Source organism: Pleurodeles waltl, chromosome 3_1, assembly GCF_031143425.1.
Source record: "Pleurodeles waltl isolate 20211129_DDA chromosome 3_1, aPleWal1.hap1.20221129, whole genome shotgun sequence".
Taxonomy (NCBI): domain Eukaryota; kingdom Metazoa; phylum Chordata; class Amphibia; order Caudata; family Salamandridae; genus Pleurodeles; species Pleurodeles waltl.
In genome coordinates, this window is record NC_090440.1 from 1,988,727,894 (window position 1) to 1,988,872,072 (window position 144,179).

The 144,179-nt window shown below is 46.5% G+C and overlaps 9 non-coding genes and 5 pseudogenes across 9 annotated transcripts; all 14 read right to left on the minus strand.

Annotated features, from left to right (window-relative positions):
- Positions 1–514: 514 nt before the first annotated feature.
- On the minus strand, positions 515–732 carry LOC138286177 (small nucleolar RNA U3). Its single transcript, XR_011201867.1, has one exon. It is a non-coding gene; the product is annotated as a small nucleolar RNA U3 (small nucleolar RNA).
- Positions 733–4,855: 4,123 nt separating this feature from the next.
- Positions 4,856–5,073, minus strand: LOC138286142 (small nucleolar RNA U3). The gene has a single exon (XR_011201835.1). It is a non-coding gene; the product is annotated as a small nucleolar RNA U3 (small nucleolar RNA).
- Positions 5,074–9,163: 4,090 nt separating this feature from the next.
- On the minus strand, positions 9,164–9,370 carry LOC138286187 (small nucleolar RNA U3; annotated as a pseudogene).
- A 4,123-nt stretch (positions 9,371–13,493) lies between these two features.
- Positions 13,494–13,683, minus strand: LOC138286201 (small nucleolar RNA U3; annotated as a pseudogene).
- Positions 13,684–14,494: 811 nt separating this feature from the next.
- LOC138286208 (small nucleolar RNA U3) lies at positions 14,495–14,628 on the minus strand (annotated as a pseudogene).
- A 4,127-nt stretch (positions 14,629–18,755) lies between these two features.
- Positions 18,756–18,945, minus strand: LOC138286202 (small nucleolar RNA U3; annotated as a pseudogene).
- Positions 18,946–19,756: 811 nt separating this feature from the next.
- LOC138286209 (small nucleolar RNA U3) lies at positions 19,757–19,890 on the minus strand (annotated as a pseudogene).
- Positions 19,891–24,017: 4,127 nt separating this feature from the next.
- Positions 24,018–24,235, minus strand: LOC138286151 (small nucleolar RNA U3). The gene has a single exon (XR_011201843.1). It is a non-coding gene; the product is annotated as a small nucleolar RNA U3 (small nucleolar RNA).
- A 4,121-nt stretch (positions 24,236–28,356) lies between these two features.
- Positions 28,357–28,574, minus strand: LOC138286180 (small nucleolar RNA U3). The gene has a single exon (XR_011201870.1). It is a non-coding gene; the product is annotated as a small nucleolar RNA U3 (small nucleolar RNA).
- Positions 28,575–32,695: 4,121 nt separating this feature from the next.
- Positions 32,696–32,913, minus strand: LOC138286105 (small nucleolar RNA U3). The gene has a single exon (XR_011201799.1). It is a non-coding gene; the product is annotated as a small nucleolar RNA U3 (small nucleolar RNA).
- Positions 32,914–37,036: 4,123 nt separating this feature from the next.
- On the minus strand, positions 37,037–37,254 carry LOC138286162 (small nucleolar RNA U3). Its single transcript, XR_011201854.1, has one exon. It is a non-coding gene; the product is annotated as a small nucleolar RNA U3 (small nucleolar RNA).
- A 4,121-nt stretch (positions 37,255–41,375) lies between these two features.
- LOC138285999 (small nucleolar RNA U3) lies at positions 41,376–41,592 on the minus strand. The gene has a single exon (XR_011201698.1). It is a non-coding gene; the product is annotated as a small nucleolar RNA U3 (small nucleolar RNA).
- A 4,058-nt stretch (positions 41,593–45,650) lies between these two features.
- LOC138286106 (small nucleolar RNA U3) lies at positions 45,651–45,868 on the minus strand. The gene has a single exon (XR_011201800.1). It is a non-coding gene; the product is annotated as a small nucleolar RNA U3 (small nucleolar RNA).
- Positions 45,869–50,973: 5,105 nt separating this feature from the next.
- On the minus strand, positions 50,974–51,186 carry LOC138286185 (small nucleolar RNA U3). The gene has a single exon (XR_011201873.1). It is a non-coding gene; the product is annotated as a small nucleolar RNA U3 (small nucleolar RNA).
- Between the last annotated feature and the right edge of the window lie 92,993 nt (positions 51,187–144,179).

Consider the following 144,179-nt stretch of genomic DNA (forward strand, 5'->3'; position numbering starts at 1 on the left):
GTTTACTAAACCACGCAAGGCCACCTTGCGTGGCATTGCATGTCTTAATAAATCTAGAGTAACCCATGGCAGCGCAAGTCGCTGCCTTGCGTTACTGTTTGCCGGGAAGGCGTTCCATGGGTAGGGAGTGGGTGATCTTAGGCATCCACCCATGCTCTTTCATGCATTCCCAGATTTACTAAGAGTAGTAAACCTGGGAACGCGTACGCCTTCCCAACTGAGGAGCAACAAGGAGAAATATCTTTGTTTCTCTACGTTTTATCCTCAAGTTGTCCTGCTGAGTTGCGTAAAAGGTGAGTAAATCTTCCCCTTCCTCGGGTCCATTTGAAAAGACCCTCTTTACTTAAATGTACCAAATTACGATTAGAAAGACCGTTTGAAAAGCTCAGTTTATAAAAGAAAGCCCCAAAAGAGGTGATTGCAAATACAAGTCAAGTGAGAATCTGGCAACCATCAAATATCCAAGAAAAGAAGTTTAAAATGCTGTACTCTCTTAAACTGAAACAAGAAGCTAACCACTCAGTTTGAGTTTCCTTCGTCCAGTTCTTCGTAAAAGAAGAGAGGAACGTTCATCAATAGCAGACAGCAGCTGCACAAATGCAACACTGTCCACTGGCTTCGCGCTCAGAAGAAAACACTACAACTCTTCCTCGTGGTTAGCGAAGACCAGACACTTTCGAACACATTCCCTCAGTTAAAAACTATAGAAATGATCCCTGAAAGTATAGTCTTGCCTGAACCACTTCCAGCTCACACAGACAGAAAAAGTGGAAACCCTTCTTACCTACAGTAAGCACCTGTTGGGCATCAAGTCAAAAAACATATAAATATATAGATAAGACCACAAAATAGCATTCAGCAGATGCGCGTGCATTTCTGTGCAAGAAAGAGTTCTCCCTAGAACTCGGGTGACACAATGCTTTAAAAATTTGCATATCAGAAATCAGCCACCAATCAAATTCAGCCTGCCTTTTCCCGGCCCTGTCTCACACACAGACACACACACACACACACAGGTTACCTGTTGGCTGCCCCTGAAACAGACAGAGGACTACAGTATGAAAGTTAAAGTTCAAACAGGTAAAGAAACGGCAGCCATACTTTCCTTTCCTGCTCTCGTTTACCGCAACAAACACATTTTAACTTGTTTAAAAAGTAAGAGAAACAGTTGGTAAACTCACAAAAAAGACAGTCTACCGTTACTTCCAGAGCTTTCGGCACTGCACTAAATGACAATTATTACCATTTCAAGATGGCTACGCATTATCAGACTGCACGAAGTGGGTGCATTTTACTGGAGATCGGACAGAATCACCAGAGCGCTTACTCTGTTCAAGTAAAGCAGCACACACTTGCCCTCTGAGTTCACATCATACTGTGCTGAAAGTGTAGGTGGTGAAAACACTGGGAATTATTCTTGTTCACAGCCTTCATTTTGAAGCTCAAGCCAAGACATGGATTTCTCTGGTAGTTTCATCCTCAGATATCTTGGTGAGATGTTCAACTTCCTGACGCAAATCGATTTACATGTTAAGAGGCAGAGCATTAATTAGCACTCATTTGGACTACTGCAATGCCTTACACAAGGGAAAATGGGGAAAACTTGAAACAAAACGGCAGGTTCCACAGGATTTTGCAGGAAGACAGTTTTCAATCAGAATATTTGGTTCAGATTATGACCTTTCAATGTGCCGAAAGCGTGATACTGATTGCTAGTGAATGAGAAACGACCTGGTAGGTTTGCAAGTATGGAAACAAAAGGTGTAGCAAGCAACCTACCTTTACATTTTGAAAAGTTGCACCACAGATCAAATGTATGGCAATGTCTTCAATCAGTCTCCCCAAACAAAGTAACTCTCCCCCAGTTCACGTGTAAGACCCTTACAAGGCGATGGCATTCCGCAGGAACCACGGGTTACAACGGAACCTACCACTTTCAGATGAGCTCTGAATACCTGGACATCAAAGAAAGCCTTCACATCAGCAACACCTTGTCCTACCAGCCGCTTTGAACATATGCAGCTTTTCCAGGCCCCATGACTTTTAGGCATCTCTGTATTATAGAAGTATCCAAAACACGGTTTATTTTTCTTGTACAGAAGATTCCGTTCACCGGGGAGTGAATCCTTGTCGGGACAATTTTGATCCTAGTATTCTTCAGAATAGGAACCGAACATTTCAGTGAATGTATCCGTCATCCAGCCCTTCCTCAAATGAAGAAAGGAACAGCCATCAACAAAAGACAGTTGTTTCATAAATACAACTCTGCCCTTCCTTTCCAGATCAGGGCTTTTCTGCAACAACTCTCTGACACTTACAAACACTGGGGCAGATTTACGACATTTTGGCGCAGGGCAGCACAGCAAGTCACATTGCTGTGCCCTGTGTCAAAGAAAACGGGCAATAATGTGTTATATGTATGCAATACTGTCCTTTTCCACTGCGCTGGAGCCATTTTGACTGCCTAGAGCCAGCGCCGGCAACCTTGCACCATGGTGCAAAGTTGTCTGCGTTGTAGGCAAAATTGTTTTTGTGAAGGAAGAGGCACCTTCCTACACAAAAACAATCTTGGGAGGCTTTTCCCTTTTCCTATGCGTGCTGCAAAACGCAGCACACATAGAAAGGGGAAACAACAAAGAGAAATAAAGATATTTCTCCTCACTGACCCTCCCCTGGGGAGGGGTAAGGTGTTGGTGCATTCCCAGATTTACATGGCTCTGTAAATTTGGGGATGCGTCTAACAACATGGGTGTTGCGTTGGAACACACACTGCAAAGCCCTTGGATCGCCTCCCTAATGCAGAGTAAGCCAGCGCACCGCTTTACAATGCCTTGCCTTAATCACTATCTACGGGACTATTCAAAGCCACGCCAAGTGGCTTTGCGTGATCTCCTAGATATGGTTAAAAGGTCTGACCGCTGTTGCGTCACTAGAAGTCACGCAACTGCAGTGCAAGCCTCTCTTAAATATGCCCCACTAGTTCCAGTTTCTTTCTTCAGAAACTTTTTATAACGCTATGCCACTCTGTTCCAGTGGCACAGGAAGATGTCACAACAGCATTTTTGCTGCCATCTGGCTTAGCTCTCAGATGGTAAGTGATACAGACTTTAAAAACTGCTGCTGTGGTCTATGCCGCTAACTAAAGTATTGCTTCAGCACGACAGGCTCAAGTTGAAGGCGAAAAACAGTCCACATCCCCTCTTCCAGCAGGCTAGAGGGTACCACAATTTAGTCTTACTTTGTTTTTTGTTTTTATATTTACTTATCTATTTATTTCATTATTTTAAAAAAGGACATTGCTGGGAAGGCAGTCGGGCTACGCTCCTGGCTCCTATAAAGCCAAGATTAGGCAAAGTTTTGAAGCACTCAACTGGCCTGCCGCCAGAGCGGAACCTTCTCCAATTCACGCTCTGCCGCCAACCCACCCACCTCGTTTCCCCGGCATTGGGGCATGTTTGAACTCCAAAATGGCGGCCTCCGGGGTTCCACACATTGCAGCTTTACCATTTTCAAGGTACAGGGATTATTCTACTGTTTAAAAGCTGCTGGCATTCCGATTTTCTTCATGAGGCTATCAATCTTGCAGTGTTCTAATATAGCATACGAGAACATTATTAGGGGCCCAAAGGGATCATTAAACGTCTTCTGTTGAGAGTTATTGACAAAAGCGAGGGGACAGGGCATTTAACTAATGTGACAGCAGAGGAACGACGCCTATGCTGACAGCTCAACATTTCGTTCAATGAGGTAAGAATGCTTTAAATTAAACAGGAAAGCCAAAAAAACGACATTTGCTAGAATATTAGACCAGATGGCTTATTCCAACCATTATTTGATTGTTGCAACTTCACTGTCCCCAATGAATCTTAAAAAATTCCAATGTCCTAAGACATCTAGCCCTTGATGTACTAGAGGTTGTGCGAGCGTTCCTGGGAAGCTGAATGATTTTCTGCTGCGCCTACAGGCTTTTATGGTAAGTAATCAGATGCAATCCTTTACGCTTACGTTACTTTGTGCTATGCGACTCCCCGTGCAACACCTTAGCAAATACCCAAGACGGCGTTCTTTGTCCTCATCGGTCTAAGATCCTCAACAGCCTTATACATTTTAGGACCTGTGACCAGGGTGTTACTCTTGGTTTTAGTCTAAAAAGACTAACTAGCATTAGAAAGCCCCTTTTCCCCACGTCAATTCGACAGGGCGATAAGCCACTGAGCGGCACTAATTGTGTGGAAGATGTCTAAACTCTAAAAATAGATCAAACATAGAGGCCCAGATTTATGAAACGCTTGCGTTATCACAGCGTAAGGCAACACCAGGGCATCAGTGAGGTTTACTAAACCACGCAAGGCCACCTTGTGTGGCATTGCATGTCTTAATAAATCTAGAGCAACCCATGGCAGCGCAAGTCGCTGCCTTGCGTTACTGTTTGCCGGGAAGGCGTTCCATGGGTAGGGAGTGGGTGATCTTAGGCATCCACCCATGCTCTTTCATGCATTCCCAGATTTACTAAGAGTAGTAAACCTGGGAACGCGTACGCCTTCCCAACTGAGGAGCAACAAGGAGAAATATCTTTGTTTCTCTACGTTTTATCCTCAAGTTGTCCTGCTGAGTTGCGTAAAAGGTGAGTAAATCTTCCCCTTCCCCGGGTCCATTTGAAAAGACCCTCTTTACTTAAATGTACCAAATTACGATTAGAAAGACCGTTTGAAAAGCTCAGTTTATAAAAGAAAGCCCCCAAAAAGCTCAAAAGAGGTGATTGCAAATACAAGTCAAGTGAGAATCTGGCAACCATCAAATATCCAAGAAAAGAAGTTTAAAATGCTGTACTCTCTTAAACTGAAACAAGAAGCTAACCACTCAGTTTGTGTTTCCTTCCTCCAGTTCTTCGTAAAAGAAGAGAGGAACGTTCATCAATAGCAGACAGCAGCTGCACAAATGCAACACTGTCCACTGGCTTCGCGCTCAGAAGAAAACACTACAACTCTTCCTCGTGGTTAGCGAAGACCAGACACTTTCGAACACATTTCCTCAGTTCAAAACTATAGAAATGATCCCTGAAAGTATAGTCTTGCCTGAACCACTTCCAGCTCACACAGACAGAAAAAGTGGAAACCCTTCTTACCTACAGTAAGCACCTGTTGGGCATCAAGTCAAAAAACATATAAATATATAGATAAGACCACAAAATAGCATTCAGCAGATGCGCGTGCATTTCTGTGCAAGAAAGAGTTCTCCCTAGAACTCGGGTGACACAATGCTTTAAAAATTTGCATATCAGAAATCAGCCACCAATCAAATTCAGCCTGCCTTTTCCCGGCCCTGTCTCACACACAGACACACACACACACACAGGTTACCTGTTGGCTGCCCCTGAAACAGACAGAGGACTACAGTATGAAAGTTAAAGTTCAAACAGGTAAAGAAACGGCAGCCATACTTTCCTTTCCTGCTCTCGTTTACCGCAACAAACACATTTTAACTTGTTTAAAAAGTAAGAGAAACAGTTGGTAAACTCACAAAAAAGACAGTCTACCGTTACTTCCAGAGCTTTCGGCACTGCACTAAATGACAATTATTACCATTTCAAGATGGCTACGCATTATCAGACTGCACGAAGTGGGTGCATTTTACTGGAGATCGGACAGAATCACCAGAGCGCTTACTCTGTTCAAGTAAAGCAGCACACACTTGCCCTCTGAGTTCACATCATACTGTGCTGAAAGTGTAGGTGGTGAAAACACTGGGAATTATTCTTGTTCACAGCCTTCATTTTGAAGCTCAAGCCAAGACATGGATTTCTCTGGTAGTTTCATCCTCAGATATCTTGGTGAGATGTTCAACTTCCTGACGCAAATCGATTTACATGTTAAGAGGCAGAGCATTAATTAGCACTCATTTGGACTACTGCAATGCCTTACACAAGGGAAAATGGGGAAAACTTGAAACAAAACGGCAGGTTCCACAGGATTTTGCAGGAAGACAGTTTTCAATCAGAATATTTGGTTCAGATTATGACCTTTCAATGTGCCGAAAGCGTGATACTGATTGCTAGTGAATGAGAAACGACCTGGTAGGTTTGCAAGTATGGAAACAAAAGGTGTAGCAAGCAACCTACCTTTACATTTTGAAAAGTTGCACCACAGATCAAATGTATGGCAATGTCTTCAATCAGTCTCCCCAAACAAAGTAACTCTCCCCCAGTTCACGTGTAAGACCCTTACAAGGCGATGGCATTCCGCAGGAACCACGGGTTACAACGGAACCTACCACTTTCAGATGAGCTCTGAATACCTGGACATCAAAGAAAGCCTTCACATCAGCAACACCTTGTCCTACCAGCCGCTTTGAACATATGCAGCTTTTCCAGGCCCCATGACTTTTAGGCATCTCTGTATTATAGAAGTATCCAAAACACGGTTTATTTTTCTTGTACAGAAGATTCCGTTCACCGGGGAGTGAATCCTTGTCGGGACAATTTTGATCCTAGTATTCTTCAGAATAGGAACCGAACATTTCAGTGAATGTATCCGTCATCCAGCCCTTCCTCAAATGAAGAAAGGAACAGCCATCAACAAAAGACAGTTGTTTCATAAATACAACTCTGCCCTTCCTTTCCAGATCAGGGCTTTTCTGCAACAACTCTCTGACACTTACAAACACTGGGGCAGATTTACGACATTTTGGCGCAGGGCAGCACAGCAAGTCACATTGCTGTGCCCTGTGTCAAAGAAAACGGGCAATAATGTGTTATATGTATGCAATACTGTCCTTTTCCACTGCGCTGGAGCCATTTTGACTGCCTAGAGCCAGCGCCGGCAACCTTGCACCATGGTGCAAAGTTGTCTGCGTTGTAGGCAAAATTGTTTTTGTGAAGGAAGAGGCACCTTCCTACACAAAAACAATCTTGGGAGGCTTTTCCCTTTTCCTATGCGTGCTGCAAAACGCAGCACACATAGAAAGGGGAAACAACAAAGAGAAATAAAGATATTTCTCCTCACTGACCCTCCCCTGGGGAGGGGTAAGGTGTTGGTGCATTCCCAGATTTACATGGCTCTGTAAATTTGGGGATGCGTCTAACAACATGGGTGTTGCGTTGGAACACACACTGCAAAGCCCTTGGATCGCCTCCCTAATGCAGAGTAAGCCAGCGCACCGCTTTACAATGCCTTGCCTTAATCACTATCTACGGGACTATTCAAAGCCACGCCAAGTGGCTTTGCGTGATCTCCTAGATATGGTTAAAAGGTCTGACCGCTGTTGCGTCACTAGAAGTCACGCAACTGCAGTGCAAGCCTCTCTTAAATATGCCCCACTAGTTCCAGTTTCTTTCTTCAGAAACTTTTTATAACGCTATGCCACTCTGTTCCAGTGGCACAGGAAGATGTCACAACAGCATTTTTGCTGCCATCTGGCTTAGCTCTCAGATGGTAAGTGATACAGACTTTAAAAACTGCTGCTGTGGTCTATGCCGCTAACTAAAGTATTGCTTCAGCACGACAGGCTCAAGTTGAAGGCGAAAAACAGTCCACATCCCCTCTTCCAGCAGGCTAGAGGGTACCACAATTTAGTCTTACTTTGTTTTTTGTTTTTATATTTACTTATCTATTTATTTCATTATTTTAAAAAAGGACATTGCTGGGAAGGCAGTCGGGCTACGCTCCTGGCTCCTATAAAGCCAAGATTAGGCAAAGTTTTGAAGCACTCAACTGGCCTGCCGCCAGAGCGGAACCTTCTCCAATTCACGCTCTGCCGCCAACCCACCCACCTCGTTTCCCCGGCATTGGGGCATGTTTGAACTCCAAAATGGCGGCCTCCGGGGTTCCACACATTGCAGCTTTACCATTTTCAAGGTACAGGGATTATTCTACTGTTTAAAAGCTGCTGGCATTCCGATTTTCTTCATGAGGCTATCAATCTTGCAGTGTTCTAATATAGCATACGAGAACATTATTAGGGGCCCAAAGGGATCATTAAACGTCTTCTGTTGAGAGTTATTGACAAAAGCGAGGGGACAGGGCATTTAACTAATGTGACAGCAGAGGAACGACGCCTATGCTGACAGCTCAACATTTCGTTCAATGAGGTAAGAATGCTTTAAATTAAACAGGAAAGCCAAAAAAACGACATTTGCTAGAATATTAGACCAGATGGCTTATTCCAACCATTATTTGATTGTTGCAACTTCACTGTCCCCAATGAATCTTAAAAAATTCCAATGTCCTAAGACATCTAGCCCTTGATGTACTAGAGGTTGTGCGAGCGTTCCTGGGAAGCTGAATGATTTTCTGCTGCGCCTACAGGCTTTTATGGTAAGTAATCAGATGCAATCCTTTACGCTTACGTTACTTTGTGCTATGCGACTCCCCGTGCAACACCTTAGCAAATACCCAAGACGGCGTTCTTTGTCCTCATCGGTCTAAGATCCTCAACAGCCTTATACATTTTAGGACCTGTGACCAGGGTGTTACTCTTGGTTTTAGTCTAAAAAGACTAACTAGCATTAGAAAGCCCCTTTTCCCCACGTCAATTCGACAGGGCGATAAGCCACTGAGCGGCACTAATTGTGTGGAAGATGTCTAAACTCTAAAAATAGATCAAACATAGAGGCCCAGATTTATGAAACGCTTGCGTTATCACAGCGTAAGGCAACACCAGGGCATCAGTGAGGTTTACTAAACCACGCAAGGCCACCTTGCGTGGCATTGCATGTCTTAATAAATCTAGAGTAACCCATGGCAGCGCAAGTCGCTGCCTTGCGTTACTGTTTGCCGGGAAGGCGTTCCATGGGTAGGGAGTGGGTGATCTTAGGCATCCACCCATGCTCTTTCATGCATTCCCAGATTTACTAAGAGTAGTAAACCTGGGAACGCGTACGCCTTCCCAACTGAGGAGCAACAAGGAGAAATATCTTTGTTTCTCTACGTTTTATCCTCAAGTTGTCCTGCTGAGTTGCGTAAAAGGTGAGTAAATCTTCCCCTTCCTCGGATCCATTTGAAAAGACCCTCTTTACTTAAATGTACCAAATTACGATTAGAAAGACCGTTTGAAAAACTCAGTTTATAAAAGAAAGCCCCAAAAAAGCCCAAAAGAGGTGATTGCAAATACAAGTCAAGTGAGAATCTGGCAACCATCAAATATCCAAGAAAAGAAGTTTAAAATGCTGTACTCTCTTGTCCAGTTCTTCGTAAAAGAAGAGAGAAACGTTGATCAATAGCAGACAGCAGCTGCACAAATGCAACACTGTCCACTGGCTTCGCGCTCAGAAGAAAACACTACAACTCTTCCTCGTGGTTAGCGAAGACCAGACACTTTCGAACACATTTCCTCAGTTAAAAACTATAGAAATGATCCCTGAAAGTATAGTCTTGCCTGAACCACTTCCAGCTCACACAGACAGAAAAAGTGGAAACCCTTCTTACCTACAGTAAGCACCTGTTGGGCATCAAGTCAAAAAACATATAAATATATAGATAAGACCACAAAATAGCATTCAGCAGATGCGCGTGCATTTCTGTGCAAGAAAGAGTTCTCCCTAGAACTCGGGTGACACAATGCTTTAAAAATTTGCATATCAGAAATCAGCCATCAATCAAATTCAGCCTGCCTTTTCCCGGCCCTGTCTCACACACAGACACACACACACACACACAGGTTACCTGTTGGCTGCCCCTGAAACAGACAGAGGACTACAGTATGAAAGTTAAAGTTCAAACAGGTAAAGAAACGGCAGCCATACTTTCCTTTCCTGCTCTCGTTTACCGCAACAAACACATTTTAACTTGTTTAAAAAGTAAGAGAAACAGTTGGTAAACTCACAAAAAAGACAGTCTACCGTTACTTCCAGAGCTTTCGGCACTGCACTAAATGACAATTATTACCATTTCAAGATGGCTACGCATTATCAGACTGCACGAAGTGGGTGCATTTTACTGGAGATCGGACAGAATCACCAGAGCGCTTACTCTGTTCAAGTAAAGCAGCACACACTTGCCCTCTGAGTTCACATCATACTGTGCTGAAAGTGTAGGTGGTGAAAACACTGGGAATTATTCTTGTTCACAGCCTTCATTTTGAAGCTCAAGCCAAGACATGGATTTCTCTGGTAGTTTCATCCTCAGATATCTTGGTGAGATGTTCAACTTCCTGACGCAAATCGATTTACATGTTAAGAGGCAGAGCATTAATTAGCACTCATTTGGACTACTGCAATGCCTTACACAAGGGAAAATGGGGAAAACTTGAAACAAAACGGCAGGTTCCACAGGATTTTGCAGGAAGACAGTTTTCAATCAGAATATTTGGTTCAGATTATGACCTTTCAATGTGCCGAAAGCGTGATACTGATTGCTAGTGAATGAGAAACGACCTGGTAGGTTTGCAAGTATGGAAACAAAAGGTGTAGCAAGCAACCTACCTTTACATTTTGAAAAGTTGCACCACAGATCAAATGTATGGCAATGTCTTCAATCAGTCTCCCCAAACAAAGTAACTCTCCCCCAGTTCACGTGTAAGACCCTTACAAGGCGATGGCATTCCGCAGGAACCACGGGTTACAACGGAACCTACCACTTTCAGATGAGCTCTGAATACCTGGACATCAAAGAAAGCCTTCACATCAGCAACACCTTGTCCTACCAGCCGCTTTGAACATATGCAGCTTTTCCAGGCCCCATGACTTTTAGGCATCTCTGTATTATAGAAGTATCCAAAACACGGTTTATTTTTCTTGTACAGAAGATTCCGTTCACCGGGGAGTGAATCCTTGTCGGGACAATTTTGATCCTAGTATTCTTCAGAATAGGAACCGAACATTTCAGTGAATGTATCCGTCATCCAGCCCTTCCTCAAATGAAGAAAGGAACAGCCATCAACAAAAGACAGTTGTTTCATAAATACAACTCTGCCCTTCCTTTCCAGATCAGGGCTTTTCTGCAACAACTCTCTGACACTTACAAACACTGGGGCAGATTTACGACATTTTGGCGCAGGGCAGCACAGCAAGTCACATTGCTGTGCCCTGTGTCAAAGAAAACGGGCAATAATGTGTTATATGTATGCAATACTGTCCTTTTCCACTGCGCTGGAGCCATTTTGACTGCCTAGAGCCAGCGCCGGCAACCTTGCACCATGGTGCAAAGTTGTCTGCGTTGTAGGCAAAATTGTTTTTGTGAAGGAAGAGGCACCTTCCTACACAAAAACAATCTTGGGAGGCTTTTCCCTTTTCCTATGCGTGCTGCAAAACGCAACACACATAGAAAGGGGAAACAACAAAGAGAAATAAAGATATTTCTCCTCACTGACCCTCCCCTGGGGAGGGGTAAGGTGTTGGTGCATTCCCAGATTTACATGGCTCTGTAAATTTGGGGATGCGTCTAACAACATGGGTGTTGCGTTGGAACACACACTGCAAAGCCCTTGGATCACCTCCCTAATGCAGAGTAAGCCAGCGCACCGCTTTACAATGCCTTGCCTTAATCACTATCTACGGGACTATTCAAAGCCACGCCAAGTGGCTTTGCGTGATCTCCTAGATATGGTTAAAAGGTCTGACCGCTGTTGCGTCACTAGAAGTCACGCAACTGCAGTGCAAGCCTCTCTTAAATATGCCCCACTAGTTCCAGTTTCTTTCTTCAGAAACTTTTTATAACGCTATGCCACTCTGTTCCAGTGGCACAGGAAGATGTCACAACAGCATTTTTGCTGCCATCTGGCTTAGCTCTCAGATGGTAAGTGATACAGACTTTAAAAACTGCTGCTGTGGTCTATGCCGCTAACTAAAGTATTGCTTCAGCACGACAGGCTCAAGTTGAAGGCGAAAAACAGTCCACATCCCCTCTTCCAGCAGGCTAGAGGGTACCACAATTTAGTCTTACTTTGTTTTTTGTTTTTATATTTACTTATCTATTTATTTCATTATTTTAAAAAAGGACATTGCTGGGAAGGCAGTCGGGCTACGCTCCTGGCTCCTATAAAGCCAAGATTAGGCAAAGTTTTGAAGCACTCAACTGGCCTGCCGCCAGAGCGGAACCTTCTCCAATTCACGCTCTGCCGCCAACCCACCCACCTCGTTTCCCCGGCATTGGGGCATGTTTGAACTCCAAAATGGCGGCCTCCGGGGTTCCACACATTGCAGCTTTACCATTTTCAAGGTACAGGGATTATTCTACTGTTTAAAAGCTGCTGGCATTCCGATTTTCTTCATGAGGCTATCAATCTTACAGTGTTCTAATATAGCATACGAGAACATTATTAGGGGCCCAAAGGGATCATTAAACGTCTTCTGTTGAGAGTTATTGACAAAAGCGAGGGGACAGGGCATTTAACTAATGTGACAGCAGAGGAACGACGCCTATGCTGACAGCTCAACATTTCGTTCAATGAGGTAAGAATGCTTTAAATTAAACAGGAAAGCCAAAAAAACGACATTTGCTAGAATATTAGACCAGATGGCTTATTCCAACCATTATTTGATTGTTGCAACTTCACTGTCCCCAGTGAATCTTAAAAAATTCCAATGTCCTAAGACATCTAGCCCTTGATGTACTAGAGGTTGTGCGAGCGTTCCTGGGAAGCTGAATGATTTTCTGCTGCGCCTACAGGCTTTTATGGTAAGTAATCAGATGCAATCCTTTACGCTTACGTTACTTTGTGCTATGCGAGTCCCCGTGCAACACCTTAGCAAATGCCCAAGACGGCGTTCTTTGTCCTCATCGGTCTAAGATCCTCAACAGCCTTATACATTTTAGGACCTGTGACCAGGGTGTTACTCTTGGTTTTAGTCTAAAAAGACTAACTAGCATTAGAAAGCCCCTTTTCCCCACGTCAATTCGACAGGGCGATAAGCCACTGAGCGGCACTAATTGTGTGGAAGATGTCTAAACTCTAAAAATAGATCAAACATAGAGGCCCAGATTTATGAAACGCTTGCGTTATCACAGTGTAAGGCAACACCAGGGCATCAGTGAGGTTTACTAAACCACGCAAGGCCACCTTGCGTGGCATTGCATGTCTTAATAAATCTAGAGTAACCCATGGCAGCGCAAGTCGCTGCCTTGCGTTACTGTTTGCCGGGAAGGCGTTCCATGGGTAGGGAGTGGGTGATCTTAGGCATCCACCCATGCTCTTTCATGCATTCCCAGATTTACTAAGAGTAGTAAACCTGGGAACGCGTACGCCTTCCCAACTGAGGAGCAACAAGGAGAAATATCTTTGTTTCTCTACGTTTTATCCTCAAGTTGTCCTGCTGAGTTGCGTAAAAGGTGAGTAAATCTTCCCCTTCCTCGGGTCCATTTGAAAAGACCCTCTTTACTTAAATGTACCAAATTACGATTAGAAAGACCGTTTGAAAAGCTCAGTTTATAAAAGAAAGCCCCAAAAAAGCCCAAAAGAGGTGATTGCAAATACAAGTCAAGTGAGAATCTGGCAACCATCAAATATCCAAGAAAAGAAGTTTAAAATGCTGTACTCTCTTAAACTGAAACAAGAAGCTAACCACTCAGTTTGTGTTTCCTTCCTCCAGTTCTTCGTAAAAGAAGAGAGGAACGTTCATCAATAGCAGACAGCAGCTGCACAAATGCAACACTGTCCACTGGCTTCGCGCTCAGAAGAAAACACTACGGCCCATATTTATACTTTTTGACGCTAAACTGCGCTAACGCAGTTTAGCGTCAAAAAGTTTTGCGCCGGCTAACGCCATTCTGAAGCGCCATGCGGGCGCCGTATTTATTGAATGGCGTTAGCCGGCGCAAGCAGACCGGCGCTGCCTGGTGTGCGCGAGAAAAACCACGTACACCAGGCAGCGCCGGCGTAGGGGGAAAATGGCGCATGGGCGTCTTAAAATGGGGCAAGTCAGGTTACGTCGAAAAAATCATCGTAACCCGACTTGCGCCATTTATTTTCGACGCCCATCCCCCATCAACATGACTCCTATCATTGTAAAGATAGGAGTCATGCCCCCTTGCCCAATGGCCATGCCCAGGGGACTTCTGTCCCCTGGGCATGGTCATTGGGCATAGTGGCATGTAGGGGGGCACAAATCAGGCCCCCCTATGCCACAAAAAAACAAAAAAAAATACTTACCTGAACTTACCTTAATGTCCATGGGATGGGTCCCTCCGTCCTTGGGTGTCCTCCTGGGGTGGGCAAGGGTGGCAGGGGGGGGTCCCTGGGGGCAGGGGAGGGCACTCTGGGCTCATTTTGAGCCCACTTGTCCCTTAACGCCATCCCTGACCCAGGCGTTAAAAAGCGGCGCAAAAGCGCCGTTTTTGGCCACGCCCACTCCCGGGCGTCATTTTTGCCCAGGAGTATAAATACCACGTAAAGGCCTGGGAGTCATTTTTTAAGACGGGAACGCCTCCCTTGCATATCATTAACACAAGGAAGGGGTTCACGCTAAAAAATGACGCACACTCCGGGCACTTTGGCGCCCGAAGCGTCTAACGCCAGAGTATAAATATGGCGTTAATTTAGCGTCGAATTTGCGTCGAAAAAAACGACGCAAATTCGGCGCAACCAGAGTATAAATACGGCCCTACAACTCTTCCTCGTGGTTAGCGAAGACCAGACACTTTCGAACACATTTCCTCAGTTAAAAACTATAGAAATGATCCCTGAAAGTATAGTCTTGCCTGAACCACTTCCAGCTCACACAGACAGAAAAAGTGGAAACCCTTCTTACCTACAGTAAGCACCTGTTGGGCATCAAGTAAAAAAACATATAAATATATAGATAAGACCACAAAATAGCATTCAGCAGATGCGCGTGCATTTCTGTGCAAGAAAGAGTTCTCCATGGAACTCGGGTGACACAATGCTTTAAAAATTTGCATATCAGAAATCAGCCACCAATCAAATTCAGCCTGCCTTTTCCCGGCCCTGTCTCACACACAGACACACACACACACACACACACAGGTTACCTGTTGGCTGCCCCTGAAACAGACAGAGGACTACAGTATGAAAGTTAAAGTTCAAACAGGTAAAGAAACGGCAGCCATACTTTCCTTTCCTGCTCTCGTTTACCGCAACAAACACATTTTAACTTGTTTAAAAAGTAAGAGAAACAGTTGGTAAACTCACAAAAAAGACAGTCTACCGTTACTTCCAGAGCTTTCGGCACTGCACTAAATGACAATTATTACCATTTCAAGATGGCTACGCATTATCAGACTGCACGAAGTGGGTGCATTTTACTGGAGATCGGACAGAGTCACCAGAGCGCTTACTCTGTTCAAGTAAAGCAGCACACACTTGCCCTCTGAGTTCACATCATGCTGTGCTGAAAGTGTAGGTGGTGAAAACACTGGGAATTATTCTTGTTCACAGCCTTCATTTTGAAGCTCAAGCCAAGACATGGATTTCTCTGGTAGTTTCATCCTCAGATATCTTGGTGAGATGTTCAACTTCCTGACGCAAATCGATTTACATGTTAAGAGGCAGAGCATTAATTAGCACTCATTTGGACTACTGCAATGCCTTACACAAGGGAAAATGGGAAAAACTTGAAACAAAACGGCAGGTTCCACAGGATTTTGCAGGAAGACAGTTTTCAATCAGAATATTTGGTTCAGATTATGACCTTTCAATGTGCCGAAAGCGTGATACTGATTGCTAGTGAATGAGAAACGACCTGGTAGGTTTGCAAGTATGGAAACAAAAGGTGTAGCAAGCAACATACCTTTACATTTTGAAAAGTTGCACCACAGATCAAATGTATGGCAATGTCTTCAATCAGTCTCCCCAAACAAAGTAACTCTCCCCCAGTTCACGTGTAAGACCCTTACAAGGCGATGGCATTCCGCAGGAACCACGGGTTACAACGGAACCTACCACTTTCAGATGAGCTCTGAATACCTGGACATCAAAGAAAGCCTTCACATCAGCAACACCTTGTCCTACCAGCCGCTTTGAACATATGCAGCTTTTCCAGGCCCCATGACTTTTAGGCATCTCTGTATTATAGAAGTATCCAAAACACGGTTTATTTTTCTTGTACAGAAGATTCCGTTCACCGGGGAGTGAATCCTTGTCGGGACAATTTTGATCCTAGTATTCTTCAGAATAGGAACCGAACATTTCAGTGAATGTATCCGTCATCCAGCCCTTCCTCAAATGAAGAAAGGAACAGCCATCAACAAAAGACAGTTGTTTCATAAATACAACTCTGCCCTTCCTTTCCAGATCAGGGCTTTTCTGCAACAACTCTCTGACACTTACAAACACTGGGGCAGATTTACGACATTTTGGCGCAGGGCAGCACAGCAAGTCACATTGCTGTGCCCTGTGTCAAAGAAAACGGGCAATAATGTGTTATATGTATGCAATACTGTCCTTTTCCACTGCGCTGGAGCCATTTTGACTGCCTAGAGCCAGCGCCGGCAACCTTGCACCATGGTGCAAGGTTGTCTGCGTTGTAGGCAAAATTGTTTTTGTGAAGGAAGAGGCACCTTCCTACACAAAAACAATCTTGGGAGGCTTTTCCCTTTTCCTATGCGTGCTGCAAAACGCAGCACACATAGAAAGGGGAAACAACAAAGAGAAATAAAGATATTTCTCCTCACTGACCCTCCCCTGGGGAGGGGTAAGGTGTTGGTGCATTCCCAGATTTACATGGCTCTGTAAATTTGGGGATGCGTCTAACAACATGGGTGTTGCGTTGGAACACACACTGCAAAGCCCTTGGATCGCCTCCCTAATGCAGAGTAAGCCAGCGCACCGCTTTACAATGCCTTGCCTTAATCACTATCTACGGGACTATTCAAAGCCACGCCAAGTGGCTTTGCGTGATCTCCTAGATATGGTTAAAAGGTCTGACCGCTGTTGCGTCACTAGAAGTCACGCAACTGCAGTGCAAGCCTCTCTTAAATATGCCCCACTAGTTCCAGTTTCTTTCTTCAGAAACTTTTTATAACGCTATGCCACTCTGTTCCAGTGGCACAGGAAGATGTCACAACAGCATTTTTGCTGCCATCTGGCTTAGCTCTCAGATGGTAAGTGATACAGACTTTAAAAACTGCTGCTGTGGTCTATGCCGCTAACTAAAGTATTGCTTCAGCACGACAGGCTCAAGTTGAAGGCGAAAAACAGTCCACATCCCCTCTTCCAGCAGGCTAGAGGGTACCACAATTTAGTCTTACTTTGTTTTTTGTTTTTATATTTACTTATCTATTTATTTCATTATTTTAAAAAAGGACATTGCTGGGAAGGCAGTCGGGCTACGCTCCTGGCTCCTATAAAGCCAAGATTAGGCAAAGTTTTGAAGCACTCAACTGGCCTGCCGCCAGAGCGGAACCTTCTCCAATTCACGCTCTGCCGCCAACCCACCCACCTCGTTTCCCCGGCATTGGGGCATGTTTGAACTCCAAAATGGCGGCCTCCGGGGTTCCACACATTGCAGCTTTACCATTTTCAAGGTACAGGGATTATTCTACTGTTTAAAAGCTGCTGGCATTCCGATTTTCTTCATGAGGCTATCAATCTTACAGTGTTCTAATATAGCATACGAGAACATTATTAGGGGCCCAAAGGGATCATTAAACGTCTTCTGTTGAGAGTTATTGACAAAAGCGAGGGGACAGGGCATTTAACTAATGTGACAGCAGAGGAACGACGCCTATGCTGACAGCTCAACATTTCGTTCAATGAGGTAAGAATGCTTTAAATTAAACAGGAAAGCCAAAAAAACGACATTTGCTAGAATATTAGACCAGATGGCTTATTCCAACCATTATTTGATTGTTGCAACTTCACTGTCCCCAATGAATCTTAAAAAATTCCAATGTCCTAAGACATCTAGCCCTTGATGTACTAGAGGTTGTGCGAGCGTTCCTGGGAAGCTGAATGATTTTCTGCTGCGCCTACAGGCTTTTATGGTAAGTAATCAGATGCAATCCTTTACGCTTACGTTACTTTGTGCTATGCGAGTCCCCGTGCAACACCTTAGCAAATGCCCAAGACGGCGTTCTTTGTCCTCATCGGTCTAAGATCCTCAACAGCCTTATACATTTTAGGACCTGTGACCAGGGTGTTACTCTTGGTTTTAGTCTAAAAAGACTAACTAGCATTAGAAAGCCCCTTTTCCCCACGTCAATTCGACAGGGCGATAAGCCACTGAGCGGCACTAATTGTGTGGAAGATGTCTAAACTCTAAAAATAGATCAAACATAGAGGCCCAGATTTATGAAACGCTTGCGTTATCACAGTGTAAGGCAACACCAGGGCATCAGTGAGGTTTACTAAACCACGCAAGGCCACCTTGCGTGGCATTGCATGTCTTAATAAATCTAGAGTAACCCATGGCAGCGCAAGTCGCTGCCTTGCGTTACTGTTTGCCGGGAAGGCGTTCCATGGGTAGGGAGTGGGTGATCTTAGGCATCCACCCATGCTCTTTCATGCATTCCCAGATTTACTAAGAGTAGTAAACCTGGGAACGCGTACGCCTTCCCAACTGAGGAGCAACAAGGAGAAATATCTTTGTTTCTCTACGTTTTATCCTCAAGTTGTCCTGCTGAGTTGCGTAAAAGGTGAGTAAATCTTCCCCTTCCTCGGGTCCATTTGAAAAGACCCTCTTTACTTAAATGTACCAAATTACGATTAGAAAGACCGTTTGAAAAGCTCAGTTTATAAAAGAAAGCCCCAAAAAAGCCCAAAAGAGGTGATTGCAAATACAAGTCAAGTGAGAATCTGGCAACCATCAAATATCCAAGAAAAGAAGTTTAAAATGCTGTACTCTCTTAAACTGAAACAAGAAGCTAACCACTCAGTTTGTGTTTCCTTCCTCCAGTTCTTCGTAAAAGAAGAGAGGAACGTTCATCAATAGCAGACAGCAGCTGCACAAATGCAACACTGTCCACTGGCTTCGCGCTCAGAAGAAAACACTACGGCCCATATTTATACTTTTTGACGCTAAACTGCGCTAACGCAGTTTAGCGTCAAAAAGTTTTGCGCCGGCTAACGCCATTCTGAAGCGCCATGCGGGCGCCGTATTTATTGAATGGCGTTAGCCGGCGCAAGCAGACCGGCGCTGCCTGGTGTGCGCGAGAAAAACCACGTACACCAGGCAGCGCCGGCGTAGGGGGAAAATGGCGCATGGGCGTCTTAAAATGGGGCAAGTCAGGTTACGTCGAAAAAATCATCGTAACCCGACTTGCGCCATTTATTTTCGACGCCCATCCCCCATCAACATGACTCCTATCATTGTAAAGATAGGAGTCATGCCCCCTTGCCCAATGGCCATGCCCAGGGGACTTCTGTCCCCTGGGCATGGTCATTGGGCATAGTGGCATGTAGGGGGGCACAAATCAGGCCCCCCTATGCCACAAAAAAACAAAAAAAAATACTTACCTGAACTTACCTTAATGTCCATGGGATGGGTCCCTCCGTCCTTGGGTGTCCTCCTGGGGTGGGCAAGGGTGGCAGGGGGGGGTCCCTGGGGGCAGGGGAGGGCACTCTGGGCTCATTTTGAGCCCACTTGTCCCTTAACGCCATCCCTGACCCAGGCGTTAAAAAGCGGCGCAAAAGCGCCGTTTTTGGCCACGCCCACTCCCGGGCGTCATTTTTGCCCAGGAGTATAAATACCACGTAAAGGCCTGGGAGTCATTTTTTAAGACGGGAACGCCTCCCTTGCATATCATTAACACAAGGAAGGGGTTCACGCTAAAAAATGACGCACACTCCGGGCACTTTGGCGCCCGAAGCGTCTAACGCCAGAGTATAAATATGGCGTTAATTTAGCGTCGAATTTGCGTCGAAAAAAACGACGCAAATTCGGCGCAACCAGAGTATAAATACGGCCCTACAACTCTTCCTCGTGGTTAGCGAAGACCAGACACTTTCGAACACATTTCCTCAGTTAAAAACTATAGAAATGATCCCTGAAAGTATAGTCTTGCCTGAACCACTTCCAGCTCACACAGACAGAAAAAGTGGAAACCCTTCTTACCTACAGTAAGCACCTGTTGGGCATCAAGTAAAAAAACATATAAATATATAGATAAGACCACAAAATAGCATTCAGCAGATGCGCGTGCATTTCTGTGCAAGAAAGAGTTCTCCATGGAACTCGGGTGACACAATGCTTTAAAAATTTGCATATCAGAAATCAGCCACCAATCAAATTCAGCCTGCCTTTTCCCGGCCCTGTCTCACACACAGACACACACACACACACACACACAGGTTACCTGTTGGCTGCCCCTGAAACAGACAGAGGACTACAGTATGAAAGTTAAAGTTCAAACAGGTAAAGAAACGGCAGCCATACTTTCCTTTCCTGCTCTCGTTTACCGCAACAAACACATTTTAACTTGTTTAAAAAGTAAGAGAAACAGTTGGTAAACTCACAAAAAAGACAGTCTACCGTTACTTCCAGAGCTTTCGGCACTGCACTAAATGACAATTATTACCATTTCAAGATGGCTACGCATTATCAGACTGCACGAAGTGGGTGCATTTTACTGGAGATCGGACAGAGTCACCAGAGCGCTTACTCTGTTCAAGTAAAGCAGCACACACTTGCCCTCTGAGTTCACATCATGCTGTGCTGAAAGTGTAGGTGGTGAAAACACTGGGAATTATTCTTGTTCACAGCCTTCATTTTGAAGCTCAAGCCAAGACATGGATTTCTCTGGTAGTTTCATCCTCAGATATCTTGGTGAGATGTTCAACTTCCTGACGCAAATCGATTTACATGTTAAGAGGCAGAGCATTAATTAGCACTCATTTGGACTACTGCAATGCCTTACACAAGGGAAAATGGGAAAAACTTGAAACAAAACGGCAGGTTCCACAGGATTTTGCAGGAAGACAGTTTTCAATCAGAATATTTGGTTCAGATTATGACCTTTCAATGTGCCGAAAGCGTGATACTGATTGCTAGTGAATGAGAAACGACCTGGTAGGTTTGCAAGTATGGAAACAAAAGGTGTAGCAAGCAACATACCTTTACATTTTGAAAAGTTGCACCACAGATCAAATGTATGGCAATGTCTTCAATCAGTCTCCCCAAACAAAGTAACTCTCCCCCAGTTCACGTGTAAGACCCTTACAAGGCGATGGCATTCCGCAGGAACCACGGGTTACAACGGAACCTACCACTTTCAGATGAGCTCTGAATACCTGGACATCAAAGAAAGCCTTCACATCAGCAACACCTTGTCCTACCAGCCGCTTTGAACATATGCAGCTTTTCCAGGCCCCATGACTTTTAGGCATCTCTGTATTATAGAAGTATCCAAAACACGGTTTATTTTTCTTGTACAGAAGATTCCGTTCACCGGGGAGTGAATCCTTGTCGGGACAATTTTGATCCTAGTATTCTTCAGAATAGGAACCGAACATTTCAGTGAATGTATCCGTCATCCAGCCCTTCCTCAAATGAAGAAAGGAACAGCCATCAACAAAAGACAGTTGTTTCATAAATACAACTCTGCCCTTCCTTTCCAGATCAGGGCTTTTCTGCAACAACTCTCTGACACTTACAAACACTGGGGCAGATTTACGACATTTTGGCGCAGGGCAGCACAGCAAGTCACATTGCTGTGCCCTGTGTCAAAGAAAACGGGCAATAATGTGTTATATGTATGCAATACTGTCCTTTTCCACTGCGCTGGAGCCATTTTGACTGCCTAGAGCCAGCGCCGGCAACCTTGCACCATGGTGCAAGGTTGTCTGCGTTGTAGGCAAAATTGTTTTTGTGAAGGAAGAGGCACCTTCCTACACAAAAACAATCTTGGGAGGCTTTTCCCTTTTCCTATGCGTGCTGCAAAACGCAGCACACATAGAAAGGGGAAACAACAAAGAGAAATAAAGATATTTCTCCTCACTGACCCTCCCCTGGGGAGGGGTAAGGTGTTGGTGCATTCCCAGATTTACATGGCTCTGTAAATTTGGGGATGCGTCTAACAACATGGGTGTTGCGTTGGAACACACACTGCAAAGCCCTTGGATCGCCTCCCTAATGCAGAGTAAGCCAGCGCACCGCTTTACAATGCCTTGCCTTAATCACTATCTACGGGACTATTCAAAGCCACGCCAAGTGGCTTTGCGTGATCTCCTAGATATGGTTAAAAGGTCTGACCGCTGTTGCGTCACTAGAAGTCACGCAACTGCAGTGCAAGCCTCTCTTAAATATGCCCCACTAGTTCCAGTTTCTTTCTTCAGAAACTTTTTATAACGCAATGCCACTCTGTTCCAGTGGCACAGGAAGATGTCACAACAGCATTTTTGCTGCCATCTGGCTTAGCTCTCAGATGGTAAGTGATACAGACTTTAAAAACTGCTGCTGTGGTCTATGCCGCTAACTAAAGTATTGCTTCAGCACGACAGGCTCAAGTTGAAGGCGAAAAACAGTCCACATCCCCTCTTCCAGCAGGCTAGAGGGTACCACAATTTAGTCTTACTTTGTTTTTTGTTTTTATATTTACTTATCTATTTATTTCATTATTTTAAAAAAGGACATTGCTGGGAAGGCAGTCGGGCTACGCTCCTGGCTCCTATAAAGCCAAGATTAGGCAAAGTTTTGAAGCACTCAACTGGCCTGCCGCCAGAGCGGAACCTTCTCCAATTCACGCTCTGCCGCCAACCCACCCACCTCGTTTCCCCGGCATTGGGGCATGTTTGAACTCCAAAATGGCGGCCTCCGGGGTTCCACACATTGCAGCTTTACCATTTTCAAGGTACAGGGATTATTCTACTGTTTAAAAGCTGCTGGCATTCCGATTTTCTTCATGAGGCTATCAATCTTACAGTGTTCTAATATAGCATACGAGAACATTATTAGGGGCCCAAAGGGATCATTAAACGTCTTCTGTTGAGAGTTATTGACAAAAGCGAGGGGACAGGGCATTTAACTAATGTGACAGCAGAGGAACGACGCCTATGCTGACAGCTCAACATTTCGTTCAATGAGGTAAGAATGCTTTAAATTAAACAGGAAAGCCAAAAAAACGACATTTGCTAGAATATTAGACCAGCTGGCTTATTCCAACCATTATTTGATTGTTGCAACTTCACTGTCCCCAATGAATCTAAAAAAATTCCAATGTCCTAAGACATCTAGCCCTTGATGTACTAGAGGTTGTGCGAGCGTTCCTGGGAAGCTGAATGATTTTCTGCTGCGCCTACAGGCTTTTATGGTAAGTAATCAGATGCAATCCTTTACGCTTACGTTACTTTGTGCTATGCGACTCCCCGTGCAACACCTTAGCAAATACCCAAGACGGCGTTCTTTGTCCTCATCGGTCTAAGATCCTCAACAGCCTTATACATTTTAGGACCTGTGACCAGGGTGTTACTCTTGGTTTTAGTCTAAAAAGACTAACTAGCATTAGAAAGCCCCTTTTCCCCACGTCAATTCGACAGGGCGATAAGCCACTGAGCGGCACTAATTGTGTGGAAGATGTCTAAACTCTAAAAATAGATCAAACATAGAGGCCCAGATTTATGAAACGCTTGCGTTATCACAGCGTAAGGCAACACCAGGGCATCAGTGAGGTTTACTAAACCACGCAAGGCCACCTTGCGTGGCATTGCATGTCTTAATAAATCTAGAGTAACCCATGGCAGCGCAAGTCGCTGCCTTGCGTTACTGTTTGCCGGGAAGGCGTTCCATGGGTAGGGAGTGGGTGATCTTAGGCATCCACCCATGCTCTTTCATGCATTCCCAGATTTACTAAGAGTAGTAAACCTGGGAACGCGTACGCCTTCCCAACTGAGGAGCAACAAGGAGAAATATCTTTGTTTCTCTACGTTTTATCCTCAAGTTGTCCTGCTGAGTTGCGTAAAAGGTGAGTAAATCTTCCCCTTCCTCGGGTCCATTTGAAAAGACCCTCTTTACTTAAATGTACCAAATTACGATTAGAAAGACCGTTTGAAAAGCTCAGTTTATAAAAGAAAGGCCCAAAAAAGCCCAAAAGAGGTGATTGCAAATACAAGTCAAGTGAGAATCTGGCAACCATCAAATATCCAAGAAAAGAAGTTTAAAATGCTGTACTCTCTTAAACTGAAACAAGAAGCTAACCACTCAGTTTGTGTTTCCTTCGTCCAGTTCTTCGTAAAAGAAGAGAGGAACGTTCATCAATAGCAGACAGCAGCTGCACAAATGCAACACTGTCCACTGGCTTCGCGCTCAGAAGAAAACACTACAACTCTTCCTCGTGGTTAGCGAAGACCAGACACTTTCGAACACATTCCCTCAGTTAAAAACTATAGAAATGATCCCTGAAAGTATAGTCTTGCCTGAACCACTTCCAGCTCACACAGACAGAAAAAGTGGAAACCCTTCTTACCTACAGTAAGCACCTGTTGGGCATCAAGTCAAAAAACATATAAATATATAGATAAGACCACAAAATAGCATTCAGCAGATGCGCGTGCATTTCTGTGCAAGAAAGAGTTCTCCCTAGAACTCGGGTGACACAATGCTTTAAAAATTTGCATATCAGAAATCAGCCACCAATCAAATTCAGCCTGCCTTTTCCCGGCCCTGTCTCACACACAGACACACACACACACACACAGGTTACCTGTTGGCTGCCCCTGAAACAGACAGAGGACTACAGTATGAAAGTTAAAGTTCAAACAGGTAAAGAAACGGCAGCCATACTTTCCTTTCCTGCTCTCGTTTACCGCAACAAACACATTTTAACTTGTTTAAAAAGTAAGAGAAACAGTTGGTAAACTCACAAAAAAGACAGTCTACCGTTACTTCCAGAGCTTTCGGCACTGCACTAAATGACAATTATTACCATTTCAAGATGGCTACGCATTATCAGACTGCACGAAGTGGGTGCATTTTACTGGAGATCGGACAGAATCACCAGAGCGCTTACTCTGTTCAAGTAAAGCAGCACACACTTGCCCTCTGAGTTCACATCATACTGTGCTGAAAGTGTAGGTGGTGAAAACACTGGGAATTATTCTTGTTCACAGCCTTCATTTTGAAGCTCAAGCCAAGACATGGATTTCTCTGGTAGTTTCATCCTCAGATATCTTGGTGAGATGTTCAACTTCCTGACGCAAATCGATTTACATGTTAAGAGGCAGAGCATTAATTAGCACTCATTTGGACTACTGCAATGCCTTACACAAGGGAAAATGGGGAAAACTTGAAACAAAACGGCAGGTTCCACAGGATTTTGCAGGAAGACAGTTTTCAATCAGAATATTTGGTTCAGATTATGACCTTTCAATGTGCCGAAAGCGTGATACTGATTGCTAGTGAATGAGAAACGACCTGGTAGGTTTGCAAGTATGGAAACAAAAGGTGTAGCAAGCAACCTACCTTTACATTTTGAAAAGTTGCACCACAGATCAAATGTATGGCAATGTCTTCAATCAGTCTCCCCAAACAAAGTAACTCTCCCCCAGTTCACGTGTAAGACCCTTACAAGGCGATGGCATTCCGCAGGAACCACGGGTTACAACGGAACCTACCACTTTCAGATGAGCTCTGAATACCTGGACATCAAAGAAAGCCTTCACATCAGCAACACCTTGTCCTACCAGCCGCTTTGAACATATGCAGCTTTTCCAGGCCCCATGACTTTTAGGCATCTCTGTATTATAGAAGTATCCAAAACACGGTTTATTTTTCTTGTACAGAAGATTCCGTTCACCGGGGAGTGAATCCTTGTCGGGACAATTTTGATCCTAGTATTCTTCAGAATAGGAACCGAACATTTCAGTGAATGTATCCGTCATCCAGCCCTTCCTCAAATGAAGAAAGGAACAGCCATCAACAAAAGACAGTTGTTTCATAAATACAACTCTGCCCTTCCTTTCCAGATCAGGGCTTTTCTGCAACAACTCTGACACTTACAAACACTGGGGCAGATTTACGACATTTTGGCGCAGGGCAGCACAGCAAGTCACATTGCTGTGCCCTGTGTCAAAGAAAACGGGCAATAATGTGTTATATGTATGCAATACTGTCCTTTTCCACTGCGCTGGAGCCATTTTGACTGCCTAGAGCCAGCGCCGGCAACCTTGCACCATGGTGCAAAGTTGTCTGCGTTGTAGGCAAAATTGTTTTTGTGAAGGAAGAGGCACCTTCCTACACAAAAACAATCTTGGGAGGCTTTTCCCTTTTCCTATGCGTGCTGCAAAACGCAGCACACATAGAAAGGGGAAACAACAAAGAGAAATAAAGATATTTCTCCTCACTGACCCTCCCCTGGGGAGGGGTAAGGTGTTGGTGCATTCCCAGATTTACATGGCTCTGTAAATTTGGGGATGCGTCTAACAACATGGGTGTTGCGTTGGAACACACACTGCAAAGCCCTTGGATCGCCTCCCTAATGCAGAGTAAGCCAGCGCACCGCTTTACAATGCCTTGCCTTAATCACTATCTACGGGACTATTCAAAGCCACGCCAAGTGGCTTTGCGTGATCTCCTAGATATGGTTAAAAGGTCTGACCGCTGTTGCGTCACTAGAAGTCACGCAACTGCAGTGCAAGCCTCTCTTAAATATGCCCCACTAGTTCCAGTTTCTTTCTTCAGAAACTTTTTATAACGCTATGCCACTCTGTTCCAGTGGCACAGGAAGATGTCACAACAGCATTTTTGCTGCCATCTGGCTTAGCTCTCAGATGGTAAGTGATACAGACTTTAAAAACTGCTGCTGTGGTCTATGCCGCTAACTAAAGTATTGCTTCAGCACGACAGGCTCAAGTTGAAGGCGAAAAACAGTCCACATCCCCTCTTCCAGCAGGCTAGAGGGTACCACAATTTAGTCTTACTTTGTTTTTTGTTTTTATATTTACTTATCTATTTATTTCATTATTTTAAAAAAGGACATTGCTGGGAAGGCAGTCGGGCTACGCTCCTGGCTCCTATAAAGCCAAGATTAGGCAAAGTTTTGAAGCACTCAACTGGCCTGCCGCCAGAGCGGAACCTTCTCCAATTCACGCTCTGCCGCCAACCCACCCACCTCGTTTCCCCGGCATTGGGGCATGTTTGAACTCCAAAATGGCGGCCTCCGGGGTTCCACACATTGCAGCTTTACCATTTTCAAGGTACAGGGATTATTCTACTGTTTAAAAGCTGCTGGCATTCCGATTTTCTTCATGAGGCTATCAATCTTGCAGTGTTCTAATATAGCATACGAGAACATTATTAGGGGCCCAAAGGGATCATTAAACGTCTTCTGTTGAGAGTTATTGACAAAAGCGAGGGGACAGGGCATTTAACTAATGTGACAGCAGAGGAACGACGCCTATGCTGACAGCTCAACATTTCGTTCAATGAGGTAAGAATGCTTTAAATTAAACAGGAAAGCCAAAAAAACGACATTTGCTAGAATATTAGACCAGATGGCTTATTCCAACCATTATTTGATTGTTGCAACTTCACTGTCCCCAATGAATCTTAAAAAATTCCAATGTCCTAAGACATCTAGCCCTTGATGTACTAGAGGTTGTGCGAGCGTTCCTGGGAAGCTGAATGATTTTCTGCTGCGCCTACAGGCTTTTATGGTAAGTAATCAGATGCAATCCTTTACGCTTACGTTACTTTGTGCTATGCGACTCCCCGTGCAACACCTTAGCAAATACCCAAGACGGCGTTCTTTGTCCTCATCGGTCTAAGATCCTCAACAGCCTTATACATTTTAGGACCTGTGACCAGGGTGTTACTCTTGGTTTTAGTCTAAAAAGACTAACTAGCATTAGAAAGCCCCTTTTCCCCACGTCAATTTGACAGGGCGATAAGCCACTGAGCGGCACTAATTGTGTGGAAGATGTCTAAACTCTAAAAATAGATCAAACATAGAGGCCCAGATTTATGAAACGCTTGCGTTATCACAGCGTAAGGCAACACCAGGGCATCAGTGAGGTTTACTAAACCACGCAAGGCCACCTTGTGTGGCATTGCATGTCTTAATAAATCTAGAGCAACCCATGGCAGCGCAAGTCGCTGCCTTGCGTTACTGTTTGCCGGGAAGGCGTTCCATGGGTAGGGAGTGGGTGATCTTAGGCATCCACCCATGCTCTTTCATGCATTCCCAGATTTACTAAGAGTAGTAAACCTGGGAACGCGTACGCCTTCCCAACTGAGGAGCAACAAGGAGAAATATCTTTGTTTCTCTACGTTTTATCCTCAAGTTGTCCTGCTGAGTTGCGTAAAAGGTGAGTAAATCTTCCCCTTCCCCGGGTCCATTTGAAAAGACCCTCTTTACTTAAATGTACCAAATTACGATTAGAAAGACCGTTTGAAAAGCTCAGTTTATAAAAGAAAGCCCCAAAAAAGCCCAAAAGAGGTGATTGCAAATACAAGTCAAGTGAGAATCTGGCAACCATCAAATATCCAAGAAAAGAAGTTTAAAATGCTGTACTCTCTTAAACTGAAACAAGAAGCTAACCACTCAGTTTGTGTTTCCTTCCTCCAGTTCTTCGTAAAAGAAGAGAGGAACGTTCATCAATAGCAGACAGCAGCTGCACAAATGCAACACTGTCCACTGGCTTCGCGCTCAGAAGAAAACACTACAACTCTTCCTCGGGGTTAGCGAAGACAAGACACTTTCGAACACATTTCCTCAGTTAAAAACTATAAAAATGATCCCTGAAAGTATAGTCTTGCCTGAACCACTTCCAGCTCACACAGACAGAAAAAGTGGAAACACTTCTTACCTACAGTAAGCACCTGTTGGGCATCAAGTCAAAAAACATATAAATATATAGATAAGACCACAAAATAGCATTCAGCAGATGCGCGTGCATTTCTGTGCAAGAAAGAGTTCTCCCTAGAACTCGGGTGACACAATGCTTTAAAAATTTGCATATCAGAAATCAGCCACCAATCAAATTCAGCCTGCCTTTTCCCGGCCCTGTCTCACACACAGACACACACACACACACAGGTTACCTGTTGGCTGCTCCTGAAACAGACAGAGGACTACAGTATGAAAGTTAAAGTTCAAACAGGTAAAGAAACGGCAGCCATACTTTCCTTTCCTGCTCTCGTTTACCGCAACAAACACATTTTAACTTGTTTAAAAAGTAAGAGAAACAGTTGGTAAACTCACAAAAAAGACAGTCTACCGTTACTTCCAGAGCTTTCGGCACTGCACTAAATGACAATTATTACCATTTCAAGATGGCTACGCATTATCAGACTGCACGAAGTGGGTGAATTTTACTGGAGATCGGACAGAATCACCAGAGCGCTTACTCTGTTCAAGTAAAGCAGCACACACTTGCCCTCTGAGTTCACATCATACTGTGCTGAAAGTGTAGGTGGTGAAAACACTGGGAATTATTCTTGTTCACAGCCTTCATTTTGAAGCTCAAGCCAAGACATGGATTTCTCTGGTAGTTTCATCCTCAGATATCTTGGTGAGATGTTCAACTTCCTGACGCAAATCGATTTACATGTTAAGAGGCAGAGCATTAATTAGCACTCATTTGGACTACTGCAATGCCTTACACAAGGGAAAATGGGAAAAACTTGAAACAAAACGGCAGGTTCCACAGGATTTTGCAGGAAGACAGTTTTCAATCAGAATATTTGGTTCAGATTATGACCTTTCAATGTGCCGAAAGCGTGATACTGATTGCTAGTGAATGAGAAACGACCTGGTAGGTTTGCAAGTATGGAAACAAAAGGTGTAGCAAGCAACATACCTTTACATTTTGAAAAGTTGCACCACAGATCAAATGTATGGCAATGTCTTCAATCAGTCTCCCCAAACAAAGTAACTCTCCCCCAGTTCACGTGTAAGACCCTTACAAGGCGATGGCATTCCGCAGGAACCACGGGTTACAACGGAACCTACCACTTTCAGATGAGCTCTGAATACCTGGACATCAAAGAAAGCCTTCACATCAGCAACACCTTGTCCTACCAGCCGCTTTGAACATATGCAGCTTTTCCAGGCCCCATGACTTTTAGGCATCTCTGTATTATAGAAGTATCCAAAACACGGTTTATTTTTCTTGTACAGAAGATTCCGTTCACCGGGGAGTGAATCCTTGTCGGGACAATTTTGATCCTAGTATTCTTCAGAATAGGAACCGAACATTTCAGTGAATGTATCCGTCATCCAGCCCTTCCTCAAATGAAGAAAGGAACAGCCATCAACAAAAGACAGTTGTTTCATAAATACAACTCTGCCCTTCCTTTCCAGATCAGGGCTTTTCTGCAACAACTCTCTGACACTTACAAACACTGGGGCAGATTTACGACATTTTGGCGCAGGGCAGCACAGCAAGTCACATTGCTGTGCCCTGTGTCAAAGAAAACGGGCAATAATGTGTTATATGTATGCAATACTGTCCTTTTCCACTGCGCTGGAGCCATTTTGACTGCCTAGAGCCAGCGCCGGCAACCTTGCACCATGGTGCAAGGTTGTCTGCGTTGTAGGCAAAATTGTTTTTGTGAAGGAAGAGGCACCTTCCTACACAAAAACAATCTTGGGAGGCTTTTCCCTTTTCCTATGCGTGCTGCAAAACGCAGCACACATAGAAAGGGGAAACAACAAAGAGAAATAAAGATATTTCTCCTCACTGACCCTCCCCTGGGGAGGGGTAAGGTGTTGGTGCATTCCCAGATTTATATGGCTCTGTAAATTTGGGGATGCGTCTAACAACATGGGTGTTGCGTTGGAACACACACTGCAAAGCCCTTGGATCGCCTCCCTAATGCAGAGTAAGCCAGCGCACCGCTTTACAATGCCTTGCCTTAATCACTATCTACGGGACTATTCAAAGCCACGCCAAGTGGCTTTGCGTGATCTCCTAGATATGGTTAAAAGGTCTGACCGCTGTTGCGTCACTAGAAGTCACGCAACTGCAGTGCAAGCCTCTCTTAAATATGCCCCACTAGTTCCAGTTTCTTTCTTCAGAAACTTTTTATAACGCAATGCCACTCTGTTCCAGTGGCACAGGAAGATGTCACAACAGCATTTTTGCTGCCATCTGGCTTAGCTCTCAGATGGTAAGTGATACAGACTTTAAAAACTGCTGCTGTGGTCTATGCCGCTAACTAAAGTATTGCTTCAGCACAACAGGCTCAAGTTGAAGGCGAAAAACAGTCCACATCCCCTCTTCCAGCAGGCTAGAGGGTACCACAATTTAGTCTTACTTTGTTTTTTGTTTTTATATTTACTTATCTATTTATTTCATTATTTTAAAAAAGGACATTGCTGGGAAGGCAGTCGGGCTACGCTCCTGGCTCCTATAAAGCCAAGATTAGGCAAAGTTTTGAAGCACTCAACTGGCCTGCCGCCAGAGCGGAACCTTCTCCAATTCACGCTCTGCCGCCAACCCACCCACCTCGTTTCCCCGGCATTGGGGCATGTTTGAACTCCAAAATGGCGGCCTCCGGGGTTCCACACATTGCAGCTTTACCATTTTCAAGGTACAGGGATTATTCTACTGTTTAAAAGCTGCTGGCATTCCGATTTTCTTCATGAGGCTATCAATCTTGCAGTGTTCTAATATAGCATACGAGAACATTATTAGGGGCCCAAAGGGATCATTAAACGTCTTCTGTTGAGAGTTATTGACAAAAGCGAGGGGACAGGGCATTTAACTAATGTGACAGCAGAGGAACGACGCCTATGCTGACAGCTCAACATTTCGTTCAATGAGGTAAGAATGCTTTAAATTAAACAGGAAAGCCAAAAAAACGACATTTGCTAGAATATTAGACCAGATGGCTTATTCCAACCATTATTTGATTGTTGCAACTTCACTGTCCCCAATGAATCTTAAAAAATTCCAATGTCCTAAGACATCTAGCCCTTGATGTACTAGAGGTTGTGCGAGCGTTCCTGGGAAGCTGAATGATTTTCTGCTGCGCCTACAGGCTTTTATGGTAAGTAATCAGATGCAATCCTTTACGCTTACGTTACTTTGTGCTATGCGAGTCCCCGTGCAACACCTTAGCAAATACCCAAGACGGCGTTCTTTGTCCTCATCGGTCTAAGATCCTCAACAGCCTTATACATTTTAGGACCTGTGACCAGGGTGTTACTCTTGGTTTTAGTCTAAAAAGACTAACTAGCATTAGAAAGCCCCTTTTCCCCACGTCAATTCGACAGGGCGATAAGCCACTGAGGGGCACTAATTGTGTGGAAGATGTCTAAACTCTAAAAATAGATCAAACATAGAGGCCCAGATTTATGAAACGCTTGCGTTATCACAGCGTAAGGCAACACCAGGGCATCAGTGAGGTTTACTAAACCACGCAAGGCCACCTTGCGTGGCATTGCATGTCTTAATAAATCTAGAGTAACCCATGGCAGCGCAAGTCGCTGCCTTGCGTTACTGTTTGCCGGGAAGGCGTTCCATGGGTAGGGAGTGGGTGATCTTAGGCATCCACCCATGCTCTTTCATGCATTCCCAGATTTACTAAGAGTAGTAAACCTGGGAACGCGTACGCCTTCCCAACTGAGGAGCAACAAGGAGAAATATCTTTGTTTCTCTACGTTTTATCCTCAAGTTGTCCTGCTGAGTTGCGTAAAAGGTGAGTAAATCTTCCCCTTCCCCAGGTCCATTTGAAAAGACCCTCTTTACTTAAATGTACCAAATTACGATTAGAAAGACCGTTTGAAAAGCTCAGTTTATAAAAGAAAGCCCCCAAAAAGCTCAAAAGAGGTGATTGCAAATACAAGTCAAGTGAGAATCTGGCAACCATCAAATATCCAAGAAAAGAAGTTTAAAATGCTGTACTCTCTTAAACTGAAACAAGAAGCTAACCACTCAGTTTGTGTTTCCTTCCTCCAGTTCTTCGTAAAAGAAGAGAGGAACGTTCATCAATAGCAGACAGCAGCTGCACAAATGCAACACTGTCCACTGGCTTCGCGCTCAGAAGAAAACACTACAACTCTTCCTCGTGGTTAGCGAAGACCAGACACTTTCGAACACATTTCCTCAGTTAAAAACTATAGAAATGATCCCTGAAAGTATAGTCTTGCCTGAACCACTTCCAGCTCACACAGACAGAAAAAGTGGAAACCCTTCTTACCTACAGTAAGCACCTGTTGGGCATCAAGTCAAAAAACATATAAATATATAGATAAGACCACAAAATAGCATTCAGCAGATGCGCGTGCATTTCTGTGCAAGAAAGAGTTCTCCCTAGAACTCGGGTGACACAATGCTTTAAAAATTTGCATATCAGAAATCAGCCACCAATCAAATTCAGCCTGCCTTTTCCCGGCCCTGTCTCACACACAGACACACACACACACACACAGGTTACCTGTTGGCTGCTCCTGAAACAGACACAGGACTACAGTATGAAAGTTAAAGTTCAAACAGGTAAAGAAACGGCAGCCATACTTTCCTTTCCTGCTCTCGTTTACCGCAAAAAACACATTTTAACTTGTTTAAAAAGTAAGAGAAACAGTTGGTAAACTCACAAAAAAGACAGTCTACCGTTACTTCCAGAGCTTTCGGCACTGCACTAAATGACAATTATTACCATTTCAAGATGGCTACGCATTATCAGACTGCACGAAGTGGGTGCATTTTACTGGAGATCGGACAGAATCACCAGAGCGCTTACTCTGTTCAAGTAAAGCAGCACACACTTGCCCTCTGAGTTCACATCATACTGTGCTGAAAGTGTAGGTGGTGAAAACACTGGGAATTATTCTTGTTCACACCCTTCATTTTGAAGCTCGAGCCAAGACATGGATTTCTCTGGTAGTTTCATCCTCAGATATCTTGGTGAGATGTTCAACTTCCTGACACAAATCGATTTACATGTTAAGAGGCAGAGCATTAATTAGCACTCATTTGGACTACTGCAATGCCTTACACAAGGGAAAATGGGGAAAACTTGAAACAAAACGGCAGGTTCCACAGGATTTTGCAGGAAAACAGTTTTCAATCAGAATATTTGGTTCAGATTATGACCTTTCAATGTGCCGAAAGCGTGATACTGATTGCTAGTGAATGAGAAACGACCTGGTAGGTTTGCAAGTATGGAAACAAAAGGTGTAGCAAGCAACCTACCTTTACATTTTGAAAAGTTGCACCACAGATCAAATGTATGGCAATGTCTTCAATCAGTCTCCCCAAACAAAGTAACTCTCCCCCAGTTCACGTGTAAGACCCTTACAAGGCGATGGCATTCCGCAGGAACCACGGGTTACAACGGAACCTACCACTTTCAGATGAGCTCTGAATACCTGGACATCAAAGAAAGCCTTCACATCAGCAACACCTTGTCCTACCAGCCGCTTTGAACATATGCAGCTTTTCCAGGCCCCATGACTTTTAGGCATCTCTGTATTATAGAAGTATCCAAAACACGGTTTATTTTTCTTGTACAGAAGATTCCGTTCACCGGGGAGTGAATCCTTGTCGGGACAATTTTGATCCTAGTATTCTTCAGAATAGGAACCGAACATTTCAGTGAATGTATCCGTCATCCAGCCCTTCCTCAAATGAAGAAAGGAACAGCCATCAACAAAAGACAGTTGTTTCATAAATACAACTCTGCCCTTCCTTTCCAGATCAGGGCTTTTCTGCAACAACTCTCTGACACTTACAAACACTGGGGCAGATTTACGACATTTTGGCGCAGGGCAGCACAGCAAGTCACATTGCTGTGCCCTGTGTCAAAGAAAACGGGCAATAATGTGTTATATGTATGCAATACTGTCCTTTTCCACTGCGCTGGAGCCATTTTGACTGCCTAGAGCCAGCGCCGGCAACCTTGCACCATGATGCAAAGTTGTCTGCGTTGTAGGCAAAATTGTTTTTGTGAAGGAAGAGGCACCTTCCTACACAAAAACAATCTTGGGAGGCTTTTCCCTTTTCCTATGCGTGCTGCAAAACGCAGCACACATAGAAAGGGGAAACAACAAAGAGAAATAAATATATTTCTCCTCACTGACCCTCCCCTGGGGAGGGGTAAGGTGTTGGTGCATTCCCAGATTTACATGGCTCTGTAAATTTGGGGATGCGTCTAACAACATGGGTGTTGCGTTGGAACACACACTGCAAAGCCCTTGGATCGCCTCCCTAATGCAGAGTAAGCCAGCGCACCGCTTTACAATGCCTTGCCTTAATCACTATCTACGGGACTATTCAAAGCCACGCCAAGTGGCTTTGCGTGATCTCCTAGATATGGTTAAAAGGTCTGACCGCTGTTGCGTCACTAGAAGTCACGCAACTGCAGTGCAAGCCTCTCTTAAATATGCCCCACTAGTTCCAGTTTCTTTCTTCAGAAACTTTTTATAACGCTATGCCACTCTGTTCCAGTGGCACAGGAAGATGTCACAACAGCATTTTTGCTGCCATCTGGCTTAGCTCTCAGATGGTAAGTGATACAGACTTTAAAAACTGCTGCTGTGGTCTATGCCGCTAACTAAAGTATTGCTTCAGCACGACAGGCTCAAGTTGAAGGCGAAAAACAGTCCACATCCCCTCTTCCAGCAGGCTAGAGGGTACCACAATTTAGTCTTACTTTGTTTTTTGTTTTTATATTTACTTATCTATTTATTTCATTATTTTAAAAAAGGACATTGCTGGGAAGGCAGTCGGGCTACGCTCCTGGCTCCTATAAAGCCAAGATTAGGCAAAGTTTTGAAGCACTCAACTGGCCTGCCGCCAGAGCGGAACCTTCTCCAATTCACGCTCTGCCGCCAACCCACCCACCTCGTTTCCCCGGCATTGGGGCATGTTTGAACTCCAAAATGGCGGCCTCCGGGGTTCCACACATTGCAGCTTTACCATTTTCAAGGTACAGGGATTATTCTACTGTTTAAAAGCTGCTGGCATTCCGATTTTCTTCATGAGGCTATCAATCTTGCAGTGTTCTAATATAGCATACGAGAACATTATTAGGGGCCCAAAGGGATCATTAAACGTCTTCTGTTGAGAGTTATTGACAAAAGCGAGGGGACAGGGCATTTAACTAATGTGACAGCAGAGGAACGACGCCTATGCTGACAGCTCAACATTTCGTTCAATGAGGTAAGAATGCTTTAAATTAAACAGGAAAGCCAAAAAAACGACATTTGCTAGAATATTAGACCAGATGGCTTATTCCAACCATTATTTGATTGTTGCAACTTCACTGTCCCCAATGAATCTTAAAAAATTCCAATGTCCTAAGACATCTAGCCCTTGATGTACTAGAGGTTGTGCGAGCGTTCCTGGGAAGCTGAATGATTTTCTGCTGCGCCTACAGGCTTTTATGGTAAGTAATCAGATGCAATCCTTTACGCTTACGTTACTTTGTGCTATGCGACTCCCCGTGCAACACCTTAGCAAATACCCAAGACGGCGTTCTTTGTCCTCATCGGTCTAAGATCCTCAACAGCCTTATACATTTTAGGACCTGTGACCAGGGTGTTACTCTTGGTTTTAGTCTAAAAAGACTAACTAGCATTAGAAAGCCCCTTTTCCCCACGTCAATTCGACAGGGCGATAAGCCACTGAGCGGCACTAATTGTGTGGAAGATGTCTAAACTCTAAAAATAGATCAAACATAGAGGCCCAGATTTATGAAACGCTTGCGTTATCACAGCGTAAGGCAACACCAGGGCATCAGTGAGGTTTACTAAACCACGCAAGGCCACCTTGTGTGGCATTGCATGTCTTAATAAATCTAGAGCAACCCATGGCAGCGCAAGTCGCTGCCTTGCGTTACTGTTTGCCGGGAAGGCGTTCCATGGGTAGGGAGTGGGTGATCTTAGGCATCCACCCATGCTCTTTCATGCATTCCCAGATTTACTAAGAGTAGTAAACCTGGGAACGCGTACGCCTTCCCAACTGAGGAGCAACAAGGAGAAATATCTTTGTTTCTCTACGTTTTATCCTCAAGTTGTCCTGCTGAGTTGCGTAAAAGGTGAGTAAATCTTCCCCTTCCCCGGGTCCATTTGAAAAGACCCTCTTTACTTAAATGTACCAAATTACGATTAGAAAGACCGTTTGAAAAGCTCAGTTTATAAAAGAAAGCCCCAAAAAAGCCCAAAAGAGGTGATTGCAAATACAAGTCAAGTGAGAATCTGGCAACCATCAAATATCCAAGAAAAGAAGTTTAAAATGCTGTACTCTCTTAAACTGAAACAAGAAGCTAACCACTCAGTTTGTGTTTCCTTCCTCCAGTTCTTCGTAAAAGAAGAGAGAAACGTTCATCAATAGCAGACAGCAGCTGCACAAATGCAACACTGTCCACTGGCTTCGCGCTCAGAAGAAAACACTACAACTCTTCCTCGTGGTTAGCGAAGACAAGACACTTTCGAACACATTTCCTCAGTTAAAAACTATAAAAATGATCCCTGAAAGTATAGTCTTGCCTGAACCACTTCCAGCTCACACAGACAGAAAAAGTGGAAACACTTCTTACCTACAGTAAGCACCTGTTGGGCATCAAGTCAAAAAACATATAAATATATAGATAAGACCACAAAATAGCATTCAGCAGATGCGCGTGCATTTCTGTGCAAGAAAGAGTTCTCCCTAGAACTCGGGTGACACAATGCTTTAAAAATTTGCATATCAGAAATCAGCCACCAATCAAATTCAGCCTGCCTTTTCCCGGCCCTGTCTCACACACAGACACACACACACACACAGGTTACCTGTTGGCTGCTCCTGAAACAGACAGAGGACTACAGTATGAAAGTTAAAGTTCAAACAGGTAAAGAAACGGCAGCCATACTTTCCTTTCCTGCTCTCGTTTACCGCAACAAACACATTTTAACTTGTTTAAAAAGTAAGAGAAACAGTTGGTAAACTCACAAAAAAGACAGTCTACCGTTACTTCCAGAGCTTTCGGCACTGCACTAAATGACAATTATTACCATTTCAAGATGGCTACGCATTATCAGACTGCACGAAGTGGGTGAATTTTACTGGAGATCGGACAGAATCACCAGAGCGCTTACTCTGTTCAAGTAAAGCAGCACACACTTGCCCTCTGAGTTCACATCATACTGTGCTGAAAGTGTAGGTGGTGAAAACACTGGGAATTATTCTTGTTCACAGCCTTCATTTTGAAGCTCAAGCCAAGACATGGATTTCTCTGGTAGTTTCATCCTCAGATATCTTGGTGAGATGTTCAACTTCCTGACGCAAATCGATTTACATGTTAAGAGGCAGAGCATTAATTAGCACTCATTTGGACTACTGCAATGCCTTACACAAGGGAAAATGGGAAAAACTTGAAACAAAACGGCAGGTTCCACAGGATTTTGCAGGAAGACAGTTTTCAATCAGAATATTTGGTTCAGATTATGACCTTTCAATGTGCCGAAAGCGTGATACTGATTGCTAGTGAATGAGAAACGACCTGGTAGGTTTGCAAGTATGGAAACAAAAGGTGTAGCAAGCAACATACCTTTACATTTTGAAAAGTTGCACCACAGATCAAATGTATGGCAATGTCTTCAATCAGTCTCCCCAAACAAAGTAACTCTCCCCCAGTTCACGTGTAAGACCCTTACAAGGCGATGGCATTCCGCAGGAACCACGGGTTACAACGGAACCTACCACTTTCAGATGAGCTCTGAATACCTGGACATCAAAGAAAGCCTTCACATCAGCAACACCTTGTCCTACCAGCCGCTTTGAACATATGCAGCTTTTCCAGGCCCCATGACTTTTAGGCATCTCTGTATTATAGAAGTATCCAAAACACGGTTTATTTTTCTTGTACAGAAGATTCCGTTCACCGGGGAGTGAATCCTTGTCGGGACAATTTTGATCCTAGTATTCTTCAGAATAGGAACCGAACATTTCAGTGAATGTATCCGTCATCCAGCCCTTCCTCAAATGAAGAAAGGAACAGCCATCAACAAAAGACAGTTGTTTCATAAATACAACTCTGCCCTTCCTTTCCAGATCAGGGCTTTTCTGCAACAACTCTCTGACACTTACAAACACTGGGGCAGATTTACGACATTTTGGCGCAGGGCAGCACAGCAAGTCACATTGCTGTGCCCTGTGTCAAAGAAAACGGGCAATAATGTGTTATATGTATGCAATACTGTCCTTTTCCACTGCGCTGGAGCCATTTTGACTGCCTAGAGCCAGCGCCGGCAACCTTGCACCATGGTGCAAGGTTGTCTGCGTTGTAGGCAAAATTGTTTTTGTGAAGGAAGAGGCACCTTCCTACACAAAAACAATCTTGGGAGGCTTTTCCCTTTTCCTATGCGTGCTGCAAAACGCAGCACACATAGAAAGGGGAAACAACAAAGAGAAATAAAGATATTTCTCCTCACTGACCCTCCCCTGGGGAGGGGTAAGGTGTTGGTGCATTCCCAGATTTACATGGCTCTGTAAATTTGGGGATGCGTCTAACAACATGGGTGTTGCGTTGGAACACACACTGCAAAGCCCTTGGATCGCCTCCCTAATGCAGAGTAAGCCAGCGCACCGCTTTACAATGCCTTGCCTTAATCACTATCTACGGGACTATTCAAAGCCACGCCAAGTGGCTTTGCGTGATCTCCTAGATATGGTTAAAAGGTCTGACCGCTGTTGCGTCACTAGAAGTCACGCAACTGCAGTGCAAGCCTCTCTTAAATATGCCCCACTAGTTCCAGTTTCTTTCTTCAGAAACTTTTTATAACGCAATGCCACTCTGTTCCAGTGGCACAGGAAGATGTCACAACAGCATTTTTGCTGCCATCTGGCTTAGCTCTCAGATGGTAAGTGATACAGACTTTAAAAACTGCTGCTGTGGTCTATGCCGCTAACTAAAGTATTGCTTCAGCACGACAGGCTCAAGTTGAAGGCGAAAAACAGTCCACATCCCCTCTTCCAGCAGGCTAGAGGGTACCACAATTTAGTCTTACTTTGTTTTTTGTTTTTATATTTACTTATCTATTTATTTCATTATTTTAAAAAAGGACATTGCTGGGAAGGCAGTCGGGCTACGCTCCTGGCTCCTATAAAGCCAAGATTAGGCAAAGTTTTGAAGCACTCAACTGGCCTGCCGCCAGAGCGGAACCTTCTCCAATTCACGCTCTGCCGCCAACCCACCCACCTCGTTTCCCCGGCATTGGGGCATGTTTGAACTCCAAAATGGCGGCCTCCGGGGTTCCACACATTGCAGCTTTACCATTTTCAAGGTACAGGGATTATTCTACTGTTTAAAAGCTGCTGGCATTCCGATTTTCTTCATGAGGCTATCAATCTTGCAGTGTTCTAATATAGCATACGAGAACATTATTAGGGGCCCAAAGGGATCATTAAACGTCTTCTGTTGAGAGTTATTGACAAAAGCGAGGGGACAGGGCATTTAACTAATGTGACAGCAGAGGAACGACGCCTATGCTGACAGCTCAACATTTCGTTCAATGAGGTAAGAATGCTTTAAATTAAACAGGAAAGCCAAAAAAACGACATTTGCTAGAATATTAGACCAGATGGCTTATTCCAACCATTATTTGATTGTTGCAACTTCACTGTCCCCAATGAATCTTAAAAAATTCCAATGTCCTAAGACATCTAGCCCTTGATGTACTAGAGGTTGTGCGAGCGTTCCTGGGAAGCTGAATGATTTTCTGCTGCGCCTACAGGCTTTTATGGTAAGTAATCAGATGCAATCCTTTACGCTTACGTTACTTTGTGCTATGCGAGTCCCCGTGCAACACCTTAGCAAATACCCAAGACGGCGTTCTTTGTCCTCATCGGTCTAAGATCCTCAACAGCCTTATACATTTTAGGACCTGTGACCAGGGTGTTACTCTTGGTTTTAGTCTAAAAAGACTAACTAGCATTAGAAAGCCCCTTTTCCCCACGTCAATTCGACAGGGCGATAAGCCACTGAGGGGCACTAATTGTGTGGAAGATGTCTAAACTCTAAAAATAGATCAAACATAGAGGCCCAGATTTATGAAACGCTTGCGTTATCACAGCGTAAGGCAACACCAGGGCATCAGTGAGGTTTACTAAACCACGCAAGGCCACCTTGCGTGGCATTGCATGTCTTAATAAATCTAGAGTAACCCATGGCAGCGCAAGTCGCTGCCTTGCGTTACTGTTTGCCGGGAAGGCGTTCCATGGGTAGGGAGTGGGTGATCTTAGGCATCCACCCATGCTCTTTCATGCATTCCCAGATTTACTAAGAGTAGTAAACCTGGGAACGCGTACGCCTTCCCAACTGAGGAGCAACAAGGAGAAATATCTTTGTTTCTCTACGTTTTATCCTCAAGTTGTCCTGCTGAGTTGCGTAAAAGGTGAGTAAATCTTCCCCTTCCCCAGGTCCATTTGAAAAGACCCTCTTTACTTAAATGTACCAAATTACGATTAGAAAGACCGTTTGAAAAGCTCAGTTTATAAAAGAAAGCCCCCAAAAAGCTCAAAAGAGGTGATTGCAAATACAAGTCAAGTGAGAATCTGGCAACCATCAAATATCCAAGAAAAGAAGTTTAAAATGCTGTACTCTCTTAAACTGAAACAAGAAGCTAACCACTCAGTTTGTGTTTCCTTCCTCCAGTTCTTCGTAAAAGAAGAGAGGAACGTTCATCAATAGCAGACAGCAGCTGCACAAATGCAACACTGTCCACTGGCTTCGCGCTCAGAAGAAAACACTACAACTCTTCCTCGTGGTTAGCGAAGCCAGACACTTTCGAACACATTTCCTCAGTTAAAAACTATAGAAATGATCCCTGAAAGTATAGTCTTGCCTGAACCACTTCCAGCTCACACAGACAGAAAAAGTGGAAACCCTTCTTACCTACAGTAAGCACCTGTTGGGCATCAAGTCAAAAAACATATAAATATATAGATAAGACCACAAAATAGCATTCAGCAGATGCGCGTGCATTTCTGTGCAAGAAAGAGTTCTCCCTAGAACTCGGGTGACACAATGCTTTAAAAATTTGCATATCAGAAATCAGCCACCAATCAAATTCAGCCTGCCTTTTCCCGGCCCTGTCTCACACACAGACACACACACACACACACAGGTTACCTGTTGGCTGCTCCTGAAACAGACACAGGACTACAGTATGAAAGTTAAAGTTCAAACAGGTAAAGAAACGGCAGCCATACTTTCCTTTCCTGCTCTCGTTTACCGCAAAAAACACATTTTAACTTGTTTAAAAAGTAAGAGAAACAGTTGGTAAACTCACAAAAAAGACAGTCTACCGTTACTTCCAGAGCTTTCGGCACTGCACTAAATGACAATTATTACCATTTCAAGATGGCTACGCATTATCAGACTGCACGAAGTGGGTGCATTTTACTGGAGATCGGACAGAATCACCAGAGCGCTTACTCTGTTCAAGTAAAGCAGCACACACTTGCCCTCTGAGTTCACATCATACTGTGCTGAAAGTGTAGGTGGTGAAAACACTGGGAATTATTCTTGTTCACACCCTTCATTTTGAAGCTCGAGCCAAGACATGGATTTCTCTGGTAGTTTCATCCTCAGATATCTTGGTGAGATGTTCAACTTCCTGACACAAATCGATTTACATGTTAAGAGGCAGAGCATTAATTAGCACTCATTTGGACTACTGCAATGCCTTACACAAGGGAAAATGGGGAAAACTTGAAACAAAACGGCAGGTTCCACAGGATTTTGCAGGAAAACAGTTTTCAATCAGAATATTTGGTTCAGATTATGACCTTTCAATGTGCCGAAAGCGTGATACTGATTGCTAGTGAATGAGAAACGACCTGGTAGGTTTGCAAGTATGGAAACAAAAGGTGTAGCAAGCAACCTACCTTTACATTTTGAAAAGTTGCACCACAGATCAAATGTATGGCAATGTCTTCAATCAGTCTCCCCAAACAAAGTAACTCTCCCCCAGTTCACGTGTAAGACCCTTACAAGGCGATGGCATTCCGCAGGAACCACGGGTTACAACGGAACCTACCACTTTCAGATGAGCTCTGAATACCTGGACATCAAAGAAAGCCTTCACATCAGCAACACCTTGTCCTACCAGCCGCTTTGAACATATGCAGCTTTTCCAGGCCCCATGACTTTTAGGCATCTCTGTATTATAGAAGTATCCAAAACACGGTTTATTTTTCTTGTACAGAAGATTCCGTTCACCGGGGAGTGAATCCTTGTCGGGACAATTTTGATCCTAGTATTCTTCAGAATAGGAACCGAACATTTCAGTGAATGTATCCGTCATCCAGCCCTTCCTCAAATGAAGAAAGGAACAGCCATCAACAAAAGACAGTTGTTTCATAAATACAACTCTGCCCTTCCTTTCCAGATCAGGGCTTTTCTGCAACAACTCTCTGACACTTACAAACACTGGGGCAGATTTACGACATTTTGGCGCAGGGCAGCACAGCAAGTCACATTGCTGTGCCCTGTGTCAAAGAAAACGGGCAATAATGTGTTATATGTATGCAATACTGTCCTTTTCCACTGCGCTGGAGCCATTTTGACTGCCTAGAGCCAGCGCCGGCAACCTTGCACCATGGTGCAAGGTTGTCTGCGTTGTAGGCAAAATTGTTTTTGTGAAGGAAGAGGCACCTTCCTACACAAAAACAATCTTGGGAGGCTTTTCCCTTTTCCTATGCGTGCTGCAAAACGCAGCACACATAGAAAGGGGAAACAACAAAGAGAAATAAAGATATTTCTCCTCACTGACCCTCCCCTGGGGAGGGGTAAGGTGTTGGTGCATTCCCAGATTTACATGGCTCTGTAAATTTGGGGATGCGTCTAACAACATGGGTGTTGCGTTGGAACACACACTGCAAAGCCCTTGGATCGCCTCCCTAATGCAGAGTAAGCCAGCGCACCGCTTTACAATGCCTTGCCTTAATCACTATCTACGGGACTATTCAAAGCCACGCCAAGTGGCTTTGCGTGATCTCCTAGATATGGTTAAAAGGTCTGACCGCTGTTGCGTCACTAGAAGTCACGCAACTGCAGTGCAAGCCTCTCTTAAATATGCCCCACTAGTTCCAGTTTCTTTCTTCAGAAACTTTTTATAACGCTATGCCACTCTGTTCCAGTGGCACAGGAAGATGTCACAACAGCATTTTTGCTGCCATCTGGCTTAGCTCTCAGATGGTAAGTGATACAGACTTTAAAAACTGCTGCTGTGGTCTATGCCGCTAACTAAAGTATTGCTTCAGCACGACAGGCTCAAGTTGAAGGCGAAAAACAGTCCACATCCCCTCTTCCAGCAGGCTAGAGGGTACCACAATTTAGTCTTACTTTGTTTTTTGTTTTTATATTTACTTATCTATTTATTTCATTATTTTAAAAAAGGACATTGCTGGGAAGGCAGTCGGGCTACGCTCCTGGCTCCTATAAAGCCAAGATTAGGCAAAGTTTTGAAGCACTCAACTGGCCTGCCGCCAGAGCGGAACCTTCTCCAATTCACGCTCTGCCGCCAACCCACCCACCTCGTTTCCCCGGCATTGGGGCATGTTTGAACTCCAAAATGGCGGCCTCCGGGGTTCCACACATTGCAGCTTTACCATTTTCAAGGTACAGGGATTATTCTACTGTTTAAAAGCTGCTGGCATTCCGATTTTCTTCATGAGGCTATCAATCTTGCAGTGTTCTAATATAGCATACGAGAACATTATTAGGGGCCCAAAGGGATCATTAAACGTCTTCTGTTGAGAGTTATTGACAAAAGCGAGGGGACAGGGCATTTAACTAATGTGACAGCAGAGGAACGACGCCTATGCTGACAGCTCAACATTTCGTTCAATGAGGTAAGAATGCTTTAAATTAAACAGGAAAGCCAAAAAAACGACATTTGCTAGAATATTAGACCAGATGGCTTATTCCAACCATTATTTGATTGTTGCAACTTCACTGTCCCCAATGAATCTTAAAAAATTCCAATGTCCTAAGACATCTAGCCCTTGATGTACTAGAGGTTGTGCGAGCGTTCCTGGGAAGCTGAATGATTTTCTGCTGCGCCTACAGGCTTTTATGGTAAGTAATCAGATGCAATCCTTTACGCTTACGTTACTTTGTGCTATGCGAGTCCCCGTGCAACACCTTAGCAAATGCCCAAGACGGCGTTCTTTGTCCTCATCGGTCTAAGATCCTCAACAGCCTTATACATTTTAGGACCTGTGACCAGGGTGTTACTCTTGGTTTTAGTCTAAAAAGACTAACTAGCATTAGAAAGCCCCTTTTCCCCACGTCAATTCGACAGGGCGATAAGCCACTGAGCGGCACTAATTGTGTGGAAGATGTCTAAACTCTAAAAATAGATCAAACATAGAGGCCCAGATTTATGAAACGCTTGCGTTATCACAGTGTAAGGCAACACCAGGGCATCAGTGAGGTTTACTAAACCACGCAAGGCCACCTTGCGTGGCATTGCATGTCTTAATAAATCTAGAGTAACCCATGGCAGCGCAAGTCGCTGCCTTGCGTTACTGTTTGCCGGGAAGGCGTTCCATGGGTAGGGAGTGGGTGATCTTAGGCATCCACCCATGCTCTTTCATGCATTCCCAGATTTACTAAGAGTAGTAAACCTGGGAACGCGTACGCCTTCCCAACTGAGGAGCAACAAGGAGAAATATCTTTGTTTCTCTACGTTTTATCCTCAAGTTGTCCTGCTGAGTTGTACCAAATTACGATTAGAAAGACCGTTTGAAAAGCTCAGTTTATAAAAGAAAGCCCCCAAAAAGCCCAAAAGAGGTGATTGCAAATACAAGTCAAGTGAGAATCTGGCAACCATCAAATATCCAAGAAAAGAAGTTTAAAATGCTGTACTCTCTTAAACTGAAACAAGAAGCTAACCACTCAGTTTGTGTTTCCTTCCTCCAGTTCTTCGTAAAAGAAGAGAGGAACGTTCATCAATAGCAGACAGCAGCTGCACAAATGCAACACTGTCCACTGGCTTCGCGCTCAGAAGAAAACACTACAACTCTTCCTCGTGGTTAGCGAAGACCAGACACTTTCGAACACATTTCCTCAGTTAAAAACTATAGAAATGATCCCTGAAAGTATAGTCTTGCCTGAACCACTTCCAGCTCACACAGACAGAAAAAGTGGAAACCCTTCTTACCTACAGTAAGCACCTGTTGGGCATCAAGTCAAAAAACATATAAATATATAGATAAGACCACAAAATAGCATTCAGCAGATGCGCGTGCATTTCTGTGCAAGAAAGAGTTCTCCCTAGAACTCGGGTGACACAATGCTTTAAAAATTTGCATATCAGAAATCAGCCACCAATCAAATTCAGCCTGCCTTTTCCCGGCCCTGTCTCACACACAGACACACACACACACACACAGGTTACCTGTTGGCTGCCCCTGAAACAGACAGAGGACTACAGTATGAAAGTTAAAGTTCAAACAGGTAAAGAAACGGCAGCCATACTTTCCTTTCCTGCTCTCGTTTACCGCAACAAACACATTTTAACTTGTTTAAAAAGTAAGAGAAACAGTTGGTAAACTCACAAAAAAGACAGTCTACCGTTACTTCCAGAGCTTTCGGCACTGCACTAAATGACAATTATTACCATTTCAAGATGGCTACGCATTATCAGACTGCACGAAGTGGGTGCATTTTACTGGAGATCGGACAGAATCACCAGAGCGCTTACTCTGTTCAAGTAAAGCAGCACACACTTGCCCTCTGAGTTCACATCATACTGTGCTGAAAGTGTAGGTGGTGAAAACACTGGGAATTATTCTTGTTCACAGCCTTCATTTTGAAGCTCAAGCCAAGACATGGATTTCTCTGGTAGTTTCATCCTCAGATATCTTGGTGAGATGTTCAACTTCCTGACGCAAATCGATTTACATGTTAAGAGGCAGAGCATTAATTAGCACTCATTTGGACTACTGCAATGCCTTACACAAGGGAAAATGGGGAAAACTTGAAACAAAACGGCAGGTTCCACAGGATTTTGCAGGAAGACAGTTTTCAATCAGAATATTTGGTTCAGATTATGACCTTTCAATGTGCCGAAAGCGTGATACTGATTGCTAGTGAATGAGAAACGACCTGGTAGGTTTGCAAGTATGGAAACAAAAGGTGTAGCAAGCAACCTACCTTTACATTTTGAAAAGTTGCACCACAGATCAAGGCCCATATTTATACTTTTTGACGCTAAACTGCGCTAACGCAGTTTAGCGTCAAAAAAATTTGCGCCGTCTAACGCCATTCTGAAGCGCCATGCGGGCGCCGTATTTATGGAATGGCGTTAGCCGGCGCAAGCAGACCGGCGCTGCCTGGTGTGCGTGGAAAAAAAACACGTACACCAGGCAGCGCCGGCGTTGGGCAAAAATGACGTTAGGGGGTCTTAAAATGGGGCAAGTCAGGTTGAGGCAAAAAAATCGTCTTAACCCGACTTGCGCCATTTTTTAACGACGCCCATCCCCCATCAACATGACTCCTATCATTGTAAAGATAGGAGTCATGCCCCCTTGCCCAATGGCCATGCCCAGGGGACTTCTGTCCCCTGGGCATGGTCATTGGGCATAGTGGCATGTAGGGGGGCACAAATCAGGCCCCCCTATGCCAAAAAAAATTATAAAAAAATAAAAAAAAAATACTTACCTGAACTTACCTGAATGTCCCTGGGGTGGGTCCCTCCAGCCTTGGGTGTCCTCCTGGGGTGGCCAAGGGTGGCAGGGGGGGTCCCTGGGGGCAGGGGAGGGCACTCTGGGCTCATTTTGAGCCCACTTGTCCCTTAACGCCATGCCTGACCCAGGCGTTAAAAAGCGGCGCAAATGCGCCGTTTTTAGCCACGCCCACTCCCGGGCGTCTCTTTTGCCCGGGAGTATAAATACCACGTAAAGGCCTGGGAGTCATTTTTTAGACGGGAACGCCTCCCTTGCATATCATTAACGCAAGGAAGGGGTTCACGCTAAAAAATGACGCACATTCCGGGAACTTTGGCGCTAGACGCCTCTAACGCCATAGTATAAATATGGCGTTAGTTGGCGTTAGTTTAGCGTCGAATTTGCGTCGAAAAAAACGACGCAAATTCGGCGCAAACGGAGTATAAATACGGGCCCAAATGTATGGCAATGTCTTCAATCAGTCTCCCCAAACAAAGTAACTCTCCCCCAGTTCACGTGTAAGACCCTTACAAGGCGATGGCATTCCGCAGGAACCACGGGTTACAACGGAACCTACCACTTTCAGATGAGCTCTGAATACCTGGACATCAAAGAAAGCCTTCACATCAGCAACACCTTGTCCTACTAGCCGCTTTGAACATATGCAGCTTTTCCAGGCCCCATGACTTTTAGGCATCTCTGTATTATAGAAGTATCCAAAACACGGTTTATTTTTCTTGTACAGAAGATTCCGTTCACCGGGGAGTGAATCCTTGTCGGGACAATTTTGATCCTAGTATTCTTCAGAATAGGAACCGAACATTTCAGTGAATGTATCCGTCATCCAGCCCTTCCTCAAATGAAGAAAGGAACAGCCATCAACAAAAGACAGTTGTTTCATAAATACAACTCTGCCCTTCCTTTCCAGATCAGGGCTTTTCTGCAACAACTCTCTGACACTTACAAACACTGGGGCAGATTTACGACATTTTGGCGCAGGGCAGCACAGCAAGTCACATTGCTGTGCCCTGTGTCAAAGAAAACGGGCAATAATGTGTTATATGTATACAATACTGTCCTTTTCCACTGCGCTGGAGCCATTTTGACTGCCTAGAGCCAGCGCCGGCAACCTTGCACCATGGTGCAAAGTTGTCTGCGTTGTAGGCAAAATTGTTTTTGTGAAGGAAGAGGCACCTTCCTACACAAAAACAATCTTGGGAGGCTTTTCCCTTTTCCTATGCGTGCTGCAAAACGCAGCACACATAGAAAGGGGAAACAACAAAGAGAAATAAAGATATTTCTCCTCACTGACCCTCCCCTGGGGAGGGGTAAGGTGTTGGTGCATTCCCAGATTTACATGGCTCTGTAAATTTGGGGATGCGTCTAACAACATGGGTGTTGCGTTGGAACACACACTGCAAAGCCCTTGGATCGCCTCCCTAATGCAGAGTAAGCCAGCGCACCGCTTTACAATGCCTTGCCTTAATCACTATCTACGGGACTATTCAAAGCCACGCCAAGTGGCTTTGCGTGATCTCCTAGATATGGTTAAAAGGTCTGACCGCTGTTGCGTCACTAGAAGTCACGCAACTGCAGTGCAAGCCTCTCTTAAATATGCCCCACTAGTTCCAGTTTCTTTCTTCAGAAACTTTTTATAACGCTATGCCACTCTGTTCCAGTGGCACAGGAAGATGTCACAACAGCATTTTTGCTGCCATCTGGCTTAGCTCTCAGATGGTAAGTGATACAGACTTTAAAAACTGCTGCTGTGGTCTATGCCGCTAACTAAAGTATTGCTTCAGCACGACAGGCTCAAGTTGAAGGCGAAAAACAGTCCACATCCCCTCTTCCAGCAGGCTAGAGGGTACCACAATTTAGTCTTACTTTGTTTTTTGTTTTTATATTTACTTATCTATTTATTTCATTATTTTAAAAAAGGACATTGCTGGGAAGGCAGTCGGGCTACGCTCCTGGCTCCTATAAAGCCAAGATTAGGCAAAGTTTTGAAGCACTCAACTGGTCTGCCGCCAGAGCGGAACCTTCTCCAATTCACGCTCTGCCGCCAACCCACCCACCTCGTTTCCCCGGCATTGGGGCATGTTTGAACTCCAAAATGGCGGCCTCCGGGGTTCCACACATTGCAGCTTTACCATTTTCAAGGTACAGGGATTATTCTACTGTTTAAAAGCTGCTGGCATTCCGATTTTCTTCATGAGGCTATCAATCTTGCAGTGTTCTAATATAGCATACGAGAACATTATTAGGGGCCCAAAGGGATCATTAAACGTCTTCTGTTGAGAGTTATTGACAAAAGCGAGGGGACAGGGCATTTAACTAATGTGACAGCAGAGGAACGACGCCTATGCTGACAGCTCAACATTTCGTTCAATGAGGTAAGAATGCTTTAAATTAAACAGGAAAGCCAAAAAAACGACATTTGCTAGAATATTAGACCAGATGTCTTATTCCAACCATTATTTGATTGTTGCAACTTCACTGTCCCCAATGAATCTTAAAAAATTCCAATGTCCTAAGACATCTAGCCCTTGATGTACTAGAGGTTGTGCGAGCGTTCCTGGGAAGCTGAATGATTTTCTGCTGCGCCTACAGGCTTTTATGGTACGTAATCAGATGCAATCCTTTACGCTTACGTTACTTTGTGCTATGCGAGTCCCCGTGCAACACCTTAGCAAATACCCAAGAAGGCGTTCTTTGTCCTCATCGGTCTAAGATCCTCAACAGCCTTATACATTTTAGGACCTGTGACCAGGGTGTTACTCTTGGTTTTAGTCTAAAAAGACTAACTAGCATTAGAAAGCCCCTTTTGCCACATCAATTCGACAGGGCGATAAGCCAGTGAGCGGCACTAATTGTGTGGAAGATCTCTAAACTCTAAAAATAGATCAAACATAGAGGCCCAGATTTGTGAAACGCTTGCGTTGTCACAGCGTAAGGCAACACCAGGATATCAGTGAGGTTTACTAAACCACGCAAGGCCACCTTGTGTGGCATTGCATGTCTTAATAAATCTAGAGTAACCCATGGCAGCGCAAGTCGCTGCCTTGCGTTACTGTTTGCCGGGAAGGCGTTCCATGGGTAGGGAGTGGGTGATCTTAGGCATCCACCCATGCTCTTTCATGCATTCACAGATTTACTAAGAGTAGTAAACCTGGGAACGTGTACGCCTTCCCAACTGAGGAGCAACAAGGAGAAATATCTTTGTTTCTCTACGTTTTATCCTCTTGCTATGTGTGCTGCATTCTACCCTCTCCCTTTCTCGCAGAGAAGCGTGGCAAGTTGTCCTGCTGAGTTGCGTAAAAGGTGAGTAAATCTTCCCCGGGTCCATTTGAAAAGACCCTCTTTACTTAAATGTACCAAATTACGATTAGAAAGACCGTTTGAAAAGCTCAGTTTATAAAAGAAAGCCCCAAAAAAGCTCAAAAGTGGTCATTGCAAATACAAGTCAAGTGAGAATCTGGCAGCCATCAAATATCCAAAAAAAGAAGTTTAAAATGCTGTACTCTCTTAAACTGAAATAAGAAGCTAACCACTCAGTTTGTGTTTCCTTCCTCCAGTTCTTCGTAAAAGAGGAATGTACATCCACAGCAGACAGCAGTTGCACAAATGCAACATTGGCCACTGGCTTTGCGCTCAGAAGCAAACACTACAACTCTTCCTCGTGGTTAGCAAAGACCATACACATTCAAACACATTTCCTCAGTTTAAAACTATAGAAATGATCCCTTAAAGTATAGTCTTGCCTGAACCACTTCCAGCTCACACAGACAGAAAAAGTGGAAACCCTTCTTACCTACAGTAAGCACCTGTTGGGCATCAAGTCAAAAAACATATAAATATATAGATGACACCACAAAATAGCATTCAGCAAATGTGCGTGCATTTCTGCGCAAGAAAGAGTTCTCACTAGAACTCGGGTGACACAATGCTTTAAAAATTAGCATATCAGTGGCCTGTGGCCTCACCGGTGCTCTCCTCAACCCCCCAGGTCTGCTTTCTGAAGACACTGGTAATTACATGCTGGTAGATCCAAATCCGAATGCCCCCAGTCTCCATAAGAGCCCATTTTATATCTTGCAGCAACTTAAACCTCTGCAACCGACCGCCCCGTGTTGCTGGTAGTGGGTGTTTGAGGCTAACTTGAACCCCAACCTGTAGACATCCTAACTCCCGGAGACTGGAATTGTAAGTCTTGTACTTACTTCGAAACATTACTAACTTTTACTTCTCCCCTAGAACTGTGTTTGAAAATTGCACTGTTGACTTTTCAAACAGATTATTGCTATTTACTTGAAAACCGTTTAACTTGTCAAATTGAAACAAAGTGGTGTTGATACATATGCTTGCTACATACTTGCAAATGTACTTGCCTGCAAACTGAATCTTGTGGTTCTAGAAATAAAGTAACAACATATATTTTTGCTATATAAAAACAATTGGCCTGGAGTTAGCCATTGAGTGTGTGCCTAATATCTTGACTGTGTGTGTACAACAAATACTTTGCACAACCCTCAGATAAGCCTAACTGCTCGGCCGCACTAACACAAAAGAGAGCATAAGTATTATCTACTTTAAACTCTGTTAAGATTCTGTGGAACCCCTGCACTCTGTACACACCGTACCTCACTTTGGTATAGTATATACAGAGCCAGCTTCCTACAAATCGTCTTCCAACTGGCAATAAATGCTCTCTGGAGGTGTAACTGGGGCTGCTTTCCTGTTAGGGAAGAAGAGGAAGAGGAGGAGGAAGGCTGGGGTGGCTCTTCATTGTCTGCCTTAGCCACACCCTCTGTAAGGCTTGTAAAGTTGGTTGGTAGACTGCTGCTGGAACTGCTGACTGCCACGAAAGACAGTAGTTCTGGCCACATCCCCGGAACATGCAAAATGGCCTGTAGTGTATAGGCAGAGACTAAAGGCCTAAAGACCTCACTGTTGCTCTGCTGTCCTTGAATCTCTTCAAGGTAGAATCACCCTTGGCGCCAAACAGTCTTACACCACTGAAAGGCAAATCAATTATAGTGGCTTACACTTCAGGCAAGAAACCAGACCCTCTCACCCAAGCGTGTCTTTGCGTAGCAACGGAATTCCCCCTCATTCTAAACACTGAATCATCAGTGTCCAGGCCCGACTGGGTACCTTGCCTCGTTGCTGGCTGGCTATAATTTAATAGTTCCACAAAGTATCCCTGAAGATCATCCGGCAGCTTTGGAATCACTGTCCTGGCAGAATCCATCAAAGCATGAATATAGCGGCCCAAAAGACAAGTAGTGTTGGCAGACTTCAGAGCTATACTCTCCAAAGAAAAGACCTTCTTGCCAATTGCTCCATCTTCTTAAGGAAAATAATCATTCTTAGACTCCCCGTCTGCTGGAGAAGTTGGAAAAGACCCTTCAGTCAACTTCGATAAACAGGAGGCCTGTGCCACCAAACCTTCCAGTAATGGATGACTACTCAAAAACACAGGATCCCCTGGAGCAGTCTTGTACCTTCTGCCAATGGGTCAAGACACTGCTGGAGTTGAAAAAGGTTCTGCCAAATGTCCAACACATGCTCAGTTAAAGTCTCATTAAAAGGCAATAGTGGTTTTGACACAGAGGAAGAAGAATGCAGTACCTCTGTCAGCAGATTAGCTTAAGTGCAGGTGTAGAAAGGGGCACCTCCAACATGTCTGCAGCCTTCCTTATCACTGCATGATATGAAGTGACCTCAGTAGGAGCCATGACTTTTGGTGACAATAACGCCCATTCCAGGAAAGTGTCCAAGCCACTTGCAACGTCTAGTCCCTCAAAAGCTGGATCATGTGAAAGTATCTCACCTTCTTCCAGGTCAGGATCTTGCTGGGTACACAAATATTGTTCCTCCTCCATAAGGCGTTGAGCTTCTTTATGGGATCTATGCCCGACTCTAGCAGTGGCGCCAGAAAGACTGAATTGGCGCCGGCGACTTCAGTAGCTGTGCCAGAGACTTCGACACCTGAGCCACTGAACCACAGGAACTGGAGTTGAATGATGAAAGCCTTGGTAATGAGCTTTGACATTGGTGAGGGTACAATCGGCGCTGCTGACACCTGCCAAGTTTTTACTGGCAGAGTCACCTTCCTCGGCAATGGAGAAGGCCAGGGTACTTGGGCCATCGGCATGAATGGCAGGAACCGCTTATGCTGATATTGCGCCAGGAACACTCCCAGCAAATGGGACATCAGACCCCTGGGGTCTGCAGGTGCACCAGATGGCATTAGGGCCCTGCTAAAAATGCTGTGTATTGCATTTAGGAAGATGAAAGGATCTGTTCCAGGTGCAAGAAAAGCTGGATACTCTTGCTCCTGCTGGAAAAATGGAGAAAGAACTGGAGGTGGGGGATCAGGATGGACAGAAGCGCAAGGCCTTACCGGACTCGAGGGTGACACTGGAGAGGGTACAGGAGATGGAGCAGGAGAGCCTTTAGTCGACCTCGAATACAGAGACACAGACATCGGAGAAACATCGATGTCAGGAACTGTGACACCACTTCTTTTTGTGCTTGCTATTGGATGACTTTGAGGAGTAAGGAGACGGCGAATCTGAATGAGGTTGAGACATCCGAAGACTAATTTTCTCCTTTCTTGCTTTGGCCATGAAGAGCTTTGCTTCTTTTTCTTTCAAGGCCTTTGGGTTCATCTTCTGATACGAAGAAGATGTCAACGTCGTGGATCGAGTTGAGGCACCAAAGACAGTTGTCATAAGAGTCATTGATCAACATCTGACATCCACTTTCTCAGCACAGACACTTTTGAAGAATAACAGCAGCTTCTGTTTTCTAACATGAAACACTGTCGCCAACAGCAACCTAAAGGAGAGATGAAAAAATGTTATGAGGCGAAGGTGTGGAAAAAAGGGAACTGACGTCAGCACGAAGACGAATGCTTCTTATGGCTTCAATGACGTAATGCGGAGTCATGTACAGATCTGTGGCATTATGACATCCTACGAAGAGAGCAATGAAAACAAAGTTTCAGTGGCATGCTGGAGCACTGTGATATTCAAAAAGTGAGGAATCCACAGGTAGATGTATCCATCAGAATTAGCACAGCTTACAATGTAAAACCTAGCCAGTACGTCTTGAAGCATCGCATGCTGGCACTGCTGGAACTGGACACTGATCCGAGAACATCTAGAACTGCAAAGATTGACTTGGTTCGACCTGAAGCCCAGCTCCTCAGAACAAAGGAAAGGCTTCCACTCAAGAAAATCTCTTAGCAGAAACAAATACAGACTTCTACAGCTTTGGTGGCAGTTGGCATAAGGGAAATTGTATGGTAGGTTAATGGGATTAAGAGTATACTTTGAATTCAGGTGCACTTTAACCAAATTAATTTGGTGGTATTTAACATCAGCACTAGGATATGAGCAGGTACAAGAGAATAAGCAAAGTACATTTCATGCGGAGGGACTAATCAAAGACTCACTAAATATATCAGCAGCCTCTTGGATTTGGTCCGGGGCTTAAGTAAGGATTAATGATCATCACAGGAAGAAAGACTGTTGTGCGTACACTTTGCTCTCTCGGAGCCCTAGGCTGATGACTTGCGAGGACAGGGGACAGGGGCTGTGAATGTTGGGGCAAAATGATTTCAGGTATTATGCAGCATAACAAATGACTGCTCAAGTCCCAGATTCCTTATCTCAAGTCTCTGTCTGTATTATGACCGATATTCCACTGTGACACAAGTATTATGAACATAATTTTATATGAGTCTCTAGGTATATGTTTATTTTCTTTCCAAAAGCAGGGGCTAAAACACTAGGTTGAACAGAAATGACTAGCAGAAATGCTAGCTACCTAAACAAGGAGGGCGTGCCCACTTGAAGCAAGGAGGACTCTGATATAGAACAGCAAGACTCAGTTTATTGGAACATAACTGTAGGTATGTCTCTTTTAACTTCTGACCTGATGAAACCAAAATTTAACTAAATTAAAACTTAAATAAAAAGAAGTACAGACGAAAGTGAGCAAACGCAGCGCAACACTGGCCACACATTCATAAGTGGATCTTGGGAACTTCCCTGAATGCACAACGAGGGAAAAAGCAAAACTGAAATGTGAAAAAAAGAGAGGGGCATATCTTGCAAGTTTAATAACAGTTGCCTGTGGCATTAGAGTGAAATCAGTCATACATTCAATGTAAAAACGCTAAATCATAAGCTATGGCTTCAGGCTCCTCTCACAGAGGTGTCACTGTATCACAGTTTATGACACAGGAGCCACAACTTATATTTTAAGGACATGTCTCTTTTACAGTGATATGCTATACATGTGATCCTCAAGGTAGATATTTTAGCAAGCAAGTTCTATTGTAATCTGATATTCCATCAATTTGAAAAGCTGGTACATCACTACAGCAGAAATTGACGCTAGAAAATGTAAAAAAGATTCACTCACCTTTTCTAAGTATCTTCTTCACTTTTATGTGGTTTCCTTGTGTTACATATTCGTAAAGTTGAGCTTCAATGCAGTTGTTCTCAACTGAGCCAAGCTCGACAGGACATGGCACTGGAATAGGGACACGCGACATCCTATTGCAGAACAAAGAAACATAAAACTCCAGCCACAAACACAAAGGCATCCATGTGTATCTTCTGAGCAAATCAGTGAAGCAAATGAGATCTCACTCACTAAACCCTAAGAAAAAATCTTTTGCCTTAATATAACAAACCAAATTGGCAAATCTACAATATGGTGCCAGTATATTTATATTGTTTAAAACTTATTATTCACCATCCCTTGAATGGGTAGATAATGTATAAAGTGGCTTAGAACGTAAAAAAATAGCTGTAGAATATATACAAACATTGTATATTACTCAAACAACATTTCAAGCTGCTATTTCAAAAAACATAAATTACAGCTGAACAATGGAAAAATAGGATAACAAATGAGAAATATATATATTTTTTTTACAAAAATTGAAAAATAAGACGATAAAGAAAAATGAGTAAGGCATAGAAAAATAGAGCCAATTTATACTGTAAAAGAAAAAAAATAAGTAGAAGAAAGTGACAAGGAAAAAGGAAACAGGCTTTGGGAAAGCCAGAAGATATGGCTTTAATGCACTAACACATATAAACAACATTTTTGCATATCTTTGTTAACATTAATTAGCACATTACAGCCAGGCAACTGGCTTTGTCAAGGCTTATTTTAAGTATCTGTGGACTAAGACAGCGCGTTAACTGCTAAAGCAACACACCCATACCGCATAAGAATGAAAAAGAACATCCAACACAATACAGATGTTAGACAAATACGGATCACACACACACTGAAGACATTTTTCTCGCAAATCACAGCAAAGCAAGACATCACACAAAATGAATTACACATCCCTCATGTCTTAAAATAAGGGGTGGGTGGAATCAACAGAATTTGATTCTGTGGAATTCTGCAAAATCTCATTAAAATTCTGTGCGATTCCACTGAATTCCACTATGAGGCAGATTAGGCATTTGGCCCTATTTTCTTAACATAAAATGCACCCTTGTGCCCAACAATAGATTTGAGGCTGCATTCTAACTTAGGAAAACAGTGCAGCCAGGCACCCCTTTGGTGCCCTTACATACTCTGCAGTGAATACCACTGCAGTAAGAAAACTGGTGCCTAGTGGTATGCAGTGGTTTCTAAACTTTAGGAACCACTGCATCTCACTCAGCTGTGCATTTCCTTTAGCACCCTTACATACTCTGCAGTAACCACTGCAGAGTATGTACGGGTTCAGAGGGGGATGCACTGCTGTTCTGTGCAGTGATTATTAACCCTTTCGGTGCTGAGGACAGAACCAGTACATCCTCGGCACCAACACTTGTGTACTGAGAACGGATCGCAAGACCACCAAATCCCTCTGCTGTTTACATATGGGCCAAGAGAGATCGGCTAACTTCCAATATCGTCCCACTTGTAATGGTGAGCGACTGCTCTTTTTGGACTTGGGTACGCTGCCACCTGGAAAAATCTACCAGACCAGACTAATAATAATAATAATAGATTGATTTCTAAAGCACATGGTTACTCCAAGCACAGTGTCTCTGCGCTAATCAATGGAAAAGACAGTAAAGAGTCCACTCCCCCCGTTAGCCCAAGGCAGATACATTACAACTGTTTGAAAAACCATGTCTTGAGTTTTTACGGGAAACTATTTCATAAATTTCCACCCTTAAGTTAAAAGGCAAGGTGTTCCAGAGCTTGGAAACATGAAACCTGAAGGAGCAACCTCCCATGTGCACTCTGGAAATTCTAGGAATGACAACACGAAACGTATAGGAGGGTCTCAGGTCTCTATTTGGGGTGTACTTTTCACCAGATTATGAAGGTTTTGGGGGCCTTTACGATTCAAAATTCTATGGCAGAAACACAAGGCTTTAAAGGGGATTCTCCTATTGATAGGGAGCCAGTGTAACTGACTCAGTGCAGGCCCCATTGTCACCTGTCTCTGGGTATTAAGAAGCAGACGAGCTGCCACATTTTACACTTGTTGGAGTTTAGCCAGACAACCTTGTGCAAAGCCAAGGTACAGAACGTTGCAATAGTCCAACCTTAACATTACCAAGGCCTGGATTACCGATTTCTTACACTCCAGTGGAAGAAAACCAATAAATTTGCTCAGTGTTTTAAGTATACAAAAATATTTCCCTGACAAACAGGAAATTTGGTTTTCAAAAGACAGCTTAGCATCGAACCAGACCCCAAGGTTCTTCACTTCTGGGGTACAGGTGCAGACCCCAAGACCTTTGGCCACCAAGCAGAGGCCCGTATTGAAGGCTACTTACCGACTACCAGGACCTCAGTTTTGCCCCCCATTCAGTTTGAGACAACTTTGAGACACCCATTCTGCAAGGTCAAACAAGCAGGACTTAAAAAAGTGGCAGATGTTCCTCCATCCTGTGACAGCATAACGATGAGCTGTGTATCATCTGTGTAAGAGATTATATTAAAACCATGGCGCTCGATGACATCAGCAATATAAAGACTGGACAGAGTTGGGCTCAAAGCTGAGCTCTGCGGTACCCTCTGCTGTAATTACACTGTGTCAGAAAAGAATGGTTGTTGCAATACCTGGAAGGTGCGGTTCTGAAGGAAGGAGGCAAACCACCAAAGGGCCAGCTCCCCCAAGCAGTACTTCCATAACTGTTCCAGTAGCATATAATGGTAGATAGTGTCAAAAGCAGCACTTTGGTCTAACACGAACAAAGCAGCAGGGTTTCCCTCATCCGCTATTTGTCTGAGAGATTCAGAAACTAGCAAAAGAGCAGATTCAGTACTAAAGTGAGAACGAAAACCTGGCTGTGTCTCATGAAGAAGCTCTTTTGCTTTGATGAAAGCCGTCAGCTTATCATTTACGTGTTTCTCGGCCACTTTGGCAAAGAACGGGAGCAAAGAGATTGGCCTCAAGTTTTCTGGTTTTGAGGAATCAAGAGAGAGGGTTTTTTAACAATGGCACCACAATAGCTTGCTTCCAACTCGTAAGAACATGGCACGTTGCAAAAGACAAATTAAGGAGCGTACATAGTGCTGGAAGAATTTCCTCCATGCCTTTCTCTAACAACAAAGGAGATGCTGGAACCCTAGGAGAACCCGATTTCACCCTCCTCCACAAGGTCCATAGGTGGTTAATATCAGTAGTACTAAACTCCCTCAGCCTCCTCCAGCTAGCCTAGGTTCAAACCAAGCATCAAGACAGGAGGCTCCAGTCACGTCAATGGGAAAGGAATTTAAGGTACTAAGGACCAGATGTAGGTAACAGTTTGCACGTCGCAAACAGCGATTTTCGCTGTTTGCGACGTGCAAACTGCACTATGCAATGCACAAATCCCGTTTTGCGATTCAGTAACCTGGTTTTGGGAGTCGCAATTAGGAAGGGGAGTCCCCTTCCTAATTGCGAGTCGCAGTGAAATGCCAGATTGCTTTTTGACCGCAAACGCAGTCGCAAACCAATCGCAGATTGCACCCATTTGAAATGAGTGGTAACCCATTCGCAAAAGGGAAGGGGACCCCAGGGGACCCCTTCCCCTTTGTGAATGGAACTGCAAAAAATGTTTCACTGCCTGCTCTGAAAAAATGAAACAAAAACGTTTCATTTTTCGTTTTTGTAATGCATCTCGTTTTCCTTTAAGTAAAACGGGCTGCATTACAAAAAAAAAACTGCTTTATTAAAAAGCAGTCACAGACATGGTGGTCTGCTGTCCACAGCAGGCCACCATCCCTGTGAATGCCGCCACTCGCAAGGGGGTCGCAAATTGCGACCCAACTCATTAATATTAATGAGGTGGGCCTTTGCGACCCCCCTTGCGAGTCGCAGATGGTGTAAGGGACACCATCATGCATTCCAATTTGCGACTCGCAATTTGCAAGTCGCAAATTGGAATCTTCCTACATCTGGCCCTAAGCATCTTATCCCAAATGAAACAATCTGATCTCTTTGCACCCATCCTTCGACAAAGTATTTATGGGGGCTATCCGTGCCAGGAAGAGTCCCTTGAGAAATGTTGTGCTTGCTCAATTTTATTGGTTGTGAGAAAACAGGGCTGATTGCAGAGGCCCCCTAACTTTTTGCCCCCATTTTCCACTTTTTGCTGGTGTTTTCCTGACTCTGATGGTGACCTGGGTACTGCTAACCAGTCCCAGGGCCTGTGCTCTGTGTAAAATGGATATGCAAATTAGGCTAATTATAATTGGCTAAGTTAACCTACCTATAAGTCCTTAGTATATGGGAGGGCATGTAGGTTTAGAGACCACAGCATAGGTGGTGCACCCATAGGTATACTGCGGAGGTGCCCAGTGTCATTTTAAAGGCAGGCCTGCCTTGCTGGCTGCTTTTAAATTAAAGTTACATGCAAATTAGACTGTGGAATTAAAAGTAGTTCCAAAGTCTTAAACTACCTTATTTTTACATATAAGTCACCCCTAAGGTGTGCCCTATGTGCCCCTAGGGCTGGGTGCCATGTAACTATAACCAGGGACCTTATACAAATAGCTTTATAAGCTCTGGTGAGGTAAAAACAGCCAAATTCGTTTTTCCCTCATTGTAGTAAATGGCCTTCATAGGCTAGAATGGGGGGACTTTATTTTAATTTTTAAAGTCTCCTTAAATGATGGATACCAAGAGTTTGGTATCAAATTAATTGCTGTAATAAATCCCACAACTTCCAGTTGTGGGGTTTAATAGAACTTGTTCAGGTAAAGAGTTTTAAACTTTACCTGAAAAGTTGCCAATTTCAGCCCTGCATTGTTTTTGCTGCTGTGCTCTGATTGGCCAGCCTCTAGCAGCCTGGCCAGGCTGCATTGATGAGGTGTGAAGTGGCCTGGCTTCACACAAAGGAATGTGCCTGTGGGAGGGAATCTCCCCTCAGCAGATGGTGAGGCAGGAAGGGGGAGGGCTGCCAAACTGGTCTTCAAAGGCAGAGAAGGACATTTGGAGCAACCAGCAACACCCCCACATCCTGCAACCCCAGACAACTAGGTGCCCCCTTGATTAGATTAGGAGAGGGCAGGAGAGGGGTGTGTTTATGATTTTTAGCCACACCAGTGGGTGGGCTCAGCCAGATGGCATTCCTTTGTGGGGGCTGTTGTGACGGTGGTTTGGGGGGGGGGTGATGGGGATGTGCAGTGGGCATGCTTTGGTGATGGGTGTCCATGCTTTGTGGTCGCATGCAGGGCTAGGTTTTGGGATGGGTGGGTTGTGATGGTGAGACATTTGCAAGGGGTAGGTGTGATGGGGGTGGGGGTGAGGGTTGGGGGTCTGAGTTGGCATGCTGGTGGGGTGGGGGGGATGAAGTAGTGAAGATGAGACTTACCAGAGTCCATTCCTCCAGCTACTCCTGCGAGGCCCTCGGGATGCAGGATGTTCAAGACCTGCTCCTCCCATGTTGTAAATTGTGGGGGAGTAGGTGGGGGTCCGCCGCCAGTCCGCTGCACCGCGATGTTGTGCCTGGATACCATGGAACGCACCTTCCCCCGCTGGTTCGTCCCGGTAAAGATTTGCTGGTTCGTCCCGGTAAAGAAAATCTCTGAAAAAGAGACCGAAGGTAAAAAGTTGACTGGGACCTCCCATCCAGCGTATCTGAGGAGGGCTCCAGGGACGTCGGATCAAGATCCAGGTTTACCCTGGTCGAAGGATTTTCACCTAAAAAAAAACTACTAAGTCCGAAGGAAAAAATCTCCACCGAGGATTCCCGCGGTGTGTATCCGGAGAAGGGCTCCAGGAGGTCGGATTGGACTGGCAGGTTCGTCCCGCTGAAGAAAATCTTCGAAAAAGAGACTAAGGGGGTCATTCCAACCTCGGCGGTAAAAGGCGCTTACCGCCAGACAGAAGACCGCCATAACACCGCTGTGGTCGCGGTAAACCACCACGGTCATTCTGACCCACAACAGGCAAAACGCCAAAATCCCGACATCCACAAAAGTCCGCCACACCAAAGGGCAGCGATAAACTGGCGATGACCAAACCTCCACCGTCACGCCAACAGAAATACGCCCACACTATCACGACACACGAATCCACGTGGCGGTCTTTCAACCGCGGTATTTCATTGGCGGTACACACCGCTGCGCTCGAAATACACATACTCGTACAAAACACAGCCACATTGGACAATTCAAAATACACACACCTGATACACATACACACACCACTCCCACACACCCAATACAATATAAAACACACACCCACATCACCCACAAACTTCCACTCCTAGAGATTCGTGAACACGCACCGAGAAAAGACATCCGAGCACCCAGACGCCCAATTCACTGTGACCCTGCAATATTAGCACGCACTTCACACAACACAACAATACACATCACCACACTTAGCACCACACAATCCATCCTACACATCACCCACACCACCCCATGGCACCTCAAAGACACCCCAGGTTCTCAGATGATGAACTCAGGGTCATGGTGGAGGAAATTGTACGAGTAGAGCCACAGCTGTTCGGGACACAGGTGCAGCACACCACCATTGCCAGGAAGATGGAGCTATGGAGCAGAATAGTCGACAGGGTCAACGCTGTGGGACAGCACCCAAGAAATAGGGACGACATCAGGAAGAGGTGGAACGACCTACGGGGGAAGGTGCGTTCCATGGTATCCAGGCACAACATCGTGGTGCAGCGGACTGGCGGCGGACCCCCACCTACTCCCCCACAATTTACAACATGGGAGGAGCAGGTCTTGAACATCCTGCATCCCGAGGGCCTCGCAGGAGTAGCTGGAGGAATGGACTCTGGTAAGTCTCATCTTCACTACTTCATCCCCCCCACCCCACCAGCATGCCAACTCAGACCCCCAACCCTCACCCCCACCCCCATCACACCTACCCCTTGCAAATGTCTCACCATCACAACCCACCCATCCCAAAACCTAGCCCTGCATGCGACCACAAAGCATGGACACCCATCACCAAAGCATGCCCACTGCACATCCCCATCACCCCCCCCCAAACCACTGTCACAACAGCCCCCACAAAGGAATGCCAGCACTGGGGTACACGGGCACCCACCCATTGCACGCCATTGGCACACACAGAAGCAATAACCATACTTTTATACCCCTGCAGGACCCGAACGCCAGGTCACCGCGCAGGAGGGTCCACAAATGTCCACTCCACCCCCAGAAGAGGCCCACAGTGATGACAGCAGCTCTGTCTCCCTGGATCTAGATGACCAGCCCGGTCCATCGGGGACCTCGGGATAGTCGGTTCCCCTCAGACAGTCACAGGCCACAGCAGACCTTCCCCCCCTCTGGGAACACCAGCACAGCACCCACCCAGCGGGCCCATACCTCTGTCCCCAGGACACGTCAATCAGCGGTGTGTCCACCACTACAGGGAACCCAGGCTAACCCACCACCCCAACAACAACAGGGACCTGGGGGCAGTGGTAGTGGGCACACGGTCCAGGTGACAGAGGCCCAGGGAAACAGGGGAACTGGGAGGGCTGCTGTGCGACAGGGGGGGGACAGGCCCCGGGAACCCACTCTCCACAAGGCCCTCTCCTCCATCATGGGAGCATACCACCACTCCCAGGAGACGATGGCGACGGTCCTGGCCAGGTTTCAGGAGATCCAGCTTCTGCAGGAGCAACAGTATATGGGGTTCAGGGAGGAACTAAGAAACATCAGTTCCGCCATGGGTACCATCGTAGTGGCCCTGAAGGAGGTAGTCACCACATTGCGGGACACTGTGGCACCTCAAAGGGCCCCTGTCACTAGCATGGACCAAGAACTGCCTACCACCACCGCCGGCGCTAGTGGATAGGAGGCCCCGACACAAGACCAACAGGCCACCAGAACCCCACCCCCTGCAGAAGGAGAACCACCCCGCAAGCGGGCCCCGAGATCCAGGAAGAAGACAGAATAAGATGTCAAGACCCCCGCCAGCAAAGGATACCGCCCTGATTGTCATCCCACTGTCCCACATTGTCACCCTGTCCAACTTTAAACTGCCCCTGCTCCACTTTCCACAGGCATTTGGACAATGCACCTGTGATACTGATAGTCTGGACTCTGCCAAGGACAATCCTCCACCATCAACCCTCGCCGATTTGCAACCAGCCATCCAATTTAGAGCACTTGAATAAACACACTTATTGCACATAAACAATCTGGAGTCTGTCTGTGATTTTAACAAATGTATTAGACATGACCGTGCCAAAATGTTCACTCACATTGTGATGCCAACAAACCGCTGTCACACAGCTGTAGTCCATGGGGAAACAAAGCAGATGTCACACAGTGGGGCCCACAGCTCTGAAAACGGAAGGGAAAGTCACAACACAGTTACCATACACTGGGGGAAAAAGTCAGACAGTAGAGAGGTAGAAGTCTTTAAGTAAATGTAATATGCCGGTGTGTACTCTTACCTGTGTGTCATTGAAAATACTGCTGTATTACTGTGTTCCTGTTCTCTATCTCGTCCTCTTCGCCTTCCTCCTCTTCACTCTCCACAGGCTCCACAGCTGCTACAACACCACCATCTGGACCATCCTCCTGCAGAAAAGGCACCTGGCGTCGCAAAGCCAGGTTGTGAAGCATACAGCAGGCCACGATGATCTGGCACACCTTCTTTGGTGAGTACATTAGGGATCCACCTGTCATATGGAGGCACATGAACCTGGCCTTCAGGAGGCCAAAGGTTCGCTCGATCACCCTCCTAGTCCACCCATGTGCCTCATTGTACCGTTCCTCTGCCCTTGTCCTGGGATTCCTCACTGGGGTCAATAGCCAGGACAGGTTGGGGTAACCAGAGTCCCCTAATAGCCACACACAGTGCCTCTGGAGTTGACCCATCACATACGGGATGCTGCTATTCCGCAGGATGTAGGCGTCATGCACTGACCCAGGGAACTTGGCATTAACATGGGAGATGTACTGGTCTGCCAAACAGACCATCTGTACATTCATGGAATGATAACTCTTCCTGTTCCTGTACACCTGTTCACTCCTGCTGGGGGGGACCAAAGCAACATGGGTCCCATCAATGGCACCAATGATGTTGGGAATATGTCCAAGGGCATAGAAATCACCCTTCACTGTAGGCAAATCCCTCACTTCAGGGAACACGATGTAGCTCCGCATGTGTTTCAGCAGGGCAGACAACACTCTGGACAACACCTTGGAAAACATGGGCTGGGACATCCCTGATGATATGGCCACTGTTGTTTGAAATGACCCACCTGCAAAGAAATGGAGTACTGACAGCACCTGCACTAGAGGGGGGATCCCTGTGGGTTGCGGATGGGTGACATCAGGTGTGGCACCAGCTGGGCACACAGTTCCTGTATAGTGGCTCGGTCAAGCCTGTATGTCAGTATGACATGTCGTTCCTCCATTGTCGACAGGTCCACCAGCGGTCTGTACACGGGAAGATTCCTCCATCTCCTCGCATGTCCCAGCGGACGGTGCCTATGAAGGTCAACAGCGAGCACAGAGTCAATCAACCCACAGGTACGTTTCCACAGCTTGCACATAACACTATTCACTATGCATTAAATGGCTTGTATGAGTGTTGATGCAAGGCCTAGGTATGTGTGACACAGTAAAAAGTAAGCCATGTGGGCCCTTGAAATGGCGGCTGCCTGACCTGTGAAGTGCGACAGTGGGATGTGAGGTCAATGCGCTGGCGTGGCACACCGTGGCGGTAGGCGGTCGAAGACCGCGGCGCAAAGCCGCATTGAACCCTATGGGTTTCACGAGCCAATGACGATGTGCGCCGGCGGTCGCGGTACGCACCGCCGCGGTACGCACTGCCGCAGTCGTGACCGCCATTTTCTATCTACTTAATCACTCGATACCTGATCTTCCACAGGAGAGGACCTACACTGCAAGTGCTGCTGTGACCTCGGTCTGGAAGAGACAATGGCTGCTGCGACTGGGGAAAGGGCCCCTGCCTTCACTTCTGAAGAATTGGAGAAACTCGTGGATGGGGGTCCTCCCCCAGTATGCGCTACTCTACGGTCCTCCAGACCAACAGGTAAGTACACTGGGACCATGCTTTGCGGGCAATGCCTGTGTTGAGACGGGTGGATGAAAGATGGTGGGGAGGGGAGCGATTGAGGCATGCAACAAACGACAGATGAGAGCATGTGCCACATGGCAAGGGTGGGGATGGGGGGCCACTCACATCGAGCATGCAGAAGGTGATGATTTTTTTTCTCCCCCTGTACATGTCACATAGGTCAGCGTCCACCAGAAAGTCGCTATTTGGTGTGCCATCGCCAAGGACGTCCGGACCCGGGGGTCCACAACAGACGGGGCACCCACTGCCGGAAGAGGTGGGAGGACATCCGACGCGGGAGCAGGAAGACGGCGGAGGCTCTGCTGGGGATGGCCTCCCAACGTAGGAGGGGTGCCAGTCGTACTTTGACCCCCCTGATGTCCCGGATCCTGGCGGTGGCCTACCCCGATTTGGATGGGCGCGTGAGGACATCACAGCAGACACAAGGGGGTGAGTACACTCTCATTCTGCTGACTGCGCGCAGTGGAGGTGTCTGGGTGGGGGAGGAGGGCTGTGGGTATCCTTAGGCCAGGGCGATTTCTCTAGGCTAGGCCCCTCCGTAAGGTATGGCCCTGTGCCCCCGCCCCCCACCTCTGTAGGGTGCCAAGTACAGGTATCCATGGCCCTGTGTCATCTATGTGTGCAGTTGCCGTCCATAGGCTTGTAGGCCATGTCCCACTGATTGAGTAGTGGACCCCAAGTGCGCGGCCTAGTGCAGGGGGCTTCTGTGTCTGTCCTCTCCGCCAACGGTGTCGCCTATGCATGCACTCAACATGTCTTTATTTCTCCCCCCCCCTTTTTTGTGGTCTTCCTGATCATGTGTGCATTAGCATCATCAGGCGGAGGAGAAGTGGCATCGGAGCACGAGGGAGCTGCATCCCACATGGCCCTGGAGGGCCATGCAACGGACTCTGAGTACACCAGTGGGACGGAGGGCGAGGGGAGCTCCACAGCGGGGACTCGTGCTGATGTCAGTGACAGCGACTCGTCCTCTGAAGGGAGCTCCCTTGTGGTGGCGGCAACATCCGTGCCCCCGCAACAACAGGTACAGCCGCCACCCAGCGCACCAGCACCGCCCTCCCAGCAGCCCCTCAGCGTTTGCCCCACAACAGCCTCCAGCCCAAGCACCTGCACCCAAAGACACCGGACTTCACACTCCTACAACCACATCCTCTTCCTCCAGTCCCATACCCACTACACCTACCCGTCCCTCTCTTTCTAAATAGCTTTTCCTTTCCAAACTTGACCTCTTTCCAACAACTCCCCCACCCCGTCCATCTCATAAGACTCCAATCAGCACCTCAGCCACCACAAAACCAGGACCTATCAAGACTATTGTCCAAGGACTGTGGAGTCCCCCACCCTCAAGGGCAGCTAGTTCTGCTAGGAGCCAAGGCACGGCCAGCCCACCCCCAGAAAAGCACCCAAAGATTACCAGTGCCCGGCGCGAGAGGCCAAAGACACCAGGGACCAAAATCCCTACCCTGGCTCCGGCTGGAAGTGGGGTGCCACCTGGCACACCGCCAAAGGTGGGAAAGGGCCACAGACGACCAGGGAAGGGTGGGAAGGGCAGCACGCCAGACAAGTCCGGCAGCAGGCCAGCTGCCCAGGAGGGCCCCACCAGCCCCATCCCAGGTGTGCAGGAGGACACCCACAGGCCCGGTACTGCAGCCCAGGAGGGCCCCGCAAGCCAACAGACAGATGGGCAGGAAGGCCCCGCCAGCCACATGTCAGGTGGCAAGTGACATCCATGCCATGGCCGGATCCGCTGCACTGGACACTGATCTCAAGCACCGCTGCACTGGGCCCTTCATCTCAAGCACCGCTGAACAGGGCCCTTCATCTCAAGCACCGCTGAACAGGGCCCTTCATCTCAAGCACCGCTGAACAGGGCCCTTCATCTCAAGCACCGCTGCACTGGGCCCTTCATCTCAAGCACCGCTGAACAGGGCACCGCCCTCTCAAGCACCGCTGAACAGGGCACCGCCGTCTCAAGCACCGCTGAACAGGGCACCGCCGTCTCAAGCACCGCTGAACAGGGCACCGCCGTCTCAAGCACCGCTGAACAGGGCACCGCCGTCTCAAGCACCACTGAACTGGGCCCTTCATCTCAAGCACCGCTGAACAGGGCACCGCCGTCTCAAGCACCACTGCACTGGGCCCTTCATCTCAAGCACCGCTGCACTGGGCCCTTCATCTCAAGCAACGCTGAACAGGGCACCGCCGTCTCAAGCACCGCTGAACAGGGCACCGCCGTCTCAAGCACCGCTGAACAGGGCACCGCCGTCTCAAGCACTGCTGAACAGGGCACCACCGTCTCAAGCACCGCTGCACTGGGCCCTTCATCTCAAGCACCGCTGCACTGGGCCCTTCATCTCAAGGAACCGCTGAACAGGGCACCGCCGTCTCAAGCACCGCTGAACTGGGCCCTTCATCTCAAGCACCGCTGCACTGGGCCCTTCATCTCAAGCACCGCTGGCCCATTGGCAGAAGGGGCAGGCCCTCATCTGTGTCGGGCAGGGCTGCACGAAGCAGTCTGGGCACCAGTCCCCCTCCAGAACCAGTGGAGACTGTCATCCACTTGAGAGACTGTGGCTTTGCACTCCCCAGGATGTAACAGTGGGCAGCCCACCCACTGTAGAGACTTGAGAGACTGTGGCTTTGCACTCCCCAGGATGGTACAGTGGGCAACCCACCCACTGTATGGACTTGAGAGACTGTGGCTTTGCACTCCCCAGGATGCAGCAGTGGGCAACCCACCAACTGTATGGACTTGAGAGACTGTGGCTTTGCACTCCCCAGGATGGTACAGTGGGCAAACCACCCACTGTATGGACTTGTGAGACTGTGGCTTTGCACTCCCCAGGATGCAGCAGTGGGCAACCCACCCACTGTATGGACTTGAGAGACTGTGGCTTTGCACTCCCCAGGATGTAACAGTGGCCAGCCCACCCACTGTCTGGACTTGTGAGACTGTGGCTTTGCACTCCCAAGGATGGCACAGTGGCCATGGAGGCCCCTTGTGGATCTGGCGTTGTGTACTCATGTGGCTGAGGTGCCCCCCTTCCCTTCCCCCTGAGGTGCCTGTAGTTTTGCTATCTGATGCCCCTGCAGTGTTCTCTCCGTTGGTGTCAGGTATCCTGTGTGGGCTTTGCCCATGTGATTTGGGCCCAGTGGTCCACGGACAATGCGTGCAAAAATTATCGGACTTTTACTATTTATGTATATAATAGTTTTAAATGTGTGATATTTTTATAAGCCAGTTATACAATATATTCGACTGTTTATGATCATTTCCTTTTGTCTTTGCATTCTTCCGGGGGGTTTGGGGGTTGTAACTGTGATGTATTGCTATGCATTGATGTGTGTGTTGTAGTGGGTGAGGGTGGGGGTGGGTGTGTCGCATATGTGTGGGCCCGTAATATTTTCTCCTCCCCCCTCCCCTGTGTCGTAGGTGCAGTATTCACCGTTGTCTTCTGCGCCGGCGTTCGTGCTCCTGGTAGAGGAGCAGGAAGACAATAGCTGGAAGGATGTGTAGTTCGGGTTCCATGCTGTCCAGTTTCCTCGTGGGGTGTATGGAGGTGAGCGTTTTCCGTTTGAAATGGCTGTTTCCGCCGTGTTTTTATCGGCGGGGCTACCGCCCCGGAAAAGGTGGCGGATTGGTGGGTTGTGATAGGGTGGGCGGTTCATTGACTCCCGCCTGTCTGTTGGCGGTGACTGCCGCGCTGTTTGTTTGTCCCGCCGTGGCGGTCGGAGTATTAAAGTGGCGGTCTCTGTTGGCGGTTTCCGCCAGGGTCAGAATTCAATTTTTTTAACCGCCAGCCTGTTGGCGGGTTAGCCGCCGCTTTAACACCGACCGCCAGGGTTGGAATGACCCCCTAAGTGTGAAGGTAAACTTTTATCCGAGGCCTCCCGCAGCCTGTAGCCGAGCAGGGCTCCATAGCGGTCGGCCTTAAACTTTGACTTTGCCTCGGTCAAGGTGCAACCAGATGACCCGATTGGCGCTTTTTGTTTTTAGATGCTAAAAAACAATAATTCTTAAAAAATTCATATCTCCGGTTCCCCTTATCCGATTTTATTCTTTTTTTTGTCATTTTAAAGATAAAGATATAATCTATTTTTATAAATTGGTTTTGGATTTTTAAACTGTTTCCTGTGTTTTATTTATTTACTGTTTTGTGATATTTGAATGCTTTACACTCTGTCTCCTAAGTTAAGCCTTGACGCTCGTTGCCAAGCTACCAAGGGTTGAGCTGGGTTTAATTTACTGAGACCTAACTGGACCTTAGTGGAGGTTAGTGGCCTATTGCTAAGTGTAGGTACCTACCTGCCCTTACCAATAACCCATTTTCCAACATTGGTATAGAAGGAACAGGGTGTTTTCCTAACCTTCTTTTGGTACTCTTTAAGAGCTATGCAATATATCCTTTCTTCCTGTGCATTATAATTATGGCGCCGACAGCGCTCAAGATGTTTAAACTGCTTTTTCGGGAGCCGAAACACCTCGCTAAACCATACAGCAGCAGGCCTTGATCGCTTAGTCGTGGGCCGGTAACTGGTGCAATGTGGTCCAACGAGTTTATGATCCAATTGGCCAATTGAGAATTTGCCTCCTCCACAATGGTGGGATGATTACGCGCCAAGCTCTGGGTGTCACCTCCCTCCAGTTTTGTGCGAGAAACTGTTTCCCTGCATTGGCATACCTCAAAGAGGCCGGAACCACAAACTGAAAGGTATCACAAAATGATCTGACCAAGTAAGTGAAAGGGAAGATCAAACACCACTCCAGGAAAATTTGCAAAGATCAAGTCAAGTGTATGAACTAATTTATGTGTGGGTGAGTGAACCAAGGGAGTACACTGAAGGACTGCCAGGTCTTCTACCAAGGTGTAGGCAGCCTTACAACCTTTGACTTCAACACGGAGATTAAGGTTCCCTAAGACTAGGAAAGGAGGCAACCTGTCAGCCAGCATACTCACAAAATTCAGGGCTGGGCCTGGAGGGCGATAAATAAAAAAAAAGCTTAGAGCAGTTGTCCGATGGAGTCAGGGAAAAGTATGCAGCTTCATAATACACAATGTCAGTAGCTGAAGAGGTACATTTAAAATCTTGTTTAAAAATAATTGTGATACCTCCCACTTTCATAGATGTCTATCTAGATGTGAAAATGCATATCCTTGAGGGACTGCTAGTACCACATCAGGTGCAGAAGATTCAGTAAGCCAGGTCAAGATTCAGTAGAATGTCCAGTCTATATTCTAACAAAACTCAAAGACCTCTAGAGAATGCTTTACTAACCTCTAGAGAGTGCTTTACTAAACTGAACATCTGGGAGAGTTCATGGTGGTGTGCTTCACATGTCACCCCACACCATTTTCTTATCCACAATGCCCTGCAAACCTCCAGCTTTGCTGAAATCATGCATTTTCCCTACATTTCTGTGATAGAAACTTCCGGAATCCACACATTCTTACCATCCAGCATTGCCCCATCTGTACTGATAAAAACTAAGCCCCACTTGTGTGGGTGTCCAAAGCAGAGCCAGCCTAAAAATGTATGATAAAAACCTGTCCAATTGGACCCGCTTTCATTCCCCCTCAATTTTACACACGTTTTTGGCCCTTCCCTGTCGCAGGCACTCACTTGGCCCACCTACACAAGTGAGGTATAATTTTTACTGGGAGACCAAGTGGAATGCTGGGTAGTAGGAAATTCGTGTTGGCACTATGATCCCACACAGAAATGTGAGGAAAATGTGTTATTTTTTTTTAGCTAAATTTGGGGTTTGCTGGGGATTATGGGTAAGTAAATGCTGACCACCCATCCAAGTGAGGTAGCATTTTTAACAGGAGATCTGGGGAAAGCTAGGTGGTAGGACATTTGTGGTTCCCCACAGATTCCAGAACTTTCCATCACAGAAATGTGAGGAAAATGTTTTTTTGTTAGACATATTTTGAGGTTTGCAGGGGATTCTGGGTAACATAACCTAGTCAGAGCCACACAAGTCACCCCGTCCTGGATTCCCCTGGGCGTTTAGTGTTAAAAAAATATACACATTTGCTGGTTTCCCAAGGTACAGGCTGAGCTAGGGCCCAAAATCCACAGCTAGGCACATTCCAAAAAGTGTTAGTTTTGGGTGGAAACATGTGATGTTTCCATGTTGGGTTTTGGGACGTTCCCTGTTGCTGGCACTAGGCCTGCCACACAAGTGAGGTGCTATTTTTATCGGGAGCCTTGGAGGGAATGCTGGGTGAAAGGATGGTTGTGGCTCTCTTCAGATTCCAGAACTTTCGATCACAGAAATGTGAGGTGAATGTGTTTTTAGACACATTTTGAGGTTTGCAAGGGATTCTGGGTAACAAAACCTGGAGGGACACAAGTCACTCCATCCTGGATTCCCCTGGCTGTCTAGTTTTCACAAATGTACATGTTTGCTAGGTTTCCTGTAGTGCTGGGTGAGCTAGGGCCCAAAACCCACAGCTAGGCACATGGCAAAAATAGGGTCAGTTTTGGGTAGAAAATGTAATTTGTCTGTGTTGCATTTTGGGTCGTTTCCTGTCGTAGGCACTACACCTACTCACACAAGTGAGGTACCATTCCTATCAGGAGACTTAGGGGAAGACAGAATAGTAGAACAAGTGTTATTATCAATTATCTTTCTCTGCATTTGCACCTTCCAAATGTAAGAAAGAAATAATTTTGAGAAATCCCCTCTAAATCACATGTGAGTACGGGTGGCCACACATTCAGAGATGTGAAAATAACTACTACTTCTAAACTCCATATCTTGTGCCCAGTTTATTAATTCATACGCTTCCTTGATACTTATTTTTCACTCTTCATATCTTAAAAAATTAATTTCTGTATACGCGGTACACAAGTCTGGGTACCTTGAGTTCTTGGTGGACCTACAAGCCCTATATATCCATGATTCAGCAGACGTAATGGTATATTGCTTTCAAAAACCTGCTATACTTAGCAGAAGTTACAGATTAAAACGTAGACACAAATGGCTATTTTTTCAACTGAATTGCAATATGTTATTTTTTATTTAAACTGATACTTTCTATAGGAAATCGTTGAAGGATCTACACAAATGACCCCATGCTGAATTCAGAATTATATCTGCTTTTCAAACATGCATAGCTTTGCAGGATTCACCAGTGGTTTTACACCTATTTCAACCACTAATTGGAAGGAGGCTAAAAGCACAGAAAATAGGAAAAATTAGCTGTGTCCCAGTAAAATGCCAAAACTGGTTTGAAAATTGTGGCTTTCTGGCTCAAGTCCGCTTGTTCCTGAAAGAAAGCTGGGAGGATGGTAATTTTAGAACTGCAAACCCTTTGTTGACGACATTTGCAGGGCAAAAACAGACGCTTTCTTCTGCAGCACTTTTTTCCCATTTTTCCCAAAAAACACAAAATATAGTTCTATTTTGCCAATTTTCTTGGTTCCCACCAGAGGAATCTACAAACCCTGGGTCCCTTTAGAATCCCAAGGATGGTGGAAAAAAGGACACAAATTTGGCATGGATAGCTTATGTGGACAAAACATTATGGGGGGGCCTAGGACTGAACTACTCCAAATAGCCAAAAATAGGTTTAGCACAGCAGGGGGGAAGAGGCCTAGCAGCAAAGGGTTAAACATGCTGGAACAGGGAGCAGGTCCTCTCTGTTTAAAAATCACTGCAGATTAAAGCTTAATCTGCAGTTGTTTTTAAACATAGGGCTGCTCCCTCTTCCCACCCTGTTTAAAAATCAATACAGTGCATACTCCTGTGTTCTCATACACTGCACAGTATGTAAGGGCCCTGAGATGTATGAACTGCAGTGCCACAAGAGGGAGCTGTCCCTCTATGTTTTAAAACCACTGCAGTGATTTTTAAATATAGAGGGACTGCTCCCTCTTCAGAAACTTTACTGCAGATTAATTTTGCCGGCAGAACAACAGAGTTTTTATGTAATTGTGCGCTACAAGAGTAACAAGGAATTAGTAAATTATTTCAATTTCGCCAGTGGAATTAAACATTCCACCCAGGCCTCCTGAAAATCCAAATACAGAGCTGGAGTTTATCTGTCCGCACATGCCCCAATGGAACAAATAGAAGAGATCAGTCATAAAACAGGCAGGGAACGGAGCTGAATACTTAGGCCCATATTTATACTCTGTTTGTGCCGGATTTGCGGTTTTTTTTTTTTGCGCAAATCCGGCGCAAACTTAACTCCATATTTATATTTTGACGCTAGACCTGACGATGCAGAGCACAGGACCAACAGCAGTATCCACCACCACCCCAACATGGACCCCAAAGGCAATGCAGAAGGCAGGAGAGGGACTTCAGGACCAGGACAACCCTCCAGGGCCTCAGGGAACAGAATATCACCTGGAGCTACAGACTCAACTGGCAAACCATACAGCATTTGCTGCACTAAATTAAGCCACAGATAGCTAGCCTGCAGACACCACACAATATTCCACCTGTGACCAAGCTGCTAGCTGTCCTGCACATGTTGGCAAGTGGCTCATTCCAAACAACGGGTGCCCTGGTCGCTGGGGTATCACAGCCCTCATTCTCTGCCTTCCTTCCAAAGGTCCTAGATACCATCATCTCCCTCACACCCCGCCACATCAGATTCCCCAACACACAGCAGAAGCAGCAGGAGACAAAACAGGGGTTTTACCCAATACATGGCTTCCCACATGGGCTTGGTGCTATTGACTGCACCCATGTCCTGACTGTACCACCTGCTGCTACAGAGCATCTATACCGGAACAGAAATCACACCCACTCCATAAATGTGCAGGCCATAGTTGACCACCAGGGATTGTTTATCAACATCTTGGCCAAGTATCCTGGGAGTGTACATGATTCCTTCATCTTCAGCCACAGCACCGTCAATCTGCATTTCCAGGATGGACGATATGGCAGTGGCCTTCTTGTTGGTAAGTCCATAAACCTAGCAATATACACTTGGCACAGCAACCCTGTAGGAAAAACAATACATACACCACTACATTGACACGTGGGCAGGAAGACACTGAGGTGTGACACAGGTAGTTATGTTGTACACCCTGACAAAATGGGATACACACCTATGGACAAATGACGGCTGCCAATAACAACAGATGCCACTCTAGAGCTACAAGGAACCAATGTCAAAGCACACAGTGACAATGTCGTGGCCTGCCCTGGAAGTACAATTTGGAAGATGAACCATTTACTATTAAATTAGGCCACATAGTCAATCCCACATCCTTCCAAGCAATAAGTACTGTGGAAGGGGTGTGCAATGTGTGTTGCTGCAGGTCAAACATCATGAGACACATAGCATGATGATGCTGACTCAGATGTAGGTGACATGGAAATACTGAGGCAGTCCCAACATCACACATCACTCTTGGGGTGACGTTGCCAGGTAGCAATAAGGATGTGGACTGTGCTATGAACACATACTGATGTGCCACTAATGCAAATTGCACACTGCTGCACACACTGAAAGAGACAATTGTCCATCAAAATAGCAGATGTACAGAGAGATGGCCCTTCCTACATAGATACATCCACCTCCACAAGTCAGTTGGCCAGGCTACCTGGAGCAAGTTCGGTAGTGTAGGTGCATGGTTGCACATGAGCCACTGGCAGAGGGAACCACAAAGGTCTACATAGAACCAAATCACACATGGGACAATTGTGCATTGTCAATACTGAACACCTCCATGCTGCCAACTTAGGGAGATGTGTTGGGCATTGTCACCAAGCCTAATCAAAGGGCCTCACTTCTGGATTTCATCAGCAAAGACATATGTCTAAATGAATGGGATGTCCAGGTCATGTAGTGCAAACGTCTTACCACCACATCGGAATCTATTGTGTGTGTGGAAGTATCATGTCCCCTCCTGTGAAAGCAAACTCAAATATGTTGGTCACTACACAACGCATGGTACATACATACTGAACTGCAGTTTGGAAACTAAACCATAGATATCAGGTCAATGGGCCAAACACAAGTTGTCAAGTCAAACAACCCAATGCTGAAAGAACATCTCAGAAGCCCAGGATCTCCCACAATGTGCCCCACACACATATAGAGTCACAGACGACACAGGACATCAACTGCCATGCTACATGACATTCCTGGTGCAAGCAACAACAAAATACTTACTCCTATTTTCTTTTACAGCTGATCAGGGTTACGGGATCCAGCCATGGATCATGACCCCATTCCCCAACCCAAACACAGCAGCAGAGCGTGCCTGTAATAAGGCACATCGGAGGACACGCACCATAGTGGAACGGACCATTGGCATCCTGAAGTCCAGATTCAGATGCCTGGACATCACAGGAGGCAGCCTCCTATATGCCCCAGAAATGGTCTGCAAGATCATATTGACTTGTGCCATCCTGCACAACATATGTGCTAGGAGGAACATCCCCCTGTATGAACCCGAACAAGAACTGCCAGAGGACGAGGAGGAGGAGGCGGATGGTTCCAGGGAAGATGAAGGGGAACATCCAAACACAGCGGCAATAGCCAATGCCATACCGCCGGCCCCTCCACTATACCGCTACGCTTATGAGTCCCCAACCGCCAGCCTGGCCACGGCGGTAAACACCACCATGGAAAGGCTGGCGGTAAGGGGGATTTGGGGTGCCCCTGGAGGCCCCTGCACTGGCCATGCACTTTGCATGTGCAGTGCAGGGGCCCTCAGGCATAGCCCCATCGCGCATTTCACTGCCCGAATTTCGGACAGTGAAATGTGCGATGGGTGCTACTGCACCCACTGCACATCAGCATTGCCGCCAGCTCTATTACGGCCCAGCGGAAACGACGCAATAGAGAGCCAGAAATACCACCAGCACGGTATTCTGGCTCCCGCAGCCTCAGCGGTCTTTTGAGAAGACCGCTGAGGTTGTAATGAGGGCCTTACTTATTTAGTGAGTACCCCAAAACCTCATCAAACTCTGCCGTTGACTTCTCTATTTCTTTTATCGACGTCCCCGGATCAGGTGAAGTAATGGCTGTATTATCAGCATAAGCCAGTATTTTAAAAGTACCCTCAACCATTTCCATGAGGGTGATCAATTTATTGTCGAGCAGCCTTCTTATAGGTGGATCTATATTAAGTGCAAAGAGCAGAGGTGAACAACAACACCCGTCATGTGCCCCTTGTAATAAAAATAGGCTCAGAGCCCACCCCACCCATCTGTATTCGTGCAGTGGGGTTCTGATATAAACCCTGGACAGCCCTAATAAAACCAGGGTCTATATTGCATTTAAAACGTACTGCCCATAAATACACTCAATTTACTCAAAGGCCTTTTCTGTGTCTAATAAAAGTAAAGACATAGGAGTTGCTGTGGTCTGAAATGCATCTAACATGGAAATAACCGGCCTCACATGATCGGCAGTCCCTCGTCCAGGGATAAATCCATTCTGCCATGGAGAAACCAGATTACTGATCACTCAATTCAGTCTAGTAGCCAAAACTTTAGCATAAAGCTTAGCGTCTCCATTTATTAAAGAATTAGGCCGGTAAGAGCCTGGTAACAGTGGGTCTTTATCTTTAAAAAAAAAATACTATAATGTTAGCAAGCAGCCAGGAGGCCGGAGCCTGTGATCCATCCTGTACTATCTTGAACACTATCAAAAGTTAATCATTCAGTTCACTGAAAAAGGTCTTAAAAAATTCCACGGGGATCGTATCTGGCCCAGAGGCCTTCCCACTGGGTAAGGAGCTTAAGGCTGCAAGGATCTCCTCCGGCGTAACGGGGGTAGCTAATTGGCACCTCTCATCCTCATGTAATCTTGGTCCTGGGGTTTTGCCCAGATACTGAATACTCCTCTGAACTAAGACATGAGGATCTTGGGCTTCCTGCAGATATAACGCAGAATAATAATCTTTAAAAACCCATAATACTGCCAGGTTCCCCTGTACTGTCTTTCCATCTTTATCCTTAATTGAGCGAATAAAATCTTGAGTACCCTTTTGTCTAGTTTTATAAGCCAAAAGCTTGCCCACCTTCTCACTAAACTCATAACATTCCTGCCGCCTTGATGACATCCCATTGTAAATAAATCTGAGAAATTCTGGCTTTCACAGCTGCTATTTGATTTAAAATATCTTGCATAGCAGGATTATTCCTAGCCAGCTCCGTGATCTGTGACGCCAATAGAGACAGCTCAGTCTGGACCGCGCTGACAGCTATGGAGCGGCACTTTTCCTTGTTTAAGCCATAACCTAACGTTTCCCCACAGATACCTGCCTTCAGGGCATCCCAAACCACCCCAGGAGGGGCAGACCCCCAATTAACCTTCAAAAACTCTGGTATCCACGTTTTCATGCATGCAACGTATGCCGGATCCAAAAATAGTCCCCGATCAAATGGCCAACTCTTAAAATGTTGTTCCTTACTTAATACGGAAAGTTGTATCACCAGGGGCCTATGGTCAGACATAAACCTTGGATATTTTTCAACAAAAAGACCCTCGCACAATGAAGCTGACAAGAAACAAAAGTCTAAACGGACAGATTTCCTATGTGAGTAACAGAAAAAAGTATATCCAGGATCAGGAGCCTTACAATGCTGCCAGGCATCCACAAGTCCATGACTCTGCACCAAAACTTGTAAAGCCTGAAAGACTTTCGGTTTTGTCCCCATATATTGTTCCTGATTCTGCAAGGGAATTCTGCGATCAATATGCATATTCAAATCCCCGGAGATAATAATCGGCAAAGCCCAGGCTACGAGCTCTATATTCAGGAAGTTAATAACTTCTGGTTCGTAAAGATTAGATCCGTAAATTGAACACAGAGTAAATCTAGAAATCCCAATAATACACTCCAGAATCACCCATCGACCCAATTTGTCCACGGGTTTCTTAACAATTCCTAACAATTTATGTTGCGCCATTACTGCAACGCCTTTTGTTGTAGTTCCTTGCATAGTATGAGCCAATAATTGATACCCAGGAAATTCCAACAGATATTTTTTTGAACCAATGACATGCGTTTCCTGCATGCAAATTATATTTGCTCTCAATGTTTTTAAGCCATGTGCTACAAAGCGCCTTTTCGTAGGATCATTTAGCCCACTAATACTTATCGTAACCATACGCACATTATTGCAGTATACCATTTGAACCTCTGTCAGCAACCACCTGAATCATAGCAACACTGATCCTGAATATGCAATATTCCAAACAATACTCTACTGTGCATCTCCCCCTTAACCCTTCCCAACCCACTCCACCCACCCAAGTCCCACCCCCCAAACCCACCAAAGCCACACTCTCCCCAACCCCCACCACCCCAAACCCTCCCACCGACCCTACCAAATCAGACAACCAGACTGAAGGTCTGTAAGATGGAGAAGACCCCCTCCCCTAAGAAACCCCCCAAAAAACACTTCTATCCTAGGGTCCTTAATTCATGCTATCACATAAGATTACAGCAACATTTTTAAAACACCCAGGAAAAAATTGATCAAATAAGAGAATAAGTAACATCAAATGCCAGTGGCCACCTACAACAATACATAAGTCTTATAGTCGGCTAATAAAATACACACTAAGGGTTTTTCCATTAAGCTCAATCAAGTCAGGGATTGCAAGTACTCTTTAGGCTTCATTTCAGAGGAAAAAACCTGGATTGTGCCTTTATGAATTGTCTTAAGGTGAGCAGGGTTCAGTAAATAAGCCTCTGCCCCCTTCTCCTGAAAGGGGTTTATCATTTGTCTCAGGCGCCAGGGTCTTTCCACCGTGGCATGACAATAGTCCGGACGAGTAAGAAAAGTAAAACCCTCACAGTTAATTCTTAAGTCAAGACGGGCTTTCTCAAAGTATGCTCGTCGCAACAAGTAACTGCCAAAAATGGCCCTAGCTTGTGGCTGATTCACTGCGGCCTCTCCCACCACCCGTTGTTTCTTCAGGTACAGTGGATACGGATGGGCTCTTTGTATCTTTCTCCCAGTCCCAGCCAGCCAGCTCAGGAAATGCAGCATTAAATATTTTAACTATAAAAGTCCTTGGATCTTGGCCTTCCGCTCCTTCTTGCATCCCCAAGATACGCAGATTATTGCGTTGTTGCAGATTTTCAAAATCCTCCATTTTCCACTGAATATCTGTAAGTTGTGATTCATGCATAGCTGACTGCTGTACCACCGTCCCCAGTTCAGCTTCTAGCACACTAGCGTGAGTTTCAATCGTAGCAATACGCTCCCCAATCTCTGAACAGGTCTTTGCAATCTTGCTTACTGCAACTTGCAGCTGTTTGCTAGCGACCCTGGCTTTCTTTTTATCGCCTGGTGTCTGTTTATGCTGTGCCATCATAGTTTGATAGATGAGATGCAGAGAGGGAGGCGCACCATCACCAATGGAACCAGTGACAAAGTACCCTGGTCCTTTAAATACATTGTCTGAATTAAGCTGAAGTTGTTAAGTACCGGTGTAATCCTAAAACATCGCTCTTGCACTACTTGCAGATTTTTTCATTTTCTTTTTTGTCTTCTCTCTAACTTTGTCCAGGTTAGTTTTCAAAAAATCATTCCCTACATTTTATCGCAGTCCTCTCCATCATGGAAGTCGTGGAGGTGATATAGCTGCTGTGAGACTCCGAATCAATTGACGAGCTAGCACTGGAGTTATTTGAATCCCTGGATTGATCTGATAGTGAAAAAAAGTTCTCTACAACCTCGCTTTGTCCGAGGCAAACATCCTTCCCAACCCTACTATTGGAAGCGGCCTCATGAATATTACCAAGGCTCCGAGAGCCTTTGCTTGTCAGAGAGTGTGCTGGTACCGCCCTGCGATTGCACCACAAATTCTCAAGGCCTTGTACTATAGTCTCTGCTAAGCTAGGGCCCTGCATAGTGCAGCTCTCTCCCTCCCCAATAACAGTCAATAAGCCCTCAGAAATAGAGCTGGGAGCGGAGACACTTAAGTCGGAGTAAGATCTACTGAGGTTACAGTCATAGCCAGACATCCACTCCATCAACACTAACCTAATAAAGGGTGTTTCTACTTGCCGAAGACACCAAATCACCATTGAAGTCTCCACGCTCCACTAGCTCCTGCGACTGCGTCAAACTTGTAGTCATAGTCATCCTCCCGGCTAGGGGGAGTGGGTGGATTATGGGTTGAGTGTTTTTAAACATCTCAGGAATGATTGTCCCTCCCCCATGATATCCAACACTCTTAGCCCCAGTCCCAGAGCCACCATCCACAGTTGGTGCTGATTGTTTATTATCCAGGGCTCCGTTGGCCCCCCGGGTTTTAAGAGCCATTTTCTTCCCAGCGTTCCCAGCCTTAGAGGCTAACCCCAGAGGCAGGGACTGGGGCAGTCTCCGCACGCCAACTCCAGGCTTCAATCGGTTGTCACGTGAGTTTTTAGGGGCCATAACCTTTGCCTGCTCTCGCTGCCCGGTTCGGAGCTTTTCGTACCGCTGTGATCCTAGAAGCTAGCTCAGCTGCCGCAGGTCTGCTCGTTTACCATCCGTGCGGCTGCCTTCCACAGATCCAGTATGGCTGTGACGGCGCAAACCGACCCTGTAAAACGGTCGGCTATACACCACAAAGATGGCAATCAATATCGCTGCGTTCACTTCCCGCAAATCTGCATTTCACAAAGCGGGCGGGCTCATGGACATTCCCCGGGTTGCGAGGGGAGGGGAATGCCAACAGCCGCTAGTTGAGTGCAGCTGACCATCTTGTCTCCTTGCCGTCATTTACTGACGCAAAATCAGCGCAAACTTACAAATTCCCTTATATTTTCCTAACTTTGTGCTGCTTTTGCATCAGAAAAAAAAGGAAATGCTGCACAAAGATAGTAAAAAAGTGGGCTACAGCTGCATGGTCTATCACATGTGGCCAAACATCATAACACACACTGCAGGCCAAACCATCCTATCTTCATCTAGATACAGGCTGCATGCATGTTAAATATTTAAAATTCACGCAAACACAGTTTGAGTCAGAAAGTTTGACGCAAATGTGTAGAAAAAAAACATGCACAGACATACTACACATCAACAGGCCCCTAGCTTTAATTCCACCAGCGCACACATGCAGATATCCCTAAAAATAGTTGTTTCCCAGTAATATGTGCTATTTTGCCGCACATGTAGGTTATGCGTCGAATATATTCACGCAAACTACGTATGCGTCAAAAAAATACACACAAGACGGAAAACAGGGTGCAAAGGGGACTGGAAGTGATGTCATAGGAAATCCTGTTCACAGACATGGTACAGTGAGTGTACTTTCACTTTCCAGTCTGTGCTTTTCTTGATTGTGGTTGTGTCTTGGTGTTGCTCTTGTTTGGATTGCATGTATTGTATCTTGTGGTGTCTATCTTTTGTCTTTTGGTGTATTTTATTTGTATATTATACCTGTGTAAGTGTTTTTGTGTATTTTAGTGGTGTCTGAGTTGTATTTGTACTGTCGGGTGTCTGTTTGGGGGTTAGATTAATTGGGTTAGTTGGGGTTTGTCGATTGGGTTGTAAGTTTCCATTTTTCTGTTTCTTTTTTCCATTAATTTTTCACTTTTCTGTTTGTAATTTTGTACAATAATATGTCAGCAAGGGTGAGGCTGAGCCGCATGGGTGAGGAGGAGCTTGGGGCCTTTGTGTGACTGGTGTGCCACTAATTTCCAATGATGCTGGAGGTGGGGGACCATGTGATACAGGGGTATCACACAGATGCAAGGCGGCTGCGTTGGGCCAAGGTGCTCTTCCACCTGAAACGTGTGTTCAACACCTCCCGGAACGAGCACCAGCTGAAGCATCACTGGGCTGATCAGGTGGCACGAGAACAGGACCTGCTGGACCACCTGGGTGTGGTGATCGGTGGCCCTGTTGGTTGTATCACATTGACAAATGTGTACAGCAGAATGCTCCTGAGTGACAGTACCAAATGTCTTGACATGCTGCATGCAATGTCTGTGGCCAGGTGGAATGCAAGTAGAACAAACTGTTAGTGTACCAGTACTGAGATGTATTACACATGTTTATACATGTTAACAATGCAATCCAGAGTTTCCTTGAGTCATGACCGACTATTACTTAGGGCCATATGTACCAAGCTATTGATAATTTTCACAAATGGCCTAGTTTTCTAAATTTTTGTGTTTACGTCAGGACAAATTTTCATTCAAATGCACAACCCAAATTTTGGTGTTCTGCTATCACATTGCACAATCACAAAACAGGGTTTGCTAGTGGCATTTAGGAATGGGCATTCCTATCCTATTATTGAGTCGCAGGCCACTAACTGTATTTTTTCTTGGGCACAAATGCTGGCACTAAGCAACTGCAGTTACCATCCGTTTCAAGTTGGTGCTAACCCATTTGCGAAAGGGGAGGGGTCCCAATGGGATCCCTTGCCCTATGTGAATGCATGGCCAAAGATTGATTCTGAGCAGGAAGTTGTGCCACGGACCACTGACTGTTTCCACAAATATTTTTCAGTCATAAAATAGGTTTTTGAAATACTTTCTGTTTACCCTGCTGAAATAAGGCTGCAATTAAACAAATATTTTCATCCCTATTTGAAAGCAGTCACAGACCTGGTAGTCCACTGAGCCCAGCAGGCCAGCATTCCTGTAAGCGCTGCCATTCCCAAGGGGTTTGCTAAATGACCTCATCATTATTCAAGAGGTAGGTCATTTGCTACCTCATTTTTTAATTGCAAACAGTGGCATTTTGAGTGTTCTACTTCAGATCATCCAACTTGCTAACTGCTAGTTGCTAAGTCTCGCAATGTGTGACTCACAAAACCTGATCTTGGTACATATGGCCCTGAGTAACACGTTTCAGGTGCAATGACAACATCTGTGTCCATGCATTCTGTCAATGATGTTCAGCTAAGACACTGTCAACATACCATATTTCACAGTTTTGGGACAGCAAAGTGGGCTATCCATGTTTAGTGCTACATTGTCATCATTACACACACATGAACCCTGCCATCATGTTGGCATAGGGGGCATATACAGCTTAGGGGACACTGCCAATGGGGCATTTGTTACCTACATACAACTGTGCCACATATGTTATGGACCACTAAATGCACGATAATTGCCAACTGACAATTGACCTACATGTCCATCACACAGTTAATCATTGCCCCTTGATGCACACACCACAATACCTGAGTCACTTGTATTGCAGTGCACAGGGAAGTGCCATTGCAATTGACACCCAATTACAAATCATGACATGGAGTACCATATGAAATGGATTAGCCACAAAACTTTCTTGTCAGGCTTAGCACCACAAGATTGGTAGGCCCAGTGCATGTGTGCATATGTGTGTCTATCACTCACTGGAGTGTCAGTGTCAATGAAAGTTTGCAGTGTATGTCTGTTGGAGCATCTAGATGCAGGATCGGCAGCTCACTCATATAAAATATCCCATAAAATGTGATATGTTGTCCACACGTTTGTACAGTGATCAGACATTGAGCATATATTTCCTTTCCATGTCTTACAACTGGACTGGCCTCCTATACCATCGGGGAAGTGGCTCGATTTGAGGACCCAGACGTATCCTGAAGTGTGAAAATGTCTGTCATGTGTAGTGATTGCAGCTGTTGTGTGAGTGCCTCTTATGTGTTGCACTCATTGCAAGATATGATGAACTGTCACGTGATCTGATATATTACTAGACTGGATGTTGATATAGGGTTCCATGCAAGGGTATGACATTCACAGGCAGAGTCATATCTTGGGAGTCTTGTGCTGCGCAATAGGCAGCAGCATGTGAACAAAGTGATTAGTAGCCACATGTAGGCCCACATTTGATTTGGGAGTGCTCCAGTGTCAGAATATTGTCAGCAAGTCATACACTCATATACACAAGACAGTGATGCTTCAGTTGTCCACACAAAATTGAGCATCCCTGTATTGTAATGTATATGTAGGACTGTATGGGTAATTGTTCCCCAGCATCTAGCCCCAAATGTTATACTCCATTTACGTGGCATTTATGTGGTATGTTACAGGCGTGCATGCAGGTCAAGGCCAGACGTGTGCTGGCATCAATGTGGGTGAATTTGGAAATGTGTTGGCATATCAGGTGTTGATGGTTGTCCACAAATGGAAACATGAATGTAGATGTGATTGACCAATGGATATCTCACTCCTAGTTGGCAGACCTCCTCACATGTGTTTCACTCACTAAATCCATGTACAGGTGGACATGGCTTTGTGGCTGTCCTTGACAGTTGTGATGATATATTGCATGCCCATCCCCTCTGAGACACAGGAATAGGGGGAGAACATATATGTAGGTACGCGTGATGGTCACAGTGTAGACGACAGACATCTAATTCAAGCATGCATGTGTCCCAAACAACTCTGACCCATTATGATTACCAACTGCACCTGCATACCATCCTACCAATTACATATACAAATCAGTGGTCTTGGGTGCCTTGAAGTTGATCCAGACTATATGGATTAGTCTGCCTGGCCCGTGTTAAGTACTTGCTACATTTGCATTGTGACACATTGCACTACATAAATGCAAAGATCAGTTTACTTGGTACACACCTTGTTGTGCTTTGCTATGCTGTTAAATACTTGATGGTTAGGCCACGTTGTCATGTCATTCCTCAGAGACAATGTATCATCTGTACTGTGATTTGGACTGCATGTGCATTTTGAGGGCGAGTGTTAGATTATCATCTGTAGACGCATCACACAATGATGACTCTAATGGTTGCCTGTCTCATTTGTACAGCTGCCAACATGAATGCCGCTGAGATAAGGGAGTTCCAGAGGTGGGCAATGAGGTACAGGCACATCTTGCATGTGGAGTCTGGGTTCAGAATGATGGCAAGACCCTATCGTAGGGAGAGAGCCACAGGAGCATGGTGGGCTTTCAGCCAAGGGGGACCGGCATTGGCCACAACAGGTGTAGCTACTACCACGACTGCAGCCAGTGGCACATTGGCCACCAGTACATCAGCCCCACGTGCTGCATCCTCAACCTCGGGAGCAACAGCCACAACACCTGCTTCACCTTCAATTTTATGGCAAGACTGGAGGCTCCTATTATGCTTCTCTAACTTGCTTTATTTTCAATAGCAACAGTCAAGAAGAACTACATTTCCCATGAGGCTAAGGGAAAACAGAAGCCAATTGGAAAAAAGAACGTATCGACATGAAAACCAATAAGGACGTAGAATGTACTATAAACACTATACTTGACTGCGACCAGCCCTCTTTCTTGCTGCTCGCAGTCAAGATAAGTGTATCATTCCTTCTTTTCATTCATATTGTTTGCGTATATTTTAATTTGGTAATGGTACATTATTTGTTTATTGTATACCTTGCGCGCCGCTCCGCTCCCTTGCGGCTGCTTTATTAGTGCTTTTTCAGCGCCCCTTTGTCCTTGTTTTTCCTGACGCTCCCCCCGTCTTGATTGGTAACGCAGGAGCCGTTCTCTCCCTCACGCCGGTCGTTCTAACGGCCGCTTACCTCAAGAGGACTCGCTACTTCGCTCAAGCTGCATTATTCACCGGCCGCTTCGTCAGCAAACAACTGCCTCGGCTCTCCGGCTTCACCACACCTTTTCCCCGCCTCTTTTTTGCTCCAGTAACGCCTCCCTGGGGCGTGTACTGTCGTTTTCCCTGGTTTCCCTCTAGACTATTAACCCTTCCCTCCCCTTCATTAAAACAGGTCTAAAAACAGTATGCCCGAACAACAAAGTATTGATAATGAAGTATTTGACCAGGACCTGGATAACTTCATTAAAGAGTCTGTGGCAAAAGCCATTTCGAATTCCATGGGCAAAATTACAAAAAACCTTGAATCCTCTATACAGGATATGGTTTCTAAATCCTTACTGGCCCATTCTGCGGGGGAATGCAGAAAAAGAAAAATTAAGGATTTATCTGTCCAAAAAGCCCATAATACAGTCACCCCTGATGGCGCTGATTTGACTGGTGAAGCCTCTTCACCCCAGATTGAGGACAAGTCTCCTCCAAGGCCTCCTTCTAAGGAGGGGAAACTTAAGCTTCAATGTTCTGAAAAGACCAAACATGTTACGGCTGCGCCAAAAAAGATTATTGTTTCCCACATTGCTGATACAGATGATGACATGGGTGACTTAGATGATTTGGATGATGATACAGATACTTGGGGCTCCCAATCTCAGTCCTGTCCTCCCCCCAAGAAAACGAAGCTTGAGTTGCCCACTAACCCGTTCACAGCCAAACAAATCCTAGATCCCGAGGGCAATCCCATGTTTAACCCTTCCTTCCTTCACCACCCTAATTCCACTGGGTTACCTTCCTCTCATGTAGGTGATTACATCTCCTCCAGACTAAGACTCCCCTTAGATAAACCCACAAGGGCCAAATTAAGATCTGAGTGCCCCAGACCTTCCCTTTCTTCTAACATGACCTCCACCCCCACTATCGACCAATCCCGTCTTACTTTTTTCTCGAAATTTGGTAAGGACCCCCGCAAGGGCGTCGATAAAGCCTGGTGCAACTGCCAGGACAAACTTTTAGACCTGGTGGGTCCGTTGCCCAGAATCTTTGATATGGCAGAATCAGCCAGAACCGAAAATACGGACATTGATCCTTCAGAATTATCTTTGTGGATCCAAATAGCCTTTTGCCTCCTCGGCAACGCCAATTCGGCCATCATACACGAGAGACGAAAAGGTCTGTTACTTAAATTAGATCCTAAATTGGCCAACCTCGCTTTCATCGACCCTGGTATCAAGGCAGACGGACTTCTCTTCGGGGATTCGTTCATAAAAGATTTAGTAAAATTTGTCTCCACTTTCGCCTCCATAGATAAGGCGCAACAATCAATCAAAAAAGCTTTTCACCAACGGGTTTTTGGAAAGGCCGGTATAGGCAGGAGCCGCTATACCGGCCGATCCTTCCGATCACAAGGATCTAGAGGCTCCTTCAATTCCAATTATGACCCACAATTCTACAAGCCTCAATGTGGTAGAGGCGCCCGCGGTCGTGGACAACGTGGTTCCAGATACAACTATCAACAAGGTAAGCCCCAATTCTGGCCTTCCTCCTGTCGGGGGTCGGCTTTGTCTGTTTATAGCAAAATGGAAAAGTATTACTCTCGATCCATGGGTACTCAACACAATTCAGGGTTACACGATAGAACTCTATTCAGTTCCTCATCAGGAGTCCCTTCCTCCCTCCCTCTTTTTCTCTTCAGAAATGACGTCCCTCATCTCAGAAGAGATTCAGGGGGTCATTCTGACCCTGGCGGTAAAATCCGCCAGGGCCAACGACCGCGGGAGCACCGCCAACAGGCTGGCGGTGCTCCCATGGGCATTCTGACCGCGGCGGTACAGCCGCGGTCAGAAACGGAAAACCGGCGGTGTACCGCCGGTTTCCCGCTGCCCTGGGGAATCCTCCATGGCGGCACAGCTTGCTGCGCCGCCATGGGGATTCCGACCCCCATACCGCCATCCTGTTCCTGGCGGTTTTGGCCGCCAGGAACAGAATGGCGGTATGGGGTGTCGTGGGGCCCCTGGGGGCCCCTGCAGTGCCCATGCCAATGGCATGGGCACTGCAGGGGCCCCCGTAACAGGGCCCCACAAAGATTTTCAGTGTCTGCCATGCAGACACTGAAAATCGCGACGGGTGCAACTGCACCCGTCGCACCCCTTCCACTCCGCCGGCTCCATTCGGAGCCGGCATCCTCATGGAAGGGTGTTTCCCGCTGGGCTGGCGGGCGGCCTTCTGGCGGTCGCCCGCCAGCCCAGCGGGAAACCCAGAATACCCGCAGCGGTCTTTTATCCCACCACAGATGCTTTAATCATTGTTTTGTCGATTCTTTTCCCTCCCGTAGCATCTTCTACTCAACCTCAGAACTCATCCTGATCGTCAGACGACGCCTCCGACTTCACTAAGTTCGACCATCTATCCTCCTCAAACTCAACATAATCTGCGTTCTTCTCCCTGGATTCTCCCTCTCCTCAAGTCATGGATGAACTTTTGCCAAGAACTCTGTTCTTTAATATTGGCAGTTGCCATTGTTGTTTCTATTATTCCTTTATTCTCTCACACAGACTAGCCTTCTCGCATCAAGAAAGAGAGATGGTCGCAGTCAAGTATAGTGTTTATAGTACATTCTCGGTCCTTATTGGTTTTCATGTCGATACGTTCTTTTTTCCCATTGGCTTCTGTTTTCCCTTAGCCTCATGGGAAATGTAGTTCTTCTTGACTGCTGCTATTGAAAATAAAGCAAGCTAGAGAAGCATAATACTCGCCTCTGTGTCTTTAATAAAATTAAGACTTTCCGTCATAAATTACTAGGAAAATCTACATTACAGCCTCCCCGACCATGGCACCTACATGAGCAACTACATCAGGGACACAGACCACCACAGCAGCTGCTTTGGACATGCCCGCAATAACCCAGCTACAGAGGGACACGAGAAAGGTCCTGAAAAAGATCAACACTCTTCAGCGGAACGTGGATATGAATAGCCGGAGGCTAAAGTCCATTAAAAAAATTCTTGAAGAGGGCAAACCTCTGAACTCCTGCATTATCTCACCCCTAATTCCATCCCCTCCCTCCTCTTTCCTTATTCTGTTTTTTAGTGGGTTTAGTGATAGGTTAGAGTAGGCTAGTAGTTTAGATAGGATAAGTAGGTTGGGGGAGGGTTCATATTATTACATGTTAGTTTGTGGGTCGGTGGGTGGGGGTTAATCTTGGGGCTTTTGTGTATTATAATATTTTATTTTTATTTTTTTATGAAAAAAGATATATATTTGTTTAGTATTAGTTAGCATCTGTTTAGATTAGTATATGTTGTCCTACATGTGTCCCGTCATATAGGTGGGTGGGGGTAAATGTTTAGAGTTTTTAGTTGAATGTGGTAAGTAAGTTTAGCATATGGTAGTTAGGGCCATTTGTGAGTAATGTTTAGTTAGGATAGGTTAGGTTAGTATAGGTGTGTGACATAGTTTTAAGTTCTCTTTTATACATAGTTATTAAAGTTTTAGGCGCTCCTTTACAGCATGTGTCATATGTTTGGGGATCTGGGTCTCTGCATGAGTACAGTGCCAATTTTCTGTTGGCCTGTGTATTCCGTTCTGCATCCACACCCCCCTCTTGTCATGTTAATTCCCACTTCCAACTGACCTGCACATTGGCAGCTGCAACAAAGAAAAATCTCAATGCATCTGCCATCCCCTGTACCCACCATGCAACGTGACTATGGTTCCCATGTATTGGACAGGTAGGTATGATTTTAAAGCTGTCATCGTTTGGGTCCTGTGTTGGAATGTTGTGCATTGTGGGACGTCTGCCTGCAGCCTGATGTTCATGTGAACACTGCTAAATTGAGTAGTGTCAATTTCTGATGAGGTAAAGTATACAAAATTCACGCCTATGTCTTTTACTTGTACTCCCAGCTGACGTTTTTGGCCAAACACTCTTACACAACCATTTCTGCTGTATGTTGTGAGTGTGGCATGTATGTGTAGAAGCAAATGTCACATACACAATGACTTTCTTGTAGGGGATGTGGCCAACATTGCGTTACATCTTGTAGATACCTTGGTCCTGAAATATACTAATATTTCACTGCATTTGCCCCATTTGTTATCGCAACTGCAGCTCAAAATTACAAATTACAATCCTATTCTGTAATTGTGTGCTGCCTTTACTTCAGAAATGTGTCAAAAGCAGCATAGAAGATTTAGAAGTAATGGCCCTTGTGCGTAAATATCTGCCCACATTATGTCGGCACTCTTGTATTGACACTCTGTGACCATTGACATTTTACATACATCACAACCCTCTAGCAAAGTAGATATGTCACACAGAGTCAAGGTGGGTGCTGTTTATTTTAAAGTGCAATAGTGCAATATTTACATAGTCCAGGTTTGTGACCCAATTAGTGTAAGGCATTCTATTGTGATGAAACACAAGTGCAAGGGTGAGGGATATGTTATTGGACATGCTGAGATGGAGTGTCATTCAGTGCAGAGGTTTGCAGATGTATTGCCAATTGGGTAGTGTGAGACAATTGCAGTCCATAGTGGTAAGGTTGACAGTGTGTCGGAGAAGAGCGCATGTAGCACTGTAGCAACACTGGCATGTTGTCAAGCACAAGACAAAGGAAAATCAGTGCCCATGTGGCATGGGCTGGTGCTACCGGGTACTCCTACGGGTAATGAGGATCTGTTCCACATCTTCATCCTCTGATGTGTGTGTTGTCTCCTCTGCCCTTGGTGGTGGTGGTGAATTTGAGGGGGCAACACACACTTCGGTGGTTGGCGAAGTGGACTCCGAATTCCCGTCAGCTGCCAACTGTGGAACTATATATGGCATAACTGCAGCAAGGAGGAGCTGCTGGTTATTGAGTATGGCAGCAACATACCTGTGGTAGGCAGCCATGTCTGCCCTTAGGGAGTTCAGCTTGTTGTCATGCATGCAGCTGCAAGATTGGAGGCCAGGTGTTATGACAACTCCCTCACAGCAGTGGTGAGGTCCCTCACACACTGTTGGAGTCCTTGCAGTAGTGATTGTGTGACTTGCATGGCTGCTGACTGTTCTGCGGATGTCATCATGCACATGCGCATTCCCTCAAGGCTGGCTGCCATAGTTTGCATCCCCACCCCACCTTCTTGGCCAGCTCCCGCTGTACTCCCACAACTGTCCTCTCAAAAGTGGTCCCAGTGTCATCAGAGTCCTCAGCTGTGCTGGAGCTGGCAGGTCGTACTATTAGGGTGGTAGGTGGGTCCTCTGGGATGGCTGCTACATCTGTGCTCCTCCTTGCGACTGAAGGTGGTGTCTGGAGGGTTCCCAGGACATCTTGGAGGGTTTCCTGGCTGATGGTTGTCAGCTGGTCATCCATGTCATCAGGGTAGACCAGGACAGGCAGATCCACTGGAGAGCCATCGTCCTCTGCAATGAGATATTGTACAATTAGTGTGTCTATGTTGTGGCAGTTGTAATGTGATGTCACTGACTTCCTATTGGAGGAACATTGTAATCTTGGTTCCCATGCATTGTTCCTGTCATTAATGTTTGCATTCTCTCAGGGCTATGCCCCACCTGCATGTCACATGCAGTGTGGGCAATTTGGAGAATTGTATGTGTCACATCTTCTAGATGTGGGTTCTGTCCAAATTGTAGCTTGCCACCTTCTTGTTCTAATCAACTCTCCCTCTGCTTCCATTAGCATGGTGAGGCCTTGCAATGCATGTTGGTGTGCTGATGCCACATGCACCACACATAACATTATGGCCCTGTCCCAGGCTATCATTTTTCACATACACCTAAATGGTGCTGAGACCTAGCACCATATCACGCATTGCATTAGCATGAAACGATACAGATGTCAGCATTGGTAATTTCTCATGTTGATGTGTACGTGTGCTACATTGCATTGCACTGATGGGCCTGGTAGAGTTCTGTTTCCTCTTATGACTGTGCAGGTATGTTGCCTAGCTACACACATATGTCCTCCCCCTCAATGCTGTTTTCTTAGCACTATGACACTTGAAAGGCTACATGGTGACATTACAGCTATTGTGACACAGGCACAGGGGTAGACCCTAGAATGTGCAGCATGGGTATGAGATTCCTGCTGTGCACTTCATAATGTATGTGACAGTGCCTAACGCTTATTGAGTCGATAGACATGAGCAGTTGACAGGAGTTGCACTTGGATAGGGATTGATGAGGATTGATCATGTAGTTCATACTGAACCCTCATTTTGAGTGTGTTTGTGCCATGGGCACCTAACTGCCATTTCCTAATTGACCAGCACACACAGCACAGGTAGTAGTGGCAAGTGTTGTCAATGGTAAATGCTGCTTCAGCCAATGGCCTGAGACTGAGCATTGTCCTCTAGTTTACATTCTGACAATACCAGCTGTCCTGTGACAGCAGCCCAGTTTTACATTCTACCCTACCCTCCAGGTCTGCTACAGCATTTCCAGCAGCCTTGGCATGGCATTGTAGCCCCATGCAAAGGTTGTTGGTGTTGTGTTGTGCTCTGCCCCTGGATGCCCCTGGACAGCTCATGCACCCGTGCCGTGCCCCTTTGCCCTTTCCACTGCCTGATTTCCAGGGCTGACATGCATTGTGTAGTAGGTATGTACCTCCCCCTTCTTGCTCCTGGATGACGGCTGTAACCATCTCCTCCATCTCGTCCAGGTTCTCCTGCTGTGCTGGACTCCCACCTCCGGTCTGCAGTGCTGCCTTCCTGGTCCTTGCCATTTTCTCTTTTGTCCGGCGCTTGCAGTCATGCCAGTGTTTCTTACACTCGGTGACAGTTCTCCTGACCTCTGCCACACTGTTAATCTTGTCCACAATTTCTTGCAAAATTGCCTCTCTCTTTCAAATTGGCAATTTAGAGGTGATAAATAATTTATGTTGGTGCTCCTTCACCTCTCTGACCAGGAATTCATGCTCCTCTGCACTGAAGCAACACTTCCTCTTCTTCTTGTCTCTCCCCTGGGTCTTGTCTGTGTCCTGCTGGCTGGTTCTTGGTTGACTGGAGTCTACCTGGGGTCTCTCCTGGTTTCTGGGATCCATTTTGGGGCTCCTTAGCACTGTTTGCTGCGTTTGCGTTGCTTTTTGATGCTATTGCAGCAAAATAATTGTGCATTTCCGATTTGCGACGTGTTTACATTTCGTAAACTGGATTAGAGTCATTTTTCCTGCGTTAACGTAATTTTGCCTTACGACAAGGCGCAATGGTTAGCGTCAGGAAAAATGATTCTAACCTGTTCTTAGCGCCACTGTGTGTCAAAGTATAAATATGACGCACAGGTGGCGTTAAGAAATTATGTTAGCCAGCGCAAAAATTGTTGCCGCAAAACTGCGTTTGCGCAGTTTTGTGTCAAAAAGTATAAATCTGGCCCTTAGACCTTCATTTAGAGTTTGGCGAACAAGATAATATGTTCAAAAACCTCGGCGCATATACCGTCTGCCAAACTTTTGTTGCTGTACTCTATGGAGACAGAGGAAAAGTGATGATCTGATTCCCCCAGCTCAAAACTTTGACAGATGGCTTGTCAGCAACATATTTATTTCCTGTTTGGGACCACTAAGGAAAACCTGAAAGTCCTGAAGAAGAAACTAAAGAAATGACTTGCCACACTGTGAGAAAAACTCCCAGTATGCCAGGAAGATTTTTTTTTTTTGCTTTTCAATAAGAAATTCCCACTTGGGGAGTTATGTGAAAAAAGAAGAAGGTTGCCGAACAGTCACATTAAAGATGGCAGCCGCTTAACAAACTTTTAGTGCCTTCAACACCGGCCCGGTTCCAGGATTCAGGAGCTGGGGTGGGCCATGAAGAAGCATGGGTGGGCCAGGAAGATGAATAGGGTTACCTAGCAATTTATAGGTGTTTATTGCTAGCCATGGACATGCAGGGTAGTTCCGTAGGGGGATGAGGAACATACTGTACTAGTTTTATTCTGTATTTCGGGGGCTTTCTCGCACCCCATGCTTTCTAGTCCATCTCATCCTCTGATTCCTCCAATCCACCTCGCCTACTGCTTTCACTCCACCTCTCCATCCTCTTGCTGCGATCAGCCTCCTCTTTCTCCACCTCACCCTTCTGTCTCTACCTCACCATTCTCTCTTCAGCTTACATTTCTGGCTTGGCCTCCCCTTCTTTACCCCATTTTCCTCTGTCTTTCCAACACACCATCTTCCCTCTCTTCCTCAATATCCTTCCTCTGACTCACACACCTCTCTGATCAGCCTCTCCTTACTTTGCTTCACCTTTTCATCTCTCCACCTCACAGTCCTCTCCCTCCACTTCACTGTCTTCTGACAGCATCACCTTCACTGTTGCTGCATAAGGGCTAAAAATTTGAAGGAAGGGGGCTTAATCTGCTACTGTACAAGTGTGTGACTGTACTTGTGTTGGTGTAAGGTGCCTGTATTCAGACCTTACATTCCTGCTTCCCTGGATGCGTTTTTCATTGGTAACTCACAACATTTGAACAGTAGCTGCAGCGGGGTCAGTATTATGTCAGTCATTCTCATGCACAAGATCTACAAAGATCTGGGTGCCATTTGCATTTCAAAGAAATAGTAAGGAGAAGTGCAACTTTTAAAGTTGTGGATAGCGGCTACGGCTGCACATTTACTCCAAAAAAGTGTGAGAACAGTTGGAAGACCAGACAAAGTTAGCAACCTAAGGAGAACCAACCAAACATCAAATGGGTGCCTGTTTCTACCCTTAGCTACCCACTGAGTAGAACTTCTGAGGTTGAGGACTGGACTTCTCATTGACTGGCTATTTTCTCAAAGAATATTTAGTTGTCAGTTTTTTGAGCGGAATGTATGTTAAGGGGAACTAGGAAGAAATTAGAGCTAATGTGATTGCCCCAAATCTGAACTGTTTCTCCTAAATTGTGACCTGCAAGTTGCTGCCTCTTTTATGTTTCCTTCCTCTTTCCCACTAGTCTCTCCTGGTCTCACTACCCTCTCTTTCTCCTTCACTCTCCCCGCTTGTCCATTTTGTTCTATCAGTCTCCTCCAGTCTCTTAATCCTCTTTCTCTGGTCCCTCCCCACCACTGATCATTTACTCATCACCCTTCTTTCTGAACACATTTCTTTCTCATCATACTCATCCTTCAACAGCATCATCCTTAGCGTTTGCTCTTCCCTACTGCTCTCACTCTACTCACCTCTCATTGTTCCCCTCTCAGTAAATGCCTACCAGTTGCCAAATTCCCATCAAACACTTTGCTGATCATTCTGCTGGTCGGACTTGCCCCACTTCATCTCCCTACTTTATCAGACACCTCTTTCATTGTTCTTCAACCACCTCTCACAGCATCTTTATCACTTTCCCTTCTCTAATCAACGCTGTTGGTGCTTAATTTATCAAAAGATAAGTGCCACGTTCCAAACTATTCCTCAAGAGGCCACTGTAGCTTGCACTACATAAAGGCCCTTGCAAAGCTGGTAAATATCAAACTAATGCCACCCACTTCCCATCACACTTCTACAAATGTGACAATTTGGACTTTTATCAGGTGACCGAAAAGTATAGGAACGGCCTGTGCTCACTAGTGTTATTATTCCAGATATCAGATTGTTAAACAGTCAGCTCCTGTCCTTTAAAAAAAATATATACTGAGTGCCACTACGTGGTGGCCTGCATAAATAAGTGCCAATGCTGAGAACCTTTTCCTCTTCTTTCACCCAGCTCTTTCCTTGCCATTCTTTTGTCTTATATAGTACATTTCCCTTACTCTCATTTTTTCTATCTTCTGGCTCTCCTCCAATCACCCCCCGGTCTCTCATCTCTGAGCCCCTTTACCTTTTCCTTTTGATCAGATTCTAGAATATTTGATCATGCTCTCAACCCTTTAGCATCACAGCTATGAAAACTGTGGCCCTGTGGTTTTCAAAACTTCTAATCAAAGGAATGGTCAAGTCCAGAGCTGCTAGGGGCGTGGCTAGCTGCTGATGGAGCCGCACGCTTAGGTAAGAGCTCCGGGGCTGCAAACGGGGCCCGGCCGGCTTAAAATCCCTGATCGACGCCTGAAAACCGAAGCTGACCGCAGGCAATAGTACCTCAGAGCAGCGCCTCTCATGGCCTCATGGACTCGGATCATGCCTTAAATGCAGCGCAGAATGATTTTTCACACAGCGACCACCTGAGTCAAAATGGCAGCCGCAACTAACTGAATGAGCAGCGATCCTGTGGCGGGGAGCAGAGGGGCCGGGGCAAGTGCTACGGGACCCGGGGGACTGAGATCGGCCTAGCGGGACCATCGGACTCGGACGTTCATCCGGCTGGGCTGAAGTGAAACCGGTAGGTGGGAGAAGCGGGCGCCCACGGAGCTGTGGCCTCCTCACCCGGGCGCGAACCACAATCGGGCCCGGCACCCTTGAGGCCTCACGAAAAGCGGTGAGTAGAGCGGGGGAGTCCCCCGCCCAGAGGAGTGCGGCGAGAGAAGCGGGAGACACCACCCCCGCCCCAGAGGAGTCGCGCCCCCCGGGGGAATCCAGACCGGCAACCAGGGGCCTCCGAACAGCTCTGGAAGCCGGAAACAATTAAATATCACCCCCCCGCCAATCGACAATGCCGGCGTGACACCTATCCCACAACGCTGTAATCAAAGAAGAGGAAGAGCTCAGAAATCGGGGTCTGCGGGCTAGCGAGGCTGCCTTTCTGGACCTTAAGAGGGGGACCTCTGGCGCCAAGGACCCCTGACCTGGCTGGGGGAGGAAAAGCTACTGGGAGCGCACCTGGCTCCGCTTCCTTCCTCCGTTCTTTCTGCGGCCCGGCTTCCCCCGCCAAAAAAAACAAAAAAACAACGAATACTAAAATCTCTGAAGAATCCCCCCGAAAGTAACTTCCTTACTATCAACATAACACTCCAACATCTGATCTAAAGACTCCTTTAACCATGGGGAAAACCAAAAAACGCAAAGAACAGAGCCAGGGCGAGGCCGCAAGCATTAAACCCAATACCCACCCCATAAAATCGCACTCCACAGACGATCTGTCACTACATGAAACTACTCTGGACACAGTTCTCCTGGCCATCAGAGAGTCCCGAGAAGCATTGGAGAAGAAAATAGATAACTTGGCAACGGACCGCACTCTACTGAGAGATGACCATCGCAAACTGAAGGAGAGAGTAGGAACCAACGAAACATCGCTTGCAGCAGTGACTTTAACACAAAAAACAACAACTGCAGAACTCACCGTTCTCACCTCCCGCATCAAAACCTTAAAAACCAGAGCAGAAGACGCTGAAAACCGCGCTCGCAGGAGTAACCTTAGGCTAGTTGGGATCCCTGAGCAAACCGAAACGTCTGCAGACAGTATGGAGTCCTTCTTAGAAAACTGGATTAAGACCACAGTGGCCCCGGAGGGCCTCTCAGCTTTCTTCGCAATAGAAAGAGCACATAGAGTACCCAGCAGGATCCCTCCCCCAGGAGCAAGACCACGTCCAATAGTGGCTAAATTACTACACTACAGAGACTATATTCTCTCACAAACACGTCAACTCGGAGAGATCACCTGCAACAACCAACGAATCATGATCTTTCCAGATTTCACCAGGGAAACGCAAACACAAAGGGCCTCCTTTAATGTCCCCAAACGTGCATTGCGCAAGAATGGCATAAAATATGCAATGCTCTTCCCAGCTAAACTCAGGGTGGAATATGACGGTAAAACGCACTTCTTCACCTCGCCACAACTAGTTTGGGAGTGGCTGGAAGCTCGGAATATGCCCACCTTGAACCACTCCACTGGGACCCTGCGTAAACCAGTTGGGAAACCCAGCAGATCCTCCAAATGAACCACGATGGCGGCCCCCCCCCAGACTCCAATCCCTCCGTGAGATGAGAAACGCGGTGGAAACTGCAGCAGCCCTAAGCGGGAGAACGAGCCCTCGCCCGCAATCCCCGGAAAATCCATCGGATCTTGATTCGGACTGCGGGAGCTCCTCATTGTCACATGACACCTTAACAAGCCTGCCGAAAATCACACCAGGCACTGCGGAGGAGATCTTCTAATCACTAGCTTCAAAGACCATGCCCTCTATGTATACTGACAAGACCCTTACCACCTTCAGGTAGAGACCCCTCCGACCCTGTTACTAGGCTAGGTTTACTAAGTACACCCTTTTGGGTCTTAGATATGACACAGCCGGGCCCCGGGAGCGACTCAGGACGTAAGCTCTCGGCCCCTGCCACGCCACCCACCTATAGGACTTTAAACTAAGAATGTTCATGGTTTGGACGGGGAAAATTTTGGTTACCGGTCCTGGGGTATGGGAGTTGGGGTTTAAATTTGTTCTTATAGTTATAGGGGTCCACGTCGCATCAATCACCCACGAACCTAACAACTCTCGTCTTCACTCCTCAACAAACTCGCATAACAGAAGACCTGTCCGCGGTCCAGTCCCACACATAGTCAACAATTTACAATTCATAATACATGGCTGTAACCTACAAAATGATAACATGGAACGTCAGAGGCTTAAATAGCATGTCTAAAAGATATAAAGTACTTAGCTACCTTAAACGCAGAGGAGCGCATATAGCCCTGCTCCAAGAAACACACCTACTAGAGCAGGAAGTCACAGCGCTCAAAAAAAGATGGAGAGGCCAAATATTTGCCACTAACTACTCTGCTTATGCCAGGGGGGTACTAATATGGATCCGCCCAGGGGTCCCATTCCAGGCACTTCTAACATCAATAGATAAAGAAGGGAGATATGTGGTAATCAGGGGAAGGCTGGATGGAAAAGAAGTGACAATAGGAGGTCTCTATGCGTCGAACTCAGACCAAAAGAATTTCCTAGATAAGTTATCACGAGACTTAGGGCTGACCCTTACAGGCCCAAAAATACTCGGTGGGGACTTCAACTGCATAACTAACACACACTTAGATAGATCACACCCCCCCTTACAACACACGCAAACTCAAAAAACTGCCAAATACTTCGCGGAATGGCAACAACACTGGCAACTTGAAGATTGTTGGAGACAACACAATCCACAAGACAGAGATTACTCTTATTATTCGAAAACACACGATCTACACGTTAGACTTGATACCTTCCTGGTCTCCCAGGAACTGCAACATATTGTAACAACAGCCGAATACCTAAGCCGCACTATATCGGACCATAATCCCCTGATGATTTCACTGGCATGGGGTGGGGGAAAACCAGCAATCCCCACTTGGCGTCTGAGAATTGAGGCACTTGAAGACGAGGCGTTCAAACATACCCTACACCAAAGCATTGAGGAATTTTTCTCTCTAAATGCAGGGTCAACTCCTTCTAGAACCCTGGAGTGGGAAACCTTTAAAGTAGTAACAAGGGGTAACTGCATTGGCGAGAGCACTGGCGTTCGAAAATCTATTGAAACTGAACTCAAAAACCTAGAGGACTCCCTCAGAGAAACCGAGCGAAAGCTCCCAACACATCCCGAACTGATGCCCCTCCTGAATGATACGAAAACTAAAATAGTCGAAGCTGGCTCAAGATTGTCCCTCTTTGACTATAAACAACACCTAAATAGACAACATACAGAGGGCGATAAAGCAGGCCCCATAAACAACAAACCCCCATAGTTGAGATCATGACACTCACAAGGGGCAGCATACACGGTCAAAAGGAAATAAACACATGTTTCCTCGAATACTACTCAACCCTCTACGCCCCCCAGTGGTTACTATCTGTAATACCCAGATCCAGGAATTAGAGTCACTCACCCTCCCAATATTAGGCGCAGAGGACAGTCAGGCACTAGCTGCGCCTATCTCAATCACAGAGATTAAGGCAGCTATACAGGGTATGGCTAGGGGAAAAGTCCCTGGAACAGACGGACTCCCTATGGAGTTTTATCTGTTGTACCAAGATTGTTGGCTCCTAGACTATGCGAACTATACGCAGAAGCCTGGCATAACAATAAACTGCCCCAATCAACTAGCGAGGCTGTAATGATCCCCCAACTAAAACCCGATAAACCTCCCACAGATGTTCGCTCATACCGTCCTCTTTCCATGTTAAACCTAGATTATAAAATATTTAGCAGAATACTGGCAAATAGGCTATTACCCCACATGACGTCACTAATCCATCAAGACCAGGCTGGATTCATACTTCAACGCAGCACAGCGCAAAATATTAGACGCTTAGTCTCAATATTGCATGCCATGCCATCAACTACAACGCTACCCCAAGCAGCGATAATCTCATTAGACATAGAAAAAGCCTTTGATAGCCTACGGTGGGACTATCTGGAACTGGTTATGCTAAAAGTAGGACTTGGGGAGGGCTTTACGCGCTGAACAAGGCTACTCTATACCAACCCCACAGCGAGAGTACGTACAGGTGGCATTATTTCCGACTCTTTCCCGGTGGGCAGGGGAACCAGACAGGGCTGCTCACTGTCTCCCCTCCTGTTCGCCATGGCAGTGGAACCCCTGGTACAAACAGCGAGATCAGGGAAGTACTTCGAGGGTATATCGATCAACAATCAAACACACCACATAGCACTATATGCAGACGACATGCTATTGTTTCTCAAAAAGCTGGACACTGGCCTACCAGAGACAATAGACATGCTCGAAAATTTCGACAGGGCTTCTGGTCTCCGAATCAACTGGAGAAAGTCCACCATCTTTCCACTTACTGCAGACACTCCTGAACCCGAAGATGCCAGAGGCCTTCCCTGGTCCCCGAATACAATTAAATACTTGGGGATCAATGTATACCATAAAATTGAAGACCTCCTAGAAGGAAACATACAAAGAGCTATAAATGGACTCAAAACTAATATGCAATTTTGGAATACACTCCCCCTGACTGTCTTTGGGAGGGTTGCCCTGATAAAAATGATGGCACTGCCCAGACTACTATACTATTTCTCCACCATCCCCCTAATAATCCCAAAAAGAGTATTCAAAGACATAGACTCCCTAATTGTGAATTTTATATGGGGATCGAACAGACGCAGAATCGCGCTTAACACACTCCAGAGGCCTACCTCAGAGGGAGGATTAGCTGCACCAAACCTAGAGATTTACTATTGGGCAGGGCAACTACAATGGATAGCAAGGATAAGCAGCGAGTACCTAAACAATAGCAACCCACGTATTTCATTAAACTGTCCTCCAGAAAACATTCTAAACATTTTACTGAACCCCAAAAAACCATTGCAACAGCTCCCATTAGAATGGGAGGTGCCTAGACATTGTTGGGACCAATTCCTAAAACGCACGCGCACAAGAACCCCCTATTCACCCGAGATACCCCTAACAGCTCTAAACCTCACCCCGAAGGGACACATCATAGCGCACTCTAACAGAATGACAAAGTACAACATCACAAAAATAGGAGACTTGTTTAACAATGGTAAACTTTGCAAGTATATAGAATTACAAGAACGATTCAGCCTACCCTCGGGCTTATTCCTCTCCCACTCTGCCTTAACAAATAGTATCCAAAAACTTTGGGGCGCAAAATCGAATGAACCTGACATACACGAAAGTTGCCACCTCCTCTGCACAACAGGAGACCAGAGGGGGGTAGTATCGAGAATATATAAGTCCCTACAAAACACCACCTGTCTCCCACTGAACAAACTTAGATCCAAATGGCAGACCGACCTAGATTGTACCCTAGAGGATACCCAATGGGCCAGAATCACCTCCCACATTTACTCTGTATCCAGAAACGCAAGGTTCAAACTGATAAATTTATACATCTATCATAGAGCTTACCTGACTCCACAATTACTAACCAAATTCTTTAACACAAATAATTCTAAATGCCCCAGATGCGAAGAATTATCAGCGGACCTTCTGCACATGCTATGGAGCTGCCCAAGAATAAACTTGTTCTGGACCGAAGTGTTCAGGAAATTAGCCTCCAGCGCAGAAAGAATAATCTCGCCCACACCACTGATTGCTCTACTGGGAGATTTCCCTCGCCCCTCAGCAAAAAAAATATCCAACAGGTTTATAGATTCTGGCACTAATACTCGCCAAGAGGGAAATAACTTCCCACTGGAAAGACCCAGGAGGCCCTCTGGTGGACAGATGGCAAAACGCACTAGTGAAGTGGGCTGAAATCGAAAGCACAGCACTGCTGAAAGAAGCGCTGCGAGGTCAAAGACCCAGAGACAGCGCCAAACAATGGGACACACTGCTGGACAGTCTAAAGGCGATGGACACCTCCTCATCAGAGGATAGCACATCTGACTCGGAACCGGACCCTGTACAGTCAACAAATACTACGACATAACTTACAATAAGGATCACCGACTAATACTCTGGCAACAAGGAGAGTTGTAATTAGAATAATAAATGATGGAGAAAATGCGAGATGGGGGGAGGGGGGTATAATACACAGTTGGGAATAACTTAATATCTGTATTTGTAATGAGACATAATCCCTTGTTAAAAGCAATAAAAGCTATTTAAAAAAAAAAAAAGTCCAGAGCTGCTAGTTACTCAACAGCTAATAACATTTAGAGATCTAAGGGCCAGATGTAGAAAAATCAGATTTTGCGAATTGGGCAAAATCGGATGCAGAACGGTGTCTCAGACACCGTCTGCGAATCTCAATGGGGTCGCAAAGACCCACCTCATTAATATTAATGAGGTGGGTCGCATTTTGCGACCCCATTGAGATTCCCTGCACTCACAGGGATGGTGGCCTGCTGGAGCCCGTTTTCCTTAAAGGAAAACGAGTTGCAATACAGAAAAATACCAAAACCATTTGGTTTCGGTTTTTCAGAGTAAGCTGAAAAAACATTAATGGCGATATTCACAAAGGGGAAGGGGTCCCATCGGGACCCCTTCCCTTTTGCGAATGGGTTACCACCAGTGTGACACTGGTGGTAACTGCGAATTGCTTTGCGACCACGTTCGCGGTCACAAAGCAATTCTGCATCGCGATGCAAGTCGCAAATAGGAAGGCCTATTTGCGAGTCGCAATCCTATTGTGTGAGTCGGTACCGACTCGCAACATGGGAATGTGCATCGCGATGCACGTTTTGCATGGCGCAAACTGCGATTTTCGCAGTTTGCACCATGCAAAACGCTACCTACATCTGGCCCTAAGTGAGGTATGCACTCTACCTTTCAAAATAGCCCAAAGCATCACTATTATGTGAAGCACAAATAACTGTGTTTATCGAGTTCATGGACACCTGACAGCTCAGATTTCTTTTATGGTTAACGGGTTATAAAAGTTATTTACAGTGCTTACTTTCCAACTTTTAGGTCGGAGATAAAAGGCTGAGCCACAGGTTGTAGGAACATCTCAGTAGCAAGTGCAGTAGCGCGCTAAATAATCTTATTAGTTTTGGACCTGTTACAGCAGTGCTCTGATCCATTTCTAGCCAATGATATAGCTAAAAGAGAATGTTTTGGGAGTGAATAAATGCACAGGCACTGGAGCCCCAAAGTGTGTAATCTGTGTCTTAAGTTTCTTTCGATAATATTAGCAGACCAAGTATTTTGGGAGTAGGCAGGACAACAGCAGCACATGTTTCCAGTCCCACCACAAGAGAGCCACCATGTCTGTTCAATGTTTAGAGAAGCCTGGCTAAAGTCTTTTCGCAGCAGAAAACTTTCTGGCCCACCCTCTAGAACCGGGCCTGCTTCAACAGAACCATTGTGACAGTGGCTTTGTTGAAGGCATAGAGCTCTCTGTCTACATAGCGGAGATATCTAAAGGAGGCGGACTGTATTCCGCAAAGGCAGGAAAGTACATAATTTTGCTAGCCTGACTACAGCTTGATAAACACGAAATAAGCCTCCTTGTTCCAAAGAAGCCTCTGCACATCTATTCAACATCCATGTCAACGGGTCATCCACCAAACTGAAAGAGAAAATGTGTCTGGTGAAAACATCAGACACATTTTCTTTTCCAAAGTCATGATGCGAGGAAAGTGCCTATCTTGTTTTGTTGTGATGCGCAGCACACTGTGCATGCTGCCAACACAGCAAAACAAAAGTGAAGGCAGAGTGCGCTAACACTGTTGTCAGTTTTCACTCTTGATCTGTGACAGAGGGCATAACTTTGCCACCGAGCACCAATCAACATGAGAGAGGCAGCGCTAAAAACGGGAAACCATCTGCTTTCTAGTGCTGTCTCTGCGATGCAGATTTTGTTTGTGGACTGCCATGAGAGGGAAACCCCTTAGTAGAGAGAAATCCCACTAGTTACCAATGACAGGATTGTAGGGCGGGAACCATCCCATGCTAAATGGCTGCATTGGCTTGGGGTCAGTCGACAACCAGGAAAACCTACTAAACAGAGATATTTAAGAAAACTACACAACCATTAAAGTTAAAGGGGGAGGGAAGGTTCCAGAGTCTGAGAGAATCCACAAAGTTCCTACCATTAATCTTTCCCATACTTCTCCACATAAGAAAGGTACCCCACTTGTAAGGCTTTGTCCAAAGACTGGAAAGGCCCCAAAAGCGGACATACAATACTCTTCATCAAAGTCAACCCACTATGGCAATGTGGATAGCTGTGACGTTTAGGTACAGGCACAGATGCCACCCATGAATGCCTATAAAACCCAGGACACTTTTGAAAGATAGACACTCGGGGGGTGATCCAGGATTGTGTGACTTGAGTGGATCTCACTATGTTTCCATGACCATAATGCCCTTCAAGCCTAAACTTTTGGCTAAAATCATGCATTTTCCTTACATTTCTGTGAGAGAAACTTCTGGAATCTAGGTGCAGCCCTAAATTCCTATCAACCACCATTCCACCATGTCTAATAAAAAGTGCACCCCACTTGTGTGGCTGAGCCTAGCACCCACAACAGGAATGGATCAAACCAGAAAATGGGAGATTTTAGCCTAAGTTTCAGTTTTCTGGGTTTGGCAGGTTTCTCAGGATGGGGGACAAGCCCAAACGTGAATTCTGCAGCTACCACATCACCAAAAAAGGTTATTTTTCATGACAAAAATGTCCTGTCACAGACACTAGGCCCAGACACACAAGTGGAAGACTGTTTTTATCAGAAGTGTGGCTTAGCTGAGAGGTAGGAATTTTTGTGGCTCCCTGCAGATTCTAGAACTTTCCCTCACAGAAGCATGAAGATTAAGCATGATTTTAGCCAAAGTTTGAGGTTTGTCAGACATTATAAATAAGGACCGGTAGTGACATCCATGCAATTCAGACCACTCTGTACTACCACAGGTGCCTAGTATTCAGAAATGTCTGGGTTTTGTAGCTTTCCTTGGGTGGTAGCCAAGACCAGACTCAAATTCTGCAGCTACCCACATATTCAAAAAGGGATATATTTCATGCCAAAAGTTTGATGTCTCCACGTCGCATTTTGGGGCTTTTCATGTGAAGGGCAACAGACTCAGCCACACAATTGGAGTACCATTTTTATTGGAAGAACCATGCTTACGACAAATCCAGCGCAGCGCAATCATCAAAGATCACAAAATGAAAGCTGCTAAGGACAAGGGGCATTAATTCTTGTACCAAATGAAAATGTATATATATGCCAAATCATCCCAGAAGATTAACGCTCAGTCTGAGCATTGACAGAGGCAACCCATGAATGGGACTGAAATGGTGCCCTCTCTAACCAACATGATTCTAGAGGCAATCTAGGACTCAACAGCATCATCAGAGGGCTGAACAGAAGTTCAGCTGTCTGTATTCGTCCTCCACCGAGACCTTTGTAAGACTGCTGATTGAGTGACCAGGGCAGAGGACTGCACCTCAGTGACAGAAGCCATTGTTCAAACATTGCAGGACAAAGTTTTACATCTTTTGGACACTGTTAAACACCAAACTGCCAAACACCTGGAAGAAAGAATTAAAGATGCAAAGGGTAAGGCACACCGCAACAGTGTCAGGTTGTTGGAAATCCCAGAGGGGGAGGAAGAACCGTACCCACAACAGTTTCTCACTGAATTATTAAAGACTTGGATCTCCAATGACAAACTCTCTGCACTGAGAGGACTCGTCAGTCACAGAGCTCAGACCTTTATGCACCGCCTCGGACCATTATTTGCCCACTTGTTTAACTCCTTCAAACTAAATGAAATTCTGGGTACTGCACGGTGAAAAAGGATAGTAAAAAATATGTTTTTTCCAGACTATACTCATCTTGCACAACAGAGGAATTCCTACTCTGCAGCCAAGCAAGTATTATGGCCATGTATCTTACCTACAACCTGATGTACCCGTTGATCTATAAATGTTTTGAATGGGGTGGTGATTAAGAAGTTGGACCTTAATCCCAAGCCCTACAGGTTGGGAGGTTTGTGTATCCCTGGTTTATAACTCATAGTTACCCAAACAAATAGAGCGCAGTAGCTAACCTTAACTGCAACAAATCTAAATTATTTACTGTTGGCATTCCCCAAACATTAGGAAAGATAGGGTGTGTAGGTAGCATAGTCTCCTCCTACCCTTGAGGGCTAAGTCACTTGAGCAGGGTACGGGTGGAAGTGTAGGGGGACATAGGATGAAGCAATTGTTTAGTTAATGGTAGTTTTAGTTCAGATTAGCTGTTACTGTGTACACTTGCTGCTTGATTGAAGGCTAATACATTATTCAACAATTACATGTAGTGCATCCAGCTGAATGGCTTCAACAATAATATCAAGAGAGGGTCAGTTTTCCAATACATTAAATGCCAGTCACAGACATGTTATTAACGGAAACACATCTCAGAGATGTTTAATGCAGTTTTATAGGCTGTCAGGGATGTGCAAAAGTATTACGCTCAGTATTCACTCGAGGTTCAAGAGACACAGCTGTCTTGGTGCTCCAATCTTTTCCATTCCAGGCCTCCAAAGTTCATACTGATGGGCTGGGGCGCTATGTGCTACTAACTGAATCCCTTGAAGGGCACAGCTGGTCTTTCCTAAGTGTATATGTGCCACCTGAAAAAGACTACAAACCCCTGAGATCTCTTGATGGATGTTCAGATAGAAAAGATCATCGTTTGAGGAGACTAAAGTAGTATCATGGTTGGAGGACTGGATGATGAAGGCTCAAAGGCAACAAAAACACAATCTGTGATTCTTTCAGACTGGCAGCACTGTCTGGCTTGATAGCAGACTGGTGCATGTGGCACCAAAGGGAGAATGCATCCACTTTCAGATCAGAATGACATTGATCCTTTTCACAATTAGATTATTCATGTCTGCCAGCTCCAAATGTAAATGAGGAAGGCATGGTGTGAATTCTCCCATGTGGTCTCTTTGACCACTTGCAGGTAGCGGTGAGTATAAGTAAGGTCACAGGAGATCCCAGGGAGGGTCTGAAGCTTGAGCCCCTAATGGCTCCTTAATCTTGATGAGAACTTTACTAATCACATTAGTAGAAATCAAATACTATTTTGTATTGAACCTGAGCACTTTAAGCTTAGAAGTTATACTCTAAAAAACCTTCAAAGCGAACATCCCTAGCTTTGCAAGGCAAGCCCAAAGAATGAGTTTGTACTATTGTAGAGCTTGAACTGGATATAGTAGCCCTAATACAGTAATTCCCATCCACACACAAAGAAAAAGTGCTTTGAGTGCTAAAGTTAACCAAACTTAAACTAAAGCAAGCCTCTGTCCATGTCACCAAAGCATGGAAAATGCTTTAATGGCTTGCTGCCAGAGGACTGTCCTTAAGAATTATCCCTGCCATCATTGACCGCTCGGGCATTTAGATAATTGATTTCCCAACATAGATGAAACATTTGTAGAATATTGCAGACAACTTTATACAGCTCAACTTCTGCCAGCAGCTGAGTTGGAAACCTTGGTAATTCATGATCTGTGAATTATATCAATCAATAAGCAGAACAAGGAAGCACTTGATTTTCCCCTTAAAGTAAAAGAAATAGTTGAGGCCATTGGACAACAGGCATCAGATAAAGCCTAGGTCTTCAACTCTCTCTCTGTGGAATTCTTCATGAAATTAGCTACACACCTGGTACCCCACTTCCAGAGAGGCCACATGTATGCCTGACCTGCGGAGAGCTCTAAGCTAAGTTACACGAAACCGTGGAAGACCTCTGCTCTTCATACTAACCAATCTCACTCATACACATCAAGGTTAATATACTAGGTTAAATCTTTGAGACTAGTTTGAGTAGAAAACACCCTGGTACAAAGTGATCAATATGGTTTTATGCACAGGCAAAGTACATATCACAGCCGCAGGTGTCTGCGCCTAGCACTGGCCGGATAGATCATCTAAATTGCCATGGCGAGAGCCCCTTATTATGGTCAACTTCCAGAAGGCCTTTAACTCTGTGAGTTTGCCCTTAATCCATCAGGTGCCTAAAGAGATGAAATTTGCTTCCTATTTTTTTAAGTAAATGGAGATGCTACATATGACTACCTTAGTCTAGGTCAGAGATAAGGGCATTATCTCCTAACCTTTCCCAACAGAGGGGGCTACCTGCCAAAACGGTCTCCTATCCCCGCCAGTATTTGCAGTGGTAATAGAGCCAATTGCAGAGTGGATCAGGTGTGATGCCAAGTTATGGTGTCTTCAGTAGAATGGAGGTAAAGAAGACAGTTTGTCCCTATACAGGAACAACATGCATCAGGACTTAAGGTTAACTGGGATAAATCTATGTACGTTCCAAAAAGAGCCAAAGCTGAAGCAGCAGACTGGTGCACACTGCTTAGCACTGTTATGGATGGCTGCACCGTAAGAAAAGTTCAAAGGTGCTAAGATCTCATATTGGCCGTACTGCTCAATCCGGGACAAGATAATATGTGAACTATGGCAAGACCCCGGCTTTAAATTATAAGAATAGCAGCATTGTCCCCCAGGTGGAGCCACACCAAATAGAGGAATATTTGAATAATATCTACCTACTGGTACTCCCTACAGTTGACAGAGAAGCCCTAGACAAAGAGATAACCCTAGCGGAAGTCAAAACAGCAGTGGCATGACTTACTGTGGTTAAGACTTCAGTTCCTAACGGCCTCCCTGCTGAATTCTTTCAGATCGCCCTACTTGCCCATCATATACATAATCTATACAAAGCAGTATTAAAGGAAGGGATCCTGCCGCGACCTACCCAGGGCCATAATAGTGGTCATCCACAAGCCGAGGAAACCCCCAACAGCATGTGGCTTGTACCTCCCCATTTCTCCATTGAATATAGAACCTAAAGTCATCGCCATGATCCTTGCCACCAGACTTTTTAAAGATGTTTCCTCTCTCATTCATCAGGACCAATCAGGATTTATGACAAATCGTTTCACCAGGGGCAACCTCCGACGACTCCATAACTGGATGAAAATGGTAGAGTCCCGCTCAGAACCCCACATCTTTGTCTCATTAGATGCCGAAAAAGTCTTTGACGTAGTACATTGGCCCTTTATGATGGCAGCCCTTCGATGACTGGGGTTCGGTGATAGATTCCTTGCATTGGCGGCACTATTGCATAAGGAACCTTGGGCAGCAGTGCAGGTCAAGGGGTGATGTCCACTGACTTCCATATTCAATGAGGCACCAGACAGGGGTGTCCATTATCACCCTTTCTCTCTGCCCTTACTCTGGAACCCTTAGCCTGTCACATCTGTGATAACTCTTTGATATGTGGTTTGCAGGCCTCAGGCTCCCTCCTCGGAGAAGAGAAAATATTGCTATATGCGGATGATATTCTTCTTTATATAACTCGTCCACGTGTTTCGCTCCCAGCTATGGTCCAAGTCTTTGAAGTTTATGGCCAACACTCTGGCTACACCATCAACAGGAATAAATCAATCCTTTACTGCAATTCCCAGATGAACAGCGGGCTGACCCTGGTGGGAGACCTCACCGACCGCTTGAGGGTAACCTTTGAGGGATTTAAATATTTAGGCATCCGTATGACATGCGATGCGGAAAGCAGTATTTGCTGTATTGTTTGCAAAATACTTTCAGATTTCCAGGCAGACACCGAGCGCTGTCAGTCACTCCCTCATGGGTAAAACTGCCAGGTATAAGGTGGGTACCCTCCCAAAGTTCCTATGCGTCCTACAGAATTGCTATTACAGACTGCCAGATGAGCTTTTCCTGAAAATAGATAGAAAACTACGCCGGCTACTCTGGCAAAACAGACACCCACAAATAAGCTTACACACACTACAGAGAAACTGCTATAATGGTGGGATTGCGCTCCCTAACATGAGGGCATACTACTGGGCATCTCATCTACAGGTTGTAAACAACTGGAGTTTTGTAGCTGGGGCACATCCAACCTATGCATTGGAAAGAGCGCAAATTCAAACCAAGCCCCACGTGCATAATCTACATGGGAGTAGAAGAACATAGGGGGTCATTCTGACCGCCAGGGCCATTATGACTGAAAGCACCGCCAACAGGCTGGCGGTGCTTTCTCACCCATTCTGACCACGGCGGTAAAGCCGCGGTCGCCCCGCCGGGGCCGGCGGTTATCCGCCGTTTTTGCCCCGGCTGGGATAATCCGCCAGGGCAGCGCTGCAAGCAGCGCTGCCCTGGGGATTATGACCCCCTTACCGCCGGCCTGTTTCTGGCGGTTTTCACCGCCAGGAAGAGGCTGGCGGTAAGGGGTGTCCTGGGGCCCCTGGGGGCCCCTGCACTGCCCATGCCACTGGCTGGGCAGTGCAGGGGTCCCCTAACAGGGCCCCAGCCAGCTTTTCACTGTCTGCCTAGCAGACAGTGAAAAGCGCGACGGGTGCAACTGCACCCGTCGCACGGCCGCAACACCGCCAGCTCCATTCGGAGCCGGCTCCTGTGTTGCGGCCTCATTCCCGCCGGCCCAGCGGGAATGTCAGAATGGGGGCCACGTGAGTGCGGCCGCATTGGCGGCCGCATGGCGGTTTCCGCCTGGCGGGCGGCAGTAGCCGCCCGCCAAGGTTGGAATGACCCCCATAGTGCCTTCTACCCACAACCCAAGTAGTGATTCAGGCATTGCATAAAGCATCTAGACTATAGGCTGGGCAGGCACGATTACATGGGAAACTCCGTTATGGATGGGAAACTTACTTAAAGAGGTCACTAAGCTAAAAAGGTTCAAAGACTAGGACATCATAGGGATCTCGAGGGTTGGAAATCTACTGTCTGAAGTGGTCTTGGCACCATTCCCTGTCCTACAACGTGATTACCATATCCGCGAAACGCAGCACTTCCGATATCTCAAACTCCAACATGCGTGGAGGCCGAAGGCGTTTCCAACGGACATACCGGAGCACTTACCCTTGGAGGGCAAATTACTGATGGGGGAAATTCCATAGTGTAGGAAAGTATCCTCTTTCTTGGCATGCTAACCCCCTTTTCCTGCCTGATGTCAGTGTGTTTGACTGTGTTCACTAGGATCCTGCTAATGTGTTCACTGGGATCATGCTAACTAGGACCCTAGTGATTATGCTCTCTCTCCCAAAAGTGTGTATTTCACCCACAATTAGCACACTGGTGCCCACTTATAAATGGTACCTCGGTACCCAGTGCACTGGGAATCCAGGGGATCCCTATGGGCTGCAGCATATATTGTGCCACCCATAGGGAGCCCATGCAAAGGCTTCTGCAGGACTGCCATTGCAGCCTGCGTGAAAAGGTGCAAGCACCCTTTCTTTGTCATTTTCCAACACACCAGTACACTTATAAGGCACACCTATGGTAGGCCGTCTAGCCCAGAGGGCAGGGTGCAAAGTACCTGTTTGCGAGGGCACCCCTGCACTAGCAGAGGTGCCCCCACGAACTCCAGGACCATTTTCCCAGACTTTGAGAGTGAGGGGACGTCATTTTACGGATGTGTAGGACATAGGTCACTATCTATGTCCAGCTACATAATGGTAACTCCGAACATAGGCATGTTTGGTATCAAACATGTTGGAATCATATCCCAAGGCTTCTGCAAGCATTGGGTGTATGATTCCATGCACTCTGGGGGCTCCTTGGAAGACCCCCAGTATTGCCGTTTCAGCCTTCTGAGAGTTTCCAGGCAGGCCAAGCTGCTGCCAACTCCTAGACAGGTTTCTGCCCTCCTGTTGCTTGAGGAGCTCAAGCCCAGGAAGGCAGAACAAAGGATTTACTTTGGGAGAGGGGTGTTACACGCTTTCCCTTTGGAAATATGTGTTACAGGCTAGAGAGGGATTGTCTCCCACATTTGGTGCCCTCGTTGCATAAACCAGTCTACACCGGTTCAGGAACCCCAAGTCCCTGCTTTGGCATGAAACTGGACAAAGGAAAGGGGAATGACCACTCCCCTGTCCATCACCACCCCGGGGTGGTGCTCAGAGCTCCTCCACAGGGTCCCTGGGTTTGCCATCTCGGATTCCAGGTTGGCAGGGAACTCTAGGAGCATTTGAGTGGCCAGTGCCAGCAGGTAACATCAGATCCCCCTCCTGATAGGTGGTCACCCAGCTACGTGACCAATACCCCTTTCAGGGCTATTTAGGGTCTTTTCCTTTGGATGGTTCCTCAGATTTGGATTGCAAGACTCCAGCAGGAAACGTCTGCACCCTCCACTTCAACTTCTGATCGAAGAAACTGCATCTGGACTCTTCAGGACCCTACAAGCTGCAACAAAGAAGCAAGGCGCTTTCTGCAACATTCTATCTGCGGCTCCTTCCAGCAACTGCAACATTTTCCCAGTCGTGCAAAGGCTGAGGACAGCCTATCTTCAGGCTGCATCAGAAGGAAGGAATCTCCCTTATGATGAAGGAGTCACTACCCTGCTTCTGCAGAAAACAGCTATGAGACAACGACCGGCTACGTGGATCCCCTCTCCTGCTGAGCTGCGTGGATCCTTCATCAGTGGTCCAGACGGTCCTCTCTTTCAACTGTCCAACTTGGGTGAAGGTAAGTCCTTGCCTGCCCACGCAGAAGAGTACCCCCGTGCACCGAGTCATTTGCAGCTACCAAGGCTTGTTGGTATCCTTCCTCCAAGTTCTTCGTCCATCTTGTAGATCCAGCCCCCAGCACTCTATCCTGTGATGCACAGCTTCCTGAGTGGTTCTCCAGCAGCGTGGGAGCCGTTGCTGTAGTGCTGCTTGGGCCTCTTTTGCAACTTTCTTGTCCCCGTCCTGTGGGACTCCTGTGTGCATTGCCTGGTCTTCAGTGGGCTCTCTGTGTCGCTGAGGGCACCTCTGACTCCCCATCCTGGATAGAGTCAACTTGGTCCGTCCTGGTCCCCGGCAGTGCCATTTTACGCTAACTGCAAGCTTTGCGTGTGCCAGGGCTTGTTGGCGGACTCAGACGACTCACACCCGACTGCAATTCTCCATCTGCCGTGGGACATCACCTGCACCCTCCAGGAACCCGACTCTGTCTTCTTGGGTGCAGTGCTGACTCTTCTTCCTCACCGGTGGTTCACTTCTTGCACCTTCCTCCTGCTGGGTTGGGGCTCCTGCCCTCCCTGGACTCATCTGTGCTTCTTGGACTTGGTCCCCACTTTCCGCAGTGGTCCAGTCCAGGAATCCACTGTTGGTGTCTTACAGTCTCTTCTGGGTTTTGCAATATTCTTCTGTTCTTCTTTGTGGGTGTTCTAGGAAACGTACTGTGATTTACAACTACTTTCCTGGTCACTGGGGTGGGTTGTAGTACTTACCTTTGGGCTTTCTAAGTACTCCCAGCTTCCCGCTACACACGCCTAGATGGGAGACCGACTTTTCCATTCCACTTTCTTAGTATATGGTTTGTGCTCCCCCTAGACCCATTTCTAACTATTGTTATTTCCACTAATTGCACTGTTTTCTAACTGTTTTTATATCTATTTCTACATACTAGTGTATATAATTTGTGTATTACTTATCTCCTAAGGGAGTATAGCCTCTATGGTATTTTTGGTATCTGTGTCACCGAAATAAAGTACCTTTCTTTTTGTAACACTGAGCTTTTTCTTTCATGTGTGAGAGTACTGTGTGACTACAGTAACATTGTATGAGCTTTGCATGTCTTCTTGATAAGCATGGCTTCTTGACACTGACTACACTACACTAATAAGGGATAACTGGACCTGGTATAAGGTGAAAGTACCATAGGTACTGATCACACACCAGGCCAGCCTCCTACACACAGAAGGCGGTCTCCACCATATATAGAACACTTAGGCCCTCATTACAACATTGGCGGTAAAAGCCGCTTACCGCCGTGCAGAAGACCGCCAAAACACCGCAGGGGCCGCGGAATTCCGCCACAGCTATTATGACCCACATCTCGGAACCCGCCGAAATTCAGACACCCACACAAGTCTGCCACACCAAAGGTCAGTGTTAAACTGGCGAAAACAATTCCTCCACCGTCACGCCAACAGAAACACGCCCATGCTATCACGACCCACGAATCCACGCGGCGGTCTTTCAACTGCGGTATTCCATTGGCGGTACACACCGCCGCGCTCAAAATACACACACATCTCCAAAACACCGCCACATTGGACAATTCAAAATACACACACCTGAGACACATACAAACACCACTCCCACACACCCAATTCAATATAAAACACACACCCACATCACCCACAAACCCCTACGACCAAAAATCAGAGACGAAGGCCAGAGAGATACTACAGCAATAGACAACCCCACCACACAGAGGCACACAGCACCATCACCCATACAACATTCCATGCACAAAACACCACACACCACTACACATCACCACACACATCAACACTTACACCACCCCACACATCACCCACACCACCCCATGTCACACCAAAGACACCCCCGGTTTTCCGAGGAGGAGCTCAGGGTCATGGTGGAGGAAATCCTACGGGTAGAGCCACAGCTATTTGACTCACAGGTGCAGCACACCTCCATAGCCAGGAAGATGGAGCTATGGCGCAGAGCCGTGGACAGGGTCAACGCTGTGGGACAGCATCCAAGAAATCGGGAGGACATCAGGAAGAGGTGGAACAACCTACGGGGGAAGGTGCGTTCAGTGGTCTCCAGGCACAACATCGCGGTACAGCGGACTGGGGCGGACCCCCACCTCCTCCCCGACAACTAACAACATGGGAGGAGCAAGTCTTGACCATCATGCATCCTGAGGGCCTTGGAGGAGTCGGTGGAGGAATGGACACTGGTAAGTCAAATCTTAACTATTATATTCCCCACCCTACCTGCATGCTGTCACACGTGCCCCACCATCACCCCCTCCGTTATCACTCCAAATCCTCACTAATGTCCTAATAACACAAACCACTCATCCCAACACCAAGCCCTGCATGACACAACTAAGCATGGTCACCCCTCACCAAAGCATGCTCAATGCACATACCCATAACAACCCCCTAACCATCATCACACAAACCCACACACAGGAATGCTTGCACTGGGGTACACGCACACCCACCCATTACACAGCATGACACACACACACATGCAATAATCATGCTCTTATATCCCTGCAGGACCACTAAGGAACGTCACCACACCGGAGGGTCCAGACATCTCCACTCCACCCACAGAAGAGGCCCACAGTGACGACAGCAGCTCTGCCCTACTGGATCCTGATGACCAGCCCGGACCATTGTGGGCCTCGGGACAGTCGGTTCCCCTTGCACAGGCACAGCCCAACACCTACCTTCCACCCTCTGGTAACACCAGCACAGCACCCACCCAGCGGGCCCATACCTCCGTCCCCAGGACCCGTCAATCAGCGGTGTGTCCACCACTACAGGGAACCCAGGATAACCAACCACCCCAACAACAGGGACCTGGGGGCAGTGGTAGTGGGCACACGGTCCAGGGGACGGAGGCACAGGAACACAGGGGAACTGGGAGGGCTGCTGTGCGACGGGGGCGGACAGGCCAAGGGAACCCACTCTCCACAAGGCCCTCTCCTCCATCATGGGAGCATACCACCACTCCCAGGAGACGATGGCGACGGTCCTGGACAAGTTTCAGGAGACCCAGCGCCTGCAGGAGGAGCAGTATGTGGGGTTCAGGGAGGATCTCAGAACCATCAGCTCCGCCCTGGGCACCATCGTAGGGGTGCTGAAGGACATACAAAAGACCATGAGGGACACTGTGGCACTCCAAGGGGCCCCTGACAGTAGCCTGGACAATGAACTGCCCACCACCTACGCCGGCGCTAGTGGATAGGACGCCCCGCCACAGGACCACCACACCAGCACCCCACCCCCTGTAGACGGACAACCACCACGCAAGCGGTCCCTGAGATCCAGGAACAGGACAGAGCAAGATGGCAAGACCCCCGCCAGGAAATGAGACCACCCTGATTGTCCTCCCACTGTCCCACTTTGTTACCCTGTCCATACTTAAACTGCCCCAGCTCCACTTACTATGCCCATATGGGCAGTGCACCTGTGTGACCAATAGACTGGACTCTGCCATGGACATTCCTCCACCGTCCCCCATCACCATTTCACAACCCCCCTCCATTTTTGAGCACTTAAATAAACACCCTTGAACCACAAAATAATCTGGAGTCAGTCTGTGATTTGGTAAATTTGTATTATCAATGACAGTGTCAAAATGCATTCTCAATTGTAAAGCCAACATACCTATGTCACACATCACAAGTCCTTGAAGGATGCAAGCAGATGACACACGTTGGTAACCACACCTGTGAAACCGTAATGGAAAGGTACAACTCAGTGACCAAATACTGCTATTAAATTACAGACAGAATAGAGGTAGAAGTGTTAAAGTGAATGTAATGGTAACAAAAAAAAATCTCACCTGTGTGCCAATGGAAATATTGCTGTATGACTGACTCCCTGTTGTCTATGTCTTCTTCCTCAGCTTCCTCCTCTTCAATGTCCACAGGCTCCACAGGATCCACAGCTTCCACAACACCGTCATCTGGACCATCCTCCTGCAGAAAAGGCACCTGGCGTCGCAAAGCAAGATTGTGGAGCATTGAGCAGGCAATGATGATCTGGCACACCTTCTTCGGTGAGTAGAATAGGGAACCACCTGTCATATGGAGGCACCTGAACCTGGCCTTCAGGAGGCCGAAGGTGCGTTCGATCACCCTCCTAGTCTGCCCATGGGCCTTATTGTAGCATTCCTCTGCCCTGGTCCTGGGATTCCTCACTGGGGTCAATAGCCATGACAGGTTGGGGTAACCAGAGTCCCCTAATAGCCACACACGGTGCCTCTGGAGTTGACCCATCACATACAGGATACTGCTATTCCGCAGGATGTAGGCGTCATGCACTGAGCCAGGGAACATAGCATTTACCTGGGAGATGTACTGGTCTGCCAAACATACCATCTGTACATTCATAGAATGATAACTCTTCCGGTTCCTGTACACCTGTTCACTCCTGTGGGGGGGGACCAGAGCTACATGGGTGCCATCAACTGCACCTATGATGTTGGGGATATGTCCAAGGGCATAGAAGTCACCTTTCACTGTAGCCAAATCCTCGACCTGAGGGAAAACGATGTAGCTCCTTACGTGTTTCAGCAGGGCAGACAACACTTTGGACAACACTTTGGAAAACATAGGCTGGGACATCCCTGATGCCATGGCCACTGTTGTCTGAAAAGACCCACTTGCAAGGAAATGGAGCACTGACATCACCTGCACGTCAGGGGGGATTCCAGTGGGATGGCGGATTGGTGACATCAGGTCTGGCTCCAACTGGGTACATAGTTCCTGGATAGTGGCACGGTCAAACCTGTAGGTGATGATTAAATGTCGCTCCTCCATTGTCAACAGGTCCACCAGCGGTCGGGACACTGGAGGATTCCGCCATCTTCTGAAATGTCCCAGCTGACGGTGCCTAGGAACAACAACAGTGACCACAGAGTCAACAAATTCCCAGGTATGTACCCACAGATACACAGAACACGACACCAAACACAAAACTCTTCCTGTATGTGTGTTGAGTGTAGGCCTAGGTATGTGTGACGCAGTAGTAAATGAAGCCATGTGGGCCCCTGAAATGGCGGCTGCCTGACCTCTAAAGTGGGACAATGGGATGTGAGGTATCTGCACTGGCGTTGTACACCGTCGCGGTAGGCGGTCATAGACCGCGGCGCAATGCTGCATTGGTTAACATTGGACCCTAGGGGTCCCAGGAGCCAATGATGAAGTGCGCCGGCGGTGATGATACGCATCGCCGCGGACATCACCGCCATTTTCTATCTGTTCAATCACTCAATACCTGATCTTCGACAGGAGAGGACCTACACTGCAAGTGCTGCTGTGACCTCGGTGTTGGTAAGGACTTCTCTTCTTCCCCTGTGCATGTCATGTAGGTCAGCGCACACCAGAAGAAGGACATTTGGCGTGCCATCGCCAAGGACGTCCGGACCCTGGGGGTCCACCAGAGACAGGGCACCCACTGCCGGAAAAGATGGGAGGACATTCGCCGCTGGAGCAAGAAGACGGCGGAGGCTCAGCTGGGGATGGCCTCCCAACGTGGGAGGGGTGCCCGTCGCACCATGACCCCCCTGATGTTCTGGATCCCGGCGGTGGCCTACCCGGAGTTGGATGGGCGCTTGAGGGCATCACAGCAGACACAAGGGGGTGAGTACACTCTCATTCTGGGGACTTTGCGCGCAGTGGAAGGGTCTGGGTGGGGGAGGAGGGCTTTGGGTTTCCCTAGGTCAGGGCGACTTACGTAGGCTAGGCCTCTCCGTAATGCAGGCCATGTGGCACTCCACCCCACCTCAGTATGTGGAATCGCATTTTACAGTTCTTAGGTATGCTATGCCTAGTGGCCCCTGTGATACACAATGACAATCTCTGCACAGGCCTATCATTATGTAAAGAGGCCTACAAATGTAATTCGCTACTGCTAGGAACGCATTATGTTGCAAGGCTTGCTCTCTGAACAGCCATCATGAAACATCATCGTCATTGCATGCTAGCTGAAGCAATCTCCCTTCTGGAAAGTACCAGTCTGAGTACGTGATGTTCTCAAGTTCTGTCACAAGATGGACCATGTGATATTAGGCACATACGCCACCTTGTGTAAAATCCTTTTCTATGCTTTTTGTTACTATATATGGTATGATAGGAAAAACGACCTCAGCCATAATGGAGAAGTAGTCATACGTCAATCATACGTTAAAGCCAAAGAACCAATAAGACGTTGAATTATTATTGTGGTTTAATACTATAAAAGATCGTGTATTACTTCCTTGTATTAGGCTGTTCGTGTACACTAGTACAGAGCATCCTCCATGTACATGTCTTTCTATTCTATCCCTAATAAATTCATTATGTTTATTTAGAAAAGCTGGCTAACGGTCGTTTGTATCCTGAATGGGTGCTGAATAATTAGGCTTCTACAAGTAGAGGGCCAAGTACAGGTACACATGCCCCTGTGGCATCTATGTGTGCAGATGTCCACCATAGCCATGTAGGCCATATCCCAGGAATTGCATCTGTAGAGGCCAAGAGCACGGCGTAGTGCAGGGGGCTGCTGTGTCTGTATTGTCCGCCAACGGTAGCGGTAAGCCATGCACTCAACCTGTCTTTCTTCTGTCGTCCCCCCCCCTTTTTCTGCTCTCCCTGTTCCTTTGTGCATCAGCATCATCAGGCGGAGGTACAGTGGCACCGGAGCACGAGGGAGCTGCATCCTACATGGCCATGGAGGGCAACACCACGGACTCAGAATACACCAGTGGGACGGAGGGCGAGGGGAGCTTCACGTTGGTCACCGGATCACCAAACAGCGACACGGACTCGTCCGCCGATTGGAGCTCCCTTGTGGTGGCGGCACCATTTGTGCCCCCCACTTCTACAGGTACAGCCGCCACCTCCCCTACCAGCACCGCCCTCCCAGCAGCCCCTCAGAGTTCGCCCCGTGCCCGCTCACCCAGGAGGGTGGGCATCACCTTCGCCCCAGGCACCTCAGCCCCTGCCCCTGTCACCCCTGCTGCCCTCAGTGAGGAGGCCATTGACCTCCTCAGGTCACTCACTGTTGGGCAGTCTACCATTGTGAATGCCATCCAGGGTGTAGAAAGGGAGTTGCAACACTGTAATGCATTCTTGGAGGGCATTCATTCTGGTCAGGCTGCCTTTCATCGAACCCTGCAATCTCTGGCCTCAGCACTGATGGCAGCCATTGTCCCTGTGTCTAGCCTCCTCCCTCCAACTTCCTCCACCCAGACCCAATCCCCTGTACCCCAGCCTATCCCAAGCACACCATCAGACCAGCCTGCACACACGTCAACACACAAGGGAAGCTCAGGCAAACATAAGCACCACACATCCCACAGGCACTCACACAAGCATCACCCACATACAGACACAGAAACATCCACTGCCTCCACTGTGTCCCCCTCGTCGTCTCCCTCCTCCCTCCCAGTCTCGTCTACACTCTCACCTGCATGCACTATATCTACAGGCACTAGGACTCGCACCAGAACACCCAGAACCACACCCCGCTCACCTGCACTCACCACGCCCACTACCATTTACACGTCCCCTGTGTCCACTCCCAGTGTGTCTGTGACGCCCCCTCCCAAAGTACCCAAACGCGGGCACCCACACACCCAACATCCATCCACCTCACGACAGCCTCCAGTACCTGCACCCAAATCACCTAAACTTACACCTCCTACAACCACCTCCTCTTCCTCCACTCCCAGACCCCCTCCAGCTACCCATCCCAGTCTTCGTCAGCAACTCTTCCTCAGCAACGTTGACCTCTTTGCCCCCACCCCACCCCTCCAATTGATAGGTCCCGTAGTAGCACCTCAGCCAAAAAAAGTCCAGTACCAGTGGTGCGTGTTAAAGGTGTGTGGAGTGCACCGGCCACCAGGGCAGCCAGTGTGACACGGAGCCAAAGCACTGCCAGTCCACCCCCTGTAAAGCACCTCAAATTGGAAAGTGGCCGACGGGACAGGGTGAAGACTCCTGGCGGGCAAAACTGCTCACAAGGGTCCCAGGGGGATTGCAGAGTCAGCTGTGACTCCTCCAAAGGTGGTGAAGGGCCAGAAGAAGTCTGCACAGTCTGGTATGAGCAGCACGGCGGAGAAGGCCGCCATCACCGCCAGCACCGTTGTCACTGGTCAGGAGACCACCGCCAGAGTCAGTGCCCAGGAGGGCAGCAGTATCGTCACTGGTCAGGAGACCACCGCCGGAGTCAGTGCCCAGGAGGGCAGCAGTATCGTCACTGGTCAGGAGACCACCGCCATAGTCAGTGCCCAGGAGGGCAGCAGTATCGTCACTGGTCAGAAGACCACCGCCGGAGTCAGTGCCCAGGAGGGCCCCGGCAGCCACAGACCTGCTGGGCAATGAAGGACCGTCATGCCACACACCAATGCACAGGTCAGCTACCGCCATGGCAAGCACCGCTGAACAGGTCAGAGACCGCCATGGCAAAGCACTCTGAACAAGGAAAACACCGCCATGGTGAAGACCGCTGAACAGGGCAAAGCACCACTGAACAGGGCAAAGCACCGCTGAACAGGGCAAAGCACCGCTGAACAGGGCAAAGCACCGCTGAACAAGGAAAACACCGCCACATCAAGCATCGTTATCCCATGTGCAGCTGGGACAGTGACGGAAAAGGAACCGTCACGGGGAGCCTGGTACAGTCTGGGCACCATTCCCCCTCCAGAACCAGTGGAGACATGCATCCACTCCGTCTGTCCTTCACAGGATGCAGCACTCTGGGCACCAGTCCCCCTCCAGAACCAGTGGAGACTGTTATCCACTTAAGAGACTGTGGCTTTGCATTCCCCAGGATGGTACAGTGGGCAACCCAGCCACTGTAGAGACTTGAGAGACTGTGGCTTTGCACTCCCCAGGATGGTCCAGTGGGCAACCCAGCCACTGTAGAGACTTGAGAGACTGTGGCTTTGCACTCCCCAGGATGGTACAGTGGGCAAACCACCCACTGTAGAGACTTGGGAGACTGTGGCTTTGCACTCCCCAGGATGGTACAGTGGGCAAACCACCCACTGTAGAGACTTGAGAGACTGTGGCTTTGCACTCCCCAGGATGGTCCAGTGGGCAACCCACCTACTGTAGAGACTTGAGAGACTGTGGCTTTGCACTCCCCAGGATGGTACAGTGGGCAACCCACCCACTGTAGAGACTTGAGAGACTGTGGCTTTGCACTCCCCAGGATACATCAATGGGCATGGAGCCCCGGCGTGGATCTGGCGTGGTGCTGTCATCCCGTTGGGGTCCTCCCCCCCCTTCCCTTCCCCCTGAGGTGCCTGTTGTATTTCTATCTGATGCCCCTGCAGTTTCCTCTCCGTTTGTGGACAGGTATCTAGTGTGGGCCTCGCCCATGCATTTTTGGCCCAGTGGTGCACGGACATTGATATGCGCATACCTGCACTACTTCTCGTAATGGATATAATTTTGGATGTGTATATCTATCTGTATATATTTGGTAACTGTATTTTGATACATTACAATGTTTGAACTGATTTCCTTTTGTCTTTGCATTCTTCCGGGGGGGTTGTGGGTTGTTACTGTGATATTTGGAAATGCATTGGTGTGTGTGTTGTAGTGGGTGAGGGTGGGGGTGGGGGTGATGCGTGTGTGTGTCCCTGACTTTTGCCTCCCCCCCCCCTATTTCGTAGGTGCAGTACTCACCGTTGTCTTCGGCGCCGCCGTTGCTGGTGTTCGTAGATGAGCAGGAAGACAAGGGCAGGGAGTATTTGTAATTCCGGCTCCATGGTGTCCTCCTTCCTCGTGGAATGTGTTGAGGTGAGCGTTTTCCCATTGCAAAAGCTGTTTCCGCCATGTTTTTATCCACAGTGAATCCGCCCCGGAAAAGGTGGTGGATTGGCGGGTTGTGATACTGTGGGCGGTACATTGTCTCCCGCCTGTCTGTTGGCGGTGACCGCCGCGCTGCTTGTCTGTACCACCATGGCGGGCGGAGTGTTAAAGTGGCTGTCTATGTTGGCGGTTTCCGCCACGGTCATAATTCCCTTTTTTTGTCTGCCGGCCTGTTTGCGGTATTACCGCACCTTTAACACCGTCCGCCAGGGTTCTTATGACCACCTTAATAACAAGCCTGACACCCTACTCAAACTGAGGTCCACCTTGGAGGCAACAGTGGGCAGGCTGGAAGACATAGACTCGGAGGCAGCTCTTATGTTTCCCAGAGAGGTGGCAATTAAGTCCCGTCTACACCTCATTCAAATTAAAATACTGCTTCACACCTATTATGAGTCCGACTTCACACAATGCGGTGGGCACCTTCCCGACTGAGATGTGGGGACGGTGGGGGTGACTATTTCCATACACTTTGGTACTGTCCGGCACTACGCCCCTATTGAAGACTCCTGCTGACTGAATTGGTGAATATAGTTGATGCTGTTTTACTGGAGGACCCCAGGTATATTCTGCTACGAGTACCCTGAGACATAGATCTCCCCAGCAAACAACTTATACTTTGTAACTAAGCCCTAGGAATAGTGAAAAGAGACACTGAGAAACATTGGGGGCTCAAGAGACCCCGACCTTGATCAAATGGAAAAAGGAATAGACATGCACATGGCAGCAGAGAGGGCAGTATACAAGAGTAGGGGCTGCCTGCGCAAATTTCACTTGATGGGACCCCTGAATTACATACTATGACGTTGCATAGCTCCAAAATGTCATGCTGCCCCTGTATGTCTGGCACCACAACAGAGATGTACTCCTTTTTACCAGACCTACTCTGATAGAAACTGAGGCCTATGTGGATCCTTAATGTAGCTTTTACAGTCCCACTGTTTATGGGTTTTTGCTATGGAAGTATGACACTGATATCTTGTTTTGTATTGTTCACAAAAACCAATACAAATATATTTTTTAAAAGAACAGCAGTGTTATTTAAAATAATACTTCTTCCCAAACTGTTGTATATGTTGCCAAACTATCCAAACAAACGCCCCCCACCCCCTGCCGAACTTCTTTAAGGCACTGCATGCAAATATCCAAATGTATCTGTGATCTTGGAAGACAACAGGAGTCTTGTTTAATAAATACCTGCAGTTGATGTGTGAGGAAGGACTGAGAGTGGAGTATATACAACTTTACTATTGGATAGCCAAGACGCTCCCTAAAAAGGACTGCTTCTTCGAAGATAGAGCAGATCCAGGGCATATATAGCGATTGCTTACATGAGTGGCTCAAAGAAACTAGACCTGCTTCATGGCCCAGGAATTACTCACTTGCCCAAGTCCACTTGTATTGTGAACTGAGAAGAATGAGATAGGAGAGCAGAGTCACAAGTGAAAATATGCTATGAAGGCGGGGATGGGAATCCAACACAAAGCTAAGTTGGAGGACTGCCATCCCTTGGACCTAAAAATAATTTCTGAAACTGTGGACGTTTGACTGGGCAACAACATTAAGCCACTTAAATAACTGAAAGAGGAGTTCACCCTTCATAACAGGTAACCATTATTTCCAGGGGGGTATGTGCTGGTGGCCCACAAAGACACAACAGTTTCAGACTTTAGCTCACTTGAAGCAAAACTGTCCAATCTGCCAATTTGGAGAAAAAGGGTCTCCAGAAAATATCTATCCCAAGTAGCAATTACTCCTGAACCGCTCTCAGCCAACAGGATCAACAGAAGAGACTCAGGCAAGGACAGTACTCAAGGCTTTGGCAATTTTGACCCAGGTACGCTAATGCATTTTCATAGAATGCAATACCCCTGAGAGAGTCTGGGATGGATAAGTGGAAGTAGGGGATTAGGGGATCGAGTTGACCTAGTGGTCTTCAAACTTTTCAGTGCCCCCCCAAAGTGAAAAAATTATTATCAGGGCACCCTACGAATTTTTCATAATTATTTTATTAAATGGGGAATGTTTAAATATGAGTAGATCATTTAAACATTGCAGTTAAGTTCTATTACCTTTTAACAAATGCAATCAAATACATGATGCCAAACATACTATTCGGGTCACACAGGCCTTACTAACATGTAAATGTATTTACAGAGGGGGTGAGGGGTTTTGGAGACTATTTAGAGTACCTTCCCTTTTGGATCCCTTGAGGCCCCCCAGTTTGAAGACCCCTGCCCTAGAGGCAAGAAGTCAGCAGGTATGTTACCCGTAATACAAGACTGCCCACATCTAAAGCAGTACTGGAAGTGTTTTCTCAATATCTTAAGCAAAAAGAAAAGATGATGGCCGGAATGCTAAATAATGCATACATTCACCCTCAGTCACCAAGATCTGGGTTTAATCCATCGGTTTCATCCACCACTCCACCCCAGTTTGGACCCATCCATATGCAAATCAGTCTTGACCCTGCTCTTCATAGGAACAGTCCAGTCCAAACTGGCAGGTCTGGTCCTCCCTGGGCTAGAAACAATCTTCCGGGGACCGATTTCGGGGAATCACAACTCATCAGCCAGGCTAGCTTGAATCTAGTGGCGCAGTGAGCAGGGGACCCACATCTGGGTATACCCTTCCCACTTAGGGTGACAAAAGAGATGGACGGAATGCTGGACTGTTCCCATGGGGAGCAGGGTCAAAACTGATTTGCACATGGCTGGGTTCAAACTGGAATGGCATGGACAGATAGCAAAAAAACTATGGATTTAGGCTCAGATCTCTGTAGTGTGGTTGAATATTTGACATTGTTCAGCATTCCGTCCATCACTTGCTCTTTTTGCATTTTTTTCCCTTAAGTGGGACAGGTATGCCCAGAAGTTGGTCTCGTGCTCCCCATGCCTCTGGAATCAAGCTAGCCTGGCTGATGAGGGATGATACCATTAAACAGGGCCCAGGATGCTTGTTTCCAGTCCAGGGAGTACCTGGCCTGGCAGTTCGGGCTGGACTGTTCCCATGGGGAGCAGGGTCAAGGCTGATTTGCATATGGCTGGGTTCAAACTGGAATGGCACGGATAGCAAAAAAAAAAGATGGATTTAGGACTAGAGATCTGTACTGAGAGCAAATGTTTGACATTGTTCAGCATTCCGTCCATCACTTTTTTTTTGCATTTGTTGCCCTAAGTGGGCCCATGCTCCCCAGGCCACTGGAATCAAGCTAGCCTGGCTGATGAAGGATGATACCCCAAAATCAGTCCCAGGATGCCTCGGTCCAGTCCAGTCTAGTCCAGTCCAGTCCAGGCCAGTCCAGTCCAGACTGTTCCCATGGGGAGCAGGGTCAAGACTGATTTGCATATGGCTGGGTTCAGACTGGAATGGCATGGAGATAGCAAAAAAATGATGGATTCAGGCTCAGATCTCTGTACTTGGGGTGAATGTTTGACATTGTTCAGCATTCCATCCATTACTTGCTCTTTATGCATTTGTTGCCCACAGTGGGATGGATATGCCCAGACGTGGGTCCCGTCCTCTGAAGCCACTGGTCTTTAGCTAGTCTGGCTGATGAGGGGTGATACCCCAAAACCAGCTGCTTGTTTTTGGTCCAGGAAGGACCTGGCCTGGCAGTTCTGGCTGGACTGTTCCCATGGGGAGCAGGGTAATGACTGATTTTCATATGGCTGGGTTCAAACTGGAATGGCATGGATAGCTAAAAAAGCGATTGATTTAGTCCCAGATCTCTGTACTGGGGATGAATGTTTGACATTGTTCAGCATTCCATCCATCACTTGTTCAGTTTGCATTTGTTGCCCCTAAGTGGCATGGGTATGCCAGACTTGGGTCCCGTGCTCCCCATGCCACTTGAATCAAGCTAGCCTGGTTGATGTGGGGTAATACCCCGAAATCGGTCCCAGGGTGCTTGTTTCCGGTGCAGGGAGGACCTAGCCTGGCAGTTCAAGCTGGACTGTTCTTATAGGGAGCACAGTCCAGACTGATTTGCATATGGCTGGGCTCAAACTGGAATGGCATAGATAACAAGAAACAATGGATTTAGGCCGAGATCTCTGTTCTGAGGGTGAATGTCTGACATTGTTCAGCATTCCGTCCATCACTTGTTCTTTTTGCACTTGTTGCACTAAGTGGGGCGGGTATGCCCGGATGTGGTCCTTGGCTCCCCATGCCATTAGACTCAAGCTAGCCTGGATGATGAGTGGTGATACCCGGAAACAGGTCCAAGGATGCTTGTTTTTGGTACAGGAGGGACCTGGCCTGGCAGTTTGGTTGGACTGTTACCATGAGAAGCAGGGTCAAGGCTTATTTGCATTTGGCTGGGTTCAAATTAGAATAGTATGGATAGCAAAACAACGGTGGATTTAGATCCAGATCTATGTACTGTGAGTGAAGGTTTGGCATTGTTCAGCATTCTGTCCATCACTTGTTCCTTTTACATCCTCGATATCTTAGGCACAGTAATATTAGGCTAGTAAACATAGAACCCAAAATTGCAATTGTTGAACTACTGGATTAGTGGGATAACGTCAGGAGTACAAGGATGTTAGTGGGAATATACCTCCTTTTGACAGAGCAAGACCTAGCTATTTACGGGAGATCAGAGATTCAAAATGTTCTGCTGAAGTTGACCTCTGAGCTGGAATCCTGGGTTGCGTTCTCACCAAGAACAGAGCTAGAGCTGTTCTGTTTATGACCAGCACAAGGAGTGATGAGAAGCCATTAACTCAATTTACTATTTGTGTTGTGCATCACTGCAAATTTAATTGCTTAAGGTAGCCTATCTAGCCACACAGATCTTTGCAACTCAAAAGCAATAGAAAAAATGTACTGATCATGTGAATAATAACTTCAATGCGAATAGCAAACAACAGTGGCTGGGCTTTCAAATTTAAGGCTGCTCAGTGATGCAATGTATCATTGGTTGACCACCACAAGATAAACAAGCCATTTACATATCTGATTCAGATCTGTACTTGCTTTGAGTACACATCCTTGTCTACCATCATGACCTGACAAGGGCAAGAACTAGTCAGAAGAGTAAAAGTGATCATCATGAGGGAACTAAGAACGCACAAGCGAAAAAGCTGAGATTTAGGACCTAGACTAGAGGTTGTGGGGGATCAGAGAGTGGCAGCTTGGGATGAGACACAAGAGACTGGTAGGGTCTTCTAGGTCACAAGGAAGCAATGGACCAATCATAACAATAGAAACTGTGTTTCAAGGATCCCCTAGGAAGCAGAACAGCAGGAACAAGTTGCTTCGCAGCTGCTTAGATGTATGGTTCCTGTTTGTTCAGTTCATACACCATCTGGCAGTTCCTGCACTACTGTTTTGTCCTTCCATCTCTCCTGGCATTTCTATCCTGCCGCTATTACCTACATGAATGGCAGAGCCTCTCGAACCATCTTTTTCAATGTACCTTCAGCCAGCAGTCAAATTTCTATTATCAGTATTTCTTAGTCCTCTCGAGCGCATGGAAGGTCTCAGGGTATAATTCCTGTGTTTGTTAACACCATTTGCAATTGGAGCGTGAAGCAAGCCTATATTTGTCAACTGTATTTCTCAATATCTGCATTAATAATAGTACATATTTACTCATTTGGTGTATGCTTACCTTAATAGACACATATGCTGTTTTGCCTGCATGAGGGTTAACACAATTGTTGCCTCTTACGGAGTGGTGGGCATTATATAGTACATCCGTCAGATAGTGCCTGGCCCTCCATTGTTTCTCTCTCTCCTTCCTTTTCCCTTACAAGGCCAATTTAATTTGGGTTTAATCATTTCTTGCCATACAGATCTCTATCTGGGGAGAATATTGGATTTGCATCACAGCCTGCACTCAAAACTTCAACATGAGCCCTTGTTGTTCATGACATCTAGGGCCAGATGTAGCAAAGGATTTTTACCCATTCTATGTCTATGGGAAAATGTCTTCTTACATATGGCCCCTAGTCCTTATGCATAATGTTTCACCAAATGCTCCATTAGCAAATTGGCATAAGATGAGTAAAAACCAAGGTTGGGCAGAACTAGCAGATTTTCACTCAGAGGAATTCCGCAGAGTTACTAAAAAACTCTGTAACATTACACAATGTTTCACGAGTGGTGAAGTTCAGGTATGTTATGATGATTTTTAGTGCAAGCTGTTCTGCGCTGCAAATAGTGAAAAACTTCATGGGGTGCGCCAGAGGGCACTTCTCAACGCGAACTGTCGCAACCTGCTGCGACCATCCGCACTGAGAAATCTCGCCAGGAGACATTCTTGCGTCCACAAATCTCACCAGGGAACACCAATGCTTCCTCACCAACTTAGGGCTGGGGAGCTGCACACAAGAATAAACTCTCCCACGTGGCTGTTTGCAAAATTAAACCTGAACTCCGCAATCCAAGAGGAACTTAGTGTGGGCAAAGCTCAGTGAACTCTGGTGGTGGACCAAAAATTCTTGCCCACGTTAGTAAAAACAAAGCCCTTCCTGTACCATAGTACTGTAGAATATATAGTGGGTTACACAGAAAGTAATTATGATCTAAACTGAATGTGGCAATTTCCATTATTATTGTGGCATGATTTAAATATAAAGCAGCTGTTTGAGATAAGATATATTTCAGCACTTTCAAATTATCACTCTATTTAACAGAAGTATATAAGTCACATACATCAAGTGTAACTAGTACCCAACCTTTCTCAACCAGTAGACCTTATAGTCTCACAATAATGTCACCTAAATACTTAACATACAATGACACTGACTGGAGTGAGATTCTTAGTCAAATAGATCATCTCAATAAGGGGTCCTATACTACTGACAGTGTATGCCCAAACCAGTAGTTTTGACATTATTATAAGTATTTTCAGAAGGAAATACATTTAAAGGACAACTGAAGGCCAAGTAAAGCAAATTTCTTCTCATTCCGGTCCACAATACTGCTTCAATTATTTCATTAAATTGATCAAAGCCTTAGTTTGATCTGCGTTAAGCATGACACAATAGCTCCATTAATATAGCTGTCTGTGAGCCTCCACAGAAAACGGTTATTCTGGCATGATCATAAAAAAGAGCTGTCCCTGCTAAAACCTATTGTGCCTTGTCTTCTATATAGGTGATGTCTATATTTGCCATTCATCTTAGCATTCTCAGTCGCAGACAGACAAGGTTTTCAAAGCAGAAATAACAGCATCTTCCACATGTCGGAGAAAAGATATATTTAGATTTCATTCTATTCTCAAGAATTTTTGTAGAATTACCACAATTAGAAAAACATTTGAAATCTACAAATCTTCATATGATAAAAAAATAGAAATGGTAGATACCAGGTAAAGTGTCAGCACATATCAACTTATGCAACCTCAACTAATAAGTATATTTAAACAGGTCTAATCCCGAACATTGTATCTGCGGTGGGGCTAAATGATAATCCACAACTCGGAAATTATATTTCTGCATTAGTATTTTATTGGGCAAGTTGATCACTAACTAGTGTCTAGGCACTACATTTTTGTGTTTTTTATTCCTCTTGCATTATGAACTGCATGCGTTTTCATTCTTTGCCTCTCTTCAGCATGTTCCTCTGCCCTTCAGCGCTCTCTGTCTCTCTGTTGTGCTGCCAAACATTCTCCTATTCCTGCTACGAATTCAAGAGTCTTTTTGACACCTGATATACGCTCTGCATTTTCAGAAAAAACAAACTTTATCTTATTTGTCTAACATACTGCTAAACCTATTTCCCATTCTTACATAGATAATCATACTTATTAGAAAGGGTGTAGTCTCACAGGTAGATTTCCAACAAAATATTGTGGAAATAATATTCTGAGACAAAATATTGAATTAATATCACATCATGGGTCAGAATATAAGATTATAGTTTTTTTTAGTATGTTTTTAATATAGTTGTTAAAAAGATTGTTGTACGTTACATCACTGTAATTTATATAAACTTATTAACTGTATTTTGTATTTGTTTTGCATTACTAAATGTATATACATTTTATATATGATTGTACTTTTTGTATACTAGTATTAAGAGTGAAATGTTGGGTTTATAGGGGAATACTTTGAGGAGTTAATTAAAAGTTGTAAAAAAAATTATACATTTGTTATGTTTAATGTGTTATTTGTTTCTCAAATTAAAGAAATATGTAATTTTGTAATTTTGAAATATGTAATTTTGTAAACTCTTGGATTTCATTTCTGACTAAAATGTTATTTATAGACGCAAAGTTTAAAAAAATATGTTTACGTGTTGAACTTAAATACTGTTGTTTTTGTAAAGTATGTCTCCACCCTGGAAGCATCCGTTATGACTGTGGTCGGCAGAGTCGGAAGACAAAACTACTTACTTTGAGAGAGGTTGCCATCCACACTCCACCATCGCAGATCCACCACAGCGTCTCTGGAGATCGTTATAAACTCCTCGAGATCCCCTTTATGTTGAAACCACTACTTGCAGAGGCACTATTGCAGAGCCCTCATGTGCCAACAGGCGTGAGTGACCAACAGAATACAGGAAGCGAACAGACCGAGCGGATGCAGGACCTTTGGGACCGGAACAGCTGCTCCCTTTTAAAACATTGGAATCATAGCCTGAATGTCTTGAATCCCCTGAGGAGGAGGGTAGGCCTGTTTTAGTGTTGTGTCCAGTACTGCCCCTATGAACAAGAGGCATTGAGAGGGCTCCAGGTGAGACTTGGACATGTTTACCAAAAAGCCTAGGTTGAACAACAACTGGGTTGTCACCCGCAAATGGTGCAGCACCAACTCTGGGGACTTGGCTTTGATCAGCCAATCGTCCAGGTAAGAGAATACAGACATTTCCTTCCTTCAGAGGTGCGCCGCCACCACTGCCATTCACCTACGTGAAGACTGGAGGAGCAGAAGTAAGACCAAAAGGAAGGACCGCAAACTTCTAGTGTTGTGATCCTACCATGAACCGGAGATACTTCTTGTGCGGCTTCAGAATAGGGATGTAAAAATAAGCATCCTGCAAGTCGATAGATACCATCCAGTCTTCCTTGTCCAACACAAGAAGCACCTGTGCTAGGGTCAGCATTTTGACTTTTCCTGTTTGAAGAACCAATTTAAAATCCTCAGGTCCAAGATAGGTCTCAACCGACCATCCTTCTTGGGAATCAGGAAATACCTTGAATAACATCCGTGACCGCTTTCCTGCTCCGGAACCAACTCCACTGCACCCTTTAACAGAAAGCTCTGCACCTCCTGTTGAAGCAACAGGAGATGCTATTCTGAGCAAAATGAATGACGAGGAGGGAAGGGGGGGAACTCCGGAAAGGGAAGGGCATTACCTTTTCTCACTATGCTCAACACCCAAGAGTCCAATGTTATTAACTCACACTCGTGGAAAAAATGTAACAGCCTTCCACCTACGGGCAGCACATGCTGGTGAATGAAGTGAGAACTAGAACTGCTTCCCTGGCTGGATTCCCCCAGAGGATGAAGAGGAGGAGGAAGGCTGCTGCGCGGCTCCTCGCATTCTAACTCTTCCACAACTCCTATAGGACCTGTAGAGGGGGTTGGCAGGCGGCTTGGCGTGGAACTGCTGCCTCCCATGAAAGGATGGCCCATGTCCAAACCATCTGAATCTATGGAATGGTCTCAAAGTCATAGATGATGCCTGAAGGCCCAAAGATTTTGCAGTGGCTCTACTATCTTTGAACCTTTCCAGGGCTGAGTCCGCCTTCGCACCAAACAGCCTGGCACAATCAAAAGGGAGGTCCATCACTGTAGCTTGCACACCCGAGAAACAAACAGAACCTTTGCCTCCTAGTGGCAATTGAAGTCCCCATGGCTCTAGCTACTGAGTCCGCAGTGTCCAGGCCTGACTGAATCACTTGTTTGGCTGCCACTTGACTGTCCTGTAACAGTTCAGCAAAATATCCCTGTACTTCCTGCAGCAGTTTAGGGACCACCTCTTTTGCCGTATCCATTAGGGCATAAATATATCTCCCCAGTACACAAGTTGAATTTAATGATTTTAAATCAAAGCTTCCTGAGGAAAAGCACTTCTTTGCTGACTGCTCCATACGCTTTGACTCCCTATCCGCTGATGATGTAGAGAATGACCCCAGAGCCGATCTTGAGGAACAAGAAGCTTTCACTAACAAGCTTTCCAGTGTTGGGTGCTCTGTCAAAAATAGCGGGCCTCCTGGAGCAACTTTATACTTCCTGGCTACAATCTTTGAAACCGCAGAAGTAGTGACCAGTTTCTTCCATAGCTCCAATATGGGTTCCATGAAAGCATCACTGAATGGAAGAAGGGGCTCTCAACACAAAGCTGATGGATGCAGAACCTCTGTCAGAATATTTGTCTTTTACTCTGACACAGGCAGAGGCAAATCTAAAAATTCTGCTGCCTTCCTAATCACCCCATGGTAGGTTGTCACTTCTGACAAGAGCTCACCTGCAGGGGATAAAAGCTCCCACTCAGGGGATGTATCCAACCTACTAGCAGTGTCTAGTCCATGGTATTCATCTGAAGGCACCGGAATTTCCCCTTCTTCCAGCTGTTGCTGTTCCTCTAGATACTGCTGATCTTCCAGAAGTCTTAAGATCTTAGCCTAGACTCCAAACGTGGCGTCAATAAAGAGTTCACTGACGTCGACAATGCCCCTAAAGGAGAAGACGAGACTGGAGGAGGAGGAGGAGCCAGCTCCACTCGCTGCACCGGTGTAGACTGAGCCTAGTGGCGCTGTATTCTGGGGTAGACGCGGTGACATCCTCTGCACCGTGGCAGTACAATCCAAAGAGGTTGCTGGTAGAAAAGGCACAAATGGAACCAGCTTGTACGGCGCCGGCATCCCCAGTGTAAAAGTCAACGGACTTGTGAAGCAACCAAGAGCTAAACCTTAGACACACAGAGTGAAGCACTGTTTCACAGCAGATTACAGGAGCGCACACTATAATTAAAACATTGTAATTTTCAAAATAAACCAGGGTTGCGGCAATCAATTAAAAAGGAATAAAAATAAGGAATTTGATCTGTTGAAAACAGTGGATAATACTGCTGCTCACAACATGTCAATGACCTCCGCTGAAAACTAAAAAAATAATCAAAAGTTAGAGACAGTCCTGAAGCAACTGAATTCAAACAGAAGCTGTCTATATATTTCAGAACTTATTGAAATCTGAGAAGGAGATGTTGGTCTGTGGAGAATGAACGCATACTCCCACGTCCAACCGTAAGCAGCCACAGTGGGCCAAAGAGACAAGCTGCAAGTGTTATCACAACAGGACACATACTGTTGGGGATGAGATATGCAAATCAGATATGCGGATGAGATATGCGGGCAAACCCACATCAGGTTGTTTCAAGACACTGATCAGTCTGTAAACAAACCCTTTTTTTTGCAGTGAAGTGGGATGGGGTATAGGAAAACCACCTGACAAGCCGGAACCTCCTGAAGGCCAGTTGGGCTGAAGATGACTTGAGTACTTTGCATCTGAAGCGAGGGTGGGGGGAGTAGCAGCTAAATCAACTGGTTGATTACCTCGGATATTCCGGCAGAGCTGGGGAAGAATATATCACAGATTAGGTCAGAGAGGCAGTAGACTAAGGGACATGTCAGGCTAGAGGGAATAAAAAATTTGCTAGCCTGCATGTCATCAAGCAGGGCCCAAGGATCAGATTATGCTCTTCTTACTTCAGTTTCTTATTTAACAGCAACTTTACTCAAGAACAAACTACCTTTCTCAAGAATCTTAGGGGGAAGCAAAACAACAAATCAACCAATCATTAAACAGTGCTCATAATATAGTCCAATAGCACTGTCCATGCCGCCTCATTCTTCGCTACTCTAGCAGCCAAAAGTTAAGTGTCATGACGCTCAGCTTATTTTTGGATTGTATTGTGGGTTTCACTGCATTATGAAGTTATTATGTGCAAGGTTATTTGATGCTGCATAACGTGAGTGATTTACTTTACAGGTGACCACAGGAGCGCTCTGAAAATGTATTCAATTGTACGAGGCCTCATAGTAACAGTGGTGACCACAGGGCACTAGATGGTGCTCACAGGTCAGCAAGATGCTCCACCGGCTCCAGCCTGGAAGACTTGACACCCGTTCAAACGGATCTGTTCTTTGATCTCTGTCCCGTTTGGGAGAGCTTTTGTGCTGTGACTGCCACACCCGCCGAGGGGTCAGGTATGTAAAATGTAATTCCTTGGGCCCCATACTTGTCACGTGTGGTACACCCTGTCAGTCTCCGTCATCTCAATCCAGTTTTGAGTGGCGCGTTACCTAGGTGCTTGTGTACTTTTTGCTGGCAGCGCTTATATCCCCTAGGGGACCATAGGCCCTTTTTCAGACCTAAATCTTGCATGTGTTGGGGGCCATAGCCCGACTGGGCTTTCAATCCTTCTGTTTCGGCAACACAGGGATCGGTCCCAGGTTATGTACCCTAAGAATTGAATAGGGTGTGGTCCCAAACTGCCTGAGTCATTGACTCTTTGTCATCTGCTAGGCTCCCAAGCACCACATCTGGTCCACAAATGCAGAACCCAGAGGCCACATATTATGAGGAAGAATCAACCTACTTGATGCCTCTGGATGTAGAGTTCTGTGAAGCGGGGGATGTCTCAATCCAGCACACAGTATCCTTGGCCCTAGCACCTCTAGAAGAGAAAAATGAGTGGCTGACACAAGCGCGCAAACAAGGTCCCTCAATGGCACCTGTTCAGTCTGTAACCCTCCGTCAGGCGTCCAAGCTCCCTATGGAACAGGGCATCGATATGAACGCTTTCGAGCATCTCAAGAAGGCGTTCCTCCAATCCCAACCACAGTTTCCCAAACCTAACCCATTGGTTCTGACCCCTCATCCTTCCTCCCCAGTGGTGAATGACTTTCTGGGCGATTCAGATGGTGACCCGGGCCACTCAAGGCTGAGGCGCCCTTCTACAGATTACTCCGTAAGTCCCTGTGCAGGACAGGGCCCTCAAGACAGTCCGGTGGAGGACAGTTTGGATCCGTATGACTAGCTCCACTTGAGGTCCTCAATGTGGTCCCCCAGTGACAAGGTGGCAACTTATGTGGCTAGTCATCTACGCAAGCCCCCTGTACAAGAAGGTCTGTATCTGCCTTCTGGCGGAGTGTCCCTATCCATCTCTGAACTGCAAGGTGGCCCTAACGCCTGAAATAGACCAGAGGATAAATACCTTTCTGGCAAAATATATTAGGGACAAGAAGGGTATCTACTGCTACTGGCAGTCATGTCAGGATAGGTTGTTGGATGTGACAGGTCCCCTCACAAAAATCTTGAATATGGCTGAAGAGGCCAAACAATCGGGTCTCTGATATCCCGATACCCTTTCTGGCTGGGCCCAACGGGTGATCATCCAACTAGGGAACGCCAATTGCACGTTGTAAACAGAATGGAGGCTTCTCAAAGTGGACCTGAAGTTGGGGGATGTAGCCGCCTCAGAGGCAGGTTCTTCTGCATAAGTGGGATTGTTTGGAGACCCCTTTATTAAGGAGCTAGTCAAGTTTGTGTTCGTGTTTCACTAAGGTTCTCAAACCTGTGAGTTCGCTTGATCATCTATTTAGACAACATTCCCCTGATGGACCAGTGCTCAGGAGCACTGGTGAGTCATCTTTAGATGGTGGTGGACTTATTGGAAGGATTGGGGTTTGTGATCAACTAACAGAAATGGCTGCTGGTCCTGCCCCAGGTGACGACCTTTCCCGGGTTTGTGATCAATTCTCAGGAGTCTATCCTGAGCCTTCCCTTCAAGAAGATGGTGAGAATTCGCCACAAGTAGCGAAAGACGGTGGGTTGTCCACACACATCCCTCAGGCAACTGGCCAGGCTGGTGGGTCTGCTGGCTTCATCCATCCAGTCCATCTTCCCTGGGCCCCTGCATTACAAGGCGCTGCAGTGGCTAAAAGCGCACTACCTGCGTGAGGGTCTGTCCTCTGCAGCTTTGGTTCCACTCCCGGACGAGGTGAAAGAGGAAAGGAAACGGTGGTTGGAACATATGGAGGCCTGGAATGGGAGGCCATCTTCGGTTCCAGTCCAGACATCATTATTGAGTCCAACACCATTCTTACAGGTTGGGGGACCATTTTTAGGTGTGTATCCACAGGAGGAAAGTGGTCATTGGCCGAGCAATTGATGCACATAAACTGACTTGAAATCTTAAAAAATAAAATCTCTACAACATAATGCACCACCCAGCTTCAAGGACATGCGGATACAGTATACATTCAAAAATAACTACCCAGCGATTGGGTCTGGACCGGACAGCAGTATAGCAAATAATACTTTTTTTGGTTAGTGGCCTGGGCAACTCCTCTTCCAACCCACGGGTAGGGTCTAGACCACTTATCTGTAAGGCAAGCACCCTCCAGCCTCCCCTAACCATCCTGTTCTCTCTCTTCTCTCCAGTGGTCCCATATCCTATCGAATTTGGGTGGCAAACTCATGCCTCATATATTAGTTTCTCTGCCCCCATACACCAGTGCAGACTCTCCTCCGATTCCCTTACAGTGGGCTGAGTGGGTGCACCCCAGTGTTTCATAATGTTTCTACGGGCCACCATCAGGGCCAGGGTGCAGAAAATTAGGCTATAGTGGTCCAGAGTTTGGTCACCGCAGATTCCCAGGGACACCAGCTGGGGCATAAGTCTTACTTTCACACCCAGGTCTCTGATGTCCTGTCACCCACTTGCTTCCAGTAGGCCCCCAATTTCAGACACTCCCAGAGGTTGTGAAGTCTTATGTGACATCCCTGCAGGCATCGATCATCAGATGCCTGACCCATATTGAACAGTCGGGTCCTGGTGTAGTAGGCCCTATGCATAATCTTCAATTGTTTCATGCATAAACCCACCCGGATCGCGACTTCTCTAGGACGCCCGCATGCCTGACTCCAGTCATCATCCTCCAGGTTACCCAGATGACTCTCCCATCTTTCACTCAGGTGATCCAATATCCTCAGGAGGAACCTTCTTTGCCAATGAATAACAAATCTTTATGCGAAGAATGACTCACCTGGACAGGGTTCTCTTGTGGACAGCTTTGCCCTTTATCTTGCCCACATATCCAGCAAAGAGTTGATCATCAATACGAAAGTCTTTTGCCCTTTGAATGTAAAAACTCAAAGCCCTTCATGGATCTAGGCGATTAAGGCCCTCATTACAGTTTTGGCTGAAGCATCGCCAACAGGCTGGCGGTGCTTCAGAGGGGATTACGACTGTGGCGGTAGTGCTGCGGTCGCACCGCCGGGGCTGGCGGTTTCCCGCCACATTTGCCCCGGCGGTGATAATCCACCAGGGCAGCGCTGCTTGCAGCGCTGCCCCGGGCGTTTACGAGTCCCCCTACCGCCATCCTTTTCCTGGCGGAAAAGGCTGGCGGTACGGGGAGTCACGGGGTCCCTGCACTGCCCATGCCACTGGCATGGGCAGTGCAGGGGCCCCCTAACAGGGCCCTGTGCAGCTGTTCACTGTCTGCATAGCAGACAGTGAAAAGCGCGACGGGTGCAACTGCACCCGTCGCACAGCGACAACACCGCCGGCTTCATTTGGAGCCGGCTCCCATGTTGCGGCCCAGTGGGGATGTCATAATGGGCACCGCAGGAGTGCGGCCGCTTTGGCGGCCGCACAGCGGTTACAACTTGGCCGGCGGCAATGTTGTAATGACCCCTTAAATCTTTCCTCCTCCTTCAAAGGATGGGAAGGAGGGTAGAAGGAAGACAGCGTTATAGATTGCCCCATATGAAAGGGAGTAACAACCTAGGAAAGGAAAGCCACCCTGGTTCTCAGCACCACCTTGTCAGCATGAAAGGATGTAAAAGGAGGTTTCAGACTAAGAGCCTGGAGCTCACTCACGTCTAGCAGACGTGGTAGCTGTGAGGAAAACTGTTTTCAAAACTAAAAATCTCAACGGGCAAGAATGCATAGGCTCAAACGGTGAACCCATTAAAAAAGTTGAAACAAAATTCAGATCCCACTGAGGCATGATAAATGAAGTGGGAGAAAACTTGTTGGTCAGGCCTCTCAAGAACCTAATAACTATAGGAGACTTAAATAAGGAAGCCGGATCAGGGAGGCACAGAAAGGCCGACAGCGACGATAAATAACTCTTCACAGTCGCAACCACACAACCCTTCTGTGCCAAGGAAAGGGCAAAGAGCAAAACAAATGGGCTCTTTAAGGGATCAATTTGCCTCTCTCCACACCAAGCAACAAATTTTGCTCATCTGTTGGCATAGACAGTTTTGGTGGAGTGTCGCCTGGCCGATAAGATAACATCCACTACCTCTGGAGGGACAGAAAAAGAACTCAGATTGCCCAGTTCAAACTCCAGGCATGTAGGTGAAGGCTCTGGAGGTGGGGGGTGTAAAACCTGCCCCTATGACTGCAATAGGAGGTCTGCCCTCTGAGGGAGACGGAGCAGAGGGCACGTTGAGAGCTGGAGAAGGTCTGAGTACCACACCTTTCTTAGCCAATACGGAGCTATTAAAATGCCTTGGCCCAATCTTGACAAATCTTCCTCAGAACCCGAGGAATCAAGGGTATGGGGGGAAATGCGTAAAGTAACTGGTCGCAACAAGACATCTGAAACGCGTTCCCCAATGCTACTTGCACCAGGTACTCGAGGCTGCAGAACAACGGGCAGTGTGCATTCTCCCGAGTGGCAAACAGGTCTATCTGTGGAAATCCCCACACCAGGAAGATGTGAAGAACCAGGTCTGGATGGAGACTCCACTCGTGATCGGCTGAGAAATGCCGACTGAGAATGTCTGCGTGTACGTTAAAAACGCTGGCCCGATAGTTTGCTACTATGGAAATCCGATGGTCCTGTGCCCAGGACCAGAGCTTCAGAGCCTCTCTGCAGAGAAGGTACCCCATGACCCTACTCTTCCCTGCTTTTTGATGTACCACATCACAGCAGTGTTGTCCATCAAGACTTTAACTGACTGACCGCAAAGGAACGGGAGGAAGGCCTTGAGAGCCAGAAGTATTGCCCGTAATTCCAACAGATTGATGTGAAACATCTGTTCTACTGGTGACCAACAACCTTTGATCTCCAGGTCCCCAAGATGAGCTCTCCACCCTAGAGTGGAAGCATCCATTATGCCAGTGGCCATCGGAGGTGGGAGGCAAAGCAGCCTTCCTTGGGAAAGGTTGGCGTCCACTGCCCACCATCGTAGATCCGCTGCAGCGTCTCTGGAGATCGTTATAGACTCCTCGAGATCGCCTTTGTGTTGAAACCACTGCTTGCGGAGGCACCATTGGAGAGCCCTCATGTGCCAAAGTGCATGAGTGACCAACAGAATGCAAGAAGCAAACAGACCGAGCAGACGTAGGACCATGAGGACCGGAACAACCGCTCCCTTTTGAAACATTGGAATCAACACCTGAATGTCCTGAATCCACTGAGGCGGAGGATAGGCCAGATTCAATGTGGTATCCAGTACTGCCCCTATGAACAGGAGGCTTTGAGTGGGTTCCAGGTGAGACTTGGGCACATTTACCATAAAGCCCAGGTTGAACAACAACCGTGTTGTCATTTGCAAGTGATGCAGCACAAGCTCTGGGGACTTGCGTTTTATTAGCCAATCATCCAGGTAAGGGAATACAGATATTCCCTTCCTTTTGAGATCCGCTGCACGACCGCCATCACCTTCGTGAAGACCTGAGGTGCGGAAGTAAGAACAAAAGGAAGGACTGCAAACTGGTAGTGTTGTGATCCTACCACGAACCGGAGATACTTCCTGTGTAACTTCAGAACAGGGATATGAAAATAAGTATCCTGCAAGTCAACAGACACAATCCACTCTTCCTTGTTCAACACCAGAAGCACATGTGCAAGAGTCAGCATTTTGAACTTTTCCTGTTTGAGGAACCAATTCAAAATCCTCAGGTCCAGGACAGGCCTCAATCGACCATCCTTCTTGGAATTCAGGGAATATCTGGAATGGCATCCCTGACCCCTTTCCTGCTCTGGAACCAACTCCACTGCACCCTTTAACAAAAGGACTTGCACCTCCTGCTGAAGCAACAGGAGATGATCTTCCGAACAAAACGAATGACGGGGAGGGATGGGAGCGGGAAACTCTCGAAAAGGAAGGGCATAGCCTTTAACCACAATATTTAGTACTCAAGAGTCCGGTGTGACTAACTCCCACTCGTGGAGAAAATACCCTGCCCCTACGGGAGAAGCATGATCCAAGATGGATAGAAAATTAGGGCTGCTATACTTGTAGGGTTCCCCCAGAGGAAGAGGATGAGGCAGGATGTTGCTGGGTGGCCCCTCGTGTTCTAACCCTTCCCAAAGCAGAGTCAGCCTTGGACCCAAACAACTTCTCGCCATCAAACGGAAGGTCCAACACAGTCGTTGAACGTCCGTGGAAAAGCCAGAAGACCTAAGCCACGCATGCCTCCTGGTCACCACTGAAGTGCCCATTGCCCTCGCCACTGAATCAGCTGGATCCAGACCAGACTGGATAATCTGCTTGGCCGCCGCTTGAGTGTCCAAAAGGAGCTCATCACATTGCCCCTGCACATCCTGAGGCAAGCTCGGCACCACAGCTCTTGCCGTGTCCATCAGGCATGACATACCTCCCCAGCACACAGGTAGCAATGACCGATTTCAGAGCCATACTGCATGAGGAGAAACTTTTCTTGGCTGCTTGCTCCATTCTCTTAGACTCCCTGTCTTATGGAGTAGCACGAAACAAGCCAGGTGCAGATCGGGCAGAACAAGCTTTGTTGAGATAAAAATTGAGGATCCCCAGTAGCAACTCTGTACCTCCTAGCCACAGTCCTGGAAAAGCTGGAGTCTTGACATGTTTACTCCAAATGTCTAAAATGGGCTCAATAAGGACATCATTACAGGGGATTAGGAGGTGGGTAGACATAGAGGAAGGGTGTAACACCTCCATCAAGATGTTTGTCTTCACCTCCGATGCTGGTAACGGAAGGTCCAAGAATTCAGCAGCCTTCCTTACAACAGTGTGATAAGAAGCTGCCTCCTCTGTAAATTCGCCCGGGGATGAAAGATCCCACTCAGGGGAGGTATCCAGTCCACTTGCAGGATCCAGACCCTGAAATTCCCCCATAGGCTCAGGAATTACTCCTTCCTCCAACAGCTGTTGCTGATATTCCTGTTCCTCCAAGAGCCTCAAGGCTCTCCTCCTTAATCTCAATCCGGCCTCCAATCTCGGCGTCGAGAGAGAGTTAGCCGACGTCGACAAAGCCGGTTTCAAGGCAGATGGACGCTCTGGTGGAGGAGATTGTGGAGATATACTGCGTCCCGACCGGGATCCCTCCGGCGCCGACATCGACTCCATCGGCTCCATCGGTAACATCATCTGGGGTGACGTCATTGGCGCCGAACCAGTACTCTCAGCTGGATAGAAGGGTACAAACGGAGCCTGTTTGTATGGCGCCGGCAAACCCAAAGAGAAACCTAATGGACCCATGGGACCAGCCGGTACACCAGCAGGGGCCATAGCCTTGTTGAAAATGCTAATCATAGCATTATGGAAAACCGCTGGATCAGCTCCCGGAGTCGGGAAGGCAGGAAACCTCTGCTCATCTTGAGGCGCTTGGGTCGGATCCGAAACATGCGCCTGAGCCAACACAGGTGAAAAGTGAGTTGGAGGACTCGACGGGGACTCGACAACCTGAAGCAATGATGGCGCCGGAGAAGCCTTGGGACTGTGAGGAGTGATCCTTGGACTGACCTCCCATGCCGTACGGTGGCGTCTTGGAGGGGACCGAGACCGATCTCTGGAAGAATGGCATTCACAATCGTGCCGGCGCTGCTTCTTATGAGATCTCGTGGACTTGTGTGAAGCAGAGTCCCTCACCCTAGATCCTTGATGACCCTTGTGTCCCATCTTAGCTTTTGCTAAGAAGAGCTTAGCCTCTCTTTCTTTTAAGGCCTTATGGTTCATCCGCTAGCAGGACACGCACCCCTCCATGTCTTTGTCTGAACTTAGGCACCACAAGCAGTCCTCATGAGGATCTGTGACTGACATTCAACCTCCGCACTCATGACAAGACTTAAAATCTGATTTCTTTGGCAGAGACATTGTAACTTAGTACAACAAGAACACCTTCGAAACAGTAGCTGTTCGAGTGCCAGGAAAAACTGTTAGCATTGAAGGCGCGTAAAAAAGGGAACTGACGTCAGCACGCCAGCGTGGACTTCTTATTGCCACAATGGCGTCAGATGGAGTCACATGCGGAGCCATGCAATTTTGAAGTCATGGTCGATGTGAAGAGCTCAGAAGAATGTTTCCGTTGAATGCTGGTGCATTGGGAGAATTCATAAGGTGAGGAATCCACAGGTAGTTGTATCCATCAGAAATGGACCACTATCTGCATCAGGATGGGAAAGGAGGCAGCCCACCTCCCCCCCATATAGTCGCTGAAGGTAGGCCTTTGGAGCCATAGCAGTACAGTCCACTCGCAGGGAGGGTTCTCGCTGGGACGAGAAGACCCAGTCATTAACAGTCAGAAATTGTGATTCCTAGTAGTAGAGCCGAAGGTTTAAAGGGCAATACCTCCCTCTGTTTGGCATATGGTCAGTAGTGATAGGGCTACTCTAGGTATCCCGCCATCCCAGAGCAACACTCTCATAACCCCGTCCACCCTGCGAAAGAAGGCGTCCGAGTCCGGATAGGGGGTATTTTGTAGGATGTATAGGAATTTTGGTAAGTAGAACATCTTATAGAGGGTCACTCGAGTGAAAGTTGTAGCTTCCTCCATCACTCTCCATCTATAAGGAAGGCCTCCAAAACTCTCTCCTGGTGCACCTGCATAAAGAGGTCTTTATCTGGTGTAACAAAAATATCCAGATATTGGAACACCTGGCTTGCCCTCTGGAATGGGCAGTTCCCCACCGCAGCTGGGGCATCTACACCATTGGGAAGACCACTGACTTATGCCAAGTAATGCGGAACCCCGCATAGGACTCAAAGACTGTTAGAATATCCAAGATTCTCGGCAATGAGCATTGGTGGTCTGTCAGATAGAGAAGGATGTCATCAGCGTACACTGAAAACTACATCCTCCCAGCCCGGGTCC